Raw genomic sequence first — 129,818 nt, forward strand, 5'->3', positions numbered from 1 at the left:
TTCCCACTTCCAGTGTCCCTTTGCCCGGCACAGAGCACACTGATTCTTTCCCAGCTGCTCTTTGGCTTGGCTCTCCCCTGCTGAGGAGGGAATGCTTCTGCCACTTCCTAGTAGCCGCCCCTGTCCCTTCTATTATGGGGGACCACTTGGGTCCTGGGGCCCTCGGGGGCTGTAAAAATTCTGCCATCACCTTTGTCTTTGTTTTCTCCTTTTCAGCATCCCTTTTTACATACCCTTGTTGTATCTTTCTAAGCACTTCATCCAGGGACATATTCTGCCCTTCCTCTAGTCCTCCCTGATACTGCCAGTGGATACTCATTTTCTGCAGCTCAAAGCCATTCGTCTTTCCAGTGAACCAAACAAAATCCTTAAAAGAACATCCTAATCTTCCTCCAAGAATCTGCATTTCCTGGATCTTCTTTCCTCCTTGTTCTCAGTCTCTTTATTACACACCTTATACCAGAGCCAGTCCCTGTCCTGCCAAAGGGTCCAAACGTGGCCCCCAGGTGGTGATTCTCCTGCAGGGAACAAGAGGGCAGAGCTGTACTTTATTGGCCACTAAGTTATCTCTGCCAGGGGGAGGACTGACCTTTTTGGAATCTACTCATTTGTTCAGTTTCCTTTTGTAGCGCTGACTGCACCTTCATTCCATGAGGGCTTTTATTCCTTTAGAATTAGGGTGTTATCATCCATTCACAGAAAAACATTTGCAAACCAATGGATGGCCATTTTTTTGCTTCTGTGTTGCATTTTCTAAAGTGACTCTCAGTGGTTGACATTAAGGCCAATGAGTTACTGCTTTGAGTTGGAAGCAAACTTGAAAATCTTTCAGGTTGTTATAAATGAATAAGGGGATAGTTGGCTCTCACAATTAAGAGATGAATATTATGTGTATGTTAAGAGAATTTTTATAGCTGTATAGTTGTGTTATTTTTGCAAGTTCTCTCCATAGTACTCTTTCCCTTCGCCCCTTTTTGCTGTCACTAGTGGGGCATTTAGGGGAGGGAGAGCTTGATACCAGGAGGCAGAGCATGGCAACACCTGACCTCCAATCAACATGTAAGGAAGTGACTTCCACCATTGGATGGCAGAGATGGAGCTGACTGACAAAACTTTGGGAGGGGCTAAGGGTATAAAAGGCAGAGCATCCATTTTGTAGATGAGCACGTGGGCTTTTGGAGACTCCCAGTCCTGTAATTTTTCCTTATTCATTCTTGGTTGTATTTTTGTTAAGGTTTAATAAGCCTTTGAAATTTTAAAAGTGAGCCTCGTTTCTCACAATGTTCTTAAGGCATCTCAATTAATTAGGGAATTCTGCAGCTTTTTTGACCGACTCGAGATGAGCAATGAGAGGTAAAGGTTTCCTGAAGTGCAGATATTTTATTGCCTGATTCTTCTGTGTTTTCAAGGTAAAGATGTTTTTGAGGTGCAGGAAAATAGTTCAAAGAGAAAATAATTCCAGCATGGAGGAAGAGCTCCTGACAGAGACCAAGTGTTGCCAGCAGTTTCTCCAGGTGCTCCTGCCATCAGCCCCCAATGCTCGTGGGCTTTGGCTCCCTGTGGCACAGAAGCCCCCCGGGGCCACAGGTCTCTGGGGCAGGAGACGGTCACCAGCGCTGCCAGGGCTCGGGGGGTGGCAGCTCTGCTTGGGCAGGGACTCTGCCCCAGCTGCTGATGGCAGCGCTGCCCGGGCCCCAGGGCTCAGAGCAGCATTGGTGCCCGGGCCCACACGTTCCTTGTGCCAGTCACACCCGCGGGTTTAGGATGGCCACGGGCCGGGACGTGTCCCAAGGAGGCCGTGCCAGCGTCCCTGGAAGGGTCCGTGCCCTTCCCAGCGCGGCTGCGTCAGCAGCCCTGGGGGCTCCTTCTGCTGCCCTGAGCCCACAGAGCAGGGCAGTGTTTGCTGATGCTCTGAGCCCTTCCTAAAGATCCTGTGGGGCTGCCTTGGACACCTGGGGCCAGGCATTTCTTCCAGCCTGGGCCACTTTGGCTGGGCAGGGGGCGGCCCCAGGGCAGGCGGCAGTGTGTGCAAGGGCCCTTGGTGACACGCTGCAGCACGGTCACCGTGGCATGGAATGGGACAGGGTGTCCTTTGTGACACGTGGTGACATAGGAGCTAGCAGTGACAGGAGCAGGCCACAGTGCTCGGAGCACACGACAGGCAGAGCGGTGCCGTGAGGAGCCCCCGCACAGCGCGCTCGTTCATTGCTGACCTGGACTTTTTCCTTGACCTTACTGCTGCAGGTGACCTCGAGTCCAAACCACAGGACTCGGTGGCCCGTGGCCTTCTCGGGACTTTTCTTTTGCAGGACCCCTCAAGGGCCGACCGCGGGACTTGGTGACTCGGATCTTTTCCGAGGGAACTGCCTTACTTGTGGCCAGTGTCCTCAAGGCCAGACCATTGGACTTGTCTACTTGTCTGCTCTTCCAAGGCCTCTCTCTTGCAGGTGCCATCGACACCAGATTTTGGGAGAATGGCAGAGAAACGCCAAGGCCTGTTCAGTAAGAAGAAGAACAAAGATTCTTTAGCTGCCCCAGCAAAGCAGCGTAACGCGTCACCAAAGGTCCAGCCAGTGAAGGACAGTGAGTGACAGAGCTGGGTCGCAGGGCTGATGGCTGCAGCCAGCTTGGCCCCATCCCGTCCCATCCCATCCCATCCCATCCCGTCTCGTCCCATCCCATCCCATCCCATCCCATCCCCTGGGGACATGCCCATGGACAGGATGGGACAGGGGCAGGGCAGACACCCCGCATTGGCCGTCCTCCATCCCCTGGGCCATCCCGGGGCTCTCCCTGCCTGGGCAGCGCGGGGCTGGGCTGTGCTCTCCGTCCTCTCCCGCAGCCCCTCAGCTCTGGCTGCTCTTGCTCTTTGCCAAATGCAGAGAAGAAGAAGGACACTGCTGGTGGTGGCTTCAGCAACTCACTGAAGGTACCTGGAGCCATCCCCACCTGGGCTGGGCCTGCTGTCCCTGCTCAGCTGAGCACTGTGTTAGGAGCACTCCATGGAATGTCCCTCTCTACTCTGCTCTTCTGCAGAAGTGCTTTGCATGTGGGAAGACAGAAAAGGAGGATCCGAACAAATACAGGCCGCTTGATTGTACCACAGCATCAATTGAATGCGCGGAATGGACTAATTACATACTGAAGGCTGACCAGGTAACAAATGAGGCCAACTCAGATACCTGAGTGACTGAGGTCATAAAAATAATGGATACTATCCCCACGTTAACTACCATTTATGCTCCCAATTTATTATTCAATGGTATTCATGTTTTATTATCAGAAGCAATAAGCAGCCATTGCCCATGGCTGGAGGCCTTCCAGGGTCATGCGGCCACCAAGCCATGTCCACTTGCCTGCCTCAGGCTTTGAGGCCAGCACAGTGTGGGGGCAAGGGAAGCACTTCTCTGGGGAAACTGGGGAATCTCCTCCCTCAGGAAGCACTCCCAATTTTCCTCACATCTCTTCCAGGTGCCAGAAATGGTGAGGATTATGCACCAGAGACTTGCATCCCCTGAGACTGCTGATGTCAGGCTATTCATGAACATTCTGAGGATGGCTGAAGAACACCCTGCTGGTGTGGTGCTGACCCTCCTGCGCTGTGCCCCAACGTGTGACAGGTACGGGGCCCACGTGCCTGCACAGCTCAGGGCCCACCAGCCTTTAGGGCCCATGGCCCTGCACAGCCTGTGCTATGGGCTCTGCCAGACAGGCACAGAGGTCCAGGACCCTGGGGCCCCTCTGTTCCCCAAGCCTGCTGCCAATGCTCCCTCCCTGCCCCTCAGGGCACTGGGGCTCTGTCACCTGGGCCCCCACAGCTGCACAGGGCATGGTCCTGGGACTGAGATGCCCCTGACACAGAGCTCTCATCCCACAGAGCTGCTACAATGATATGGAGAACTATAGGCTCGTCGAGTCCCACAGTGGAGAAGGTGCTGCCAACACTGATCTGTGTGATGGAGGATTGGCCTGTGCACAGCATGTTCACCTCTGATGGAGATGACACAAATGTCTTTGCCCTGGCTGTGAGTTTCTGGATCTGGGCTCTGCTTGCCCCTCGGTCACCTCGCCAGCAGCTCTCCATCCTCTCCATGCCTCAGGCGCTGGGCTGAACCCTGGGCTAGGGGCAGGCTCAGGAGGCACCAGGCCCGCTGCTACTCCTGCATCTGCCCTTGGGCCCTGCCCCACGGACACCTCGGCACTGAGCGCTGTCTTGGGCTGCTTCTTTTGCAGGCAACTCTGGTGATCTGGGTGATTATCCAGGTGCCCAAGTGCCACGAGGCAATGCACAAGTATGCCCCCCACCTTCTCGTGACTCTGATAGTTCAAATTTGTGAGAGCACAGCACATGCTTCTGAGGAAGTTGACACCTTTTGGAAGAAATGCCGGGAAGAACACCACCTTAACATAAACCCCAGCAGGTTCTCCATCCTACTTCTCCCATCCCTCCCATGTCCCCAGGGCAGGAGCCAGGGATCACAGTATGACCTGGGCTTTGCTCTGCATACAGGTTTGCAGTGCAGACTATGAAGGCTCTGCTCTGCCGACTGCGCTGTGAAAATGTGGTCATGCAAATGGCACGCAAGCGTGGCTGGGACACGATGCTCTGTGCTCACACCCAGCACTATGCCATGGGTCTGCTGGCCAGGTGAGACCCCCTTCTCCCCACTGCCCCCGGCGTTTGTGCCCTGTGCCCCACTCTGTCCCTGTGGTCATGGGCCAGAGAGCCTCGTCACTGAGGGACAGCCAAGGAGACTGGAAAAGGCTGGGAGAGGAAGGTGCCCACAAGGAGCTACTTCTCAGAGGGCCCACATCTCCTCCAGGGTGGTGGGGAAAGATGGAATCCTTGTGAGCCAGTTCTGGGAGATGTTTGACACCCATGCCTCAGAGTCTTGGTGCCCTTTTCCTCCCGCCAGGGAGATGCGCCGTGACGTGAGGCCGCTGTGTTGTCGCACTGCCATCCACCTGCTTGGGCTGCTCAGCACGGAAGGGCATCGTTGGGATCTGCCCTTCCTGGCATTCCTTGTGGAGGTGAGCCTGGTTCCAGCGCTGCCTGGCTGAGCTGCCTCCCAGCTCTCTGCCCTCTCACAGCCACAGCTGCCTGGGACGGTGCCCACGCCCTGTGCTGCTGCCTGGGCCCAGCCCTGTGCGCTTCTGGGCTCCTGCTGGCCGGCTCCCCTGTCACTGCCCTGTGCCTTTCAGGTCCTCGAGTATCTGGACTTGAGGGAATGCAGTGAGAGTGTTCTGGAGATGATGGCAAGGTACCTGCACAGCGAGTGCAGGGAGCGGCGTCGCCTGGCGCTCAGAGGCCTCGTGGTTCTCATCAGGGATCGCCTGCTGGTGAGGAGGGGGCAGCAGCTGAATCTGCGCTGTGGAAAGCAGCCCCATGGGCGTGCAGGGCTTCAGGAGCTGAGGCAGCTGCTCCCAGCTCTCCTGCCTCACCTGCCCCAGTGCTTTGGGGCAGGCCTTTGGCCTGTGGGCCCTGCAGCAGCAGGGTGGCCTTGCAGTGCCAGGGCGGTGTTGGTGGTGCAGCCGTCCATGGCTTCCCAGCACAGCCTTGTGTTCCACACAGGCCAGGAGAATGTGCATCGTGTCTCAACGGCTTGTGGATGTTCTGGCTGATGAAGATGCAGAGGTGGTCAGGATGTCCCTCTGTGTCTTCATGACTGTTCTCCAGCACAAGGATATCTTGGTAGCCAGCACTACTGCCCCAAGGCTAGCTGAGGCACTTGTACAACTCTTTGACCATGTAAGGCTCTGTGGCCCCAGCCATGGGACTGGCTGCTGCCCAGAAACTTTGTGCCCTGGGCATTTTTAGTCTTTTACTCAGGGGGGCCTTGAGAAATGTTGGTGAGGTCTTTTCTGTGTCCTTTCCTCCAGGACAACAGCAATGTGCAGCTGCTCTCCATTCAGCTGTTTGAAAAGGTTCTAGACTTAGTAGTGGATGAGGGAAAAAAGCCTCTGAAGAGAATCGCCAACCACAGCCTGCTCCCACTCTTCATACACTGCCATGAGGAGAACCAGCGTGTGGCGAATGTGAGTTTTGTGTGATGCTGGTGGATCTCGGGGAGAGGGCTCGGCTGCCTCCTGCCCTGGCACCTCACAGGCTGCAGGCTCCTCCAGGCCTTGGCAAAGGGATGTGGCTCCGGTGCCCTGGGCTGTGGGGCCATCTCTGGGTCTGCTGCTCTCCAGGCCTCTCAGAAAACGCTGCATTGTGTGGCCGGGTTCCTGAAGAGGAGGAAGCTCAAGCAGCTGGTGAAGAAGGGGCAGCTGTCAAAGTTCGGCAAATGCCTGGTAAGGAGGGCCTGAAGCCCCAGGCTCAGGCCGGAGAAGGCCCCTGAGGGCGGTGCTCAGGGTGTTCGGGGCTGGCAGCCGTGCCCCTGCCCGCTGCTGCAGCCAGAGGCCGCGCGGGCTCTTCTCCAGGCTCCCGTGGGCCCGAGCCGGGTGCCCATGGAGCCCCGGCCCGGCGGGGCTGCGGGCCGGCACCGCGGCTCCCCGGGCAGCAGCCGGCCCTGTGCCCCCTGCCCTCGGGAGCCCTTGGCCAGCGGCTGCTGGCCGCGCCTCAGGGCTCTGCGCCCAGGGGAGGCCGGGGCTGGGCGCAGGCAGCGCCCGGCCCCGGGGCTGAGCCCGCGCCAACCCTTCCCTCCTGCCGCTCTCTGCAGCTGGCAGAGGACAGGAGCCAAGCGGCCGAACACCTGTGCCGGGCCCTGCCCTACCTGGAGAACCCGCAGGAGTCCGTACGTGAGGCGGCCATCAGGTTCATCGGTGAGTCCCGAGCCCGGGCTCCCACCCCGGCCCGCCGCAGCTCGGCCCCAGCCCCGCCTGCTGCCCCGGCAGCGCTGCTGGCACGGAGCTGTGCCGCTGGGGCCGTGACAGCCTCTGTGTTCACAGGCATGGCCGGGAGGTGCCTGAAGGGACAGCCAGCAGAGCTTCACGTTCTCACTCAGGGTGAGTGAGGGCAGCACGCTGACAGCGGGGACTGCCCGGGAGAGCTGCATTGCCCCGGCACGGAGCTGCAGTCCCTGTCCCGGCTGTGGCAGGCTTTGCTCCCTGTGTGGATGAAGGGTGGCATGGGCAGAGCACAGGCCCATTTCAGGGATACTGGTGGGGGCATTCGTGGCCAGCATCTTGCAAGGGTCAGCCTCTCTTGTGGCCGTTGTGAGAGCAGGGAGCAATGGGCTTAGCAGGACAGTCTCTGGGTGTCCGTCTGGGCTCTGACCCTGGTAGTTCATCTGTCTTCCAGCCCTTGAAGCCATGAGCAAAGATGACAGTCCATCCTCCAGTAACCTAGAAGTCCAGGCAATTTTTGGACAAAGATCTTCAGAATTAAGGTCATCTCCTGGACTCAGAGATCCGGGGTGCCAAGAACAGTACCAGGAGACTGTGAAGAGAGGACCACCATTCAGCGTCACTGGAGCTCCAGCCACAGCTGATGCTGGCTACAGCTGAGCCTGTGGGAGGCTTCCATCGCCACTGCCTTCTCCCTCCCTGTTGACAGTTCCCTCCCTTCAGCCCTCAGACTCTCCCCACCCCTTTTTTTTTGCCCCCATCTCATCCTTTCACGTTCCCTTCCATTAATAAACATTTTGGTTTTCCCCCGTCCCTGTTGACAGTTCCCTCCCTCCAGTCCTCAGACCCTCCCCTCCCCTTTTTGTTGCCCCCATCTCATCCCTTCACTTTCCCTTCCATTAATAAACAGTTTGGTTTTCCCCCCTTACCTGCATCTCTGTGCAGCTGAAGCAAATGCGGGGCCCTGGGACACACAGGCCCTGCTGCCGTTCTCTGCCACGCCGTCTTTGTGCACGGACACAGAGGAACGAGGGCAGGTCAGGCTGGAAAGGTCCCTGTGCTGAAGGTGCATTTTACAGCACTGTGCAGTTACACATCTTGCTGAGCACTCTGGAGCCCCTGGATTTTGGGAGAGCCAACCTGAGTATGCTCTGAGCCCAGCTGAGAGGGATTCCATGGCAAGCATCTGCAGAGGGCAAAGGAGCTTGGAATGCTGGAAGCTTTCAAGAATATCTTCCTGAAAGCACAGCAGTGCTCCGACCCTGCACAGGATGAGGAAGAGGGCAGAAGCAGAGCGCATCCTGGCTTAGCAGGGAGCTCTGGGTGTGCCTAAGGGCAAATGAAGCAGCAGCACGGTGCCCGAGACTCGGACACGCGGCCGTGCCGGTGCCCGGAGCGCTGTCAGGCAGTGCCGGGATCCCGGCTGTGCTTCTGCTCCCCACAAGTGAGGAATGGCAGCCCCAGGCTCAGAGCCAGTCAGAAAGCCAAGCAAGGGAGAGCAGAGGGAGGGCACCCTGCCAGTCTCTCTTGGGCATGGCCGCAAAACAGCCCCTGCTGCTTCTTCCTCCGCCTGCCTTTGGGCTGTGCTGGTGGCAGAGCCAGCCAGGTTGGGCTCTGTGTTCCAAAGCCTGTTGGGAGCGGGCATGAAAAGCTCTGTGTGCACAGCAGAGAGTCCTGGAAGGTGCTGGCAAGAGCATCCTGCAGGAACAGGGCTCTGGTCCCTGGCCAGGAACAGCCTGGTTTTGGTGCCGTGAATGCAGGCAGGAGCTGAGGCAGGTGAAGAGGCAGCGGGCAGCTTGTGTTTGTGGAGGGTCTGGGGCTGCACCTCTGAACCTGCACCTGGAAACTCACTTGGGGGAACAGGAGCTAGAGCTGGAGTGCCTGTCCTGAAAGGACCTGAAGTCATTCAGCCTTGCCAGCGTTTCTGAAGGGTGTGTTGGTGTTCCCCAGGAAAGCCACACATTTGGGGAAACACCTTTTGAGCAAAGGGGCTTGCTCCTCAAGGAAAGTGCTTGCCAGGGAGCTCCCAGTGAGGCCGGTGGGAGTGTCCCCCTTTGGCTCTCTGTGCTCCTTTCAGTGCTTGAGGCCCATTGCACGTGGCAGAGGGGCATGGAGAAGGCAGTGAGGAGCAGGTTTGGCATCTGCCTGGAGCTGTGGAGATTGAATCATCATGGAATCAAGGATTAGTTTGTGTTCCATGGGACCTTAATACCATCTTCTTCCGCTACCTACCCTGCTCTGGCTACGCCTTCCACTAGATAACATTGCGTCCATCGTGGTCTTGAGTACTTCTAGGCATGCGGCAGAGAGGTTTTCTGGTCAACATGTGTTAGAGCCCCATCATCCTTACCAGAAAGAATTTCTTCCTTATATCCTACCTAAGCCTCCTCTTCTAGTATAAAGCCATTCTCCCTTGTCCTGTCGATATATGCTCAATATATAAATTCAAACGTGAGTCTGAATTTGTGAATCTAAAAGATGGCGATCTTCAGAACTTTTTGCAAAAGGCTGAAGAAGCTGAACTTTTTCTTGCCTGACAGGGAAACTTGGTAGGTTTTCAATAAATGGTATATCCTTCAAATTGTCTTTTTGGGTGGGTGATGCTTGTGACTGCAAAATATGAGGAAAGGGAAAAATTTTTCTCCTGTGAAGTTTATTTATTACCACCTCTTTCCTTTTCAAAATGATAAGTGGTGAAGGTTGGGGGCAGGAGAAGTAGCGTAAGTTTAGTTTCTCTGGATCTGATGAACTGTAGATCCTCATGATCTAGAGGGGCAGAGATCTGAGCATTACAGAGATTGCTATTATGTTCTTCCTGGCAAGCAACAGAATAAAGGAAGGGAAGCTTGGGGAACAGCTCAATTTCTCTTGGAAGGCTTCTTGAAATAACCTGTGGGGAAGGGAATCTTGGAGAACTTCTCAATTTTTGTTGGAAGGCTTCTTGTAACCTGAAGATCTGTGGCCTTGCTAAGTTGGTTTTCAAAATAAAACCTCCAGACTATGGGGTTTGAGTATTTACCTGAAGAGGAGATCAGTGAATGCTTGTTTGGCTCTGCTGAGTAGCCAAGCGAACAAGCAGATCTCATGGGTGGAAGCAGGCTAGAGATTTAATGTAACTGAGTGTTGTGCCAGTAACAAGCAAAGAACTTTGGGTGGTAATGTGAACACACCCCTGTGTCTCTAAAATTACTGTTCATAAGATCCACTCCAACTTTGATTTCCTCAGGTACTCTCTTCTACAGGGTGCTTCCAAGTGTAGTTTCAGCAGATGTTTATCCATGTGATTATGGAAGTGAGAATGTACATTCCATACTCAATTTCCTCTTCCTGGTAACGATTAAAAGTTTTTTGATTGTTGTGGTCAGTAGATTTATAGTTAAGGCTCTGGTTTTGGTCTGTTTGATATACAAGCAGGAGATGGTTTTGTGGTGGCTCTTTGTCCCAAAAGCAGTGATTTTTGTGTGATCTAAGAGGCTTGTTAGCAGTCTCTCTTGCTAAATATCTCTGTAGACAATCTGTCAGGAAGTATTCCTCTTCTTTCTTGGACTCCTCCTTTCCTGTGAACATGCTGAGTGATCATGTAAAAGAGCCAAGGTAGCAAGATTAGAATCAGAAGACATCTAATGCTGATAGATAGTTAATAGTTCCCATCTGGATGTTGCTGAAGTAAAAAAGTCGTGATGCAGCTTGTGAACCTGAAAAGGGAAAACAGGAGAGTGTGTGTGCTTCTAGGGAAGGAGAGAATTTCAGCTGTCCTGTTCAAAATCCTGCCTGTTCCCTCAAGCAGCCTTTTTTTGGAGCACTTATGTTTATCTCAGTGGAGAACAGGTATTTGTCTGGAGATGAGTTTGCAACAAGGACCTGACTTCCTCTCTTTTTTCCTGTGAAAAATCTAAAGGGCAGGCAGATCTTTGGGTCCTCATCTGTCCTTCAGCTGGGCATTCCCACCACAGGAAGAGATGTTGATTTAAAGAAAACCATGCCCAACCTGGGGAAGCAGAGGGAGATCTGGGCTTGAATGAGAAATGAAAATATGCTGTGGAATAGAAAAAGACTGAACAGTTAATCAGGATATTATAGTGTGGCTCTGGCAATGCAGGTACTTTTTAGAAACAAGAAAAAGTCTTGGTTCCCTAGCGTAGGGAATGTCATTTGCTCACATTCTCCCTGTTCCTGTGTAGATAGGAAGGAAGGGCCTCTGAGAATTTTTTATTATGCTTTGTGAGATTCATGCTAGCAGAATGAATATTCACTATTTCCAGACTTCTTTGGAGAGCACCTTCACAGCTTGTCTCGTCCAGAGTTAGTGTGTTGAACACTTGTTTTTCTTGAAACATGTTGGGAAATATTTGTGCTGTCAAATCTGCTTGGCTTTCACATCTGTTTTCAGAGAACCTTTAATATTTACTTGGAGATTTTATTGTCTCTGTGTTGGTGGAAACCCTCCCTTTTTTTCTTGTCATGAAGAACTTAGAAGTCTTTCCTTTTTTCTGAAGATAATTCAATGCACTGCAAGAGCCAAGAGGATGTTTGAGAGGTCCGAACCTTTTTTTTCTTGTGAATAACTAATTCACATACAGCATCAGGGATTTGATTTCCAGACAAGCTGCAAAATGCAAGTTTTCATTTCTTCTGTGCTATTAGCTGAAGCTGGAAATACTCTGCAGTGATAGTAGGATATTGTGACTGTCTGGGGGAGGAATGGAAGTCTTTGCTGTTTTAGAATCATGTTTGTTTTAAATTATTTGGCCTTAGCAAAAAGCTGAACAAGAACAATGTGTTTCTGTATTTTCCTAGTGTTGTCTCTCCTTGGGGGCGAGAGGTCTCTCTTTAAAACCCATTTCCCATTCAGTTTATCTCTTCTAAGTTCCATCCAGTTCCCACTCTAGTGTGTCACAAGTCTTCTGACTTAACAGTAAGTTGATTTGGGTCAAGATCCATGATTTTAACAGTGTGGAAGTTAGGAGAACTGCCTAACACCTCCAAACAAGGCCCTGCTGCAAATGACATGGATTTTTTCCTCCATCTCCTCCAAAGATGAGCAGGAATATTGACTCTGAAATTATAAGTTTTGGTGTTGGCATTTTTTTATCATGAAAAGTGACAGATGAGGGTTTGGGTTTTTTTCCATAGAAAGGCACAATTTGTTGCATTGTTTGTTTTTTCTTTTATAAGCAATTTCACTGCTTAACTTTCATTTGTAAAAATAACATTCCAGTGTGAGTGGGATGTCCTCCCTGTGAGACACTGCTGGGAAGGATGTGGGGCTCTGGTCCAGTTGAGAGAAAAGTTCTTTCCCCTTTTAGAAAATTCTTACTGTAACTTGCACTTACCCAATTTTCGGGTCTTTCATGGTATGTGAAGAGCTTTTAATGAAGTATTCTTCACTAGAACATGACTCTTTCTGGCACTTGCAAAAAATGTTCCTGGGGTCTCAAGAAAAAGCCATTTAGAAAGAATTTCACAGGAATCCTGAAATGCTTTGGGTTGGAAGGGGCCTTAAAGCCCATCTTGTTCTATGCCGTGCCATGAGCAGGGACATATGCTCCAAGCCATGTCCAACCTGACCTTGGACACTTCCAGGGATCCAGGGGCAGCCACAGCTTCTCTGGGCCTCACCACCCTCTCAGGGAAGGATTTCTTCTCAATTTCTTATCTAACCCTGCCTTCTGTCAGTGGGAAACCATTCCCTGTGTCCTGTCACCCCAGGCTTCTGAAAACAGTCAGAGAGTGTCCCCAGTCCCTGCCGTGTGTCGGCAGGCAGAGCAATGCTTCTGTGTGTGCTGGGGCCTTGTGAGGGTGAGGCAGGGCAGATGGGAATCTACAAAAGAGTGGCAAGTACATTAATTAATCTTTGCTTCCCAGTTTCTTCCAACATCTTTGCAAAATAGCCACGATGAGTCATCCTGAAGCCTGGTCATTTTTCCTGTGGTTAAGAGTTCCCAGACTTTTGTAGGATGTGTCCTGTTGGAGGCATGGATTTACTCCAGGCTTTTTTACAAGGATCTAAGCTATCATAAATAAGAGTCAGGAATCCTTAGCTGAAAGCCTTTTAAATTAAAAAAAAAAAAAATTAAACGGTCTAGGTTAGTATAAGAGTCTATGTCCTGGTTTATGTATGGATATAAACCAAATCCTATTCCCTGTAGGCAGGATTTAAAGATTTAAGTCGTATTGTTGCAGTGCTGCTCCCACAGAAGCCCATGGAAAACCTTCCAGTGACTTCAGAGAGGACAAGGATCCCATCTCAGATCTAGCACAACCTCCACACAGAGAACACATCTGGCCAGTGGGAAGAGGACAACTGTGACAAGGAATTTTGCAGGCTCTGTTAGGAAGCCTCTGAGAACAAGACTGCCTAAAGCATAGGAAACAGCAGAGGGAGAAGGAAAAATAAACAAATACCCACCTGTTTAACCTTAAATTCAAATTTATTTATGCTTTTCAGTGTCTTTTACATGAGGGAGAAGGCAGTGCTGCTTTTGCCTCTACCTTCATGCTGTCTCTAGGCACATAGTACTTAGATTCTGGTAAAGGAGTAAATTTACCACTTATGGCACAAAAATTATTGAGTGGGAGAGGCTGAACTCCAGAAATACCAGCATATCTGCTCTCATCAACTTAGCAGCACACCACAGGAGCACTTTCTTCTGGTTGTGTTGTGTCCCACACAATGGCCAATTATGCTTTTCCCTGTAATAGTTGCCTTGGACAGAAGTCATGCAGTGGGAGGGTAGACTCAAAAACCAAAGTTTTGACTCCAAAAAAAAAATTCAGAATTACTGGAGGACTTTTCTTGTATACCACAGATGCAGCTGGAAAACTCAAAACAACTCTTAGCTTCTTATCCCTGTAAAATTTGTTACAGAATTTGACACCCTTCAACGTTCATGTTTGAAACCTATTGGGTTTTTAGCTGCTTGTGTTCTGTGTTTGTTGGTGGAGCTGGTGTCAGCCCTTGCCTCCACAGTGTGTGTGTTGTCACATGTGAGCGGTCAGCTCTACAGCAGCAAAACTGGTCAGCAGGAGGAATAATTTGGGGAAATTCAAGTTACTGCACTGAAAGCATGTTCATTTTAATGTTCTGGCCGGGCAAATTGCTTATTCAGACAGTCCAAATTAGCTAAAACTCATAAAACGTAATAATAGTTGCAAGCAGAGGGACTTTGAGGATGAACTAGGATATTTAGTAGTGTGTTCACAACATGAGTGTGACTGGGGGACAGAGTCAGAAAAGGAAATTATAAGAATTACCATAGTTTGGAGCACTTTCCCCACATGTGATATGTGATGTTTTTGTGTGCCTAAGCACTCTGTACTCTCTGAGATGACTAGGGAGGTGGATTTAGCCCCAAGATCCTGGGGGAAGTAGCTTAGAATCAGAAGGAAGATAAGACACTGTGGACTCAGAGATCTCTTGGCAAGTTCATCAACTCACCATAGGCTTGTCCTAGGTTTGAGGCTGGGTTAAGAGCTGTATCCTTTGATTCTTTGATTCTGTTTTTTTTATTTTTTAATTAGGTCTTGAGCACCTTGGCAGTTTTGCAGCTGTCCCAGACATACTCTGTGGCCAAAATACAAACCCTCCAGAGCCTGGCAGCTCAGGGATCTCTCAAACACTTTCAGGGGTTCTCTCAAACACTTTCAAGGGTTCTCTCAAACGTTTTGCAGTGTTTGTGACACCGAAGGATCATGGCAGGCCTGTTAAAACCCCTGTGTCCTCCATGACCACCTGGGCATCCTTGTGTCTGTTGGCCTAGCGGCATACTGAGGAGTGAATCAGTGGGGAGAAAAGCTGTCAGAGGTTCTGCTGGACAATTTGTCCCCATGGCAAGCCAGAACAGCTCCCTGAACTGTTTTGGAGCTTGACTCATGCCAGGAGGGGACCTTTTCTCTCAGCAATTTCCCGGCTGCTTTCTGGGCTCATTTGTTTTTCTTGCAGGGGTGGTTTGTGCTGTGGGGACTGCAAGGAGAGGGCATTCATCCTTCCTCTGACACATCCCTGCCTTGCCCCCCTCCTGCTCCTGGAGAGCACAGTTCTGGCACAAAGCCCTCCTTGGAGAGGTTAACCAGATGGATGGGCTCCACGGCGGGCTGGGGCTGGTAGGAAATGCAGCGGTGTGCAGTGCCAAAGCCATGATGCGTGTGCTCTTTCCAGTGGGAGCACTGACTCATAAAACAGAATAAAAAAGCTGTTACATTTCTGCATGATGAAAAAAAACGGACCTCAGTCTAGTCCCTCTTATGCATTCACACAGCCTCTGACCAGTGAACGCTTTCCCTGTTACAGCTTGTGAAACCTGGCTTCTCTTGGTAGGAATTAAATTTATTTCAGCTGAAAAGAATTGGGTGTCACCTTGGATGGGCCTTCTCCTCACCCCTAGCCAGGGCCAAGCACTGGTCTTGTGACTTTCTAAATACAATCCAGATTATTTATTTGCTGTTATTTTAATTGAGCTGAGAAGAGCTTGGCCGTGTCTCCCTTAGGTTGTGCTGTCAGCTGGTTGCTGATCAGTTATCCAAGGTATGCTTGGTAGAAAATAGAGAAAGAAGCCCTTCCCATGGCCATGGTTCCCACTTCTGGTTCCTATTCCAAGCACAGAGTGTGAGAGACCAGCAGGAGAAGTGGATGAGATGGTCAGAGACAAGGAAGCTTTGGAGAGGGTGGGAGTATTTTCACTGTATCCAGGATGAGGTGCAACAATTAAACACCACAATTAAACATGGATTTTATTGCATGATGTCTTACAAAATAATTGTGATGTGGTGTTAGACCATGCGCAGTCTTATAGACAAAGTTTAGGCAAAAAGCCCTTGAACCTCCAATTATTGCAACTATGAACTGAGATACACAGCTAAGTTGCAGTTTACATTGCTGTGACTATTGAGCCATGGCCTCAAACTACCTGAGATTTCTGCAAATGCCTCTTTATGTTGCCTAAAATAGGAACAAATGCAATATAATTCAAATATTGTGATGGATCTTGAACTGCCTTTGGTAGCAGCAGCATAATAAATATAGAAGTTAAGCAGACTCTGTCAAGTCTGGAGTTGGACCAACGATCCTTGTGGGTCCCTTCCAACTCAAAATATTCTATGATTAAGAAAGAAAAAAAGTATTTTTCTTTGCACTGAGGTTCAGACACAGCTCAAGGAATCACTGCTGCTTGCCCACACCCTCACAGTTGATAACTGTGTGAGTTGTGCCTTAGCCAAAAGCTGTTCATGATTTTTTGCGCAGCCCAGGCTTGGATGCTCAGCTCCTGTGGTTTTGCTAGGTGGGGAGGTCAGTTTTTGGGAGAGTGCAACCTGCCTTCTGACAGGTTGAATCCCCTTTTTTCTGTCACCTCAGACCCTTGGAAATAGCTTTTCTCCATCTTTCCTGCAGGTTCCTTCAGGAACTGTAATGCCACAGCTGCATGTCTGATCTAGGTGGTGTAAAGACATGGCACTGTTGTTGTGGCAAGGCTTGTCCTCTCAAGCAATACCTTCCATGATTTATTTTCTTAGGGGCAATCCAGAGGGATGTGAAAGCAAGATTACAGTTTCTTGGTGACTACTGCATCTCTCTCAGCGTCCTGCTTGGGCCACTAAATTCAATTTTCGTGATCTTAAGGCTCATCCTAGTGAAAAAAAATCTTGTTGCTTGGATTGGACTTGGATTTTTCTTGTATTTTCTTTGACCACTGGGTTTTTCATGTGCTCTGGGAATGCATCCTTGCCTTTCAGTTCAGTGTTCTGGCTTGATGAACTTATCAGTGCGTGTGAATTTCTGGAGGCAGGGTGGTTTCCTGCTCACAGTGGGAATAAAGATTAAAGGCCAGGAACTCTGCTTAAATCCTTTTGTTATTAGCAGAATGTACTGTGGCCTTTGGCATCCCTTAATTCTGCTTCTCTGCGAACTGATAGATGATTACAGTGATTGTGGTAATTATGGTAATTAGGGTACCTGCCATTTGTGGGAACGTGGAGGATCCTGGAGAAGAATGCAGCCTTTTTGGAATTGCAAACCAGTAAATCTGTTGAGTATTAATGGTTTGTTAAATTTATTGAGCCCTTCGGGACTGCTGAATGAAAGACCTTACATAAATGACACTTAATTATTGTTATTGCTAGAGAGGGGCTTGCACAAAAGCAGCAGTTATCTGGGAATCTCGGAAACAAAGGTCTGGAGCTCTCTGCCAACATCTGCTACCATTTAAAACTTACAGCATGAAGCACTAATTTGGAGAGAGAGATTCTGCAGCCCGTGAGTGTGGCAATCCTTTGGTGAGGCTCTTCATATCCTGGATGTGTTGTGCCCACCTTCACTCCTTGGGAAGGGACTCTGCCCAGGGTGGTCACAGGGGTTGTGGGACACCCTGGTTACAAATCTGGTCATAAATATGCTTTAAACACCGTTTCCTTCCTCACAGAATTGAACAGGAACAGGCAGTGATGTTTTTTACTCACAACCTCAGGTGTCCTCACAAACATGGGCAGGACTGTGCTGCGGAGTACCAAGCAAAGTTTTCCAAGGCAGGTAAGGAAGCTTTCTATTTCTAGGAGCTCCTTCAAGCTCTTGGGTCTCAGCGTGTGGAAAAAAATCCATTAATGTGTGGTGTTTGGCTTTGCTTCTGGAGCAGTGGGAAGCTCCACCCCTCCCTTTGAAAGGAACCTGGGAACCTTGCAACGCCAATCTGCTGAGAGTCATGTACTCAGTGGCTTCAGAGGGGAGAGGAATAAAACTTTCTACCCCTCCAAGCTGATTGCCAAGGAGTGCTGCCATGTCCTAGCAATTTCATGGGTACTATGATGAATTCACTGACAAGCTCCTTGGAGCCTTTCTGTGCTGCAACAACAGCACAGAAAGGCTCCAAGGAACAGGGCAGGGCAAACACATTTATTTAATGCTTCTATTTCTGTTCCTGTTCTGGACCAAGAAACTGTGAACTGGATTTTGACCAGCAGGTTTGCTCACAGTCATAAGGGGCAGGTAGTGGTGACTGGTGGAGTTTTGTGTGTTGACTGAACTGAACTAAATTCTTCCCATAACAGCTCAAATGGATCACTTAGCCATTTTGGGAGCATATTCAGCTAAAAACAAAGCCCACGATTCAGTAAAGCACTGCTTTCTTAATCCTATTTTTAAAATATAATCCAGGGAGCTTCCAAGTCTGCAGAAAGAGGCCAGAACAACATCTCAGATGTATGAACAGCCCTTCTGGGGCACACAAGATCCAACCTGAGGTTTAGTTTTATGTCAGGTTGAGGAGGAGTTTGTTTTTTGGAGATCTCCCATGGCACATAGGCTTCCTCATCACTAAGGGAAGAGAGGGCTCCACTTCAATCTCCTCTCTTGTCTCTCAACTAGCCTCAAGTTCCATCTGCTGCATTTGTGCCACTGATGATCATAATGGGCTTTTAACTCCATTTTATAAATAAATACTTCATTATTCAGCAAACCCTTTCATTAGAGGTTGGGAGGAAAGAAAAGGTTATTTTTCTGAGATCCTTTTTCTTTAGCAGCTCAACTACAAATGGAGGCAAAGAAGGAGAAACAGTAGTTTCCCTCCTGTACTTTTCCTCCTGTTTGATCTTCCCTGCTCTTAGGACACTTTTGTTGCTCTTTCCACGCCACAGAGATGAATGCTTCCTTCAACATCTGCCCTCCCTTGAACCCATCCCCACAAAGGCCTGTGGTTGCTCAGTGTATTTGCATTAATAATAATTTGGCTGAGAGCAGTGCCCTGTGCTCAGGACAGCTGGGATTGCTCTGGCACTTGCTTTCCCAGAGCACTAGAAAGGAAGATTTCCTCCACAGCAGCCCTGCATAGCTCAGGAGAGAGTGGAGAATGGAATGCCAAGGATCAGTTGGTTCCCAGATAATTTCATGGTGGCAGGAGCTGTAATTTCCACGCTGGTTGGTTCTGGTTTGGACCAAGAGTCCACGGCCTTCCCACTTATGTGCTGGACTGAGAAAGTGGAAATATTAATTTGAGCATGGAATGTTCATCCTTTTGCTCAGGAGAATGGAGAACTGTTTTTTTTGCATGGATGTGAACTCTGGTTTTGCAGGGATCTTGTTTCTTTATAAAGCAGCAGATACACATTTCCTTCTAAAGGCGTGCAAGGCCTTTTCACTCAGGATTTGCCTGTGTTTTCATAGACTTTGAAATCAGATCACGCTCAGTAGTTCATGTGCACAATCCAAACTGTTTGGTTTCTGCTCTGCAAAGTTATTGATGCTTAATGGGTTAACTCCCTTAATTAATAAGGAAACTGATTTTTTTCTTCCTCGTCTTGAAGTTTCCCCTCATGAACAATTCAAAGCTGACTCCCTCATACTTTTGACAGCCTTTGATACTTTCCTGACAAGGTCTTAAGTAAGTATTGCTGCTCCCTAGTGATTTAGAGACAGTAAGTAAGAACCTCAAAATAAAATCAAAATTACTTTTTTCCTCATCTTCTGTTTCTAAATCTTTTAAGGCTTGTTAGTTCCTGTTCCCCAGGCCTTGCTGAACTGTAGCTGCTGAAGTGCTTTTTCTCACAAAATTACTCCCAGAACAGCATTTTGAATAAAATATTGGATAATCTGAGAATTTACGGCATTGATTGTGCAGAGTGTTGTTGGCTTGTCCCCTGTGCTGACTTTAAACATTTCAGTGGTGTTGGATCTTGCTGAGAATCTTATTAAAATTTTGATGTGCTCATCCTCAGTTTGTCTGTGCAAGAGGGAAGCACCTGGGCTGGATTTGAGGCAGGTGGATTAAAATCTAGTTTCTATATGGAGCACATGGAACATCTTCTTTACTTATGCATTTCCTAACAGAGGAACTGAGGTCAGTGTGGTTGGAAAAGATCATTCTCAGTGCTGGACTGAGGGCATGTACAGGTACAAGATTCCCCGATGTCAGGGAGAGAGAAATCCTGTGCTGCTGCAGCTCAGTTTGCCCTCCAGTCTTTTTGGTTGAGATCTCTCCAGGCACAGCTACTGCTGAATTTGCTCCTTGGGACCATTCAACATATCCATATTGGGGATTTTATTTGGAACTGGAGAGAAAACACAATCCTAGTGCATTTTACACCCTCTTGGATCAAGGGCTGGATGCGCTTTCTATCTGCCCCCGCAGTAGTTTCAGGAAATGTTGTTTTGTTCCTGGTGATGCTCCATCAGAGCTGCTCTGAGGAGATACTCTGTCTGACACTCAGCTCCAGCCTCGGAGCCTGCTCCAGAGCCATTCCTGCCAAATGCCTGGCCACTGAGTCCCTGCTTCCCAGCACCAAGAGCTGGCTCCTTGCAAGGTGGGGAGCTGCTGGGGGAGGGAGGCATTTCATGAATCACAACTCCCACGCCTTTGCATACCCACAGCTTCCCAGCCAAAATACTTCCACCCTTATTCACACCACATCCCACCTTTACTCCAGAATCTTTCCCATCTGTCCTGCAGGCTGCCCTGCAAAAGGGACATGAGAGAATCCAGGGCTTCTCTGAAAGGACAGAGAGCTGACTTGGAGCAATAAATGTGTGTGCCTGCATCCAGTGGCCCCTGATCTCCCCTCTTCCTGCTGCCACTGCCACCACCAACACAGGTGACAGCAGGAAGAGGATGGATTTACCAGTCCAAGCTGTAGGAATATCTTGCAGCTGGACAAGAAGCAGTCTCAATTTTGAACTGGGTGCCTTGAGAAGCTTTCTCAGCTCTGAGAGCTTCCAGGGGGACTCTGCTCGTTTTTCATGGGATGTGTATTTGATGGTAGGCCAAGGAGGATATTTCTCCTGGTCTTTAGCTAGTGGCAGGGATTTCCTGCAGTGTGGACTGTTTGAAGCACCTAAAAGCATGTGCTGGCTGGTGTAGGGCACTCTAAAATGGCTTGGTTTGGAGGACCTGGGTGGGAGTATCAGGCAACACCCAAAGCTTTTGTGCTTTTGGGATATTAGCAGTGCCTGGAAAGGAAAATATAGAGATTTTCTTGGTGGTGGGGAGTGGTGAAAGCAATCCACCCTGTTGCTGGAATATTAATCATGAAATACAAGCATCTATTGCCCTTTCTACCATATGTTGGGGTGATAAGAGTGGTCTTCTCCTCCTCTTTCTTTTCCCATATCTATGAAATAAGGATGGTCTCTTGCCTGTTTATCTTCCTAGATGTAATGCAAGGATATTAATCCCATACTCTTTGAGTTGGTGTTTGGATACCTAGTGAAATGGGTAGGCATGAAGAGGCTAAATCCCACTAGGCTTATCTTGACCTCAAAGAGATTCCCAGAGCTGGATCTGCTCCGTAAAATAAGAATTTCAGTGTGAGCAGAGCCCCTTGAGCTGGTTGAGGATGCTGAAGGTTGGCAGGAGTGGCCGCAGCTGGCTCATGGTTTGAGGAGGAAATGCCAGGCAGGAGTTTGTCACTGTGTAACTGATATTCCCAGCTCCACCCTGCTCCCCGTCCTCCAGCTAAAGCTTTCCATGGAAAATTTAGCTACCACTGGCTCTGGTTGAGGCTCCAGGCATTGAGGCAGCTTCCATTTGTACTGTCCAGGTCTTAAAAAAAACACAGCAGGGACTAAACCCCCAGTGAGGTCACAGTCTGGGTAGTAGATGATGGATGAAAAGTTGGCCTTGTCCCCCAAAATGGTGATTATTACTGCCTTTATAGTCATGTCTGGGGTGTTCAGGCTACAGAGAGGGGGTGACTCAGCTCTATCAACATCTGAGCTGCCTCACAACGTTGTCTGTCTTCATGAACCACCTTGGGCAGACTGGCAGTGGAGCTCAGTGCCTCCCATCAGCTGGGCTGAGTCTTGGCTGTGGTGGGAAGCAGGTTCTCCCCAGCTCAGTGATGAACCACTCTCCTAAATCACTAAATCACTTAGGCCGGGAACATTTGCTTTGGAAAGAAATTTGGCATTACACAACAAAGAGTCAAGATGCTTATTCTGTTCACAACTGAGCTGCAGAGGATTTCAGGACGTGGTTCTGAATTTTTCTTAAGCATTTTGCCTTCCTCACAGCTTTGTCTAATGAGATAAGATTTCAGAGAGCTGGTTCAGCCAGAGGTGGGTCTTCAAGCACCGGCAGGTTCACACCAGGTATCTGTGTCAGAGCTAGAAATAAACCCGATGTCTCCAAAGACTTGATCTCATCACTGCCAGGGAGTTGGAGGTGCTTTTTCCTTGTGTTATATGAAAAGAAGGTTGGGCTGGAGTGTCTGCCTTGGCAGACACTGCTTTTCCTTTTCCAGGGAATGAGGGGAAGGGATTCCTTCCAGTGGCAGTGAGAATTGCCTTTGTGCTCAAGCCCATAAACTGCAAGAGATGAAGCTGAACATTATGTACAGATCAGAAATGTAGCTTTGCCCAGGAACTAAAGCTGCAGGAAAAAAGAGTCAGGGCCTTGGCAGCAGCCTGGAACGTACACCAAGTTCTTATGTTGGGTGTGGGATTAAAGCTTCTTCTTATGGCCATTGCAGGGAAGTCTTTGAGCCTGTCTTCCAGTGATTCTTGGAGTTTTCCTGTGAAATGGGAATGGATGCCGTGGGGGAATGCTGCAGCATTTCTGTAAACCAAACCAGCTGCTTATTAGCCTTAAAGCTCCACTCCCCAGGCTGAACGTGCTCCACTGCTCCAGGAAAAGTCATGCACTTGAATTAGAAAGCCTGAGGCACTCTGTTGTTCTTTGGGTTTTTTATATGTGGGAGAAGGAGCCACAAATTTTATTTTATTGTCTCTTCACTGTGTTAGGGTGGGGAAGAGTTTTTTTAACAAGAATAAAGAAAAGATGAGCTGTAACTTTTTCTGTTTGGAGTCTGAGGGGGTAAAAAAATCGCACCTCTAGAAAAAAAAGAGAAAGAATTTTATTGGACCTGTTGAGGACACAAAAAATGTCTTATATTTCAGTTCAGCTTCAACAGCTGAGCTTGGAAAAGAAAATTAGTAGAAGAAAGAAACATTGTTTTAAATAAAACCACTTCAAGTTCTAAACTTGGAACTTTTCCCTTGAAAAATGTTACAGCGAAACATCTTGTGAAATTTGAAACTTAAAATGCATATGGAGTCACTGTTTCCTAGAAATATTTTAATTTTCAACGAGGTCTCTATTTGTTCCAGTGCTCTAGTGAAATATTCCTAAGTAATGTATGCTTGTAAAAAAGTGTCTGTTCCCTGCATTCAAACCCACTGTTGTTCAAAGAACCTTTTCTATGAACGGAGAAGAGGTGTCAAGGTGTATTTGCAGCAGGGAGAGCCTGAATTTCAGATACCTTCAGTCATTCTGACCCGCTGGCTGGTGCTGGAAGATGGAGAGAGAATTTTTGAAAGGCATGGAGCGATAGAAAAAGAGGGAATGATTTAAAACTCAAAGAGAAAATGTTTAGAACGGGTATTGGAAAGAAATTCTTCCCTGTGAGGGTGGGGAGGCCCTGGCATTGGTTGCTGTGGCTGCCCCTGGATCCCTGGAAGTGTCCAAGGCCAGGTTGGATGGGGCTTGGCTGGGATAGTTAAAGATGTCCCTGCCATCACAGGGGTGAAATGAGATGGGCTTTGAGGCCACTTCCAACCCACACCACTCTGGGATTCTGTGACCTCCAGGGCTTCACCTGCAGTGGCTGCACATGACCTGTCGAGCCCATGACGTTGTCCTGGTGTCTCTGTCTGTCTGTCTGTCTGTCTGTTGGAAGCCCAGCCACGAGGAGCACGTTTGGCACCGTGCCTGCAGCCGTGGGCTGCAGTTCCTGGACAGCTGCTACGTGCACAGGGAGGAATCTGATCCTGTACAAACAGGACAGCCACGTGCACTCACAGGCAATTCCATGTTCCCTTTCCCAGGGAATATGTGCTGCTCAGCTGACATACATCCCTCTTGGGCTTGCTTGCCAGCACTTTCCAGCTGACATGTTTGCACGAAGGCTGCACCAACTATGAACTGTATTAACAGTTTAGTTTTTTACCACCCTCTGACACTCCTATTTTATCCTTTTCTATTCCTGTGTGTCCTATTTTATCTAAAACACTTGGAGTAGAAGTGGGGAGAGGGCTTGTTTTTACTTGCCATGGGTTGAGGATAGTGTAAAGCTATAAAAATGCAGGCAGAAAGGGGCTCTGAAAGGGAGTGATGGAAACAGTGGGATTGTGGTTCTTGAAGTTTTAGACCAACCAGGCTGTTTTCAGCTGTCTGACTTCTCCCAGCTCTTACACTGGTCACTGTGTCTATCACTGGAATTGGAAATTCTGCAGAGGCTGAATGAGCTCTTGAGTTAGGAAGCCCAGTTTGCTGCCACAAGCATCCATGTGTGTGCTGTCTCCTCATGGATTCACCTTGGATGCCCTGGCTTTCCGTGTCTGTGAGATGGAGCGTGACAAGGCTGTAGCAGCCACATCCCTGTCACTTTTACAGGCACTTTGCAGCTCAGACCAAGCCTAATTTGCATCAGGGCTGATGAGCTCAAACACATGCAGGGACAATGCCAAGCAGTAACTCTTGCCATATCCCTGGACTGCACTAGAAGTCACTCTTGTTCTGTGCTGAGGCTGTTCCAGTAACTAACTGGCAGCTCCTGAAGAAATATGTCACCATGGGAGATGCCATTAAACCTAGCCCATTTGTCTCCTGATGGAGACATTCCTTGTCTGACTTCCTCATGAATCATGGGGAGAGGGGAAACTTGCTTGCCAGGCCTCCTACTCATTTTTATCCTGAGAATATTCATCCAGGCTTCTTCTCCAGAAGCCTCCATATAACCAAGGCAGGACAGAGCAGGAAGGACAGCAGGAGATGGGCCAAAGTCCTACAGCTCCCATCCTTGTGTGTGCACCATGAAGAGGCTTTGGAGGACCAGAGAGGGTCACACCACCAAACTGAGCAGTGTGTAAGAGGAAGTTCATGAATTTCAGTGCATGAAACTGGAAAAAAGTGGGTTTAGATCTGATATTGGGGGGAAAAATCCTTCCTTGTGAGGGTGGTGAGGCCCTGGCACAGGTTGCTCAGAGAATCTGCGGCTGCCCCATCCCTGCAAGTGCTCCAGAGCAGGATGGATTGGGCCAGAGTTTGAATCCTGTTCTCAGGAGGGTGATGAAATTTTGCAGGATTTTTCTGTGTTTTAGGCTGACATGCTTATAGCAACGCTGTTACTTTAAAGGCTGATGCCTTCCTCTCCTTTTTGTGCTCCAGAGTCTCAACCACAAGCCTTGCTTTAATTTAAATTTTAAACAGCAGACAGACACACATGCAATGAAGAATTATGGGCTGTTGCTGCCAAGGATGCCATCAAATGGCTGAGTGAAAGGGAACATTTACAAACTAATAAAAGCTGTTATTAAGGGGATTATTAATGAAAGGCCTTCAAGCAAAATAACTCCCTCTCCCTCCAAATGCCTGAGGCTATTTTTTTGCAGCCTCCTCTTTATTTTTCTTTTTACTAAGCTTTTTGGGAAGCTAAATACCAAAAGAAATGATTGAAGAAGCTGTCACCATCATATGGGTCATTTTTTTGGGACCTGGTTTCGCAAGAGCTCATGTCATGTGTCTGTCCACCCCTGCTTTTTTTGCACAGATGTAATGAACTTCACAGCCTGTTCTAATTAACACCAGGCCTAATGAGGGGCTGTGAGTGGGAATTCAGGAGGGGGGAGAAGGAGGGAAGAGAAAAATAATTTGTACTGTTATTGCTTGGTTTTGGTAGTTATGGGGAAAATATGACTTGGCACTTCAGGTTTCCTGTGGCAAATGGGGTGAAGAGCTGGGATTCAGGGGAATGTGTTTTCCTGGGGTTTGGATCATGTAGGTAAGGGTTTGCCTGTCATGTCCTGGTAGGCATGAAGGTGTTGCTGTACTGGGCACTGACCCGACAAGGTGGTAGCAAAGGTTCCTTGCTTTGCTTTGATTCCTGGCATTGTGTCCCTCCCAGCAGCTCCAGCTCCTGCTCCAAAGCAAGCAGTGCTGTTTCCTGGTGGGTGGAACATCAGCAGGTTGGGAACACCTGGGCTGTGCCAGAGCAGGCTCTCCATGGGCTAGGCTGGATATATCAGTGCCTGAGGAGCAAATCTTCCCTCTCCTGTGCCATTTTTCCTTGGAAAGAGGTGGGAGGACAGCTCTCTCAAGTCATTGGATGCCTGAACGCCCAGCAGAGTGGGCAGCAGGCACAGGGGGGAGAATCTCCTGCTCTCCTGAGATCCCACCTGGAATTCAGTGACCGGTTCTGGTGTCTCCAATGCGGGAAGGACATGGAACTGTTGCAGCAAGTCCAGAGGAGGCCACAGAGTTGATAAGAGAACAGGAGCACCTTCCCTATGGAGACAGGCTGAGGAAGGTGGGGCTGTTTAGCCTGGAAAAAGTTGATATATGGAAGAAATTCTTCTCTGTGAGGCCCTGGCGCAGATTGCCCAGAGAAGCTGTGGCTGCCCCTGGATCCCTGGATGTGTCCAAAGCCAGGTTGAGTGGGGCTTGGAGCAACCAGGTCTGGTGGAAAGTGTCCCTGCTCATGGCAGGGAGTGAGATGATGCTTCTCATAATGTTGTGCAAGGGAAGTGCATTTCTGAGCTGGACACAGGCTTTTCAGGGAAGCCAGAGCATTTCTGGGAAGCTCAGAGCAGTTTGGCAGATGCTTGTGGATGGAAGTTTCTACAAGAGAAAGGCAGGGATTGATCAGTGTGGAGAAGAGGGAGGGCAAGGCCAGAGTGCCTGGGATGGAGGGGGCAGCCTGTGCTCCATCTGTAGAAGGGACCAGGCTCGCTCCTGCAGCTCTGGGCTGACTTGGGCTGCTAGTTCAGACAGCTGGTAGAAAATGGATGATGCAGAAGAAGCATCTTTGGAGCTGGAAGCAGTAAAAGGCTTGGCTTCTTCCACAGCAAATGTTTCCGTGAATCAGGATGGAAAAAAACTTCAGCTGGATGAGTTGTGTGCAGCTGGGAGAGGGGACTCTGCCAGTTCCTCCCTCCTTGCTGTCACTGTGAAGGAAAACTGGGAATGTCTTTAAAGAGATTTTACATGATGCAAGTGCATCTTTTCTGGGGTTTGGGAGGCAGAGGCCTTGCTGGTGTCTCTCTTGCTTGCATCTGATGTGGATTGTCCCCAAGGGCCACATGCCCCTTGCTCTGAGCCTCTGCAATCCAGCTGCAGTTAAAATCCTAAGGAAATCAAGGAGTGGAGCTGCTGCTCTGCTGAATGAAGCACCTACCTCATGTGTGGCACTGGACAGCTCAGTGGGAGCCTGGGAATGGGAATAAATGGGATTTAGTGCTCCCCACTCTCTTCCTGCCATTCTCTGTGACCTGTGACAATGCACAGTCCTCTCAGCACTTCTGAGTGTCCTGTGGCACCTGAGAGGCGCAGCTCCCACAAATCCCTGGAAAATTCACCTCCAGGTGTGGAGGAGTTGGCATTCACAGGAGCACAGTGTTCCCCAGAGAGCAGCCAGCAGGGGCCGAACACAAAACTGAGATCTCCATCAAGTCCTCCTGTGCAGGAGCTGCATCACCTCAGAAGTAGAACTTTCCATGCTGTTGTAACTCCTGCACCTGGAGAAGCTGGGAGGCAGAGAGACAAGGAAATTTAACTTAAAGTAGAAACCAATTTAACTAAAATCTACTATTTAAACTTATTTGATTTGTTAACTTGTGCTCGCAAAAAGGGCTGCAGAGACAACAGAGGAGATTCAAAGCTACTTAGAAAAGAATGCAGGCATCCAAGCTGAAGAGGGATAAAGAAGATCCAAATCATTCAACACTGGCCTCCTTGCTGAGAAGCAGCCATGAGGATTTGACATGACATGATTATCTTCTCCTCATGAAGCTTTTGAGTGGCACAGGTGTACCAGGGGTTTGACACAGAGCAAGATGTGGACAGAGAGATCTGTGAGCAGCTGACATAACCTGAGTAACATTTGGGAATGGTTTCCTGGTGGGGAAGGCTCTGTTGGCTGAACTGGAGGGATTGCTGCTTTGTGGGCTGAGCAGGAGGGGAGGATCATCCGTGCAGCCTGCATCCTCTGGGCAGTGGGAAGGAGCAGTATTCCCTACAAACATCTCTCCCTTCTCCCTTAACAGTGTAAGATGATCAGGGCAGCTGTGCTTTACAGTTTCTGGTCTAAGCCCACGCCACATTTCTTCCAAAAGCTTTCCTGTGTCGGGTGCTTGTGGTCCTGCCTGTAAAATGGGGCTTCCTGATACTCCTCTCTGGTTTCTTTCCTTGTGGGCTGCTTCTTTGCTGGTTTGATTCTAGATTTGTTCTCTCCCTGTTTTCTGAACACCCTCTGTGGCAGCCTGAGGTGTGCTCGAGCCTCTCCCAGCTCTTGGTGTGACTGATGTCCCTCAAACTCTTTGAAGGCAGTGCAGCACAGAAGGTCTCTGGGTTCTCCTTGCCTCTGATCCTGGTTCTCCCACCTCAGGTGACACCACAGTGGGTGCATGGCCAGGCAGTGTCCATGGATTTGCTCTGTGTAAGGATGGCAATATCACAGAATCCCACCCAGAACCATCTGGGTTGGAAAGGGCCTTAAAGCTCATCTCAATCCACCCCCTGCCATGGGTAGGGACACCTTCCACCAGACCAGGTTGCTCCAACCTGGCCTTGGACATTTTGGGGAAAAAATCAATCTTAATGTGAAAATCTCTGTTTTGTTCAGAATACACATTTTCCACTGGAGCCAGGACACTTTGAAACAGATGGAACACTGTGCCCATTCGTGCAGCACTGTCTCTCTCCTGGCTGCATGCAGTTTCTGTGGAAGAATGAGCTTATTTAGGGTTCAGGCTATTAAAAACATCTGCTTTCCCATGCATCCTGAAACACTGCAGGATTTGAAAATGGAGAACATGTATCATGCTTGTCCCAGCCACCATAAAACATCGGCTCCATGGTTTAAATTGTGGGATTCTAATGATGGTGTATCTGTATTATTCAGTCCTGTGTAATGCACTTTTGGTTGTGGTGCTGTGATCTCCCTTCCTGTGTTGGACCTGGGCCACCTAGCCATATTTGCAATGTGTGGTTAAACATCAAATGCATCAGAATAAGCAAAATAATCACTTCCAGACTAAACACATTTCAGATTTGTTTAGAATATTGAACAAGTTTCATCACTGGGAGATGTCTCTTCTGTGACATCCAGCTACATCGATGTGTCTCTGCTGATGCCAATTTCTTTTCCCCGTGTTTTTAGAGTAAAAGCTGAAAATCCTCTGAAAATCCTCCTTTGACTGTGGTAACTCTTGGATGAGGGTCAGTCTGAGCATCTCTGAGCATAATATCTATGTCTTCCACGGCCCCTGTGCAGCAAAAAAGTTATAGACAGTTATCCTCCTCTTTCATGTGGGAAAACTGGATCATGAACAGAAAATAATCCTCATCTGTTTAGCTTGGAATGAGCTGGGAGAAGCTGGTGACAGCACTGGAGGGAAGCAGAGTTTTGGCATTGGTTGAGTTTCCTACAAGACCCTTAACTATTTTTAGCAAAACTGCTTTCTGGAGATCAGGGCACTACAGCTCTCCTGCTTCCATCTGCCCTTCATTTTTTGGGGCTGATCTGTCCGTCTCCTTGCTGGCTACACTTGTGCAGCTGTGGAAAGAGTTTGTAATGCATCTTGTGCTCCTCAGGGATTCTCTGGCTGCCTGTTTCTCTGGAGGGAAGGGTGTAATTAAGTAAGATTCTCCCACCAAATTCCAGTGGGTAATCACACACGGACCGTTGTCCCAAACCAGCCCTGACTCAGGCACAAACCACCCTCTGGGTACCACTGCAGGAAGAGCCAACAGGCTCCTTCCTGGCCTTGAAAAACAGTGGGAATGCTGAGTAAGAGTGGGATAAATAACAAGGCTGGGTCCTGAGCCAAAAAAAAAAAAAAAAACACCCAACAAAAAAAGGTGCGTGTAGTCAGTAGGTGTTGTCCAAAGTGAATGTGGATGCTCTGGAATAGTCAGCTTCCCATTGGGAAGCTTTCCTTTGAGTTTAACAAGGCATTTAAGCACATGCCTCAGGGCAGAGAAGGGATTTTGGCAAGATCAGACATAAATCTGATCATCTGACTGGAGTCAGCCTGAGATAAGATTTAAAAAATGAGTTCCTAATTGAGCCCTTCCCCACCCAGAGATAGTTTTTATCTTGGACTTCTGAAGCTCTACACTAATGAACCCTGGCTTCCCCTTACAAAATATTTCATCTTGGATAGCAATGCAATCAGTCATTTCAACCTGCTCTTGGAATGTTTCTGCTTGCAGCAATTATTTTTGCAAACTCAAAGTTGTCATTTTTTTTTTCTCATACCTAAGTAGTAAAAGACATATTACCATGCATAGCACACAGTGGTTTTTCCCCAAATCATTGGAGTAGAGAAGTGAGGATGGAGAGTTTGTGACAAATTGTTGTGTTGATAAACAAATGGGCTCAAAGGAATTAGTTTCCCAAAGTAACTGCAGCCATTAAAAAGTCCTTCTGCATATGTTTGTCTTTTCTGAACACATTCTTATCAGTATGTTTAGTTAGAAAAAATACTTTTTTATCTACCAAGAAGTGTCTATTCTGGTTTTTGTTTTTTTCAGAATGTGAAGTTTGAAACTTAAAAAAAAATTCTGGAAAGCCTCCATTGATATTCCAAGAACAATCAAGATTTTAGTTCTGATGCTGCTTTCTTCATAGTTTTAATGTCATTAAGGGCATTCAGAGATGAGGCTGGAGGAGTTCTGTCATGTTTATGAAGTCATGGAAGCATCTGGATACTGTATGGAAATCCTCAACCAAAAACTTACTGAAGTCTCATTTTAATATAATCATCCAGGCTTACTCCACTAAACTGTGTGTTTATTGGATTTGGATGAAAGATGAGGCAAGAATCAAACTGATACTGTGGAATATCAGTTAAGATATAGCATAGCTTTAGGGAAATATCCCTAATTGCGAATGTTAATTGATTGCACTTTTCAATATGTAATTGATTCCCAACCATCACGAGCATCAAACAAATCAGCTACAGAGCAGCATCTGTTCAATGTGCAACTTTGAATCAACATTGTGTCATGACCTTTTGCTTTCTGAAATATCAGGGAGCAAAGATACAAAGTGAACTGTGTGCCTGACACTGCAGTGCATCACTGGGGCTTGGCTTATTTGGCATCAGTTCCTTAATTACCAAGTGGGAATGAATAATAAATCATAATAAAGGATAAAACCTGAGACACCACTTGGGATGTGTTGTCCCAGGATGAAAAGCTTCTCCCTGATTGTCTTTCTGTGTGTCCCTATTGCTGCTAAACCCCAGCAGACAGAATAATTCAGCTTGGGGTATCAATGACCCATCCTAATTATCATTTACCCACCCACACAGGTTAATTAAGCTGCTGATGATGTGGCTTTCACTTTTCCCACATAGCAGGGCCACAGGAGCTTTGTCTGTGATGGGATTTACCCCTCTGCAGCTGTTTCCAAAAGAAGTCCCTGCAGTGATTCAAGAGGTCACTTGAAATTATTCCATGAAGAGAGAATGGGATAGTTATAACATTTATTTCTTCCTGTTTGCCAGGCCAAAAGGAGCTGGAAAAGAAAGAAAAGGAGGAAAGGAAAGTAAGCAGGTATTCAGCAATGTTGCTCCTCATGTCAGGACATTTTTCTGCCACTAGCCCACCAGGATAGCTGGTGACACTTCACCGGGGATATTCCAGAGCCATCCGGACACAATCCTGTGCCCTGGCATGACCCTGCTGGAGCAGGGAAGTTGGACCATTGACCCACTGTGTTCCCTTCCAACCTGACCCATCCTGGCCTTCTGTGAAACCAAAGCCAGCCAAGAACTGGAGGAGAGCTCCCATTCCCTTGAAATTCCCTCACCCTAGCCCAGGCTTGGGGAATTGCTGGGCTGTAACAGGTAAGGGTGAGCAGAGCTACCTGCAAAGCTGCTGTGGGGTAATGGCTTTCATTTGAGCTGGAGAGTGTTGGATCAGTTCCCAGCAGCAGCCATGGGGATGGCCTGCAGGAAGCAGCTGAAAGCAAACAAACTTTGGGTTTTTACTGTTTCTGAGAACTGTCTGGGTTACCTCCTTATCTGTGATTTGTGTTTCTCAAGAATAGGCTGCTCAACTCTCAGGATGAGAGGACTCACCGCCTTGGAATTACAGCTGGGAAATGCTTCTGGAAAAACAGAAGATGTGCTGGAGGAAGATATTGTTGTCTCTCTGGCCTGGCAGGTTTGTATAGGTTTGGGGCTTTTTTTTTTTCCCATTAAGATGAGAAATTGATTCGATTATTTGGAGGGAGGTATTCCTTGGAAAACTCATGATTTCCTCACACGCCATGCCTGCAATATTCTGTTGCTATGACCTCAAAAGAAACAAACAGCTTCCTTGTCAAAAAGCCTCCAGCTCTCTTGAGCAGGCTGTGTCCCAGGAGGTCTGCCTGTCTCCCTCCTCCTGAGGGTGTCTCCTGCTCCTTCCTTCAGGGTTTCTCATTAGGTGTTTGTTTCCTTTCCTTTCTATATAGGTCTGGTAGATCTGAGTCAGTACACAGCTTCCAAAGTAATTGTGTGTTTATAATGTTCTGGGAGGAAAAAGATTTTAGCTTGGGAGTAAAGCAAGGTGGTATTTTTACTGACTTTTGTATTTTGTTTGACTTTGGACCGTGCACTGCATTTTACATTTCACCAGGTGTTATTCCTCACCCCTTGTGGACTATAGAATACGGGGGAAACAGAGACATAATGGGGGATAACTGGATTAAAACCAGCATTTGACTGTGGTCCTGTGATGCTTCTTTCTGGCCTTGGTCTCTGAATTTATAACTGAGGGCCCAGCAGAGCCCAGTGTCAGGGCTGAGTGTGGGGGACAGTGCTGAATCCCAGGAGAGACAATATCCTACAGCAGGGTGGGATAATCTGCTCCAGGTGGGAGCACAGTGTCTCAGAGCACTGTTATTCCATGCATGAAGCATTGCACGAGTGGATTCTGCTCATTCCCTTCAGCTCTAAGGGAATTCCTCACTCTGACAGTAGTGAGGAATTCCGTGCCAACCACACCTCCCTGAGGATTTCTTGGCTCTGCAATTCCTTATGTGCTGGAGCAGATGATCTCCAGCAACGTGGGGTTTCCCCTCCTTGGGGTGGCTACTGGGATTTCCCAGCACATTCAGGCAGAAATTCATCTGCTGCTTGTGTGGAAGGCCCATGTCTGCTCTGGATGCACAAACAATGTGTGCACAGCTCTCTGAGAGCTGGATTTCCCATCCCTCGTTGTGCAGGTCTCTCAGACACTCAATGAAATCTCTGACTAATGCAGAAAATCTTAATTTTTTTTCAAAGTCATCCTGTGGGCGGGAAAAAAAGCACAAATGGAGAGAAATATGACCTTATCTGACAGTCTCTAAGCTGTGACTGATTTATATTCTGTGCTGCAACATGACCCTGCCCAGAGCTGCAACAGAAGGAAACTTGCCTTGCAATCAGAGAGTTGTTAAAAATGTGTCTATTTCTGTCAAGCCAAGTGGGGAAACCTTTGGATCCCATTCAACAGGTTGGGATGACTCAACTCCCAGCTGGGTTGGTCACCCTGCCCCAGTACATACAGTATGTGACGCTGGAAGGATCGATTCTTCTTGGCTCGCTCACTGGGAATTTTTTTGTGTCATGTTGCAAAATCCTGTACTCTTAACCCCCCAGAAACCTCATGGTGCAAGCTGGACCCTCATTACCCTCAACATTTGATGAGGAATAGGAAGTTTCTGACTTAATTCCGTCATCTCAGCCTCCTCCTTATCACCATTCCCAGGTTCTGTGGGACATTTCTTCTGACATCTCTCATCTCTTATGAGCTCATCCCTCATGGCCTGCAAGGGATGGGAACAAGATTTTCCTAACCCTTTAGCAGCTGTGAGATGGAGGATGGGATTTTTACAAAGCACTCACCCTGTGAACTGCCCTTCTGTGGAAATAAGTGGTGAGCAGCCTCAATTTTTGTGGGAGCAGGGTCAGAGCAACAATAGGATTTTTTGTAGGATCCCACAGATCAAGCCAAGATTTGAGCAATCGCCATCCTGAATTCTCTTTAAGGACAAGAAGGGAAATCCCAACAGGAGACCCCAAAGGAACATGACATTTTCCCTGCTTGCTTCAGCACACAGTGTGGGAGCAGAGACCTCTTGTGAACTTGCCTGAATGCCTGAATGCTCCTACCTCCTTTTTTTTTGTTCAAAGATGGAATCTGAACAAAAGATGGGCTCTTTTCAGATATATCCCTGTGTGATATTGAGTTAAATGATCCTTGGTCTTGAAGTATCAGGACATTTTATGAATCACCTTGGCTAGAGTGCAGACAGTGATATTAGTCTTAGAGGGAACAGATTTCTCCCAAAATTATCACAATAACAATCATACTGAAAGGGGCCTTAAAGCCCATCTCATCCCACCCCCTGCCATGGCAGGGACACCTTCCACTATCCCAGGCTGCTCCAAGCCCTGTCCAACCTGGCCTTGGACACTTCCAGGGATGGAGCAGCCACAGCTTCTCTGGGCACCCTGTGTCTGGGCATTACCACCCTCACAGGGAAGGATTCCTTCTTTTCCTGGCCCTGAAATCCATGTCACTAGGCTGTAGAGTTAAAAGAATGGGAAGAAAAACTAAAACTAAACCAAAAAAAAAAAACCAACCAAACAAAAAACCCACAACCAAAAAACCAACCAACAAAACAAACACCAAAACAAAAACACAATCAAACAAAACCCCAAACAAACAAAACCAACAAAAAATAAAACAAAAACCCCCCAAAAGAACAAAAAAAAAAACCCAAACCAAAAAGAATCCCAAAAACAAAAACCCCAAACTTGGTAATTTATATTTTTCTTACTTATTTTAATCCAGAGGTTGGGAATTTCAGCCTCTGATCAGTGACTCGATGTGAGACTGAGATTTGCAGGTAAAGGAAGTGAGTGGATCCTATCTGAAATATTTGAAATGTAAGTAGATCAAGGTGGTGCTGTGGGAGAGGGGCATAAAATGATATAGTTGGTTGAACTATAAGTCTCCAAGTGGTCACTCCATTAGAATTTCCACCAGAATTCGGCCCAGGTTGATTCATCTGCCTAAGGCTGTGTTCTCCATTGGTTTGAGGAATGCTGTTTCACTTCCTTGCTTTGGCTGGCTTTGGTTTCACAGAATGCTGTGTGTCTGAGCTCTCCATTTCTTGGAGAAAGGCTGAACTTCAATTCCACTCCTCCAGGGGCCTCTTCTTGAGTCCCAGCTAGAAAATGTTGCATCCTCTCAAAAGGAGTTGGCACAGCTTTTTCCTGTAGTTTATTAAAATAAAGCAGTGTCCTCAATATCACCTGGTTTGGCAAAAACCCCACCGAAATCTGAGTGAAAAGCCAACTTTTGTTGAAGTTCTCCCTGTCCCAGATGTGAGGGCTCCAGCTGTGTCAGCAGCAGCAGCTCAGAGCTGCCTCTCCCAGTCTGTGCAGCTCCTGGCTCTGCATGTCAGCGTGGTAAAAATAACCCTCTGTGAAATCTAAGTGGAAATATTAAGGGCTTAATTATCATCTGCTTTGGAGCTGGTTTTTTTTTTTCAGCTGAGACTGAGGAGATAGGAACGATTTGGCTGCTGTTCCCTGCTCCTGCGCCACCCAGCCACACTGAGAGCTACAGCAGCTCCTGTATTTTCAGTGGCCCCTCTGGCAGGAAGGGATTAGAGGGAACTGCAGCTACTTCAATAGCCCCTTGTTCCAGGCAGGAGTGAGTGCCTGTCCCCAGCAGACCCCTTGGCTGTGTGTAGCTTCATGTGAGAGAGGGAAAGTAAAAATCTATTTTTAGGCAGTCTGAGTGGCCTGTTTTTGGAGGCAAGGTTGTTGACTCATGCCCATCTGATATCATTTAAAGGGTTAGATATTGCCAGCTGACAGAAATAAGTGCTGTTACTCCCTGCTAGTCAATAGAATTAACTGTTCTTAGCTGACATTTGCTTTTATGGCAGAGGCTGTGCATCCCCAGGGCCCTGTTAATAATGTATACATGGCTGAGAAGGTGCAAATCTGGATTTCCTTGGGCTGGTGGTGATGGAAACAGAAATATGAGGGCAGCAGAGTTGCCAGGGAGCCTTCAGCTCTCTGCATTCATCTCCATTCAAAGAACCTGCAGAAATTATAAGGGAAGGAGACAAAAGGCTGCTCTGTTAACACCAAGGGCTCTTGCCTTTCCATGGTAGAGTCTTGGAAAGGCCCTTCCCTCCTCCTCCTCCTCCTCCTCACCCCAGCCTGCCTCAGGAGCATTCTCTTTGTTAAACAGAAACTCTTCTGCTTCCTGTCTGTTGGTTTTTGGCGTCACTTTTGAAGGCCTGAATTGCTCCCTGGGGATGTGCACTGGAAAACTGATGGGAACTGCTTTCCTATCACAGCTGAGAGGCAATTCCTGGCTCCACTTTTCTAGGGAAAAGTGTACAGACCTGGAGAGACCAAGCAGCTCTCGTGGGCTGAAGTGTGTGAAATCCTGAGGGAAATGCTTCTTGCAAACTCAGGGCACGTGGGAGCTGGGAGGGGGAAAACATCAGCTCCCAAAGCTTTGCCTGCTGGCTCAGGAGCAGGGAAAGAAATGCATAAAAAGGGAATATAGTTCTGTTTGTTTTTTAGGTCACAGCTGGAATTAGCCATGAGGTATTTAACACTGAAGTGGGAGAGAAGGATGAAACACCAGGAAGAGGAACTGCTTGAAAACTGGTGAGCCCAATGTCACTTTTGAACATGGAAGATGAAGGATTTGCTTGGTGTAAGGTCACACCATCAACAAGATCCTTTGTCTTTGCTTCCCTCAGCTGGGATAAGGAAAGCCAGGGCTCCAGGTATCCCACCTGGAATGTGACATTAAGGGGAGATGCCACAGGCAGGTGGCTGTGAGCGAAACAGGCTCCCAAATACACCTTCCACTGCAGCTGCTGTGTCCAGGCTGACTCTGGGAAATCACAGCAGCAGCCAGAGAATCACAGAAAGAATCCCAGAATGGTTTGTGTTGGGAAGGACCTTAAAACCAATCTCACTGCACACCCTGCCATGGGCAGGGACACCTTCCACTGTCCCAGGTTGTTCCAAGCCCCATCCAACTTGGCCTTGGACACTGCCAGGGATCCAGGGGCAGCCAGGAAAGGATTCCTTCCTAATACAAAACCCTAACCTAGCCTCTTTCAGTTTAAAGAGTGATGGAATCACAGAATCATTTATGTTGGAAAAGATATCCAAGATCGTGGAGTCCAACCTGTGCCTGATCCCAACCTTGTCCCCAGCCCAGAGCACTGAGTGCCACATCCAGGCCTTCCTTGGACACCTCCAGGGATGGGCACTCCAACACCTCCCTGGGCAGCCCCTTCCAATGCCTGACCACCCTTTCCATGGAGAAATTCCTGCTGAACCTCCCCTGGCACAGCTTGAGGCTGATTCCTCCTGTCCTGTCCCTTGTTGCCTGGGCAAAGCCGCCAATCCCTACCTGACTCCTGTTTTAGGGTGGGGAGGTTTCCCCTGAGCCTCCTTTTCTCAGGAGACAGAGCTGAACTCCTCCCCAGAGCTGCCCTAATCCCTTCAGCTGCCCAGTTCCCACCGTGGTGGCCATTTCTCCCACTGAAGGAATGCTCAGAGCTGCTCTAGGGATGCACTCCTTGGCTCACCACAGTGCCTTGATCACTGTTAATAATCAGGATAATCAACACCAAATGGGGTCCTGCTTTCAGAACAGATATTTTCTGTACCATGATAATAGGAGTCATTGCAGAAATATTCCTGGAAAGGGCTTGTTTTTCTCCCAGATGGAAATGGGGGCAGAGAATGGCACTCCAGAGCCAATATCTGAGTCAACCCCAACCCTTTGTGGGGTCTGGAAAGGCTTCTTTAAAGTGCTGCTCAGTGTCACTGGATGTGTAAAACAAAATTTATGCTGATCCCCAGGTTAGCACTGCACGTGCTTTGTTCCCTTTCCCCTAACTGAAAATTTATTCCAGACCTGAAAAAAAAAACTCTTCCCCAATGTACATAAATTCCTTTCTAATATAAACACATTTTATTTTTCTGACAAAACAAGATTTTTCACGAGGGGAGTGGGAGAACACAGCATTCAAAAACACGCAGCAAGAAAGCACACCACAAGAATATAGGCCAAGTAGTCATCAACAATTAGAATAATTTCTTGGAGAGGGCCCTAAAGTAGCAAAAAAAGCTTCTTTATTTGTGATATGTTGATTAATGGTACACTAATAGTTGAAGCATGCCTTTAATAATGATTTGGTTTTTAAAAAACCTGAGCAGAGCCAGGATCCTCTTTGGGCTGAAGGGGCATTTGCAGTTTTCCAGTAAGGCAGACATTGGGATCATACCCACAGCCACGCTCCAACAACGCCCAGAAAGCACATGCCCAACTTCACCCTTCCTCCATAAAACTCGTGGCACAGCAAGGGAAATGCTGGATAAAGGCAGAAAAGATGGAGAGGGCCAAGTCAGGCAGGAGGCTGCTGCTGGAGCCAGGAGCTGAAATCACCTCTCCTGAGGATGCTCTTTACCATCGCTGCCAGAGGCAGAGCTGACCTTCCCGTGGCCCCCTGAGCAGGATCCCAGGCTCCACAGGGCCTGACACTTGGTTCCAGCTTCCCACTTTTATCTTTTTTGCTCCTTGGCCCTCAGGCTGCTTTTCTGAGTGGACCGTGAGCATCACGGTGAATTGGAATCGCTGTCAGAGGGCTTTTCCAAGTAGAAAGGAGCAAACAAAACCATCAAGCTATGACCAAAAACCTTCTCTGAGGGGATTTTTAAAAGAAATTTAGAAAAAAAAGGGGGTTTTCCAAAAAAAATTTAGTGCTCTGGTGGAGGACTGTGTTGTGCCTGAAAGGTGGGGAAAAGGGAGAGCAGGAATTAACCCTGTGGTGAGCAAGATGTTCACCTTGCAGACAGATCTTTTCAGCTGTTAGTGAGGATGGAGTCCCTGCCTAATTGCATTTAGCCAATCCCTGACCTTTTAGATCAGTGGGAAGAGTCCCAGGCAGTCAGCAGATTTGGGAAAAAAGCCCCAAATGACAGAGAAAATGAGACTTTGGGAGTTTAGAACTGTTATTGTTTGACTCATGGCTGCGGGTATTTTCTTCTCTGTGCAGCTGTTGGGAGAACTGGGGGTGGCTACTGGGAGATGATTGAATCCATGTGACATCCCTGAGGTAAAAGAGCTCTGTGGTGAGGCCTTAAAATGTTACAGCAATCCCAAGAACCAGCAATCCTGACCGGCAGGGCTGAGTCTGGGCGAGCTCTGCTGTGAAATTCCTGGAGATGTTTGGGCAGTGCTGGTGGGAGAGGCCAAAGGGATGGGTTCTTGCCCCCAGGAAACTGCTCACAAGAGAAACGAGAAACAGAAATTGCTGCTGCAAGTTTGAAACAAGAAACAGGAGGGTTGGTCAGATGTGGGGGCTGACAGCTCCCCTGGCTGCTCTTAGGTGCCTCCTTGGATGAGCTGGCTGTCTAAGAAGGGTTTTAATGAGGTGGAAAGGAGCTCAGCTGCTCCAGAAGTCAGGACCAAGGATGGCTGTATCCCTGTAAATCCTGTATCAATTGTGGAGAGGAAGAGAGGCTCAGGAAGCTGCAGGGCTGTGCTGCTCACAGCTGCTGATCCCTCCCTTCCCAACTCTGCTTCCAGGAGGGGTCAGAGCCAGGGCAGCAGTCAAAGTGCCAGGGAGAACTTTCAGTGCTGATAGCCATAGTTTCTCCTCCATCTGCAAGGCTGGGGATGGAGAGAGACCAAGAAAAAGTCTGAAGTACCACAATGATGATAATAATAATCCCCAATTCCCTCGTAGTCAGTCTCAGCTCACCCCACCCTGTAGTTCCTCTCCAGAAATCCTGTTTCCCCAGCATTGCTGGCACCCTGAGCAGGACAGGAGTCATGCTGGGGGTCACAGAGATAGCATGGGATAGGATGGGACGTGGGTTTCTTTCAGGACAGCAAGTTCACATCGTGGTCTGCCAGAGGTTTTTCCATGCAACCTTAAGCCTACCTTTTAAACTCCTCTCTGCCTCGATTTTCCATCAATTAAATGGGGTGCTACTTTTCTCTTTAGCTGTTTGCATTGTTAGCTGTCTAAAGCAGAGGCAGTTCCATCTCCCAGCATGCTGGCTCCTGGCTGCAGCTGCTCCATGAAATCCCTTTTAGTGAGGGAATGAGCCTCTTCCTCTCCCTGCTCAGAGCACCAGGGACAAGGAGCCAGGATTTGCCTCTGGATTGCCAGATCCCAGCATGATTAGCCAGGCACACTTATAGAAAGCCACAGGACAATCTCTGCTAGGAGATGCAGCTCCCTGAAGGCTTTGTCCCATCCCACACTGTCCCCAGAGCAGCTGGGTCCCTCTGGACTGCTGGGCTCTCACAAGCAGGGCTGGCCCCAGGGCTCTGAGCAGGTGTTGCAAATTTTCCTGCTTTTGTGGTTTGGGTTTTTTTTCCCTCAATCAGGGCAAGGCCATCTGTGGTGCTCTGAGGTCACTAATGGTTTCCAGGATGGCCAGGAAATAGAAAATACTTGTGCAGCCTGTGACCAAGCAGACACCATGCTCACATGTGCAGGAGCACAGAGCAGGGTGTAGGGGCCTGTGAAATATTCCAGTGGGGTGGCTTCCAGCAGTTTCTGCCTTTAGGAAGATGCACAGCTGTTCCCGGGGAGATGAGCTCTATTTGCATGACAAAGACAAAAACAATGTTGTTGTCTAAGTCACCTTTTCCTCCCTGTGCCAAGCAGGGCTCCCTTCCAGCCCCTTGCTGGGACTGCTTCCACCTGTAGTTACACCCAGAGGTGTTACCTCAGCCCTCAAACCCACCTGGAGACCTTGGGAGTTTTGGGCTGTGGCCCAAAAATCCAAATGAAAGCCTGCTGGAGCCAGTGGGAACCTTTCCATGAAATGCTCCAGGGTTTGCTGTGGATTTCATTTGCTCTCTGCAAAGCTGAGCCGTTGCCAGTGGAATGACTCTGCTTTGGGATCCTCACGCTATCCCTTGGAGGGCTGCTTAACGGTTAGGAAGAGTCTCCAAGCAGGAAGCAGATCCTAGCAGGAGCACCAGGGTCTCAATCCTGGATTTAATCACCCCCTGAAGCCTTGATGGAGCCCTTTCTTTAATGGGGCAAGGCCACTTGGTGCTGCTGTCACTTGTGCACAAATCCTTGGTGGTCCGGAGGGAGCTGTGGGTGCTTGGGGGAGAGCTGGGATGTGCTTGTGTAGTTTTGCAGCTGCTCACCAACATCTGTCTCAGGATCAGTATCCATGGATCAGCTATCAGGAATCTGGATCAAGTGGGAGGCATGGTGATAGAAATGTCTGGATGTTTCATTTGCAGCCAGGAAGGGGAGCTGAGTTTTTCTAGGCTGGCGTGGGTTTCTTAGCCTTTGACAGAACAGTTTTTGTTTTGACACTGTCAAAACATTTCTCTTTTTTTTTTTTCTTTTTTTTTTGCCTTTTTGATGGAGATGCTTTTACCAAAATCTAGCTTCAGTATGCTATAGACTGTGATTTTTATGGTATATTAATAGTTTGCTCTATTGTTAGTGCACCAAACTATTTCTACATCTTTGAGAAGAAGAGCTTTTTATGCTATCAGAAAAAAAAATCAGCTTTACTAAATCAAACTGTACTGATACTTCTGGGTGGTTTTTTAGCAATTCACTGAATAATTTCCACAGTTTTAATTTTATTTGCCTTTCTAGGAACTTATAGAAAAATACTGGGGCTTTCCAGAGACCAAAAATTATACCTCCCAGCCCACATGAGTGTGATTCTTTTTGCAGGATGCAATTTTTTGCATCCTTTTGTAAGGATGCATTTATTTCACTGGTGAGAGAGTCTCTTTATAAGCCTGTTTCATGGTCCAAATGGTCTGACAATAAGAACCTGCAGTAATTTAATGTTGCTGATTTTATATCTGTTATTACACGTAACTGATTTCCCCCAGGGGGGTTTCACTGACCCTGAGGCTGGATGCCATGCACAGCCAGAGGGATACTGTTAATCCTCCCATTATAACCTGGGGGATTTGGGAATTGGGACAGCAATTATTTTCCAGAGGTGGAGCAGGGAATCGAAGGGAGGTGAAACCATGAGCGCTGGTGCCAGAACTCCCACACAGCACCAGCACCCCCAGCAGGTCCAGCAGGTGCTACCTGTGTTTTCCATTTCGTCTTGCCAATGTTTTTCCCAGATCCCAGCCTTCTGCAGAGAGAGGCCTTGTAAATCTCTTTCAGGAGCATCCACTCTTTGCTGCTTAAAGCTTTGCTCTGTCCTTGAGGAAACAGAATTTTTGCTCCCTCTCTTGAAACTCATGCTCTCTTAAGCTGTAGCATCACAGGAAATTAATTGACATGATCCTGCATAAAACTGATTTTTTAACAGCTTCATCCCATCCAAAATCCTTGCTTTCTGAAGAGGAGAGAGATGGACAGCACATGCATATTTTTCGATTTGCTCACAGTTAGCAGCTCACCAAGATTGTTCCAAACCTTAAAGCCCAGTTTGGGTGTGGTACAGGGCTTAAAACAGTTTATTTTGGTCCTGCTCAGGTAAAGAAGTGCATCTTTGCAGCACATGCGTGGCCTCTATTCCAGTTTATCCAGAGGAGAGCCTGATGTCTCTGCCAGCAGAGTTCTGACCCCATCTGGGTGAAACTGGATGGAATGGCAAGGGCTGGGCAGCCAGATTGCAACAGGAGGGCAGGGGTTGGGATATCTGTGGAATGCCCAAGCAGGAATCTGGTGCACTGGAGTCTGGCTTGAGGTGGAGACTGCAAGCCCTGCCTGCCCTGGAGACATCCTGCTGTCCCCTGTGAGGAGTTAGAGGGAGGTACCCAGTGCTTTAGGACAGATTTACAGGGGGAGGTTGGAGACAGACAACCCTGCAGCAGCATGTTTGGGTTTGCAGCTTTTAAAATGCTGTAAAATAATAATAATAATAATAATAATAATAATAATAATAATAATAGTAGTAGTAGTAGTAGTAGTAGCTATTAAACAGCTATTCCTTTATCCAAGGAGACCCACCCCAAGGAAATTCCCCAGCCCCATGGAAATTCAGGAGTCTGGGGACGTTTCAGACTGGCCTTTGTGCTTTGTGATTGCCTTTTTCAGGACCATTAGATGCTACATGTAAAGCAGATCCTAAAGTGAAAGATCTTAGGAAAGGGCTTGCCCTTTCCATGAATTGAGAAATGCAGTCCATCCTCCAGCTTTTGCCCACATTGCAGCTCCCCAGGCTTAGAATAATCAGGTTTAAGATAACATGATAACATTCAGCTTGCCAGGGGCTGCTTCCTTCAAGTGTTACCCACCAAATGTTTGGGCCAAGCCAGTTCCATTCTTTCTGTTGTTAGGGGTTTGGTTTTGGGGTTTTTTTCACCATTCCTTGAGCTTTCTAGGAAAAACAGCTTCCTCTGCAACCAAATATGGCTCTAACTGCTCCACTAAGAGCACTTTTGATCTGCTGTTCAAAGCAAACCCATCGGAGCAGGGTTCTGTTAACAAAACTCTGGAGAAACAGGAGGTCAAGTGACGTGAGTAAAGAGACTTCTCTGTCTCCTTGGAGCCCCCATTCAAAGCCAAGAGGAAATTATCCTGACAAAAACACACCACTTTTAACTTCTGAGATTGCTCTTTGAGCCACAAAGAACTAATTCATGCTAGTGGATTGCACAAAGGCACTCATCCACATCTTTGCAGTGCTCCCAGATGTAACCGGGGACAACAATTTTATTTTATAAATATATTTTTCCATCAAAATGAAACCCCAAACCCTAAGCCCTAGAATTTTTTTGGCGTTTCTTAGGTTCGGACATCATTTCTGACTGGAGCCAGAGGTATTTAACCTGAGGGGGAGGTAAAGGTTTGCACAGGATATCAGCTGGCCAGGGCTGTCTTTTTCTGTTTCTGAGACCTGCTGGGTTTTGCTGGGGTTTTCTTTCTCCCCAGAGAGAAATCCATGCTCCTGCTTGCTTTTGCACATGGCCCAGTGCTTTTATCTGACTTTCCACCCTCCTCTTCACATCACTGAGGTGCCAAACACCACATCTTGCAGAAAATTTATGCCCCAGACGCTTTATATGGAGGTCCCTGGGTGTGGGAAGCCTTTCCCGGTGCTGCCACACCCTTGTTTTCCCCAGGATGAGGAACCAGAGGTAAGGATGGCTGAAAATCTCCTTTCAGATGGCCCTGCCCGCCCTGTGGTTTGTGTCTCCACCTCTTGTCATTCAATAGCCTCGAGCTGCTTGTTGGGGACCACCAGCAGTGATGGAGAGATGTGCTCATCTCTGGGAAAATATCATTTTCATGTAGCCACAAACCCAGGGCAGCCACTGCTCCCTGCCACTTCCTCTCCCAGTGTCCAGAAGTGACCTTGTAGAGGCCATCTGCAGGTTTTTCATGCCTCCAGAAATGCAAGAACTTAAGCCAAAAAAAATCTGGCTTTCTCTCCCAAATCTTGTGTGTAACTGAAATACCTTGGCACAGACACTGTGGGTCCCCAGCCTGGCAAAATCTGTATTTTGTGCAAGATTCTGGGTGCCCTGAAACCTCAGTCCCCATGTTCCCATGTAACCTGAGCTTGTGATTTCTGTCAGGAAAGCTTGAATTAAGGAAAGCCTGTGGTATTCTCCAGGAGATGAAAAGAGGTAGGTTGGAAAAGCCCCAACCTGTTAAATACCCACTTGGGAAGGATATTTAATATCCTGATGGGAAGGGAGTACATGGGGTAGACTCTGTGGGGACTTTCTCCCTTCTTCCCACTCCTTTTGGCTCTGTGCCTTTTGCCAGCAATTTCCATGGCTGTCATTCTGGTGACATTCCTGTCAAATTCCCCCCCCTTGGCTCCTCAGAGTCACTGGGCAAAAATCTCACCCTGGTTTGGCTCAGGATCACTGTTCCCAGTCCCTGCATGGATTTCCATGCCCACAGCTGCCCATCCATGGCTTCTCCAGATTTCCAAGCAGCCCTGTGAACCAGCCACATCCCCATGATGTCCAAGGGGCTTCCCTTTCCTCCAAATGACTCATGGATAAGAGGCCCTTTCTTCCAGAAGGCTCCCAAAGACATTGCAGATGTTGCAAAAAAAAAAAAAAAAAAAAAAAAGGGCAAAAGGTTCCTGGAAATTACTGTATTGTTGGGATAAAATGTAAAATATTGCAAAGTGGGGTTTGTCTTCCCAAGGGAATGGCAGGCTGGCTCAAGTGTGCATTCCTTCCACCTATCTTTGGAGACTCACCCTGCGTCTCTTTCCTTCAGTTGCAGAGTCCTGCACATGTAGCTTAGATGGGCATTTCACTTCCAGGATCTTTGAAGGGCTCTGTGCTATCTCAATTTCTCTTTTCAGGTTGATAATGGCCAGCCCAGCTCCTGGGCAGCTGACTTGTGCTTTAATCATATAATGAATCACAAAATTATAGATGGTTTGGGTTGGAAGGGACCCAAAGCTCATCCCATCCTCTGCCATGGGCAGGGACACCTTCCACTATCCCAGGTTGCTCCAAACCCCATCCAGCCTGGCCTTGGACCCTTCCAGGGATCCAGGGAGCAGCCACAGCTTCTCGGGACACCCTGTGCCAGGGCCTGCCCACCCTCACAGGGAAGGATTTCTCCAGAAATGCAGTAAATAGAGCAGAACATGCAGAACTTCTTGTTTTAAGCCAGGCACAATTATCTGGGTGCATACCAATGATGTTTGCAAATTTGGGGCTAATGTGTCTGAAGGCAGAGCTTGGATTTAAAGATCAGCTCTGTGTGCTGAGCTGAGAGGAGGCTGATTTTACTAAAGATACTTTTTGCAGGGTTTTTCATATTTCTCTGACTTAAAGAACAGCCCTCACCACAAAGCTATTACATCATGAACTTGATATCTCTCCCTGGGAAAAGAAGCACTTTTTAGGAAAAAAAGCAAATGGAGTATGGAGGAGGGGGGGAAGAAGGAAGTGTTCAGAGGAGTTCAGAAAGCCTGAGATTCCTCCAGGGTCCCCAGCTGTGCTGTGTGTTGTCCCAGCTGACCACCAGACATTTCCTCCCCGCACATTAATGCGCTCACAGAGAGATCAAAGCGGGCCAAGCGTGCATGTCCTACCTCCAAAGAGCCTGATCCCAGAGCTCCCAGCCCTTTGTCCCTCCCTCCTGGCATGCCTGGGGCTGAGCACAGGCCCTCTGGAGCTCATTATGGGCAGTTTAAGGGATGGACAATCCCTCCCAAGCTCCGAGGTGCCGGTGGCCTGGAAGCCACATCCGCTGCCGGAGAATTGCGGGTGATGGAAGCAGTTCTCCTTCCATGCTGGGGGCAAGGAGAACAGCACATCTCTGATGGTCCCACCACAGCACATGGCCTCTGCTGCCACTCCTCTGAGGTGCCCCTGTGCAGGCAAGTGCTGGGGGGTGGCCTTGGGACGCAGTGTTAGGAAGATGGAGGAATCCACTTGGGAAGGCTCCTCCAGCTCCGCTGCCCCTCAGGGTTGGTTTGTGATGCAGCCCACAACAAAGCCATGTCCTTTTCCAGTGAGGAAATGCTTCAAAGCAGTATTTTACATCCCCACGGAGGATGGTTTTGAACTTATTTTTTTTCAGAGGATGGTTCTGAAATTATAGAATCACAGTCATTTGGGTTGGAAGGTTCCTTCTTAAAAAGTTCCTTCTTAAAAACCCTCTTGTTCCAAGCATGATCAGGTACACTTCCCACCAAAACCAGTCCTGGCATCTTGCCTTGCTAAGTATTCTGACCATCATTGAGCACAAAGGGAGAGGAAGATCTGCTGAAAACTGAAAGTGCTGCAGACAGTGGAGTGTGTTGTGCAAGGGCTCTGTCCCTCATCAGTGTCAAATTGCACAAATCAGTGTTGGCCAGAAGGAGTAAAGTAACAGCTCACTTCCTAACATGGGAATATCCCTGTATCCTGTTCCTGGCCGAGGGCTGGGGGCAAGAGCAGCAAAGGGGGTGGCAGTGGCTGCAAAGCCCCCACAGTGCCCAAGGGAAGGGGAACAGCACTGTTTGACACGGATCTGACAATGCCAGGGCACTTTGCACCCTATAAAATCCCCCTGATGTCACTTTAAACCTAAATAATGCATCCTCCTTGAAAAGGAGCTGCTGTTCTCTGGGATCCAACCTCTTCTGGTTAGATTCCCTGGGGCTTGAATGTTTCAGGCATGTTGCTAGCACAGCAAGTTAAAATGGGAGCTTGTAAAATCCTATATTTGGGGTTTATTTGCAGAGTTAAGCAGCAAAAGGCTGTTCCTCGAAAGGGGAGAGAGCAGTCAAGGTCCATCCATGGAGAGTGGGGGAAACAACTGGTAGGTGCCAGTGGAGGAACCCCAAATATACCATGGGACTCTTCACCCTGGGAATGAGCCATTATTCCATCCAAAGGAGCTTGCAGCCTGGCATTCTAAGGTTGCAGGCTTATTTTGATTCTAGTTTTAGCTACACTCACCATTCAGCCCTGTCCCAAAGCTCTGTGACCTTCCTGAGGTGCTGCTCGTGTTCTGCTCCCACATTTTTTACCTCTTCTTTCTTTTTTTTAAATTTTTCCCCTTAAATGGCCACAGCTGGATTGTATCCTGAAGGTTTTTCCAGAGGAGTTATTTATCCAGATGGCATGTTTGTTTAGCAGTAGCTCTGGACACCAGTTCCTCCCAGATGTCCTTGGAGGAGCAGAGTGTCTTGCCCACAGCTCATCAATCCTGTGCTCTCTGCCTTGCCAGAGCTTGTGGACAGCATCTGTCCTGATGTTGCTTCCAATGCATCCCAGCATTTTTATCCATTTAAGGGCTAGGGATTTGGGTTGCTTCTCCTTCCATGTGAGTTTCCCCATCATTTTGACCAATGCAAGCTCTTGTTTTGCAGTGAACTTCTCCCGACATTCATCTCTTCTCTCCGACCATGACTTGCCCATTTAACACTCCAGAATTTTCTCTCTTGCTGATTTTCTTCCTTGATTAACCTCTGTGAACCTCTTGTTGGACCAAAACTCCTCTCTTTTGTGAGACATTCATGGCTTGCCCCTGCAGCCTAGCTCAGATTGGCATTTTGTCCATGTCAATCCCCCCAGCTCTTACATCTCCTGCACCCTCCATCTGGCTCATTGGAGCTCCTCAAGACATTCAAAAAGCAGGTTATTTTTTACACAGAATTGATGAAAATGACCTCCAGCCCACAGCTGCTCATACAGTGGACATTTGCAGTCTTGCCTTCCAGCACAATGAGCTGGCCATGGAGCTGGAGGGATTGGGAAACCTGAGTTTTGCCTGCCCCTTGCTCCATGGCAAGACTTCATTTCAGCCCTCCTTCAGCAGTGACTGGCTCAGGTGGTGTCACCAAAGTAGGAATTCCTGCTTGAAAACCAAGGGAAACATTTAACTGGTTTTTCTTTTGCTCTGTTTCTTCTTTCAGAAACAAGAAAAACGAGAGCGAAACCCGCAGCAGTCACAGGTTGTGGAGCTGCCTGCTTTTCACACAGAGCTCTGGGATCTGCCCTGAAATCCCAGCTTGTGGGGAATTTCCAGCCCTCCTGGGGAAGGATTCACAGGTGAGTTTGAGCATGAATCCCCCAACACCCACAGGAATAAGCAGAACGAAGATGACATCAATTTTTTTTCAAAGCTCCTATTTTTAAGGCAACGTCAGGATTTTCCTGAGGTTTGACTTATTTTATTTTGTAAGAGCTGTGGCAGAGGTGAAAGCACAGCTTCCTGAGGGGCAGGGGCAAGGCTGGAGCAGGAGACCAGAGGGAGGTGAGATCCCCAGCATCAGCTGCTGCAGGGAGGGAGGATCATTGCCATTTCCTTGAGGCAGAACTCACAGAAATTGGGAAAACTGGGAAATACTCAATAACACAAACTTCTTTTAAAAGTCCTCAACTTGTGGGATTTTTGCTTTGACCATTGCCCTAAAACTTCAGGTTTTTTGAATTGGAGGTTGCTTTTATTTAACTGAAAGTGTGGCTAATGGGATTCCTGGGCTAATTGTGCCCATAGCTCGTTAGCCCTGGGCTGGGATTCATTCCCTCAAGGGGCTCTGAATGGGGTTGTTTTCATTTCTGTCCTCCTTGGCACAGGATGGACAGAGGCCATGACTAAACATTTCTGGTTTCTGTGCCAGTGCAACCATGTGAGAGGTTCAGGGGCCGAAGGAAACGCTGAGGCCTCTCACATGAAAAAGGAGGGGATGAAAACGAACAACCTGAGGCAAAATTCAGGGGATGGACAAAAAGCATCCAGCCCTTCTCAGTACTGGTCAGAAGGAGCAGCAAGAGCAAAGGGTAAATGCAAAGGGAAAAAAAGCTGGATCCAGTGGAAACTGCTGGTCCAAGATCTGGGTATCTGGCACAGTGCAGGCTTCAGCAGCAACCTGAAAATGAAGAAAATTAAGAAAAAATTGAGAAAAGGCTGGCATTGATAGCAAAGTCACAGGCATTATAAAGTAGGTACCTCACTTCTGCACTGCTTAGTGACTCTAGAGAGCCCCTGCTCTAAAATCTTGCAGTCAGTGCTTATTACAAATATCCCTCTGTCCCTTCTCCCTGGTGACGCTGGGGAATGCCAAGGCTTTGAGACAAACCTGACCTTGCTTGTAAGTAACACATCCTGGCCTTCCTGGGGCTGAGTTCCTCTGAGCTCTTCCAGAGAGCTTTGGGAGTGGCTTGAGGAATGTGCCAGCATCCCTTGATGCCAGCCCAGGGCCTGCCTTTTGTCCATGTTTCCCTAGAAACCAATGGAAGGCTTCTAAAAACACCACCCTGGCACCTCCATGTTAAACCAAGTCCCACCTCTGCACCTCCCAGTGGCTTGGCTCCAGCTCAGGCCTCAGCAAACACTGCAGAAAGCTCTGGAATGTGCTGAGAAAAAAGGCAAAAGCCAGCCAGAGGAAGGCCAAGCATCACCTCCTCTTGGTTTAGTAATGTGGTCCCAAATAGGGACCCAGAAAATCCCCAAATGGGGACCCAAAAAATCCATGTCACCCCACTGCCTGGACAGCTCTCTGCCTGCTGCCAATCTCTCAGGTGGGGAGGCTGAGCTGGGGGAAGCTTTCTTGCCATGCTTAGATGGTCACTGCCCCATCAGCAGCACCATCTGTGCCTCTCAACATCCACCTCCCACCCTTTTGGAATCCCTTTTGGAACCCACCCAGCTGCCCCTCATCTGAGGGAGTTGTGCCCCTCACCCTGATCAAGCTGGGCCATCTTCTCCTCCTTGGTGGAAGGGATTTGTTGGTGCTGCCAGGCACGGGGCAGGATGTCCCTGTGTGCTCTCGGGGCTGCACAAACCTGTCACAGCAAACAGTCCCCACCTAAGGTGTCCAAAACTCTTATTTTGGAAGCACATGGCCAAAAAGCAAACACAGAAATAGAAAAATTAGTTTTGGCTTGTGTTGTTTGGGGTTTTTTTACTTTGTGTGAGCATTTTGTGCCAGGCAAATAAACCACTCAATAACATAATCCCAGCAGAAAAATAAGTGAGGAAAGCAGTTGAGTGCTATAAAAGCAGCTTTTACTGAAGGTGCTCTAAAGAAGGAGGTGGCATTGCTGCTCTGCACTGGATGGTGGAGCACCTTTAATCACTGAATACCATCACCCCTCCCTGGGGTCTTTCTTTTCTACCCAGTGATTGCCAGGATAGGATCAGGCTCCCATGGAAATAAATTCCTTCTGATCCCTGCTGCTGTTTGATGATAATGGAAGTGAGGGGGCAGCTGCTGCATTTATGGGACAGCAGGATGATAAGGAGCCAGGAGAGAGGCTTTGGCTTTCACACAGCATTTTGGGGCAAAGCTGGTGTGTTTCAGCAATGCTTGGCAGCCCTGCTTTAGTTGGTGCCCAGCGAACATGGAACTGAGCAGCACCCACGTGGCTCCGGGCAGGAGCAGGGTTTTAATGAATTTTAAATTAATGAATTTTAAATTAATGAAATTTAAATTAATGCATTTTAAAGACCTTTGCAGGACTGTTGTGCTGTCACACACCTGGCAACATTAAAGCTGAGCTGCATCAGCCTGTTCCAGCCACCAGAGAATGCAAGCTCACTTTTGCAGTGGTGTGAAACAGGATCTTTTGCATGGGTGGGAAGAGAGGTCTGGATCAGGGTGACAGCTTCCAAGCCATGCCATCCCCCTGTGCAGCATGTTTGGCTCCTTCACCCATCAGTCTGGACTTGATAACACATCCCTGGGGATTGCCTGACTCTTATCTTTGGCCATTATGGGATCGGCATCTCCCCTGCCTCCTCATGGTTTGGGAATCTTCCTGCCCCCCTGAGAAGCATGGCAGTCAGACTTCCACTGATTTGCTTGCTTTAAAGCTGTGTTCATGGCAAATCTTGTTTTTTCCTGTCTGCTAGGGGAGGGCTGATCCCGTTTTTCAGCGCTGGGTGGGATCAGAAGCGGGACAGGGGCGCTTTATCCAGCACAGCCCAGCAGAGTGTGCAGTTACCTGCCAGCTTCACGCCCCAGCTGGCTGCCAGGAAAGCCAGGCTCTCACGCCTGGCTTTGATTTGCTGCAAAATGTTGTTTCATCTGAAGAAATGACAGGGACAGCAGCCAAAGAGCAAAGCTTTTGAGGACACGCTTTGAGCCAGCCCTGTGCCGCCGGGAGATGGAGGAGGAATTCTGGACAGGCAGTTTTCTCCCTTTCTCCCAGGGAATCAGAGGGTGCAGGGTTAAATTAAAGCTTGAGGTTTTTCCCATATTAAGGTATTATTAGGTTTAAGTATTACTAGAAAGTGCTGAGTTTCTTTAAGCCCAGCTTGAGCTGTTTCAAGAAGGTGTTTCAAAAACACGAGACACCACATGCTGCAGAAAAGCTCTCTGCAGAAAATTGTGTCACTGAAGTAAAGGAAAAAGATACTAATTGGAGGAAATTACTCAAATTTCTGCCTTGGATGAGCTGATACCAACCCCTGCCCTTCTGGAAACGAGCAGAGCCAAGGGCTCGGAGTGCTGGAGGAATTCCTGGATTGTTTCCTGAGGATTGGCCACGTTGGTAGGGTTGCAAGGGAATCAAAGCTCATTTAGCAGCCTGGTTAAGGACTGGGAGAGTGTGGGAACACTGGGAGTTAAAAAGGCATGGGGAGAAAGCTGCAAAGTCAAGGAAAGAAGGATGGAAAAGCCCCATCCCAGTGCCAGTCTCACACTTCAGGATCAAAAAATGTGCAGGGGATGAAGGGGGAAACAGCCCCTACCCCACCCCAAGCTCCCCACAGCACATCCCTGACTCCCACCCTCATGGCAGATGGCTCCAAACATGCTTCAGCCTCACTCCTCACCCATTTTTCAAGATATTAGCAGGGCTGGGTTTGGGGAGAATGATCTCCTTTTCCACCTGCCTTGCTCATAAAATCATTCCAGAAAAATCACAGTGCAGCTGGGCTGTGGCTACACCAGGGTTGGGTTCTTCTCAGTCCCCCTGTGTTGGCATCACCAGCTTTGGGCGTCCAATCCCCCTCTATGGGTGTCCTCTGAGCTGGCACCCACAGGGGGAATACTGATAAAATCCTGTCTTGCAGTTGTTTTCCCAGTTCCCAGGGGATGTTTGATGTTCATCCTGAGGTGGGGTGAGGGCTGCTGGAGTACCAAGGTAAGATAGGTGGGGTTTTGGTGGTTGAGCTCACTAAAACCACATTTCTGCCAAATTTGGAGAAGTTTTATGGAAAATGTAATGGTGTTTTTCCCTGGATGGCCTGGCTGTGACGTGGAGAGGTAGAGGATGAGCTGCCCCATCAGCTTTCCCATGGGATCCTGCTCCATGATGCCATCCCAAGTGTGCAGGAACCAGAGCAGACGGCAGTGATCTCAGGAGGGCTAAACTTGTTGGGGCTGTTGACAAAAGTCTCTTTTTTCTCCACCAGAGCAGGGACAGCAGCCATAACGTCAGCGAGGGACCTCATCCAGCTCTCACACAGGGATTCACAGCCACAAATCATCCGCTTGTCCTAACCAGCCCAGAGGGCAGCCCAGCCATGCAGGGTCTCTAAAAACACTTGGCTCTCCACTGATGGGTTATTTCCTTGCATTCCTCACGATCTGAGCCAGTGCTGCTGTTGTTGCCCCCCACCAGTGAGCAGAGAGATCCCTGAAATCCCAAAAGTCCCTTTCCTGCCCCTTGCACAGGGATTTCCCTGCTCATCCTTGTGTTCAGTACACACAGGGCTCACAGCATTCATAGGGGCTCAAAAGGCATGGAGTTAAGATGATTTTCCCCCCAGTTTGTGGAGTTGGCAAGGGAACTGTTTTCAGCAGTGAACAGGCTCTTTTTACCCTGCCCTGTTCCCATCCCTCTTCTTGTCCCCTCTGGGAGCTGCTGTTGATCTGTGTGCACTTGGTCTCAAAGTATTTCTTTCTTTTTCTCTTTTTTATTCCCCTTTTGCATTTCTCTTTTTCCTTCTCCCTTCTACATTCTCCCTTTTCCCTCTGTCTTTCCTTCTCCCTTCTCCATTCTCCCTTTTCCCTTTCTCTTTTTCCTTCTCCCTTCTCCATTCTCCCTTTTCCCTTTCCCCTTTCTCTTTTTCCTTCTCCCTTCCCCATTCTCCCTTTCCCCTTTTTCCTTCTCCCTTCCCCATTCTCCCTTTCCCCTTTTTCTTTTTCCTTCTCCTTTGTCTATTCTCCCTTTTCCCCTTTCTCCTTCTTACTTTCTCTTTTCCCTTTTCCTTCCTTTTATACCCACATGCATTTCCCATTTCCCTTTTTTTGTTTTCTCTTTCCTTTTCCCCTTTCCCTTTCATACACCTTATTTAAATACACATACATTTCCCTTTTTCCTTTACTCTCTTTTCTTTTCCCCCTTCCTGTTTTCCTCTCCAACCCTCCTTTTTCTGGTTTTCCCTTCCCTTTTCCCTGTCTGTCCCTTCCCTGCAGCTGGCGCTGCCCCAGCCATGAGGTCACACAGCTCCCGGCTGGATCCTGGATCTGCGTGGGAGGCAGGGAGGCTGCTCGGCCCAGGGCTGGCCACGTTTGGGGTCTGTGGGGGCTGATCCCGACATCCAAGTGCTCCTTGTGCCTCTGGGAAGGGATGGCTGCACTCTGAGCTCGGGGTCTGACCCAGCTTCTCTGGATGGAGGAGCGCAGGGGAAAAGCAAAGGGGTTGTGCTGCCTCGTTTGGGATAACCATCTCAATCCATTTACAAGAGGCTTTCCAACATATCCAGCTTATCCAACATTATAAACTTCCAGCAATGCTCCTTGGAATGAGTGTGTGCCCAAATATTTATCTCCTCAAACATGAAACGCAGAGGTGCCGGTCGTGTCTTAGAGCAAAAGCTGCCCTGGAGCTCTCTGCTGAGGCCAGAGTGGGTGAAACTGCACTGAGGGGCCTGTTGGACCTTCAGGGCAAATCCAGGAGCTGTGGAGAATGTTTGTGGATTGTGCTTCCATTTCTGAGCTTGCCAATCCATGGGAAGCCCATTGCCAGCCTGCAAATCCTGGCAGCACAGAGGAGCCAGGGCAGGGTTGGCCTCTTCCCACAGGGAACAAGGGACAGGACAAGAGGAAAGGGCCTCAGGCTGTGCCAGGAGAGGTTCAGGTTGGACATCAGGAAGAATTTCTTCATGGAAAGAGTGGTCAGGCATTGGAAAAAGGGTCCCAGGGAGGTGGTGGATCCCACATCCCTGGAGGTGTCCTAGGAAGGCCTGGATGTGGCACTCGGTGCTCTGGGCTGGGGACAAGGTAGGCCTCAAGGTTGGACTCCGTGGTCTTGGAGTTCTTTTCCAACCTTCATGACTTTTTCCAACCTTAGTGATTCTATGATTTGCTGCTTGGCCACTGCAGGATTGTCCTTTCCAGCTCTTCCAGAGTCAAGCATGGACTGCTAGCAGCATTCCCAGGCCTTTACAGCTGGGAAATAACAGCGACCTCCTGAGAGAGCCTGATGTCACAAGACTGTTCAGCCTGATTTCCAGAGCAGTGGTCTGGATGTGCTTCAAACCTCTGACTGCTTTTTCCAAGCTGCTTTTTTGTTGTTCAGGATTTCTGTCTTTCCTTTTTTTTTTTTCTAGACTCAACCTTGCCCAGCTCTCAGAGCTTCTTGTGCAATCCGTGTCCCATCATAGACACGTCTGGGAGAAATGCGGAGATTTCCTGAGAGCGCTGCCATGGAAATTCTTGAGATTTCTGCTGTGGATGGACACGTAGGGAAGGAGGAGGCAGCCATTCAGGAGGTGCATTTTCCACAGAAATTAATCCTTTCTGCTCACCAAAGGGTTTTTCACCCTGTGGTACCCCAGACCCAAGGGAAGGCTCAAGCATTTGCTGCTGCACCAACTTTTTGTTGGCTGCTTTGTGCCTCTGGCAGGTTGGAAATGTGGCTTGGAGCTCTCCTTGCCTGCTGGAAATACCAAGGGAGCAAAGGCACGATGAAAACTCCTGGGGAGGCAGTGGATTTTGGCAGTGGGCTTCTCCCATGCTTCTGCTGAGGCTGGGAAAACTCATCACGTCCACCTCTGGCATGCCTAGAGGAGCCTGGTGGGATGCACAGTTCTGGGGTGTGTAGGAAGGGAAATTAGAATGGAATTAGAAGATCTCTAAGGTCCCTTCCAAGCCAAATCCTCCTGTGATCCTGTGAGTCAGAATGAGCTGCCCCTGCACAGGGAAACCCATCTGGGAAAAGATCTGAGCCCACACTGCCTCGTGGGCATCCAGAGATCAGCACAGCCCCCTTGGAAAAGCATTCCCTGCCAAAGGAAACGTGCAGGGAGGATGTTCTCCTCCCCATCCTTACGTGACCACCAGCATCAGATGTTCCCAGGATGGGACACAGCTGTGGGGACGACGCACGGGGCTGACCAGAGCACAGCCTGCTCTTTTGCAAGGAGCTTGGCTGCAGGCTGCAAGCAAAACTGCCTTTTTATTCCCAAAAATAAGATTATAAAAGGGAGGCAGCCTTCCAGCTGCTGCTTGCTGCAGTAGCAGGAGAGGAAGGGTGGAAAGGATGAGCAATTTTCAGTTTTCCCAACCCAGCAATGCCCAAACTCCTGGGGCAGGACTGGGGGCTCAAAGTGGGGGCTTTGAATGGAGAGGGGTCAAAGGGAGGGGTTAAAAAAAGCTGTGGTAAAGCAGAAAAAGACCTTCTAGAGTGTTAATGCAGGTGTGCAGGGGATGGTTGCTGGTTCCCAAAGAGATGGGGAGCTGCAAGCCCTGCTTAGGGAGAGTCACCATCCCTTTCCCTATGCCCACAGCCCTTCCCAAGGCAGCTGGGGCAGGAAAATGGGGCTGGAAAATGGGGCAGATGTGGCTGCTTAGGCCAGATTAGGGGAGAAAATGCTAAAATTGGGAGGTAACCCTCAAGCCAGAATCATCAAATCACAGAATATCCAGAGTGGAAAGGATCCACGAGGATCATGGAGTCCAACACCCCAAGAATCCCACTCTGTGCATCCCTGGGAGCATTGTCCAAATGTTCCTTGGGCTCTGGATGTGCTTGGGCTTGTGCCCTTTCCCTGGGGAGCCTGGGCAGTGCCCAGCACCCTCTGGGGGAAGAACCTTTCCCTAAAATCCAACCTAAACATCCCCTGAGACAGCTCCAGCCATTCCCTGTGCGCTGTCCCTGTCACAGGGAGCAGAGATTGGAGCTGTCCCCTGGGAGATCTGACCTCAATCTCCTCCCCAGGCTGTTGAATCTGAGATTGACCCCATCCCTGCAGGCCCCTGCCCTGCACAGCCAGCACCTGGCTCCCTTCCTTCCTCAGCTCCCACTTCCCCACTTCCAGGGTGGAGTTGGCTTTAATCCCAAACACTTCAGGTCTCCTTAAGCTCCTCCAAGCTGCCTGCATTTTTCTAGCACTTAACAAGGCCTTTGCACTTGGGTGTCAAACCTGGCTCACCTGCCCTGTACTGCTGGAAAGGGGCAAAAAGGGGCTCTGGGCTGCACTGGGAGGATGCTCTTGCTTGGCCAAATTCAAGAAATAATCCCACAAGTGGGGAGAGAATTCTAATTCTCCTTTCTTAGTCTGTGTCTTACCCCTGTGTGATGAGCTGTGCCTGTCCCCAGACACCCAGGGGCTTGTCCCCTGTGGTTTTTCAGGGCAACATTTTCATTTGTAGGTTTCCCATTGCCCAACTTGCTGCTTTTGATCCCAGATTGACACCTACAACCTGCAGGCTTTGAAGGTAGGAAAAGGGGGTGCAGCTTCCAGGCAGCTCTGGGGGTGCCCTTCTGCCTTCCTCCCATGGCTGTTTCCAAACTGGGGGAGAAATAGCATTCCATGGTCCATCCTGGGGGAGAAACAGCATTCCATGATCCATTCTGGGGGAGAAAAACATTCCATGGTCCATCCTGAGGGAGAAATAGCATTAAATGTAAAGCCCCTAACATTCTGGGGCCACCTGCATCCATTGCAGAGCTGAGCTGCTTTACAAGCCCAAGGAAAAAAGGGATGGGAGATGAGAAAGCACAGAGAAAAGAAGGAGAATTATGGTGCAAGTGGGGATTTTGAGTGATTGTTCTGGAAAAAGCTTCTGGATCTCTGACTTTTTGCTGGGTGTTCAGTCCAAAATCCACCCCTTCATCACTCCAAACATCCAGGGATCTGGATGTTTCACCCAGCAAGCCATGTAGGGACCCTAGCACCCAGGGCAGGATTTTGGCTTTTCCAAAGTAATTTCTCATTTTTAGCAGCTTAAAAAGAAAAAAAAAGAACTGGAGCATAATGCAATGCCATGAGAGCTGTGGGAAAGGTCAGGCTTACTGTATGTAACCCTCCTACTGCAAAACTCCTCTTTTAACACTTTTTATTTAGAAAACCATCCTTGCCCCTAAAATCAGGGATAAAGATGTGAGCAGTGAGTGAGAATATTGGCTTGCCTTCCCCAGTGGCACCAGCTGAAGCTGTCAGCTGCAGGACAGTGGGTGACAATGCTGCCACCCCAGATTCACCACCAGTAAAGGGAGGGGTATTCTGAGGGATGGAGCAGGGGAGCCTGGAATCCAAACCCTGCAGAGGAGCAGCCACAGTGCTGCACTGATTTCCAATATTGCAGTGTCATGGCCCCTGCAATATTCTAGTCAATCTAATGCAATGCTCATTTTGTTTCATTAACCTCCAATGCAACCTCCCCATCTGCTGAATTAATCACTGCTGGAAAGGCAGAGGAGTATTTTAAAAATAACAAACTACTAATTCTGTCCCTAACAACCCCCTTTTTTTTTCTTCAGGCCTTTCAGTTCCACTCCAGTTCATTGACCATGCTCTGGCAGAGCCCATTTGTAAGGCATAAATATAATAATATAATAATATAAAATATATTTTTATTGTATTTAATTATATGTAAACTATATTAATTATATTAAATATAATATTAGATATGTATAATATATAATATATAATATATAATATATAATATATAATATATAATATATAATATATAATATATATTTATATTAACTTTCACCCACTTAAATAATTTCTGCCTTTTTTTACAAGAGAAATGGGTTATTTGGCCTTTGCCCACTCCCATCTCAGAGGAGATCCCCAGCAGGACATTGGGGTGCTTTCATCCCAGGTTTGGAAGCTAATTTTTGGTGAGTGAGAGCTGGGTGCTATTCCTAGAGTGCTTCCCTGGCTGCAAGGCATGGGGCCGAATTTGGAAATCAGAAAATCATAGAATGATTTGGGTTGGAAGGGACTTTAAAGATGATCTTGGTTCCACCCTGTGCCATGGGCAGGGACACTTTCCACCAGCCCAGGCTGCTCCAAGCCCCATCCAGCCTGGCCTTGGACACTTCCAGGGATCCAGGGGCAGCCACAGCTTCCATGGGCACCCTGTGCCAGGGCCTACCCACCCTCACAGGGAGGAATTCCTTCCTAATATCCAATGTAAATCTAGTCTCTTTCAGTTTGAGCTCATTCATGTCAGTTTGAAGCCATTCCCCTTTGTACTGTCACGCCAGGCCCTCATAACAAATTTCTCTCTGTGTTTCCTGCAGGCTCCCTTCAGGTACTGCATGGCCACAATTTGGTTGCCTCAGAGCCTTCTCCAAGGCTGAAGAATCCCAATTCTGCCAGCCTTTCCTCACAGCAGAGCTGCTCCATCCCTCTGATCATCTCCATCCTTCTGATCTTCCTGTCCTGGGGACCCCAGAGCTGGACACAGAACTGGGGTACTCACATGCGAAAGGAAAAGGAAAAGGAAAAGGAAAAGGAAAAGGAAAAGGAAAAAGGAAAAGGAAAAGGAAAAGGAAAAGGAAAAGGAAAAGGAAAGGAAAGGAAAGGAAAGGAAAGGAAAGGAAAGGAAAGGAAAGGGGCAATCAAAACAATTCTTATCTGCTACTCCTGTGTTTTTAAAACGTGTGGACATGTGGAATGTGTTGGAAGGTTGTCCACCCAGGATGGTCACTTAATTAGATTCTGGTGAGAATGTTTTAATTCATTAACCAGTTGGATCCACATGTGGGTGTGGAGACTGTCAGCAGTCACAAATTTCTTCAGTTTGAGGTACTTCTTGTTAGTACAATACAGTGTAAAATGGAATGGAATGGAATGGAATGGAATGGAATGGAATGGAATAGAATAGAATAGAATAGAATAGAATAGAATAGAATAGAATAGAATAGAATAATTAACCTCCTAATATCATAAAGTCAAATGCACATCGTTCTTCCCTGCATCTGGGGTTATCATTAATCCAATACAGAATTCCCGATTTTGTGCTTTTCCCTCAGGGACCCTTCTCCCCTGGCATCCCCAGGCAGCCCCCACCACTCTCCCACATCCCTCCCCCTTGCACCTTACTGCCTGGGAGGGAAATCCCCCAAAATATGGATGTCTGAGCCTCCTGCCCTTCCCCGGAGCAGAGCCCTGGGCTCATCCCCAGCCCCTGCCGGGTCACATCTTTACAATATCGGGTTTTACGGTGAGCTCATCGCAGCCGGCAGCAGCGCTTTTATTTCTCCGCAGCAACGGAGGGAGGAAACAAAACACGGGGCTGGAGCAGCCGGCGAAGTTTCCTGGCTGCCGGCGCTCATTTTTCTTGGTGAGCTGGCTCTGGGAGCATGCGGGGCTCATGGAAACTCAAACGTCTTTCCCTCTCCCCTGTCTGCTCCCCCGTCTCTCTGCACAGCGATGGAGATAAAGGTTACACATCTGGTTCGGATCTGCTCTGTTTAACCAAAAAAAAAAAAAAAAAGAAAAAACCCCAAAAAAGCCGTGCTGCTGCTGTCCCATAAATCCTGCCGCAGCTGGAGCGCACTCCCGGCTCTCGCTGGGGCTGTTTGTCCCGCCACGTCCCGCTGAGCCCTGAGGGCGGCTTTGGGAAGGCTGCGCTTCCCCAGAGCTGCTGCTGCCGTTCTGAGTGATCCCCGGCCTCTGGGCAGGGTCTGGGAAGGTTAAAGTTACCGTGGATCAAAGTTTTTTGGGATTTAGAACCACCCGGGATGCTCAGCTTGGCTCAGGGGAATGGAGCTTGCCCTGCCAGGTGCTGCTGCCCAGGACATTCCAACTATTCTGCCCCAAAACACTTGTGGGGCTGCAAAACATCGTCAAAAACCAATGCAGCACCTAGAAAATCTAGGGTCTTCCAAATCCCCTTATTTCACCTGATCATCTCCACCTTACTGCAGTGATTTTGGGGTTGGGGGCTGCAGTATTTCGATCCCACAAGCTGCAGACCCCTGACCAAGGAAATGCCCACACTCCTGTCCCTGTTTCCCAAAGATCCTTTGCTGCAAGCTCAGCTGCTCCAGGTTTATCTGCATCTCTGCTGAAGCACTTGGATACATTCCTAATTTCCAGGAATGCCCAGCATGGCAGGATGTCGTTTTCCTTGAACTCCTGACCTTGGAATGTCAACACTGGCATTGCTGGGAAACCCAGGAAGGAGCTGGGCAGGTACATCTGAGCATCCATAGACTTCTAGACTGGCTTCTTTTAGCGATGCAATAAATTTAATAGTGGCTAATAAAATGTGTCAGAGCCACTTTGCCGCTCCTTGTAAAGGTCTCCCTGGAAGGCTGTGATTAAATGCAAAGCTGCAGCGTTGAGGGAACCCAACCAAGCATTAAATGCTGATGCTGTCCTAAATTTAAGGGTCTGGCTTCAGTGTTGAACTCTAGGACACGTCCTGCTCTTGGCTTTTATGACACCACTGGTACCATAAGTGGTTATGTCTGTGCTCTGGGGTTGAACCCTGGAGTTTTCACCAGCAGGCTCGTAGCCTTCTGGTCTCCAAGGGCAGCAGAGGCATCCAGAACCCTCTGGATTTCAACTGGGAAAAGTGAGATTTGACAGTGACTTTTTGGAGTGGTTTGTCCCAGGGGCTGTCCACCATCACTCTTTAAGGATGAAGTGTGGGTGAAGGAGCGAGTGTAGGATTTTGTGGCTTCTTCTGGGCAGCCTGACTGGGAAATGCTCCGTGAGGAAATTCCCTGGTAAAATAAGGGCTGGTGGCTCTGCTGATTGTGCCCCACCCCTCTCCCTGCAGGACCTGAAGGGACAGTACAAGAAAGATGTAGTGACAGGACGAGAGGGAATGAATCCAAACTGAGGGTTTAGATGGGATATTGGGAAGGATTGTTCCTTGTGAGGATGGTGATGCACTGGCACAGGGTGCCCAGAGAAGCTGTGGCTGCATCCCTGGAAGTGCCCAAGGCCAGGCTGGATGGGGCTTGGAGCACCCTGGGATAGTGGAAGGTGTCCCTGCCCATGGCAGGGGTGGCACAGGATGATCTTTAAGGTCCCTCCAACCCAAACCATTCTGTGGTTCTTTCCTTGGGACAGAACCAGCACTCAGATTTGAAGACACAGCATTGAGGCTCACCTGGACTTTAGGCATGGTCATCTCAACCCACACCAGCCCTGTGAAGGTTTCCCTGACCCTGTGCTGGAAACCTCCAGAGATTTAGAGCAATTCCAGGGACACACTTCCATCTCACAACGTGCCCTCAGCTTGAAGGGAAATTCTAGCCCTGGTCCGGGGCAGGGCTGTAAGACTGACCTTCTGAACCAACTCCAGGGGCTTTTCTGATGCAGGAGGCGATGTCTGCAGAAGAAACCCTGCTTAGGGGGGGTCTGGGCCCACCCCAAAAGCAGCGGGGCGCGGCTCTGGGGGCTCCCCAGCGGCAGCGGGAGCGGCACCCGTGGCTCGGGCTATTTTTACAGCCGCAGCCACGCTGGCAGATGCGCTCCCGGCTGCAGATGACTTCCATGTGCAGCCCCTCGTGGCCCTGGCCGGGGGCCCGGGGCGTAGCTCGCTTCCTTAAAAGGCTCGGGAGGCGCCTGCAACGCCCCCGGGATGGGAGGGGATGGGATGGGATGGAATGGGAGGGGATGAGGGGCCCCTGCCCGAGCTGCTGCTTCTCCCCCGGGCGCGCTGTGACATCCCGGGATGCGCCCCAGCATCCTGGAGCGCTGCATGGAAAGCAGCTGCCCCGGGAAACGCAGGCGGCGCAGGCATCGGGAAAAGCTCTCCCGTGCTGCAGAGGGCTGGGAGGACGGAGGGAGGGATCGCTTTAACCTCAGTGCAGCTTTTGAGAGCAGAAAGTTGTGAGGGGCTTGGCCATGCCCGGTTCGCAGTGAGATGCAGAGAGTCCCCCAGAGCCACTGCAAGAGCCAGTTACAATAATAAATAATAAATAAATGGAATTGACCCATTCCCCTCTTTTTCTAATGAAGCCCTCGTGGTGTGCTCTAACGGGAAGGTGCCAAATAAACAGCTCAGCTTCCCCAGCTCAGCTGCCATGACCTGGCCCGTCCCCAGCCGAGCTGTCCCCTGTCCCCACGCAAGCGGCTCGGTGCTGGCGGGAAAGTTTTGGGCTCTGGGCTGCTCCTCCTGCCAGGAATGGGATGCCTGAGCTGTGAATCCCCACTAGGACAAAGCCCAGAGCAGCCCTGTGAGCTCTTCTTGCTCCCTTGGAACCCCCTGGATCCAAGGGGTCCGATAATTCAGTCTCGGAAATGATGTGGTGAAGGGCAAATCCTCCTGGGAGACACCTCCAAAGGAATTGTTGTTGTGTGTGCCGCACACATGGAACATCTCCTGCCCATGGGGACCTGACTAAAGTGCAGCAGGACAGCACCAGGTGGTCTTGTCCTCTTGCCAGCCCCATCCTGACCCCTGGAAGAACACCTGGAGAAGCTCTGAATGGCAACGGTCTCCTTTCCAAGGTTTAACCAATCCTGCCCAATTCTCCAGGAGTCAATGCCCTCTCCCAGTTCTCCCTCAGCAATGCCCTGGGTTTGGTGTTCCAGCTGCCCTCTCCATGGCAAGGCTCCCTTTTTCCTTCCAGGCACCTCCAGCAGGCCACGGGAAGTGTGATCAATCCCTGCCTGGGGACAATAACGGAGCCCCCAAAACCCAGAGCTGCCCTGTGCCCTGGGGTGGCCACTTTAATCTGCTTTCTGCTTTCAGGGGGGATTTTTGGAGGGGCAGGGAAATGTGCATTGTTTCTGGAAATTTTATCTTCCTTGGGCGAGTTCAGAGAAGGAGAGGAAGGGTAAAAATCGTGGCTGTGGAAAGCGAAGGAGACAGATGAAAATACTTATGGGATCATTGAGTCACACAAGGGCACCCAGGACTGGCTGAGGCCAAATTGCTAAATGCCATGTCCAGCTCAGTTTAAATATCTTCAGGATGTAGGTTTCACAACCAAGACATCTCTGTTTCCACCTTTTTTCCAAGCTGGAAATCTCCAGGTTGCCAGCAGCCTCTCAGTGCTGTCCCCCTGAATACCCTTACTACATTTATCCTCCCTTTGAGGAACAGTGGGATTTCCCCCCCACCAAAAAATTGCTTTCCAGACCCTGGAAAATTATTCCATTGATGCCCACACTGGTTTTAACAAAGACAAACCCACAAGTTTCTCAAAACCTCCATTAGACTTTATTTAAAAGTTCTTTGTATAGACTTCCTGACACAGAATCCACAATAAAAATAAAACCCCCCCTCCCTCCCACTGCTCCCCCTCCCCAGACTGCTTTGCTTTGTATTTTATAAAACATACAACATCAGAAGAATGCCAGAGGCATCCTACACCACAATTTAAAGATTTGTTAACTGAGGCCTTGGTCCCAGCAGTGCATTTGCATTTGGAAACTTTGCTTCCTTTTCCTTGCTAGTTCAGTTGGCCACATGTGGTACAAATGCATACAAGAGATGTAGTCTGAGACTGAATCCAGCAAAAGGAGAAAAAAAAAAGAGGAAGAGTGGAAATGGAACCAATTTTTTATCAGAATCAGCCACTCTCTTACAAAAAGGCTTCCCCTGTAAAGTTACACTCAGTTATGAGAAGGATAAAAGCAAGCAGGTAACAAGTTGCAGTGAAATTATTATGATTTGATTTTTTTGACTCATTTTGGTGATGCCTTATATAGGCAGACAGCCAGAATTGGGGGGGAAAAAAGGCTAATTTAGAAGACATGTTGAGAGACAATAACAATCTGCACTTGGGTAAATATTTGGCAATGTTGAAGCTATACAATATAACCCGGGCACGTGTAGCACTCAGTCCACAAACAGTTTAGCACCATATTGATAGGTCATGCAGCAAAACCCTCTCCTCGGGGTTTGCCTGGGAGTTAAAAGCATGAAATATTACAGTGCAAGGTTGTCTATACCCTTAGCTTCTATAGGGGCAAGGTGGCAAAGGTGATGCTGTCTCAGAGGTAAGTGTTGGCCGGCCCCTGGCTCTATGTCCCCATCGCTGTCACCGCGCCGGGGTTGATGGCTCCTGGTGAGGAAAGAAGGAACAAATAAAGTTTTGATGCAGGATTTTAAAGGAAGACAAACAGCCAGGAGCAGCAGAGGGGGGATGCCAGGGATGTGGCTGGTCCCTCTTACCAGGGGTGCAGAGTTTTTCACATTCTTTCTGCGTGTTGAACCTGTTGTCGTTGCCGCCGCAGCCGCCGTACCAGAAGCGGGCGCAGCTCTTGGTCTCGGGGTCGTAGTACCACTTGAGCACAAAGTTCCTGCAGGTGCCCTCGTCCTTCTGCAGCCGGCAGACATCCATCACTGTGGGGAAAACCAGGAGCAACAGGGGTCAGTGGCACTCCTGGGTGGAGCACTGCCTTTTCTCAGTGTGTCTGCAGGCTGGGAAAGGGCATCCACAGCTCAGAGTGCGCAGTCTCCTGATTTAGATGACTAAATCCCATCTCCTGCTTTGCAAAGAGAACCTCTTTCCCTGGAGGCCGCCAGTTTGTTTGTCTCCTGTGCTGCTGCCATGCATCCAGGAGTGATGAAGGAGGAGTGATGCATGGCAGTGGTTGCCTGCAAATCCTTTGGATCTGTAGGAAATCAGCTGGCAGTCTCAGAACCGGGAGAGGACTGGCTGGGCTGCAAGGCAAGAAGTACTGGCACCACCAGAATGACTGACTTCACTTAAAAGAGAAATTTTCCGTGTGAAGATGCACCTGGGTGCACCACACTGCATCTTGCATCCCTGGCTGGGTGAGCAGGGGACAAAACAACAGAGCGCTTGGATTGTGGCAAAATGAAATTGCCAGATAATTTTTCAAAAAATTAAAATAAAAAAATATATCAGCCACTGATTTGCCATCAGATCACACACCTCCCTTCACACAGGAAAGGAGAAGGAGTTTATGCCACCTCTGCTCAGCACAGCCTAAACACCACAGATAAGGGGGAGTCAGAAATCAGTATTGACCTTCCAGTTCAGCTTTGCTTTTGGGTTCCTACAGCCTAAAGCTTCCCCACGCCTTGGGCAAGCTCTTTGCCTTTTTTATATTCAGATTTTCTTTTTCCAAAGACATCTCCTTTCTTCCCCACTTTCCAAAACACTGAAATCTAGCAGATGTGAACACAGGAATGACTCTTCCCCAAACGCTGCACAAGAATGAAATCCAAACACTAATCAAAACAGAAGGATTTCTTTTGTGTATATAACCTAATTTGCCCCTATTTCAGTCTGAAATGAAACAAATCTTCCCAAAAATTTTCCAAGAATTGATGGAGAGCAAGAACTGGGGAGTTAAAATGTGTTTTAAGCTGTAGGAGGTTGAAAAGATGGGGAGAGACAGGGTTTTAAGTCATCCCACAGAGAAAATATGTGCCTGGGCTCCTTAGTTACACTTAAGAGTTACTTTTGTCATGGTGAAAAGGTTATTAACAATTAAAAAATAAAACCATAGAACCATTAAGGTTGGAAAAGTCCTCTAAGACCCTTGAGCCCAGCACTGCCAAGCCCACCACTAAACTATGCCTCATGTTCCACATCTACACATGAAAAATTATCTATAAAAAGTCCTTAATTAAAGGGGATCACAGCATTTGAAAGGCTTCCAAAGGGAAATGGGTCTGGTGCACGTTTTTGCACCCAAAGTGCCTTAAAGTTTGGGAGCTCAACTCATTTCTCATTGTTACACCTGCTGAGGACTGAACCCAGAGCCTGAGCACCTCAAAAGCTGAGCTGCCCTGAACTCCTGTGTCCATTTTCCATGTGGATTCCAGCTCTGGCTTTGCAGAAAATGGAAAGGGAATAAAGCTGAACATCCCTCCAGGGCCCCCAGGCTGCTTTCCTTGACTCTGTGCCCAGGGCAGAGCGGTGCCAAAGTGATGAAATATCGCTTCAGCCTCAGAAACAGTTGCTGGAAACATCATCAAAGCATGTGACAGGGATCAGAAGGGGCTGGCCTGTGGGACAGGGCTAGGAGAAACTCCTGCCCTCCAGAGAAATCCTCATCAGGGAGGCTTCCCTGCTCTCCCAGAGTGGAATCCTGCTCTGGAGTGAAGCTGTGTGCTGCTTCCTCTGGCAGCAAAGTGCTCAGACTACAGCCAGAGGAGCCATGGTGCCCATCTGCATCCCCAAAGCACCTTGAAATCCCCTTTGGCCACCCCAGGCATCTCTGTGGCTGGTGGTGGCCGCCTCCTCCTTGCCTGCGCATCTTTGCCAGTGACAAAAATTCCCAAATACATTTAAGGATCCTAAAATGAACCTAAGAAAGGCAAATGAGGAGGAAGGGTCTGTAGTTTGCCTTTTCAAACCCTGCCATGCCACTGCAAGGACTTAAGCCCTGCCTTTAGGCACCAGAGCTGTCTTCACTCCTTGGTTTCCCTCCCAGCTCCACAAAGGGCCCTAAAGCACCTCTGGGAGGGGGAGGCTGCTCTGATAAGGATTTTCTGGGCTCTGTTCCCATCCCAACCCCTTGCTGAACCAACACAGGCGATTTCAAGCCTCTTCTCCCTTCCCAGGTCTTGAAGGGGTTTGCAAACATAATCCCTTAACCTCAGAAAATCCTTGAGGAGAGGAGGGCATCGCCATTTTCCTGCAGGCTCCTCCCTCAGGCTTGGCTTTTCTCTTTTGGAGATGAAGAAAAACGTCTCCATGCAATGCCCAAGCCCCATGGAGTCACTTTCCATCAGGTGTTTTGGTTACAGGCAGAGAAATGTTGGGAATTCTCTGCATTCCAGCAGAGGGGTGGCACTTCTTGGTCACACAGAGATAACACAAACCGGTTTGGGACCGTGCCACGCTCCAGTTCAGCAACCCCAGGTCCCTGGTGAAATCCAGGGAGCTTTGCCACCCAGGCTGTGCCAGCACAGCACATCCTGGTGGGACAACACATATGCAAAGTGACTGGATCATGCAAAGCAGATGGAAGGGCATGGTGGTGTGAAGGAGCAAGTGGAAACTAAATCTGTGCTACTTTTGATGTGGGGTTGGACAGGCTTGGATGCATGCTGTGAAATGGTCAGGGTGGAAGAATGGGTTTGCTTTGTTTGTGATGATTCATTTTTTTTGGGGGGGTGTGTTACCTGATGAGAATCTTTTCTCAAGGGGTGGCTGCTGCATGGCTTTCTCATCTGCTGCTGGAGGAGGAAAAAGCGCACGGGTTTGGATTTTAAATGGTGTTTTCTCTCTGATCCAAGCATCATTTGACAACAGGACAAGATGCAAAAGGGTGAATCCTCATGGGGTACTTACATGGCTTTAAGCATTTGTTATAGCACTCAGCTTCGGTCTCAAATCTATTGGCATTACCTCCACAGCCACCATACCAACCCTGGCTGCAGAACTTGTGTTTGGAGTCAAAGAACCACACAATCTGATAGTCCTTGCACTGCATGCCCATGTCAAAGTCCAGCAAGCAAGGGTCTGGCCAATCTGCATGGCAAAAGGTGCAAAGGTTAAGTGATCCTGAGGGGGTTAAAAGCTGAAAAAGCAAAGAGATTGAAAAGAGGGGGGAAAAAAGGAAAAATAAAGTCTGGTTCAGGACTGGTGGCATTTCCCTCTCATGTGTTTTGCTGGATGCAAACCTTCCTCAGCCTCCAGTTCACTTCTTGCTTTGGTTTTGTCACAGATCCAACCCCCAGATCCTGGGAGCAGCATAGTGGGAGCCTCTTACTCCCCACTGGTGCCCTCACACAAATCCCCCCACCCTCTTTTCAAAGCCCTTTGTCTTGGCGGTGACTTTGAGTCGTTAAGTGTGTTTATCTCTAAAAGCAAGTTGCGCCTGGCATATGTGAAGGCTCCATGAACACTTAAACATATGTTCCTTCCCTGCCCCAAAAATTATAATTTAGGTCCAAATCCCAGAGTTTTGATTAGCTGTGCTGGGCCATCCATGCTATTTTACCCATACAAGGAGGGCAGAGTGTAGGGTTTACTCCAAAATCTCTCTGAAGATTTACACATGGGCGTCTCCTGTGAACTAGAGGAGGCTCAGCTAAACCCATCCCCAATTCCCTGTCCTCTTTAGAGTCTTCATCCCATTAAAAACCTTTGGATGAGCATCCTTGGGGAATGCTCCCCCCAGATCGCTGGCTGCCATAAATCCTCAGGCAGAGGTGTTTGCTGCAAATGGAGCTGAGATGGAGAGGTCTGTGTGGAGGTGCAGAGCAAAGCACTCAGCACATCCCTTTTCCCTGGGGCAGGAGGAGCCCACACACCTGGTTTGCCAAGGGCTGGTGCCAGGGGGTTAAACAAGGGGTTAAACAAAGGCAGGGGGTGCTTGTCACCTGGTGGGGACAAGGGGGGATGAGGGGGATGGCAGTGCCAGGGAGAGGGGCCAAATGAGCAGGAAGGAGCACATGGGAAGGGAAGGATGATGGGTCATGCAGGAAGGAGAAATAAATTGGTCCAGCACAAGCCCTTGGCCCCTCTGCTGCACAAAGCTCCAGTGGTGCCACCAGCCAGGCATGACTGAGATCCATGCTCATCCCACTCAACACCAGCAGCAGCCAGAGCTCCACAGCAGCAGCTCCACAACTCCTGGCTGCATTTCCCTGTGCTCTCAGACCACTCTGTAAAGAAAACGAGCCCCAGCACAAGCAGAATGTCTGAAGGAAAACACGGGAGCGATGATTGCAGAGCCATTGTTGGTGTGGCTGCAGTGGCTGTGCTGCTGGGTGAAGGCTGAGAGCCCTTCCAGGCCCTTGGAGGAGGGGTTGTGGCACTGATGGTGTGTGACAGCACCAGTGTGATCACCTTGGTGTCACCCAAAGCCATGAAGAGAGGCAGAGACCCCACTGCAGGGCTCTGGCCCGTGCTGCCAAGGTGTCACCGGGGCCATGCTCAGATCCCTTGGTGTTAGTGGCACTGTGAGAACCCCAGCCCAGCAATCCCCCCCACTCACCACTCTCAGGCCCTTCCAGTGGCTCAGTGTTGAGCATCATGTTGGCCAGGGACACCTGGGCCTGTGCCTGGGTCTCTGTGGGGAGAGGCAGAGGGTCACTCAGGGGGAAGGAGCAGCAGCAGCACCCTCAGGGCAGTCACAGACAACCCCCAGCCCCAGCTCCAGCACAGGGGCCAGCTCTGGATCTGTTTAGCCCAGCACACACATAGGAGAAATGCTTATTGGAGGCAGCTGATGGGAGGAGCAATTCCCAAATGCCTGGCTGGGCCAGGATGGGATTGTCTTCCCTCCCCAGTGGCTCTGCTTGGGCTCATCCTCGGGGGTCACCACAGAGGAGCATCCTCAGGACCCTATGGGGCTGCTTTGGATGGCCCCACTCACCCCACAGCATTGACAGGAGCTGGATGTGGCCTCTCAGGAGCCACTTTAGCTTTGGTCTCCTGGTCTTGGAGATGGCAGAATAAAAATGGCAACCCCTCATGGAGCCAATCCATGATGGATCTGTAGTCTCTTGTTCCCTCAAGGGCTCTCTGGGAGCGCACCCCTCCCATCAGGTCTCACATCCCTCTATGGTGAGGATTGTCACAGGTGAAAAATATTCCATGGAGGGGTCTGCAGCTACAGGAAGGGCTGGATTTGCTTTTTTTTAGTGTATGATTTGGTTGTGGCTATGAGGGACTCAGTGTCCAGGTCACAGCTTTCCACCAGTGCCTACTCAGTTTATTCCCATTCGAGGTTTGTTCCATGGGAAAAGCAGCATTGGGAGCTCCAATTCAGCACATGCAAATGTTACTTCTACCCACTGATGTCTTTTCTCAACATTTTTGTGGGCATGTTAATTGCTTGTGAAGGTGAGGGACTGGTCCAAACCCACTGAAGCCAGAGGAAAGGCTCTCCATGGGCACTGAAATTGTCTTGGAAGTGCCAGAGGAAGCCAGACACGGCACTGGCAGGACCAGCACAAACTTCACACCACCAAGCCAAGTCACCTCTGTGCCAACTGTATTAAAAAAAACATTGACTGTGTCTTAGACAGCAACTTTTGGCCATGCCAGAGAGTTTGGTGATGGCTGTGCACACATGGAGCTTGGATCCCCAAGGGACCAAACCTTCCCTTTCATCTCCTCTTTGTGGGTTTTTCTGGGTAGTGTGGGAAGCAGATCAGTAGCCATGGAACTGGGTATTAGGAAAGCAGCTTTTCTTGCTTATTTTGAAATCAGGCTGGACTGAGTTTACCAATTTGACTCATTATTAATTGCAGTAGTGCAGGCTGGGCCCCCACCAAGACCTTTTGCACCGATGTACAAACCCTCCAGCACGTAACAAACCCGCTCTGGGACTGCCTTTAATTATCCCACATTCTGTGCTGATTTCACCCCACTGAAGTACAAACTCCCATTTTTCAAAGAAACACATTTGCCATGTTGGGATTGCTAGTACCAACTTATTCCCGATCCCTACATTTTTTTTTCCCCTCCACTTTTTGTGCCCACTTAATGAAACAAAATAAATGCCCACATGTTTCTGAGAGTCACTTACTCGTGCTGAATGACCCTGTGTAGGTTACTTTGTGCTGGGATTTTTGGGAGCCGGTGATGACAACAGCGTATTTCTGCCCGCTCCGGAGCCCCCGGATGACATGCTCAGTGCCGGTCAGGTTTTGCCTCTGCACTAGGGAATGGTCCTGTGCCAGGGTGACAGTGACATCAAAGGTGCTGTGGGGCTCAGGGCTGGCCCAGCGCAGCCTGGCACTGCTCTCAGTGACATCTGAGATCTGGATGTCGTGGGTCTTTGCTGCAGGGCAGAATCAGAATCAGAATCAGAATCAGAATCAGAATGAGAATCAGAATCAATCAGAATCAGATTCAGAAGGGACACCAAGCAGTGAGTGAAGAAGGAAAAGATCTCAAGGAAGAAATGCGTCAGTGCTGCAGAATCTTCTTTCCATGGCAAGTGCAAGCCAGGCTGGCACTTGGCTGTCTCAAATGCCCCTGCAGGGGAGGCTTTGTTTTCCATAGCTCAGATGATTCACCAAGTGGTTTGTTTATCTTTAATAATCTGTTGCAATCTAGCAAATCAAAGCCTTTTTCTTTTTTTTTTTTTTACAAGATTCTCACTGCTTGAAATTCCCAGCACTTTCCCAACTACTGTAAATGTGCCCAGTCAGATCCTTCCTTCTCTAGGGTGCAATGGATTCACTGAGCTGCTGAAGATTTTCAAGCCAAGTCTGCCTAAAGTGAACATAAAATCACAGACTGTTTTGGGTTAGAAAGGGCCTTCAAGACCATCTCCTTCCAACCTCCATGCCATGGGCAGGGACACCTTCCCCTACACCAGATTGCTCCAAGCCCTGGTCTTGAACATTTCCAGGGATGATAACCTTAACAGGTCAAAGAAGTTGTTATGGAAAGGTTTTCCTACTCTGGCAGATCACTGGATGAGACCTTTATAAACACTGTTTGAAGCACTGGTGGGGCAAGAAACACCCAGAAAAGTTTATTCCCCTCAAGCTGATAAAAGCATTAGCCTTGCAAAAGCTGATTGCTTTTATTTATTGCTTTTTGCTTATTATTTATGCAGGGACTTGCCATCAGTGACTGGATGAGCTTCCCTGTGCTTTTTTGATTTTTTGACACATTTTTGAACACAGTTTTTGATCCTCGTCCAGCTAGTACAGATCTGCCTGTACCCCCTTGCAAAAATATCCCTTTTTATGAACTGTGCCCACATGAAAGACTTGGTGTTCCCAAAAAGGTCTCTACACTCATCCCTTGAAATAACTATTCCTGTTAGCTGAGAGTTCAAACCATGCCATTATATGAACTGCCATTATATGGACCACCATTTATAGCAAAACTTGGCCAAGGGGCAATGCTCCAAGGAAATCTTGGAAACAAATGAGCCACACTACAAAGAGAAGCTCTCTGTAGAGGGATGGATTGATCCTGATTGTGTTTTGTCTAGGGACAGTCTGTCCCCCGCCCATTTTGCACAAAATTCCTAATGCAAGTTGGCAATGCCCCAGCACAGACTTCCCGATTTACACCTAAAACCGAAATTTGGCCTCTGGGTGACATTTCCCACAGGAATAATCCTCTCATGGGGAAGAAGAGCCACAGCCTGCTGTGTTTCAGCCTCAAGGGAGGCCCTGCCCACACGGGAAGAGCTGCTCACGTACCGCTGTGTCTCCTCCTGCTGCCGGCCGCGGTGCCTGTGGCGTTGGTGGTGGCAGCCCGGCTGCTGGCTTTGCTGTGGCTGGTGGTGGCACTGGCTGCTCCCTGGGCTGTGGCGTTCCCCTGGGCCACAGAGCTGGCTGGGGTGGTCTCGGGGGCTCTGGCCTGGGCCGTGGTGCTGGCAGGAGTGGTTCTGGTGTGGGCACTCATCTCTGGCTTGATGGTGGCGCTGACCGTGGTGCTGGCAGGGAAGGTGCGGCTGGCGGTCGCGTTGGGAGCCACGAACCTGGGCAGAATTTTGGAAATGGAGATGAGTTGGTGTAAAAACCACTGGCAGGAACCCACCTGAGGTCGAGAGTCTTTGTCAGCTTTATATTTGCCCACAGTGAGTGAAAAGTGCTTAGATCCAAGCAGTGAAATGTGCCCCTAGCAGAGGTGTCCCTGCCCATGGCGAGGGGTTGGAAGATGTTCTTAAAGGTTCCTTCCAACCCAAACTGTTCTGTGATTATTCTGAAAAAAGTGAACTCAGACAGATCTGCAGCATGCCTGATTTCAAGGGGCTTGGCCTTCTAAAGCCAGCACAGCTCTGTGCCACCAGTGAGTCCGGGTGACAACAAGCTTCCACTTCTCTTCAGAAAATATTAGCATGGGTGCTGTGCTGGGTTCTGTGTATGAGATAACCCAGGGCAGCCCAGCCTCTGAAAATAGTGTTTGGAGTAGAAAGCCCCAAATTCATAGTAATTTCTGGAATTTCTGACCTACATGATCAAAGTCAACATATATCTCCTTCATATTTTTAAGCATATATAAATACGGAATTTACCCCAAATTTAAACTTATACATCATCCCTTCTCTATAAGATATCTCTGTTGCTCTTTTGACACAGCACTGGGGGAACCAGTTATATTAATTGAAATACTATTAGAATTATATTAATTAAAAGACAATCCTGATTTTTGAAAGTGAAGTTGCTTTTTCTTTCCTTTTCCCCAAAGCATTACTCACGCTGCTTTCTGCCCAACGAGCACGGGGCCCTGGATTTGCTGACCATTCTGGAGCCACTCACACTGTTTCCTTATCTCTGGAGACAGGTAGAAAGCATATTCACCTGGAGATGGAGAGAGACATTAAATACTGGAGCTGAGGATGGTTCATACCCACCACCAACACATTACATTTATTTCTTCTTAATTAAAAAGAAACAAAAAAGCTAAAACCAAAAAAAAGGAAATTAATTTCCTTTTCTTGCTTGATGTTTGGTTACTGCAACATCCTGGGCTGGGAGATTTGTTATTGCAGTCTACAAACACAAGGGCCTTAACTACAAGAGGGCTGTTTGCCTGAGTCTGTCACTTATAAACACATTTCTTGTAACAGGGGACTTCCAACCACACAGGTAATCAAGAGTTAGAAATTTCCAGGACGGCTGTAAGCAGTAAATGGAAAAAGCAAACTGAGATAACCTAAACATTTATTTCCAGATATTTGCTTTCTATTTAGTGCAAGACATTCCTGAATCTGTGGTATATCAGCCCATTAATCTGGTTTTCAGGAATTTTTGCTAAAAACTAGATTTCCTAAAAAGTTCTACTTCTTATCCTTGCTGGATGGGTGTGTTTAGGATCTGGAGGTCCAGCCAGGGTTCTCTAGATAAGCTGAGATGTAGATTTTCGAGGCACAGTCAGCACATCCCAAATACAGCAGCTTTATTTATCCCTGAGCAAAGAATCCTGTACATCTGGTCCTTAAATCTGCATAGAGCAACTCCAGATCTCAGCCTGAGCCAGCCAAGGGCCTGCTGGACATGATGTTTATGGTAAAGTTGGGAAGAAAGATCTGCTGGGTTTTGAAGGAGCTCCAAGGAAGTGCTGCAGAGGGCCTCAGTGGGATCTGTGTGAGAGGCAAGCCAGGTGGGATGAGATCAGAATCCACAGGTGAGCCCATGGAGACCAGGGCAAAGCACATTGAAGTGCAAACTCTACTTAGTGGATCAACATGGAAGGGGATGGGGAGGCCAGAATGAGCAAAACCCAGACATATTCAAATTGGTAAAGTATGAGTAGCCCAAATTGCACCAAACAGTACAAACCATAAAAAAAAGAGACTAACTTCAGTGGCTCCTACTGCTAAAAACCTTTCAGAGGCCATGTGTTGCCCCTTCCATGACACTTGGGCTGCAAGGATGTTGCACTTACTTCTGATGAAGGATGGCAGCAGTGTCCCAAAACGCAGCAAGGGCTCTTCATGGAGCTCTCCTGGTTTATCAACCAGCTTGAAGAACACGTCGTTGGGCTCGCTGGCGAGGCTGTAGATGTTCTTGGCATTCACCTTCCTGCCAATGCCCAAGATAACAAAGAAGTACCCTTTGCATTTTGCACTGATGACAGCCCTCTGCAGGTGCTCGAGTTCTCTTTTGTTCACTTTTCCAGTCATCATCAGAACGATGACTTTTAGATCCCGAGGGCTTGGCACGCTTTCAAAGACATGAGCGATTGTGTGTTCGATTGCACTTCCCAGAGCCCTCGTGCCATGCAGCTGGGTCATTTGGTTGTGGAGGTAATTAATGATCTTCTCTTTGGATGCATAATCAGTTAGTGAGAACTCAGTTTTCACTGGTGGGAAGCTTGAGTTGATTTCGTGTTCGTAAGGAGCTTGCTGGAGAACGGCCACTCTGGCGTGGTGCTGGGATACTTTTGGCTCTGAGCTGATTTCCAGGTTGGTTACAATGTGGGAAATGTATTTTTTCATCTCGCTGAACTGCAGGGGGGTGGTGGACTCGGAGCTGTCCAGGATGAAGGCTATGTCTGTGTCCACGTCAGTGGGGGCTGCCCTTCTGTCTCGGAAGGAAGGTCTCTGGCCAGTTCCAGCACATCTGGGATCTGGGTCGCACACATCTGGGGAAGAAACACAGGGGGTTGGTTTCACCTGCAGGACCCAAACACAGCCCTCCCTCATCACTGTAAACATCTCCTGTGTCACATGAGATACCATCAAGCCCTGGAAATTCACTGGTCCCATTGCTTGATACCAAAGTAATTTCATGCCACAACACATTCAGTTATGTGTTCAGTATTTTTTTAATGTGCTGCTTTGTCCAAGGGGATCCCTGAAGCACGCTGTCATCTGTGGCATAAGGCCATTTTTAGAGCACTTAGCTATCAGTATTTGGGCTGTAAAAGTGGCAACCAGACAAAAAAGGAGCTTCTCTTTACAAAGTGGAGTACGCCCAGCAAACAGCATTCACAATGCCAATGTTTTCCGCTCAACCCAAGAATCCCTTGTATCCATCAACAGAAGGGCTGACTCCCAAGTTGGGCTTCCCTTCTTACAACCCACTGCTGCCTGGCCAGAAGGATTTGGAAGTGTTTAGAGGAGAAATTGGATGCTTACCCAAACAAATGTGACAAGTCAAAAGCCTCTGAATGGTTTGATTCAGCTGACCGCCGCTGGTTGGGAGAACAATGGCGTGACCGACCGCCGTGTTGTTGATCTGGTGAGATGGAAACAGAAACACACAGAGTCAGTAACACTGCCTTCTGCTGCTCTCAGCTCAGAGGAGGGCAGGGCAACCCACAGCTCTGAGGAATTCTCTGCTCAGCACAATGGTGATCCCTTTTGGAGGAGCTTCGTGTCCCCGGTGTCAGTTTAGAGCCATAAACTCCAAGAAAAGGGACCACTTGAACCAGTGCTCAGTGAGTTTATCTGGTTTTTTCCTGGTTTTCAATCTCTGTCTGTCCACTCTCCCTCTGCCAGCAAAGCTAATGTACTCCCACCTTCCCACCCTTTGCCTTTCTGTCAGACTTTTCCTTCTGTTTCATCCCACACTTGAGCCACGGCCTGGGAAAAGAGGGGTCTCACTAGCATTTCCCAGCATGTGCTGTGGGGATTACAAAATTAGTGTTTCTCTCCTAATAGATGGATGACTTTGGCCAGCCTTCCACAATGAGAGGCCTTTGAAAGCCAAGCTTCAAATGCTTGTGGCATCCAACACCATGAAACCAGATCGAGGGCACGAGCAGAAAATAAAGAAAGGGTGAAGGAGCCCAACCTCCAGAGCTCTGGTAAGCACTGCATCCTGCCTGCTGGTGAGGAACACCGGCACAACCCCGGCGTCGTAGAGCTTCAGCACGGCATCGTTGAGCTGTGGGGATGCCCTGGTGTCCCCGTTGCTGAAGAAGACAGCCACCTTCCTCATCAGGAAGCCACTGCGGGCACGCTTGAAGGTGTTCCTGGCCACGAAGGACATGGCGGTCTCCAGGCTGCGCGGCTTCGTGGTCAGTGTTGCCTGGAAGTTTTGGATCTGCTGCAGGAGGCTGGATTTCTTCCTGGCGTCAGCAAAGCGGATCTCGGTGGTGACCTCATTGTTGTAGGTGACCAGGGCCACCCGTGCTCCCCGGGGACAGTTGCTCTCAGCAATGGTCAAGTTGTTGACCACTCTGAGCACGGTTTGCTTCATCCTGTTGAAAACCTCCCTCACGACGCCCGAGGAGGTGTCAATAGCGAAGGCCAGCTCGGTTGGGAAGACAGGACACTCCTTGGGACCTGTTGGGAATGGGCATTGGGAACAAGTCATGCCTCAAGCAGCTGTCAGGATGCAGGGACAGTGTCCTCAGCAGGGGTAAATCATCCATACATGGGAAGACCAACATGCAGCCACCCTGGGGTTTAAAGGACTGAATGAGACTTACCATAGCAGCAAGCTGTGGAAAAGATGGAGAGAAAAGGACAGCTTGGTCAGTGCCATTCTTGTAACTGATGATGGGCAAATAAGGGTAGAGAGAGGGGCTTAGCAAGGCACTGAGGAGGTACTCACGGCATTTGTCTTTGATGTTCCGCACCAGCGCACATTGCTTAAGGAGATAAAGAAAGGGGGGGAGAGAAATATGTCACACAGCCAACTCAGGGGTGTTCCAAAACAAGAGAGAAATTGTGCGACACTTACATCTCTGGATTCTCCTTTCTCGCCTTTAAGGCCCTGTTTCAAAGAAGGAAGAGAAGTTGAGTGCAAAGTGTATCTCCAGGGTGCCTTATGAAACCTGCCAGAATAACTACTGAGCCATGGGAAAATCTGTCTGTTTTCAGATGTGTTTCCAGCAACAGAGTGCAGGGCTCTTCTGTGTGAGGAGCAAACCTAGCTGAGGCCAAACCCAAAAGGGAGGTTGGAACTGGGTGGTCTTTAGGGTCCCTCCCAACCCAAACCATTCTATGAGTTATGATGCTCCAGGTTCACATGCAAAGCAAGCCCAGCCACCTTGGCCTTTCTAGGGAGCCCTGTGCCAGCCAGATTTGGTCATGCCCCCTACAGGGGTGGTGAATGATAAACAGATGAGAATCTCCTAGAAGGAATTTTAAAGGGCATATTGCCATGGGGAATTCCTAATGCCTGGTAAGAGCATGTCCCTTGAGTTTTTCCTTTGGTTTGAGGAAGGGTAAATATTTGTCAGCGATAAACAGCTGCTTAAAAATTTATGGAGACACATCCAACACAAATAAGGAGGGATTTCCTCAACTTGAAATCAGCAGGAGACAGTGATGGACTTATTTTTCAACCCCTGGCACCCACAGGGACCATTACAGGAAGCCAATCAGCAATGCAATGAACACTTACAGATGGCCCAGGGTATCCAATCTCTCCTTTCTGACCGGGTATCCCAGGTACTCCTGCATCTCCCTGGAAAGAGAGAGCAGAGAAATCCCCTCTATGAACATCTGCAGGAGGACCCCCAGGAGCACCTGGAGGAAAAGATGTGTCCATCTTTCAGGGCATTCATGCAGAAGGGAAAATTTGTACCATGGTCCAACTTACTCTGCGGCCTCTGTTTCCTTTGGGGCCAGGGCCTCCAGCAACACCACGGTCACCAGGTCCACCCTAGGAGGGGAAAACCACAAACAGCAGCTCTAAACCTGCACAGGCCCATGGAAAATTGCTTGGAAAATAAATGCACAGCTCAGGGGCTGCACCTACCTTTGGCCCTGCGTAACCTACGAAACCACGTTCTCCCTGAAACAACAGAAAGGTTAATTTGGATATGTTCTAGCAAATTCCCTCATCCATCTGTGCTGGAGATATTGGGTTCTTCCTTGTCCTTGTTGAGGAGGTGGGAATGCTGAGCATACACCTACCTTCCTGCCTTTAGGACCTGGGCCACCAATTCCATCGCGTCCATCATCACCCTAAGATTGGAAAGCCAGAGTCATGAATATGAAAATGAATAACTTAAACCCCGCAGGTCCAGCAGCACCAATAGAAAGAACCCACTGAAGCCACAGGGCTTTGTGAGACTCTTAAATGTTCCTTGAAGTTCCTTAAGTGTCCTTAGAGGTGTGAAGGCATGGCCACACTCACCATCTCTCCTCGTGGGCCTGGCTGTCCGTTCGGCCCTCTGGGTCCAGGGTCTCCAGGCTCACCCTAAAAACAGGAGCATCTGTTAAAGGATGTGCTGAAATTCCAGGCTGCTCTGAGCCTTCCCCACCCCATCAACACTGGTTTCCTCTCACAGAGCAGTCTGCAGCCCTCCTTGTGGCAGAAAGGCATGACTGGACCTACACAGCCCGAAATGATGCCACGTGCATACTCTTTAGTGGGACCTTTGGTGATTTCAGGAGAGATAAAACCTTCCCACATGGGCATTTTCTGATAATCTGCCCAGGAAAGTTCATTGGGAATCTCAGTTGCTCAGTTACTTTTGCCTTTCTGCTCACTGAAATGGGAGCCTAATGAGACCATGAGCACACTGTGCAAGCCCAAGAGGTTCACCTCATGTGTTTCTTTAAGCCCATGCAAAGTCCAGCAGCTTTTCAATGCAGCTTTAGTTGCTGGTGCCCAGTGCTCCTGAAGACATACCTTCCTTCCCAGGGGACCAATCCTGCCACGGTCTCCTGGGGGTCCTGGAGGTCCACTCCCAGCCTGGAATGGAAATGGGGAGAGGCATGTTGGCAAAGTTCAGGGAAACTCGGGTGCCTGGAACTAGGGAAGTGGATGACCATAGAAATCATGTACTGACTACTAGGGCTGGTGTCTCTCAAAACACATCAGGAAATTCAGAAGTCTGCTTCATGTTTGGGAAGAGCTGGACGTCTGGCTCAGTTCAATGCAAATACCAGCAGCAATTTATATTGTCTCTAAGAGGACACCCACAGGAAAGCAGGAGGGGGAAAATCATGCTGGGGATGGGGAAACGCAATATGGCTTTATGTCAAGTGTGGCTGAGGAATGCAGCAGGAGGGAGAAATAAATACATGTGATGGCTCCTGCAGGCATGTGAGATGGCCATGCTCTGGTTTCAGAGGATGAAACATCACGGAGATGTCCCACCAGTCACTCAGTGATCCTCTTTAACTAAAATTGCAATAATGAGCCAAACACTGAAGTTCTGACCCCTCTGTGGTTGCTTTTATCTCTTTCTCTTCTGTAACTCTTGATCAAGAAGTCCTAAGCATAAGTTGAGAGAAGAATCATGCTGGAAGAGAGTGTGAAAAGAGATTGGAGCAGAGCTGGAGCCCTAGGAGAGGGGAATGTGAAAACACATTGGAATCTTATTAGTTCAACAACAGCATGTCTGGGAAGCAGCAGAAGGATTACCCTGGGTCCAGGGACACCCTGCTCTCCTCTGATGCCTGGTGTGCCAACCTGGCCAGGGGGACCCTGTGTGGGAAGAAAAGAGAGGCTGTCAGCACACATGGTCAGAAACACACCAAGATCCAAGGGGAAGCAAATTCTGCAGTGTCTGAGGGATGCTCTGCAAACACGTCACACCTTGGCTGGTGTGAACACAGTGGCAGGCAGGACAGCCAGGCCACAGCACACCCAAAAATACCCAAATCCCAACAGCCTTTGTGGGTGAGGGTCTCTGGGGAAGTGGCTATGATGAAGTAACAGCCAGCACCATGAGGCAAGGCCTTCCCTCTGCTGTGCCCTCACTGACCTGTGGCCCTCGCATGCCTTGTTCTCCAGCTGGCCCTGGCTGGCCAGGCGCGCCCTTGGTGCCCTGCAAGAATAAAACAGCACAGGGCAGGTTAGATGTGGTCAGCACCATGGGAAGGGAAAGGGGAGATCAGGGCATCCACAGCTGCACAAAGAGCAGGGAAGAATGGATTTTCAGTTGGGCTTTTTCCTTGTTTTGTTTTTTTTTTCTAAGATATATATAGCAGACAATAAGAAGAGTGATGAAGGGGGCAATTTGCCTCCTGCAATTGATGGCCATCAACCATTATGCCTTGGCCCTGTTACACTGCTCCAGCAGCACACAGGGACAAAACACTTGACCAGGGAATGCTGTGGGAGACAGGCAGGCATGTGGACAGCTGGTTCTGCACCAAGTCCAGCAAGGAGCATACAGGGAGATGAGCCTGAGGAGGAGTTGGGAAATTTGGAGGAGAGAGGAGGCAGAGAGGAACAAGCAGAGCCTGCATGTGCCTTCTCTTGGCACATCCCTCTGGGTGCTGAGGCTGCCTGGCCTGTGGTGTGGCAGGAGCCCCATGTGTTGTCCCATCACCACCTACCTTTACTCCTATGGGCCCCCTTCGTCCTGCCATGCCCTGCAAAGGAAGGAACAATGAGGCTTTTTGATCTAATATCTAAGTACACCTTTCCCTATTACTTTTAGATAAATACTTCTTATCAATGCTTCTTGTAGTCCAAAAATTACATTTGGCTGTTTTAAACTACTGGGGGAAAGAGAGAGGGAAATCCACGTGGTCAGATCTCTTAAATCAGACTTGGGCATGTTTTCTCTCTCCTCACATCTCCCACGTAGGTGAGCTGCTCCCTCAAGCATGTCAGAAGTGTGTCACCATCCCTGGGACAGGAGGGACACGCAGCAGGAAACACATCCCAGACATCCCTGCTCCAGATTGATTTTTGCCTTTCCAAAACCAGCAGCCAAATGCAGATGCATACAGGGAATCACAGGCTGGTTTGGAATGGAAGGGACCTTCAAGACCATCTAATTCCAACCTCTTGCCATGGGCAAGGACACCTTCCCCAAGCACTATCCAACCTGGCCTCATACATAAATCATATGTAACGCCACTGATCTGAGCACTGAGTTATGTGCATGGGAATAAATTCGACTTTCAAAGTCTCTACAACAAGCCAGGAAGCCAGGAGGAGGCTTTTTCCTTTTGAGATTTTTTTCTTTTTTTGGGGGGTGTGGCTTGTTGGGTTTTGATGTTGAATTCCTGTTGCTTGTTTGAATCAAAATACATGGAAAGGAAGGAGGGGAAAAGTTATGGTCAGTCTAAGCTTGGGCCTTGCTGACTGGAGGTCTGGCGACTCTACTCACATTCCTCCCTGCTTCACCGTTTTGGCCCTCCGACCCTGCCGGTCCAGGATCTCCCTAAGGGAAAAACAAAACTCAAGTGAGAGCCCTGAGATGAGCAGGCACTGGGAAAAGAGATTCAGTTCACAAAAAATGGCTCCTTTCATGCTTTCACACAAGTTAAAAGTCCTGCCTTTGGTGGGAACCCTTCTAACAACTCACAGAGACTTTCCATCAAGTTTCTGAGCCAGCAGAATTCAACATTCCTCTTCTTTGGGAAATGCCTTCTGACAAATTAAGTGCATGTTTTATTGTGAGCTGATGTGAAAATAGATGGGGTTTGACATTTTCCAAGGAGTGTGTGGGGTTTTTTTCCTTGAAAAGGTTTCAGGTGAATCAGGAGGTTTAGATTTGGTGTAATCTAATCAGTTCTCTGCTTTTGTATATGACCCATGAGAACATACAAAGGTAATTTCCAAGTTCTTTTCAGAGGCAACATCACAAAAAGGTATTGTAAAATATTAAAAAAAAAAATTTAAAGGTGCTTTTTACACAAAACATCTTCTAAACTGACATCTTCCCAGAGAAAGTTTTGGTGCCAAATCAACAATGTTTTCTAGTGGAAAAAAAATATTCCATCTGACAAGGCACAATGAGTTTAAGGAACTTGCATCTCTTTGGCAGCATCCCTTTTTCTCCCATTCTCTGGCCCATTCTGTTGTAAAAACCAAAAAACAACACAAAGACAACAAAGAAATTTTACCATTGGTCCAATTTCACCCTTTTGTCCTCTGGGGCCCCGTTGAGTATTATCAGCTCCTGAATCTCCCTGAAAGCAACAAAGCAATGAGAAACATCTGTGTAAGTGGGACATGAAAATCAAATCTCATAAACTGAGAGAGTTCTCAGCTAGAGCTGAGAACCAACATTTCTTTTATTTTTTTCCCTTTTTTGACTGAAATAGATGAAGTATTGCTGGTGTTTCCAGACAGACACAGCTTTTCAACTGAGAAGTAATACTAAAGAAGAAGAGGAAGGGGAATTTTAATATGGTGAAGCAGTGATTGATGCGTTGGTATAACGTGGTACTCATGTGTCAACTCTGAGTCCTTGCTCTGTCATGGGGCCTGCCACTGTCAAACAGCATTTAATAGGCCAGAGCCCCCCTCTCTGATGAGCCCAGGATCAGTGGGAAGTGGGTGGAAAAACAAGGAGATGCCTGAGCAGTATTTACCGGATCTCCACGGAGCCCGCGGTCGCCTCGTTCCCCTCGTTCTCCCTTGACTCCCTTATCTCCCTGTGGGAAGAGGTGGAGAGTTAGAAAGAGCAGCTCTTGCTTGTGGAAAGCATCTCTGCCCAGCCCTCAGCCCTGAGGGGAACACAATGGCTTTCCACCCTCCCCTGGCCCAAATCCACCTCTACACCATCATTTAGCTCCACTGTAAAAGAGAGTAAAGCTTACCCTCCTGCCAGAATATCCCTTCTCTCCAGAGGAGCCAGGCAAACCCTTGTCTCCCTAAACAAAAGAAAAATATTTTAGAATATTTGCCACTTCCAAGGTGCTTTTTAGACACTTCACTGAAGCATCAAGTCATTAAGAGAAAAACAATTAAAATTACTGACCTCTTCTCCATCAATGCCATCCAGACCCATTTCTCCCAGTTCACCCTGTGGAAGGGAGGCAAGGGGCAAATGCTTACTGAGAGGAAGGGGGAATGGGGAGGGGGATACTGATGTGCCATACACTCACGCTCACTGCTGTGGCATGAGGAAATGGCTCCCTACCTTCTCTCCTGGGAATCCCCGAGAACCCTGAGGAGATAAAAAAGAGAGTTACTCCACTTTTGTCCAGCTCACTGCCATAGAAAGCAGTGGAGAAGGAGGGCTGGGCTTGGTGGCAGACCCAGAGCCATGACCAGGACAAGACTTTCCCTAATTTCTCTTATGTCAATGTTTGTCTTCAGCTGCCTCCCCAACACTTGTGCCAAGATAAAATATGTGGGGCATGGGAGTTAATCCAGCTGATCCAATAAAATATCTCACTCCTCAGCCACAACTCTTCCTTCACTGACTTTCATTTCTCCCTGCACCCATTTTTATGTTAATCCAGAGCCAGACTTAGTGCCTTTGTCCAAGGCTGAACAGATTTTTAATGAAACTCAGTATCTCAGCTAATGGGCTTGGTTCATGCATTCCTTTTCTCCCTGCCAGAGGATCATGTGGTCAGAGCAAATGGTAGGAAACATCCCCTTAATTTCAATACTTCCCATTATATGTTTCACCACCTTTTCTGGCATGGGGTGCAGCTGCTGTCCTGGAGCATTAGCTCAAGGTTCCTTTTCAAAGCCCCAGCCATAGCTCACTTGTCTCCCTGTTCCCCAGCAGCAGAGTTCCACCCACTCACTGTCCCAGCCCTGTGCCAAGACATGCACATCCCATCCCTTCCCAAACCTTTCCCCCAGAGCCAGACTGCAGAGGATAGATCATCCTTGTCTGTGGATTGAGCCTGGCTCTCTGGGCTGCCTTTTTGCTCTTCACAGCAACACCAAAGCCACGGCAGCCTCTGAAAGCCCTGGTGCCTGGCCAGGTGGACACAACCACGCAAGTGTGATTCCCTGAAGCAGCAGGAGTTACCCCTGGGGGACTCCCAACCCTTGGACTCTGGGTCTGCTCTTTGCAGGCTTGTTCCACACGTACCTTTGTTCCTCTGTGCCCGGGGCATCCCTGGAAACCTTGTGTCCCATTCGCACCCGGAGGTCCACGCTCACCCTGGTGCATAGAGGGGAAAATAACAAGTCAGGAGTTGCCTGCTAAGCCTGTTTCTGTAGCTGCCTGCCACAGGAGGTGGCTTGGAGGCACAGGAGCAGCAGGTTTTGCCTGGCCACCCCACCATCACTACAACATTCCTCATGTAGAGACCAACTGCAAATCTTCATCATCATCGAGAGAGAAACATCCTTCCCAGTCCCTCAGCTGCGAAAGAGCTTTGTGAAACTTCTCTTCCAAAACCAAAATGACAAGATGAAGCCCTCAGAGCTCTGCACGGATGTCTAATCCCATCCTGACTTTCAAGCTCCAGGAAAGCATTGCCTGGCACGGGATGTCTCACAGCAGCCTTTGGCCCCTGCCTGTGCTGTTGGAAAAGCCGTGAGCTCTGTCAGCCCCTTGGCCTCAGCTTCAGCCCTTGGGAGGGATGCATGCAGCGATGTTTATTCCAGGGCTGACGTGGGATTCATGCAGAATTTGGATGAAGAGTGCTAGTAAGAATTCATGGGATTCATGTTGTCTGCCGTGTGAGGGGTAGGAACATCACTCTTGGTTCCACTTTTGGACTAACTCAAATCATTCAGCTGCAGGAGGTGTGGATAACTTTGGCATAGGCTGCAGATTTGATGAAGCTGAGGATTTTATTTGCCTTGGGAATAGCACAGAGATGGGTGACATCAAATAATGGGAGTTATTCCCCCATTATCCTTTTCCAGCTCTCGAGAAGCTCCCTACTGACTTTCTCTCAGGAGAAGCTGGGACCAGCAACTCAGCATGTCAGGTGTGGGAAACTCAGAGTTCTGCTGCCTCTTCTAACCCACATCCACATTCCCAGCAGGAAAAAACGTTTGGAGGCTTTTCATTTAGTGGAAACACCTCCAAACAATTGACCATGGTGAGGTTCCCATTGGAACAGGGGCAGTCACTCACCGGTCCTCCTTCATCACCAGGGTAGCCTCCGTAGCCAAGATCCCCTGTGACACCCTAGAAGACAACAAAGAAAATTATTAACTCCCTTCATAGTTCTGTGATTGATATCCAAGGTTTTCTTAGATAAGGACAAAGCAGCTGCTTGGCCATATGTGTTAATGAGAGATATAATCTTTTGATGTCCCTAAATTGTTTCACAGGATGTTTCACCCTGTCTTTCCAGACGTTTATCCCTGCCCTCTTGGATGTTTTGCAGCACTGAGGCTGTGGGGAAAGGGAAGAAGAGCAGCCCACAATTGCTCTGGATTTCCCAGGATCAGTTTTCAGAGGGAGGGAGAGTAAATGGAGCTGATCTCCCCATTAACATCACCCACTGCAACTACAGGACTTGCACGTCACCATCAGGTTCCTGCGCACAGGGAGCCCTCATCCCCAGATAGAGTGACCTACCTTTGGTCCTATAGGGCCTGGCACACCTCTGTCCCCTCTCTGTCCTGAGCACTTGCAGGGGACCTTGCAGCACGTCCTCTCTGCGATGTTGTCCTGCAGGAAAAATGGGAAGTGAAAGCGTTAGAAAGTGTCAGAGCCCCAACACCAGATTTGGACATCAGAGGGAAGGGTTTAAACAGAAAATGAGTGGGGCAGGAGTGCATGTAGTAGGACATCAGTCCCCAGAGCTGTGCCTGTCACTGAAGAGAGAAATCCCATCTCCAAAGGAAAAGATCCAGGCTGTGGAGCAGGCCATGAGAAAGTCGCTGCAGTGAGCAGCTCAGCAGCAACCCACAGGCTGAGAACAGTTTGCAAGCACACAGTAAAGGAGAAAAAAAAAGGTTAAAAAGAATGATATAGACTCAGAGAAACCACAGCTTGGTTTTACATCATCCAACAGAAAAAAGAGGGAAAAAAATCACTTTCATTGCCAAGTACATTGCTGGCTGCAAACGTTTCCTGCCAGCTTTGCACATTTACAGTTTGGAAGGATTTTTCTAGGCTGAATTACCTGGGGAGGGGCTGAGGACCAACTCTTATCCCAAAACCCAAGGCTCACTCACAAGGGGCTGCACTTTGATTTGTGGGGAAGGGCCCAGCAAGGCTACCACAGGGACCAGTGGTTAAACCCAATCTTATTAAATCTACTGGAAAAGGAGCTCAATCGTGCTGGTAGCAGATGAGGAGTTGGGAGAAACTGGACATACTGAGGCTGACAGCAAATTAACTCAACACTCGAGAGGGACTATGCATTGGGAAAGAAGTAAACCTATGAAGAGGAAAGAATCATGGAATGGATTAGGTTGGAAGGGACTTAAAAGGGTAACTCCTACATTTGTGAAAAGCATGTCTAAAATACAGGCAGCGCATGAGATCAGGGAAAGAAACCTCGAAAGCAAGGCTTCTACAAGAGGTTTAGCACTTGACCAGGCACGACAGGGCATTACAGTAAGGCTAAAAAAACCAACAGTGTAAACACAAGCAGAGGGCGGGTTTTTGGCACTGCAGCTTTTGATGGCATCTGATCCCATCCCATTTGACCTAAAGCCTTGGCTGGAGTAGGGTTTCTTCAGGAGTGGGAAGAGACTGTGATCTGCTCTGAACTTTGTTTGCTGTGGCATCTGTGAAAGGAGCTGACGTGAGGCAGGGAGGGGAGAGGAGCAGAGCCAAGAGGGTGTAATCCAGCCACGGCTCAGCCCCGCAGGACATCCAGCCGTGGGCTCCCCTCCAGCATTACAAGGCAGCACTGCCCGTGCCAAGTTACTTACAAGCTGCTCTGCCAGCTCAAAGTCCAGGTCCAGCAGGTTAACTCTGAGAGGCCTGTTGTAGGTGAAGCCACGGCCAAACTCCAGCTGCATCACTCTGTCAAAGTTGGCCACTCGGTCCAGCCCAACGAAGATGAGAGCGTTGACTCCTGGCAGGGAGAAGCAGAGGGGGCTTTGTGATGGGGAGAGGTGCTAACCATGTGTTATCACCCTCCGGCGTGATATCCACACCCACATCTTGATTTCTCCTTTTCAATAGAGAACAAGATTCTTCAGACACATCCAGTGTAAGTTGCCCACGTGCTTAGGTGGCAGCAGGCAGGTAAAACATCACAGGAAGGCAATGAAGAACAGCAAGTGCATGTAGAGCTCACAAAATCCTTAGCTCTTACTATCAAAAGCAGATGGATTTAGAAGTGGTGGTAAAATGGGCTACATTCAATGCCTGGAAGAGCAAAAAAAATTACCTTCTGAGTGTAAAGTAGACGAAGCAGCCTCCAGCTGACTTATTGGCTCATCTACACCATCAGTAAAATGGATTATGACCTGGGAGAGAAACAAATTTCTGTCAGGACCCAGAATACTTCAGGTGTGAAACACAATCAGCGTGCAACCTGAAGGGCCTTTTTCCAATGCTTCATCTGAGAGAAGGTGAGGGGACTTTTACACCTTTTCCAGGCCATGAAGCTCTGCATTCTTGTGCCAGATTCCTGTACCTTCCCGCTCCTGTACATCATGCAGGTGTTGCTAGAGAACAACACAGGAAATATGTGGAGAGCAATAATTTGCAGCTAAGCAGTGATTGTGGGAACTGGCTGCAGTGATGCTCATCAATTGTCAGGACCATGACAATGCAGGGAGAGTGCTGCAAGCAAGTAGGGTTAAGTGACTACATTTATGGTGAATAAATTCAATTTAATTTTTTTTAAATTATTATTAATTTAGAGTTTCTTTACCAACTAAAGGACACCAGAAGCCAGTTTTGCTGGCCAGTACCACCCCAGAGGCCTCAGCCCTGACTCACCTTTGTGCTGCCAGCGGGTGAGGAGCGGAATTTGCTCAGGTAGGACCTCAGTGTGTCTGCCCTGAGGTAGTAGGGCCCGCGGGTCCGCATGTCCAGGAACCTCTCCAAGAGCTCGGGCTGGTACTCGGAGAAATCCAGCCCCTCCACGGGTCCCCCCTGGGCCTGGGCCATGATGGCCACCCTGACATTGGGTGCCTGGTTGCCAGTGCAGCTGATCTTCTGCATCTGTGTTATCCTGTTCAGCACAGACTCCACTCTGGACTCCAAGACTCTCTGGGAAGTGAAGATGCTCTGGCCGGGCCCAACATCACTGACATCAAAGCCAATTATCACTTCTAGGTCACAGTCTGAAAGGGGAAGATAGAGAGAAGAGCATCATGGAGCAATGCAATGATTGGTTTTCAATTTCTAATTACTCTTTTAGCAGTTAATGAGGACACTGTAACAAGAACTGACACCACTTGCTGCACAAGTACCTTCTGTTTCCTTTCACCATAGCAGTGACAACCTGGGAAAACTTGCGTTTTAATAATTTTCTTTATTTAACTTTAACACTGGGACGAGCTGCCTAAACTAAGTCCAAGAGAAATTTGCATTTTCATCAGGCAGCTAAGACTGCTTTTCTCTCTCTCCAGCACATGGAAACCTGTCAGTAGTTGTACAGTGTGCACCTCCTGCCTGTGCTGGAAGTGACACTCAGAAAATCACAGGGAGTGGTTTGGATTCTCTTTGGCATTAGCCTGGTTAATATCTTAACCACATTTGGGATAAGTTAATACCACCAGCACTGGTTTGCTTTTCCCAGCACTCAGTTTTTCTTCCCAGCTGGAGCTGCTGCTCAGCTCAGGGCTGTTGTGCCTATCTTTCCATTTCTCCAGAGGTTTAGGAGACGCCTCTGCTTAAAGTCAGAGGGCTGAGGCATGATCAGCTGTGCTGGGAGTAGGACTGGCTGCAATGTAGTAAGTAAAACCAGCTGCTGGGAGCCTGATCCGACAGCAATACCAGCTCACTTACTCACCACAATTCCCCTGCTTGGCTTCTGAAGTAGCCAAATCATGGGATTCCTTCTTAAGGCAACTTTACCTTGAACTACAACCACTCGTGCCCTGGTTTTCCCTCATATACCTGTCATGAGATCAGGTGGGCATCCTGGATGATCTGGCAAGGGAAATTCCCTGGTTTTCCCCTCCACTGTCGAAAGGGGTTATAAGAGAGCTGGACATAGGATTTGGACAAGATCCTGGAGTGACAGCAGGAGAAATGGCTTCCCACTGCCAGAGGGCAGGGTTAGACGGGATATTGGGAAGAAATTCTTCCATGTCAGGGTGGGCAGGCGCTGGCAGTAGTTGCCCAGAGAAGCTGTGGCAGCCCCATCCCTGGAAGTGTTCAAGGCCAGGTTGGACAGGGCTTGGAATAATCTGGGATAGTGGAAGGTGTTTCATGGCAGAGAAGTTGGAACAAGATGGTATTTGGGGTGCCCTCCTACTCAAACTATACTACAATTCTATGATTCTGTGATTTCCAGCATACCATGCATGCCTGGATGGCCAAAATTTTCAATTATATTGTAATAGACACAGGGAGGGGAAAGAAGGGCCATCACTTTTCATTTTAGCAAAAAACAAGTTGGTCTGTCATGATGATACTTGTATCATGTCCCTGTGAGAAAGTCCAAAGTGGGATTTAGTCCAAAGGCTAAATGTGGTGGTAGGAGGCCAGTGATTTAATGTCTGGCTGTCACATCTGAAATGAGTTCCACCACGGCGGCACCTCTGTGGTGATGTTATTCTGGTCATTCACAGGCTGAAGCCATGGACAGGTAGCTCTTGTACCAAAAGTTTGCAGCCTCCATCAGATTCCTGGAGGAGAAATGAGCCCATCCTGCACCTCAGACCATAGGCAAAGTACAAGAGTAAGACAGACAAGTCCAACAAAACACACTAGACATTAAAAGCCCTGAGAACGTCATGAAGGGATTGTCCTTACCTCTTGTCACATCTGTTGTTCCTGGGCACAATCTCTCCTCCATGGCAGCTTCCAGCGTGACCAGGACCTGCTCATTCAGCTCTGACAGCTCCTGGGCTGTGGCTGCTCTGAAACTCATGGCGCTCTCACTGGCCAGCAGGCTGACTTCTTTCAGGTCGATGTTCCTCACTCCGACCGCGAACACCTTGACGCCTTTCTGTGTGATTTCCAAGGACGCCCTCGGCCCATCATCCGTAGACTTCCCACCCGTGACGATGAAGGCGATCTGGGGCACCCTCTGGTCAATCCTGCTACCGGCCTCCTTCACAAAGTGCCTCTCCTGGATGTGCTTGATGGCTGCGCCGGTGTTCGCCACCCGCCCGCCTTTGTAGATGACTTTGTTGATAGCGTCTAAAATCTGAGCTTTGGTGGAGTGGTCCTTGAGGAAAAACTCATCAGTGACATCCGAGTTGTACTGGGCCAGCCCTACCTGGATAGAGTCGCCATCCCTGTAAATGGCATCCACTACGGAGTAGACGAACTGAAGGACTTCTTGGAAGTTATCTCTCCCCAGATTGATGGAGCCATCCAGCAAAAACACAATGTCAGCCTGCTTCTTGCCTCCTGAAAAGATTACAACGAAAACACAGTTGTTAGTAATTGCAGGCAGCACCTATAGCTTTTAAGCTGCTCAGGGCTTCAGGAAGTAGCACTTCACAAATGAAATTTCTCTCCCCTTTCTACCATTTTAATTTCATTGACCCTTGGCAGGATTTTACCTCCATACAAGAAAATTTTTGTACAACATTTCATACAGCATTACTTCTGATAGTCACCCTCATCTCCTTTCAGATTTAATTATATTCTTTCCTAACTCAACAACTTCAAAGAGTTCTTTTAATCAATGCAACTAGAGGTTTGAGAATCGAAAGGTGTTATTACAGCATCATTTTCACTTTATACAAATACCATCTGTACTCTGTTCAGAAAAGTCTTCAGGATGAATAGCAGCCTTACCAACATGGTTTATTCCAGGCGAGTCCGTTGTAGGTATCGGGAGCTCATCTAGAATGTTCTGCACCCTTTTTTCTAAGGTTGAGAGCCCCGTGAAGTCCTGCACCACAAGCACGCGCCCAGGATCGTTGGTAATGACCTGCAGCTGGTCCCTGTCCACGTTCCTGGCTCCGACACCCAGAGGTTTGATGCTTGTGGAAGTGATCACTCTGGCGGGTCTGTCCACGTCATCCTGGGACCGGTCTCCAAGGATGACCACCAGGTGCTGGGGCACTCCATCTTCTATCCTGCTCCCCGCAGACTTGATGAAGTAGTTCTTCACCACGAAGTCCAGGGCTTTGCCAGCGTTCAGGGGGGACCCACCTCTAAGCCTCAGGCGGCGGATGGCTTCCAGGACGGCATTTTTGGACTTGTGGGTCTTCAAGTAGAACTCGGGGAAGACGCCATTGCTGAACTGCACCACCCCGATCCGTACTTTGTTCGGCCCCACTTCCAGCTGCTGGACAATTCTGCTGATGAAATCCCGAATGTGAGCGAGCCCATCCGGCCGGACGCTGTCAGAGCTGTCAATGAGGAAGACTATGTCCTTTTCATCTCCAGAAACATCTGTGGGGAAGCAAGAAGAGAGGAAATTATTGGGGTGCCATCTTTTGCTTAAGTTTTGCTGGAGGATTTCTGTGCGATCTGCTGTCATGTGAGGTAGAACCATGTGGCATATTTTGGCCAACTTTTAGGCACAGTGCTTCAGGGAGCCTCTCCAAAAGGGCCTGTGTACAAGTGGGAATGTGTGTCTGCCTAGAACTGGAAGCATGCATTACTCACAGCCTTATCTGTCTCATTCATTAATACTCTTCTCTGGATTTGTCAATGTTTCCAGCTTTCTTTTGCCCCGATTTATGCCTGTTTCCTAGAGAGCTGCTAAGCGAGAACAGGCAATAGTAAACATTGTGTATTTGAATTTAAATTGACCCAAACAGGTGTCATGTTTAAAGTACTTGACTTGAAAATCATAGGTTATAATATATTTAGGTACTTGGGTAGAACTGCCATCTGTCTAAAGCTTTCTTTCTAAAATTGCACATGTGCTATGACTTTGGTTTTAACTAAGGAAAATCTTGACTTAAAGAGAAGGTCTTTTGGGCAACATTTGTTTGAGTGGCAGCCCAGACAGAGCCAGTGTCTTACCTATGGGCGGCTGCACATCTCCCAGCAGCCGCCTGATTTGGTCCACAGTCAGGGTTTCAATCGGAGTCAGCAGCTTCTGCTCGAGGCTGGGCAGCTCCTGGAAGCTGGAGACTTGGAATACATATTCAGGGCTGAGGGAAATCTGTATCATCTCTTCAGTATCCACATTCTTGGCTATCATCATAGGTGCCACCCCCACTTGCTTGACTTGGAGGGACGGGTACTCAAAGTCGTCGTCGGACTTGCGGGAGGAGAGGATGACCAGGAACTGCGGGACGCCCTCCTCGATGCGGCTCCCGGAGGGCCGGGTGAAGATGGTCTTGGCCACAAACTCCAGGGCCTCCCCCACGTTCACCAGCTGGCCGCCTTTGGACCTCAGCTGCCTCACGGCGTTCTGCACCTCGTCCTTGGTGGAGTGGGTGTTGAGCAGGAACTCCACGTGGGGATGCTCGCTGAACTGCACCACCGAGATCCTGGTGGTGTCGATGCCCACGTCCAGGTTGTTGACAATCCTCCCGATGAGGTCGCGGACGAGGTAGAACTCCTGGGCGGCGTAGCGGGAGCCGTCAACCAGGAACACGATGTCCCTCTTCACGCCCGCTGCAGGAGAGAAGGCACTGGTCAGGAAGAAGCACCAGGAATTGCTCATGGAGAGCAGCTAAGCTCATCATCTACACCACTGACCCATGCCTGTGGCCATGGGGACGGTACTCCTTTTTTTCCTGGCTGGGATAACTCCTGGGAGCCCCAGTAGGAAACTCTGGGTTCAACCCAGAGACACAACCAGGCTGCTAGGCACATCCCAGGGGGTGTAAGAACAGTAGATTCCAGAGCAAAGGAAGTGAGAGGGAGCAATAGGACACCAGGAACAGTAATTCCTTGTGAGATCTCCACCTGAGAAAATGCAGCTTGGTGGCAGTGCCTACTCAGGGCAGATTGCTTTACATTCAGAACCACCCTCTTTCTTTGGCTTTGCTCTCTAGGAAAGATTCTATCCTATTATACTCTCAGCTTCTGCCTTTCCAGGATGATTTTTTGATTCCTAATAAAGTGTTTTCTGCAGTGGTAATTCAGGTAATTCAGAGCCTGAATTATCGCAGAACATCATACTGATAAATGGGGATGGAGGAAATCGGTCTGGTTTAGAAGGGAATGAACAGAGTAGGACAGCAAATTTCTAAGGGACTTCTCTGGGGTGGATATTCTTCATCCCAGGCATATACTGGCTGGATTTCACTCCAAGGGAGACCAGAAATGTAAGATCTGATCCTTCTCCTGATGCCTGCCTCCAATTTCCCTTTCCCCAGTGAATGAGGGAGGCAAAAGTAGGAAAAATCAGGATGTCTTACATTTAGCAGAAAGCTGACCTTGATTTTTATTGGTGTGAAGGTGCCCCTGTAGCATCTAAAGGACACAATTTCCATTCCAGAAGGAACAGCATGGACTTAAAATCCATCCACTTAAAATAAGATTAAGGTGATAACATTCACTTCGTGGGTCTTCCACATGAATGCAGCATGGACCACCTTGAGGGGCTGGGCTTAAAGGTGGCTCAGTTAATTTGCACAGCTCCTACCAACCTTGAGTGCACCAACAGGGAGACCATGACAGAATTCTATCTAATTCTGAATTCTAGAATTCAGAATTGGAGTCTTAGCCATGACCATCTTTGCTTTTCTCAGTTTGTGTTGCAGCCATGATGTTTCTAAACATCATATTTTGCCACTGGCTCTCGGTGCAGACACAAACATCTTCTCACCTGGGCTGGGTGATGTGAAAACCAGGTCAGGGGCCAAAGATTGTATCTCTTGCTTGGTCAGCCGGATGACTCTGTTGGAGACGACCTGCTGCACTGAGTCCAGCTGGCTGAAGTCGGGAACAGAGATAGCAAAATCTGGGAGGAAGGAAATGGTCTGCAGCTCTGTGAGGTCGGCATTTCCAATCCCAATGCCAAAGGGCACCGTGCCGCTTGTCTTCAGGACCACTGAGGGCCTCCTGACATCGTCCTGGGACCGGTCAGCAGTCAGCAGGATCAGGAACTGCGGGACGCCCTCCGCTATCCTGCTGCCGCTTGACACCGTGAACACGTTCTTGATGAGATAGTCAAGGGCTGCCCCCGTGTTCAGAGGAGACCCTCCCATGAGCTTCAGCTGCTGGATGGCACTGATGAGATCTGCTTTGTCCTCGTGGGTGTCCAGCAGGAACTCGGGCTGGATGGTGTTGCTGTACTGCGCCACGGCCACGCGCACCTTGTCGCGGCCGATGTCCAGGCTCTCCACGACTCTTTGGACAAACGTCTTCAGGAGAGGGAAACCTCTTCTGACACCGTCCGAGCCATCGATCAGAAACACCACATCCTTCTTCTCACCTCTCTCAACTACAGTTTGAGACAAGTAAGGGAATGGGGGGAGAAGTGAGATTCTCTTTTGCAGTGGTTAATGTTCTCCTTGTACATTGAACCGAAGGAGAACAAAGCTCGGGGAGGGGAGGGGAGGGCGAGGTGTCAGGAAAGGTTCCTTTGCCACTGGATGCAATCCCTGCTGAGAGGGCAGATGGGTGGAAGCTGGTGGAAACTGGAGTGCAGTGCACTCCGTGCCTTACCCACCGAGTCATAGAATCATAGACCCATGGGAAATGGGGTGCCAAGGGACTTCTGGGTGCCATCTCCTACCTGAGCTCCCAAGGGGCGTGGGGAGCTGGCATTTGACTTTGCAGCATGCAACAGGAGCCTGGAGTAGTTTGTTCCCAAGAATCAATGAGTTTCTGGATGAAATGGCATATAGGGAGTGCTCACAGGGAGATGGTGAAGAGAGGGAGAGAAAAGCTTTTCTGAACTTAGAAATAAATAGTTCTGAAAAGAAATTAAGAAATTGCTGGAGTGGACATCCAGCTGAAAATGCTGAAATGCTCTTCTAAAATGCTAGATACTGATCTCTGGGTGTTTGGTTTTTTTTCTTTACTATCTTCAGACAGGAAAAAACATGCTAATTGTGGCCAAACTCTTCTTCTCAAAAAAAAAAAAACCAAACAAACAAAAACCACAAAGAAACAAACAAAAAAATCTCAAAATCAAGACCATGAAGTGTCAAAGATAGAGAACTTTGACCGGTTATGCTGTTGACCAACAGAATTGCAAAGTTTTGGCTAGGCCAAGCAGAAAACATCACTGCCTCTCAAACATAGCAACTGCTGGATGACATCCCAAAAAGTACTCTTGGCTTGCTTAGAGCAAGGTCGAGTGGGACAAGCAGGAGCATGATCTGCCCCTCTGAAGAAAATATTAATTATCTACTTACGAATGCTTAGCCATGTAAAGAGTTAACAAGGGCAGTTGAACTCTTAATGCAGACTTCAGATCAAATATATTTCTTAAGAGGATTGTTGGAAACCTGCATAGGAGAGGAATATTAATATAGGTGGGAAGAGGGAGCAGACATTGCCTGGTGTTTCCCTGTTGCATATACTTTCTCTAAATTTCAGGAACAAGGGGAAAGTCCTATTAAAAATCCCTGTGTAGCAGATAAAGAAGAATAAAAAATAAAGAAGAAAAAGAAGATAAAGATAAGATAAGATAAAAGAAGAAGATAAAAATTATAAAGAAGAAAAAAAATATGGTTGCTCTTATGGAATGGATGTCTTTTAGCCAAGAATACTAGGAAAACTGGGTGGATGCTGCTGTCCCTGAGCAAATGGCACATTTATTAATAGTCCTTGGTGGCCAAAGGAATTCCAAACGGTCTGGACAAGACAGAAATGGTTTTAAAAGGGAGGATGGAATTCAAGAGCACTGATTGCACAAGTCTTGTTTGAGACAGAAGCTGCACAAATATGGGAAGGGTCATGAATCCTCATGGAAAGGATGGGGTAAGAGATGAGCAGGGGATGCCGTTGTCACGCTCTGGACATTTGGAGCAGGCTGATGATGGGGAGGCAAGAGTGAAAATGTAGAAGAAAACCTACAAGACCTACAAGGAACGATTGAATGAGCTGGGTACACAGCTGGTGACACAAGGACTAAGACCAACATGTTAAGCCTAAATTAGATTAAAAGACTGCAGAAAAATCTAAGACCTTTTCATCTATCTAACGTAGATGAAAATATGAACATTTGGGAGCAAGCTGACATCTATGTCCTCCTCAGGTTGAAGGAGATGTAGAAGACTTGAACTGTGACTAGGGAGGCAAAAGTGTGACATGAAGGGAAAGTGCTGTCTGATAAAAGCAACTGAGCAGATTGGCTATGGAATCTGGGAAGTGTCCCCCAAAGGGTTTCCAGAACAGATTAGATCAACGTAATCCAGTTCTGGGCAAAAAGATCCTGCTGGGGACAAGGGCGTGTAGCAGATGGCACCCTGAGATTCCTTCCAGCCCTATTTCTTTTTCATGTTTCTATGATTCTAAGTCCATCTGCCCCTTTAGGGAGAGATGAGATGGATGTCGTTACACTTTTCCTTGTTTCCACCTCCTGTTGGGAGACAAGCTAATGATCCAATTAGGGTTGCCTCAGGAAATCACACAGCTGAACACACATGATTTCCAGTACTGCGGTGTGAATTTGTTGTTGTGGCCATGTAATTCTTTTGAAGACCTTTTAAAAATTATTCTTCAATGAATCCATCTCATCTACTGAGTTTGAATGGTAACTGAGTCAAGAGCATCTGATTTATTGATGTGTTTGTAGAAAATGTAGAAACTGCCATCATATCCTGGAAGAGACAGCAGAGCAAGAGTGAATCCAGTGTGCCGGAATCCACTCCTCCAGAAGAGGGAAGATGGAAAGAGAAATTGAGACGAGCCAGTATTTGCTTCTTTTATCTCTTGCCCAGCATTGCACATCAATTAATGCAACATCTCTGGGGCAACAATGTCCTGTTATTTCAGGTTTGTCCCGTGTTCTACACACTGGAAACAGCATCAGCTGCAGCTCTTGCAGCTGAGCAAAAGCATTTCCCCCACTTATCATCAAAATTTCGTTTGGCACTTAATGCTTCGCCAGATCAGAGTGTGAGCAGAGGAAACTCCAAGTACAACAGCAGTTTCTACACAATCATTTTAAACACCACCAGACCCAGATGCTCCAGTTACCAACTGAGCAGGGCATGTAAGTCATGTCTTTCAGCCTCTTGGAAACCCTGAGGTTTCCTGTACCTGCTGGCTGAAGCTGGACTGTTCTCAGCAGGTTGACTATGCTTGGCTGAAGCTCTGAAATCCGCTGGAGGGATTCGACGTTCAGAAGGAATTGTGGGGCGTAAACAATCCTTTCCAGCTCTACAGGGTCAGCATTTTTGGCTCTGATACCAAAGGTTACCACTCCAGCATGCTTCAGAACATCTGATGGCTCCTCCACATTGTCGGTCGATCTCCCAGCAACGAGGAGGACCAAAAACTGAGGAACCCCTTCTTCGATCCTGCTTCCAGCTTCCCTCACAAACAGCCTCCTTACAGCCTCATCGAGTGCAGCTCCGATGTTCAGCTGCTTCCCAGTTTTAATCTTCATCCTTTTCACTTTGGTAAGCATATCTTGTTTGGATGAGTACTCGTCAAAGTCAAATTCAATTTGGATGGTGTCGCTGAACTGCGCGACGGCGACTCGCGTGGCGTCGGGACCCACGTTCAGGTCAGAAATGACTTTGTGTACAAAATCCCGGACGGCAGGGAAGATGCCCAAGAGGTTGGCTGAGCCATCAATCAGGAATAAAACATCCTTCTTGCTTTCTAGAATAAATTCACAAATGAAAAGGGGAGGGGAGGGAAAAAAAAGAAATGAAAGGGTTTTTCTTCTCGTATGCCATCCTAGAAAATTGTCTGCAAGTTAGCTGGGTTTCATTCTTTCAGTATTCTTATTTACCAAAGTATTCAAAGTCTGCAGAACTATACAGCATCTGAGGAAGAAGGGAAAGCAAGGACATGTCTATCCTAAGACTCAATAAATTCAGGCACCAGAAGGAAATATCATATATTGTATCACATCATGAATTGGCTGGTTCAGTGATGTTTAAGCTCTAGCAATATGTTGACAATACAGACATGAAGTAAAGCAGCAGTGGATGGTTGGCTGGGGCTTTTTTCCTATTTAAAAGCTCAGTAGACAACAAATAGACAGTTCATGCACATAGACACGAAGCATTTTCTGGATCTTCTCCCATTTGCATCACAAGGAGCATCTAAATCCATAAAAGACTTTCACCTGTTTCAATTTGATGCCCTTTTGATCTCATTGAATACCCAAGGCAAACCCAAGCCTCTTGTACCTTCATATTTATCTTAATGGTCTCCTTTCCATACTAACCCATCCCAGTTGTTCCTATGTCTTCCTGGGCACATAGCCATAATAATGGAATTTGTGAGAAAAGACCTGTTTAAAAAGGGTTAAACTTGCCAAAAGCCTTTGGGTTTAATATTGGAGGATAGCTTTGAATTTCTGGAGTCAAATCCAGCCTCTCTGACAGCCTGATAACATCACTTTGACCAAGTGGTTCTGGGGATGGATTTGTCCACCTGTTCCTGGCTAGACCTCTGCTCCTGTTTGCTCTTTGGCATGATTTTTACCTTTCCACACCACTTCTTGTGGTCAAAATCTCACATTCCCATTGCCTGATTTAGTGCACATGATGTATTTACAGGTTGTGACCCTCTTATGGGAACAGCAGGGGAACAGCAGAGCCAGTGACTGGTGGGCAGAGACTCACTCAGGTCCTCCTTTGTTCCTGACACACCAAAAGACTTAAAACTGTGCTTTTAAGGTGTGGTAGCAATGACTTGAATAAAATTAAGTGCTGCCAGTGTCAAGCCATGTATTCATAGAATCATAGCATGGTTTGGTTTGGAAGGGACCTTAAAGATCATCAAGTTAAGCACAGCCACAACCACTTTGATGACTCAGGGCTTGGACACATGTACTGTGGAAACAAGAAATTCACTTAAACAAGATCAACTTCATGCAGTCAGCATGCAGGAAGGTAGGCATTACCTGTTGGGGCGAGTGGAACCTCTTCCACACCTCCACTAACATATGTTGTTATGGGCTTATTTAACTCCTGGGGTAAAGCTGCCAGGGCACTGAAATCATCCACAAAATACACCATTCTTGGATTAAAGGCAATCTGCTCAAGTTCTGCCTTATCCGCATTCCTAACGCCCACAGCAAAGGTCAGCACTCCGGCCCGAGCTAATTCATTGGAAACTTGGAGGAAGGGATCGGCAGAGCTCCCTGCCGCCACCAGGACCAGCACCTGGGGCACTTGTTCATTTATCCTGCTCCCACCGGCCTCCGTGAAGTGACTCGAGAGCACAAAGTTCAGCGCGGAGCCGGTGTTGAGCACCGAGCCCCCCCTGGGCCTCAGCTGCCCCAGGCGCTGGATTATGTCAGCTTTGGTCTGGTAGGAGTACAGGGAGAACTCGGTTTGGGGGGTGTCGCTAAATTGCACTAAGCCCACTCGCATTTTGTCGCTGCCGACATCAAGGTAGTTAACTAGGCCGGCCACAAAGTCCCGCACAAAGGGGAAGTTGGCATTTCCGACGTTGAGTGATCCGTCCAAAAGAAAGATGATATCCCTTTTGGTTACTTGAACTGCGGTAGAGCACAGAAAACAACGTGAGACATGGCACAAAACGAAAAATGGAAAACTGTATTTTTATCATGTGTGCATGCAGCGTACGCCGTACACGCATGTGGACCGTGTTAGGGTGGAGAGAGAGAGAGGAGCAAAGGTGTGATGAGCGCAGAAGTAACAAGGAGTTTGCTGGAAATGACTGAATTGGGCAGGGAAGGATCAGCAACCCTTTTAAATGTCAGGCTCAACAGCTACCTGAGGATACCTGCCTTCTTGAGCTCTGCACTTTACTATCTGTTGTTACAGACATGTGTTTTGTGGGATGTTGAAGGGGGAGAAATTTCCCACTTTTGGCAGCTCTTAGTTCCATTTTTAAGGTTAAATCCTTCCTGGGCTATCTCCAGGCATCTGAGCTCCAGGATGTAGGTCTACACCCCAAAGACATCACAGGGTCATGACCCTGTGCTCTTTTTCTGCTCTAAACATGTCCAGATCACAGACCAAAATGCCAAGTTTTTAAATAAAATCTTGGAGAACTGATGTCATCCAAGACATCCCCCCAGATGCCTTCCTCCAAATGAATTATTCAAGAATTTATTTATGCCCATTGCTAATTCTGCCCATTATATTTATGTTTAAAGCATTTCTGGCTAGATTCATCCACCCTCTAGCTTGCCTTGTCCTATAAACTTGCTGTTCTGTATATAAAATACATAAATACTGAGCTATTCAGAACAAAAAGGAAATAAAGGGCTCTTTGGAATACAGGGATTGCTCTCAGATTTTACAGATTGTCTTGGTTTTCTGTATTTTAAATTTTTCCCAGAAAAGTGCCATTCAAGGCCCAGGGTGAGACAATAGCCAGTTAAAATGCAACTGCCCAGTGTCAAAATCAGTTTTGTTGCTATACATAATAATTTGTAGGGGTAGGATACAATCCTTTGCTTATTGTGTGTGTGAATAGCTGTAAGCACAAAAAAAGGACTGGAAAATAGAGAAGCTGCATGAATGACCTTTGAAGAATGAGAAAACACAGGAACATTTTTAATTTACATTGAAAAATAAGCACATCAGCTTTGGTGTATAGCCATGCAAAACTGTATTAGCTGCAGACACACTCTGAAACAAAGCTAATTAAATTATAGGTCCTGTGATATTCATCTTCATTAAGGACAAGTATTGGCAAACTGATTTCAAAATGTCTTCTTTTCATGTAAATCAGACACATGCTTTAATTCTTTCAGGATTCTTTCCAAACATTCTGTTTATTTTCCACTGCAGTTTATAATTTTAAATTACGTGAGAAACTAGAAAAAAGATGGACACAATTCAACAGCTACTTAAGCCAGTGGGAACCTCACTATTGATCTTACTGGGGGCTGGAAGAAATCCTGGTTTTCTAATGCTCGTATGCCATGAGACAAAAATACAAGGCTCAAATATGGTCTAGTGCAGCATGGATTTCACCTCAAGCATCTCTTTTGTGAAGAAATCCTGATTAATTTGATATAAAATCTCTGTGCACCTGGAACAACTCTTGAAATGCAGGGGGAACTTCCTCAAAAGCCATGACCCTATCAGTTGGCTTCTTCCAAAGTCTACTGATGTCAGTGGCAAGGGCAACTAAAAAGAGTCCACTGGCTTTGTGGAGCTTTGGATCATCTTCCAAACAGATTAAATTAAAATCAATACTGAAATATTCTTGCATTCCTCTTAGGCCTTGAGCTGAGTAAATCATAAGAAAACTAAATATGTTCCTGAAGAGTGAGTTTCGGTCCAACAATGTTAGCTCTGAACATCTCCACAAAACAAACTGGCTTCTGCTCTTTACACTCCAAAGAAACCTCTACTTTCCTGAGCAAACACCCACTATGGATAATTCCCAAACTGAGGAAGAGACTTTAACACTCACAGGTGTCCCATTCATAGGCTACATAAACCCTAAGAAGAGCAAAACCCTCCGCTGAACAATTTGGGTACGTAACTACTAAAGCACATCTTCCACATCATCCAGGCCTTTAAATGTTGGTGACAAAATGAGAACAGGACAAAAATCTCCAGGAAGGAACCATAAATCTGTAACAACAACCACGCTACCAAGTTCACTGACCTGTTCATGCACTCACATTTAACCATGCTGGAACATGCATTTGGTATGGTTTTCCCCATTATCTGTACATGTCACAGAATAAGAATAGGCAAACTTATAAACCACACCTCCTTAATTAGAAAAAGACCTTTAATTACCTGAGGGTGGCTCTGGGACGAGCAGTCCTCCAGAGAGTGTCCGGATAGGTGACAGCACTTCAGGAAGAATGGCTTGCATGAACTGGAGGCGGAAGTCGTTCGGGTTGAACACAAAATCTTGTTCATGAGCAATTTCTTGAAGCTCTGCCAGGTCAGCGTTTCTCGACCCAACGGCAAGGGTCACTATTCTGTTCCTCTTCAGCTCTGCTGCAGCTTGGTCAACAGCATCCCTGGACTTACCCCCAGTGATGAGCACCAGCATGGGGAGCACCCCTTCCTCCACCCGGCACCCGGCAGCACTGGTGAAGAAGTTGGTCCTCACAAAGTCCAGTGCCGAGCCAGTGTTGAGTGTCGTGCCACCCATGAGCTTCATCTTCCTCACATTGGCCATCACATCCTTCCTGGTCTGGTAGGTGTTAAAATAAAACTCTGGCTTCACAGTGTCTGCGTACTGTGCCACGGCCACTTGGATCAGCTCGGGTCCAACCTCCAGCCTTTGGACAATTTTGGCAACGAAATCACGGATTGCGTTAAAGGGGGCAGCCCCCAAGGCAGTTGAGCCATCTATCAGGAAGACTATATCCTTCTTGTTCACTTCAATAACTGCAAGTAACACATGAACATCATGTTAGCCTTCAAAACACTCTGCATCGGTTCTGTGCCAACAGCTCAGCAATGTTCAGGACCTCTCGTTTACGTGGAGTACTGTTACTCTCAACACCTTTAAAAAGGTCTAGATTACTTTTTTAGACTCCAGCAAAGGACTAATAGAAAATCTGACTCTTTCCCCTTTCTAAAACACCAAAGATTTGGAGAGTTGCAACAACTGTGATTTTTTTACACACTTGAATATTAAAATATATGTACACGTCAAAGCATAAATGGAAAGCAGGAAGGAGAAATCTTGGCACTCAGAGGGCACATGAGATAAAATAAGAAGGTGATGCTCCTTCCATCTGCAGAGGAACCCCCTGAATGGTGGTGGTTTGGTGTGAGAAGGATTAGGTTCCTGAGAACAATGACACAAGTAGTCTCCACCTACTCAACATATCTGGATTTTGGGTCTTTGCATTCTAAATCTTATTCCTTTTCTAACAAAAACAAGTTACGGTTTCTCTTGGCACGGCTGGCCCAGTCATGGATGAGCTGGATTATGTTCTGGTGGCCATGTCTTTAACAAACAGGTTTCTTGGCTTGTAACTTCCAAAACTTTATTATTGATGATGGCACAGGACACAGAAAAGGTAAAACTAGCTTTCCAGTGCCCTTGCTAAGTTTGAAGAAAGATATAGTCAGGGAGGAAAAAAACCCTGTTTTGTGGCATTGGAACCAAAGCATCATGATATTTAATACAGCAAATATATTTTCTTAAAAGGTAGATATTAACAAGACCAAAATGATTGTGATAACAGCATTATACATGATTATCATGATGCCTAACCTTGATACCATCTTTTAGACAAATCCTCTCACATCATCACCTCCCTGATTTCATGCCATTGACGTGAGAAAGGAAACTTTGTGCTGCTTCCAAGTCATGCTGGAGCACCATGAATCATGGTGTTATGTTGGATTTGGGGTATCCTTAGATCACCCACCCATCTAAGGCCTCCTGATATGGGTTCAGGATTCAAGGAGGCAGGTCCATCACGTCCCAGGCTTACTGCCTGCTCCCACGGGGATCTCACACCCCCAGGGCAAGCGGTAGCAAACACTGCCTTGCCCTGCCTGGATGGAGCAAAGCAGCCCCCAGCCCATCAGGGCTCCTCTGCATGGAGTCTGTTTACTTTGGACTTCAACAAAGAACAAAACTTTGGCTGCAGTCCTCCTTGGCCAGCCACCAGCTGGCCATGGATAGCCGTGCTCCCAAAGGCTGGGTGCTGTCAGGTTTCTCACTAGGGGTGAGTGCCATGAGACTGGGCTGCCCCGAGGGGTGACTTGGAGCTGGGGGTGACATTTGAGACTCAGCTGCCCCTCTGCCCCCAGATCCTGAAAGATCTGCCAGCCTTGCAGCACCTTTGCAAACACCCCTCTCACGGAGTCATGCTAGAAATAGTATAATTAAGGACCAATCGTAAAAAATGGAAGTTTAAAATTGCCTGCCATGGTGCTGTCAGGCATAAAATGGTGAGGACATGCACAAAGCAAACGTGGTGGTGCCCTCCTCAAGCCACAGCCTCAAGTGAGCTGACAGTGGTCTGCAATTGGCTGCCCAGGCTGTCAGAACAGAGCTACACACAAAGCAATAAGGGTTTGTGTAAATGATCCCTTTCCCAGAGCCATGATTTCCAGCACTCATCCCTCCAGCCAGGTTTTTTTCCTCCTCAGTTACTCCAAGGAGGAGAGGGCTGAAAACAGGAAACTTTCCAAATGGATAGCAAGGGCTGAAATCTCTGCTTTGTGTGACCCAGGAGAAATGTCCAAAGCACATCCCAGCAGCTAGAAACTCAAAAGTGGAGAGCCTGGAAACTTTTGACTTTTGGGGGAAACATCAAAGGGGCTTTGGAAAGATGAGGGAGGCTGGGAAGTAAGAGTTCCCCAGCTTCTCATTCCTGTTGCAGCTCTCAAATCCTGCAGTACTTTTCCCTCAGAGGAATACAAGAATCAAACCCAAAACACACAGGAAGAAACAACCCATGGTTGTGCTTTGCATGGACACAATTAATGCAAAAGCCTTTGAGCAGGGCTGTGCACATCTCATAGGGCTTAATCCAAAGCCCTGTAAAGCTGATGGCAAGCCTCCCAAGAATTTCAAAGGATTTGGGATCAAAGCATTGTATCTTTGACTCTCAAAGCTGGGAATGTTGGAGGGTGTCAGCGCTGAACCCAGCCCTGCATAGCTCCATCCTCATTGCCATGTCAGCTGTCTGGTGAAGCTCCTCATCTAACTCCATCCTCATCTAACTCCTTCATCCAGTGGGTAAAGGAGCAGAAAGCCACTTTGGAACACCCCTTCAGCCCAGGATGAACAGCTGGCAAGCTAAAGTGAAGCGAGATGACTTCAGCATTTCATAGGAGCACTTGGCACCTCAGAGGGTTTGGCATCCCTTTTGGGCTGCAGTGTCTCCCAAACTGCTTTGCACTGCAGCCTTCCAAGTTGTCGATGTCAATCAAGCAAACCAGTCAAAATTTATTTCCATGGGTGTCAGGGGAAGGAAATTCCCTAAAGATCCTTTGGAAATAATCTACTTCCCCATTTAACATCCATCTGTATGTAACTGTACAGGCTGACGTAGCACCTTCCACAAATGAGCTGGAACTTTAAGTGAGAAATATACAAGTGGAGATGAAAAAAAAAAGGTACCAAAATTTTTTAATCTTGCCATTCAAACTGTTAAAAATCAGACAAGAGGAAAGAGAGATTTTCCACTGAGTTGCATGGATCCCAGCATTCACATTTTAGCTACACATGCTGACTTCGTATTAGTTGGCTAAATATGGCTCTTGTAGGGTGCTACAAGAAGAAGTTCTTCATGTTCTTTCCTGGAATAATCAAGGCAAGGTCATAAAATGATCTTTAAGGCAAATTCCTCCCTTTGATTTGAGCCACAGGATAGCAACCATGCTTAGGCATGGATCAGCAAAGACATCTGGAATGCAGTTTTATATGTCAACATACACCATGAGGAACAGTGTGTACAGAACTCCAGACTGACAAGGGGATCCCACAAGTGCTGTTTGCATTAAGCATCCTGTTAATTAAGTGCAGCAGCTCCAGGCTGGCCCCTTCTAGAGGCCTCTGCAATATGTCATATTGTGTCTTTCATAAATCACCTATTAGCCCCATAAATCCAGATATTCATTATTCTACCACACCTGAGTTGATGCTAGTCCAGAAGTAATGCCAATGGGACTTATGGGTGACAAAGTAACCTAAGTGGAATATTAACACCTGCATTTTTAATTCCCATAGCCTCATGGAAACAGTAAACTTAGATGATGAATCAAAAGTAAGGATTTCACTCAGAAGAACAAAGGGCTGTTCAGTTTTTAAGTTCAACAACACAGGAATGTCACCCTTTTACCAAGGGCAGCGCAGAGCTTCAGTGAGTTGTAGAATTTTACTCTTTTAGCAAGGAGATAATTTCAAGTCTGGTACACAGGGATCCATTTAGCATTCCTGATGCCTTCCTCAGCCACATTTTATGGTCATGACACTTCAACTGACATATAATGTAAGCTTACTTGGCATAAATATTTTTACAACTGGCAGTGCTGCAGTGTTTACTCCCAGGGTGCTTAGATACCTCAATAAGGATTATGTGAGTTTTTTTATTATACCCCTTTTTTTTATACTCTGCTCCTGTCTTTTAAAACACCCCATATGTCATGCCAGTTATTGTAACAAGATCTCATGGTTTTTGAGAGATAACTCAGTGGGTTAGTGAGTTTCTGCACAGAAACACTGCTTCTCCATAACCAGACCAGAGAAATTAACTGGGAAAAAAAGTTAAGAATATTTAAAGCTTTAAATATGCTTGTAAAGTGTGCAAAAGCTTAATCATTCATGGATTCACTGAAATGCAAGGGTCTAGAAAGGCATACATACCTTCAGTCACAATGGTTGGGGCCGCTAACAAAATGAGTCTTTGGGCCACTCCAACAATGTTGGGCAGTAATAATTCTTGAAGAGCATCAAGGTTACGGATATCCAGGGCAGTATAGGCGAAGCTTCCATCAGTAGCAATCTGCTGCAGCTCTGCACTGTCAGCATTCAGGACCCCAATGCTAAACGAAAATATACCAGCTTGCTTCACCGCTAACAAGCCCTCTCGGATATCATCACTAGACTCTCCACCACTTATCAGCACTAAAATCTGAGGCACCGCTTCCTCTATCCTGCTGCCTCCCGCCTGGGTGAAGAGGTTCTCCACCACGAACTCCAGTGCCGCACCGGTGTTCGCCTCCTCGCCCCCGCGGAATCCGAGTGCCTTCACGGCATCCAGGACATCCGCCTTTGTGGAGTAGCTGCTCAAAGAGAACTCGGTTCTGGGTTGATCACTATACTGCACCACCCCAATGTGTATCTGCTGAGCTCCAACTCTGAGGCTCTCAATCAAATTTACAAGGAAATCGCGTATGGCTGGAAAATTGACACCTCCGATGTTGTTTGATCCGTCAATAAGGAAAATTAGGTCAGCGGACTCTTGAGCTTTAAAAAAAAGAAATGCAAAAGGTGAAAGCATTAAAATGGGTGATTACATGCAGTTGTAACAGTGTTCTGACATGTTTCTTGGAAAACCAGTGAGAAACACGAAAATGAGAAAACAAAACAACATGATCACTGAGGAGATGACTTTTGCCTCTTAGTTCTGCATTCTGATTGAATATGAGCTCTCAAGCCCTTCCCAGCAGCATCCACAGCCCATCAAGGGAGGGCTTGAGTGGACACAACATGAGCCAGTGGCTGTAGTAACATGTGGTCAGCATTACTGGCATGCAAGGAGAAAACTCCTCAGCAAAATACAGTTTTTGGAAATCTAGGTACATTCCATCAGTGGCCTGTACTGTCCAAATATTTAGACAGAGCCAAAAGAAAAAAAGTGGAATTTGGTGGCAATTCACAGTGAAGGTAGAAGGTGAGGAGGTTTTCATCATTGCTGCCTTCTATTTTTTGGGAGGAAAAAAGCCAGCATTTACTGGATGAAGGGAAAATTTCAGCTTCTCTGTCACAATTCTGCTCTTTTGCTGGTTAAACACAGAAGCTGAATCTATGGGCTTCTCCACCATGAATAAATATTACTTAAAACACATTTGTTAGAAACAATTGAAAAGGTTTTAGTTATTTTTCCTTGACTGTAACTCTTTGACCAGTTGCCAGCATCCACCTGAAGTTATGTCTCTAGCAGGCTGACCCACACGGTTCTCAACCCAGGCCACGCAAAAATTGTGCCACTTTAAACATTTTGCACAAAGATGGGTTGATCGTTGCCAGAGGGGTCTGGTTTGTACTTTTCATATGGATTCTGGGTATTCAATCAAGGAATGCAGAATCAGGTTAAAATAGGGTGATGAAATCAGTCATGACAAAATTATCCAACTCTAGTTGTTGTGACCCTACCCAGATGATCACAACATTTGCTGAGATATGCACACATCAAACAAAGCTTGCACATGGCATGAACCTGGTTTTGAGGGGCAGTATTTTTGAGACTTATCAAAGCAGACCCAAAATGCCCTGGTGTCTGCTCTTACTCCTTTTGCTCAACTAATGTTACCATCAACATCGTCAAGAGCTGTATGCATGCAAAAAAGAGGAGTGGGGGGAAAAACCCCAAAGCATGCTCAGATTTTTCCATGCTGGTACTCTCCACTCACATTAAGAACTCAAATTTCAGACTATTTTCAAATGACTGACAAGGAAAATTTGGAAATCTCTCTGTCAGCTCTCAACTTTGGAAAGCCAAAGGTGAAACCAACAGCAAAGCTGGTGTGCGGTTTAGCAAGGCTAGGAATAAACTTGAGATCTTTGCTGTTAACCAGCACTGCCAGTAAAATATTTATTTATTGCCTATTTAGTTGTTTTTCTAGTACATGTTTTCATAAACCGGGAGATTAAGGTAATGCTGCAATTCCAGTGACAATGGAGAAGGTCTCCAAGTCACCATCACTGCCCTGGACCAACTCAATGGCCAGTGTTGGCTCAGAGGAAATCACCAGGGTACAGAATTTCAAGGAGCTCCAGGATTTATTTTTCCATGGAGGCAAAATTCAGGGCTGCTTAGGCTTGATTTTACTGAGTAATTTTCAGTTGGGATGTACACATTCCACTTCATCGTAAAAATGAAAGAGAAACCTCACGGTGGTTTTACCCAGGGATACTTTAGATAATCCTGGATATCTTTTTTGGAGGAACAAGATTCCAGGCACTAATGGGTTGCTCCCACGGAAGAGAAAATAGATATGAAACAGATGCGTTGGATAATTTGTCATCACTGTAAAAAAAACCTTGTACTTCAGTGCACATTTATGGAACAAGCTGGTGTGGAGAACAAATAAAAAGCATGCTGGTTATACAACTAAGCGAGGAGGGTCAGATGAGACAGACAGGTCAGATTTAACAAATACTTCAGGGCAAACTCGGGGCTGACTGTTGTACTTACGTGAGTCAGCTCCAGTGACTGCCACAGACCAGCAGTTCTGGTTCTCTTTACTAGAACCACTACAGGACTGGGGCTTTTTTACACTTCCATTTCATATTAGGGCTCATTTCTAACATAGCATCAATGGCATTTTTAGATATTTTAATGCCACATCTAGTAATCAGATGAATAAATTACTTTTTAAACTCTTATGCAGATATTTGTACCATGTTTTGCACACTGTTGTTGTCCAAGGTTTAGGACCTGTAACATCTTTTCCCATGTTTAACAATACTCTGTATATCACCCATGCAAGTCACACAGGGACAACATTACAACAGTAGGATTAACTTAAATTTGTGTAATATGGGAAGGAAATGCTTGCAAAAAATACCTTTAAGCAGAAACAAACTTGTAAATGCACAAAATACACAAAGTAGGAATTTGGCTTTAAAGCTTTTAAGGGAATGTCTGTGGTTCCAGATGTTTCCATTCAATGGGGTTACCTGCTGGCATGGCCCAGAGGAGGACAACCAGCTTCCAGAGACCAATTTCCCAATTGATTTCAACAGGGAATTTCACTGGAGTCCTTCATGGCTAAGATGCCCAACAGCCACCAGAGTGCTGCCAGCAGGTTGGGTGTAACATTGATTTTCCACCAATATTGGTGTCATCTCCTTAGCATTGGAGAGCCTTTTGCTGCATTTGTGGGGCAGCTACCCCCCTGTGGCTTTCCTGTGACCTGGATATTTGCCCTGTCAAGCGCTTTGCACGACAAAAAACACACATGAGCACGGCCTCTTGGTGTTGCTCGGTGCCATGCAGTGATGGAGAGCACCCAGTGGCACTGGCGTGAGGGTTAATCAGGCAAGACAACACAGGGGGATTAATGTCACACTGCCTCATCACACTGCTGTGGCCTTACGTCGCCCCACAAGCTCTCGACCTTCAGATGGAGCCTCAGGAATAAAAAGAAAGGTTTGATCCCCAGGACTTCTGTTTTGAAAAACAACAAAGCTGCTCAGAAGGCTCTTGCCATGCTGGAATTTCATAAACAGAGAAGGGGTGGAGGAAGATTGGTTTGGGTTTGTTTTTTTTCAGGGAAATTGGGCCCTGTGTTGCAGTCAGTGCAGATCCATTGAAGCCAACGTGGTTTGCAGGGAGGTTTCAGTTATGGGTAGGGTCCAGTGCTCCAGCAGGCGGAAGCCATGGGCTTGTAGAGAAGACTTTTCAACAACACACCTTCTCCAGGTGCATGAGGAGAGAGGTTAAGGGACAGCTCAGAGGTGGGCTTTCAGCAGAGAAATTCCCCACCCAGCTTCTTTTGCTGTCTTCACCAAGAATGTGACTTCCTAGAATGGCACACTGCCCAAGAGTGTGACTTTCTGGAATGGCACACTGCCCAAGAGTGTGGCTTTCTGGAATGGCACACTGCACATCTCCCTGTCCCCCTACCTGGTTCTAAGGGGACATCCATCATGCTGTCCCCACAACCAGCAGCAACCTTCTCAGTCTCCAGAGGATTTTCAGTCAGGGTCACCACCAGGTCTGGTGTGTTCACCCTCTGTTTCCCCACCTTGGGAGTAAACAGGACACGGCAATTTGCTAACTCTGCAGAGCTCCCTACGCTTGAATTTCCGTGCCATTTGTGCCAGAGGATGGCCACAAGGTGCCACTGCCCACTCAAGGATTCCTGCCCTGACTCCTGGCAGCCCTGGCTCAGTCTGCAAACAGCACCTCAGCAGCTGCAAACACGGGGCCACACGCTTCAAACCTTTATTTTTACACCTCTGAACGTCCATCTCAGTCTTGCCCCTCCAGAGTGGCAATGCCAAACAGCGCAGCGTCAGCAGATACCACCAGCCAGGCATTACCTGTGATGTCTTTAACCAGTCCTTTGGCCCCAGCCTTTTCTGGAGTCATGGAGGAGCGGACACTCGCCACTAAGTCCCCAACTATGCCGTGGAGAGCGGTAAAATTCTCCAGGTTGAAGCGGTGCGCATCGAGGGGTCCGCTCGCTACTTCCCGCAACTGCCCTTCCACCGGCTCCTCAACGCCGACCGCAAACAGGTTTACACGGGCCGAGTTAAGGAGAGATGAGGGCAGAGCCACATCATCCCGGGGCTGTCCATCTGTCAGCACTACAATAACCTGGGGCACGCCTTCACTGGCTCTGCTTCCCGCAGCTTTAGTGAGGTGCTTCTCGATTAGGTACTCTAATCCTTTTCCGGGCTCGGCGCCTCCCCCCACGTAAGTCATGTTGGCAATGTGGGACAGGACGTCCTGGGTGGAGGGGAAGGTATTTAACTGGAACTCTGTGCGGGGGTTTCCGCTGAACTGGACCAGGGCAAAGCGAAAATCATTTCCTCCCACATCTAAAGCCTTTACAACATCATACAGAAACTCTCGAACGAGTTGGAAGTGTTCCTTCCCAACGCTCCAGGAGGAATCCACTAGAAATATTATATCAGCCGCGGCAATGGTTTTGACAGCTTTAAAAAAACAGATGGGGGTTTAGGATTTTCTATCGGTCAGCACAAGCATGCCTCCTCCTCCTCCTCACCCAAACAACCAACAGCCTCCTTGGCACGGTGAAAGTGAAGCTCAGCTTCCCCTTATCGCCCGCAGCAAAATGAGAAGCACTGGAGAACAACCACGCAGCCGCCAGAGCCCTGCAGGTGCTGGGGGACAGCATGCCACCTGCCCTGCCCAGAGAGAGGGAGCCGAGGTGCTCCTGCCCTCCTACACCCTTGCCCATGGGTTTGGACACAGCCCTGAGCCAGACAGAGACCCTGGCAGCTTCACCTGTTAGTTCAGGCTCATTCAGCCTCCAGCTGCCCGTGTCTCTTGCATGGTCTTTGCTAGCTCCATGGTAATGCTCAAGGAAGGAAGGACAGCTGGGTTTAAGCAGCCTGGGTGCTGGCATGAGTTTTCTGCATTTTTCCTGCTGTCACACTTGGTGACAGCAGATCTGGTCCCAAAGGCACCAGCACCACCAAACAGCCTTTCTGCAGGTCAGTGGCAGTGCTCTTCTCACTGCTAAAAGCTCTCCTGCACATGCAGGGAGGGCAGAACAGCTCTTCCCAGGAGAAGACCCTCTCAGGACCACCCTGAGTGCAGGTCCCACACCCTGGTGCCCTGCAGAGCATCCTCCATGGCACAGCACCAGCCAGTGTCATGCTTGGGGAGGCACCGTGAGTGTTGGCCAAGGCCCGTGTCCCAGGGAGCCTCAGCAAGGTGGGAGCTGAGGAGCAGAACACATCCATCCACAACATCCCACGGACATGCATGTCAAACACCAAACAGTGCCAGGGAGTGCTTGTACAGGGCCAAAGTCAGGTGAAGCAGCCCGGGCTCTTACCTGCTTGCTGCTGAGCACCAACCAAGCCAAAGCCCGAGAGCAGGAGGCAGAACATTGCCACCAGGGGCAAATGCCGATGTTTCCTCATTTTGCTCTTTTAGGAGTTTTCCTTTTATTCTCTTTTGTTTCAGCACCTGACGTGAGACCTAAGGGGAGGAAAACAGGAAGAGTGAGAAATAGCAGCAGTGCTAGCCAGGCACAGATGAGGCACAACATAGAAAAGCCACACCATGTGGTTTTACAAGGCTTTTGTGGCACTTTGGCAGGAAAAAAAATTTTTTTGCTGCTAGACAGAGTGACAATTCACATAACTGACCTTCAATCACCTCTGTGGAATGAGATGACTTTTTTTTTACCTGTGCTGTCCCAGGCAATATGTAATACATAGGAAAAAGCTTAGGTTTCTCTACCAAAATAGACAGTGGCCTCCCACCTGCCCTCCCTATTCATGGATGACCAGTTGATACATCTCTGCCAACACACTTCCTCTTGCTGTTGCCTTTTCTCACTTTATTTCTTCCAAGCACCACAATAACTGCCCTGAACATTCCCCCTTGCCTCAGCTCACCTTTTCAGCTGTCCCAAATATACAAATGGAAATTTAGGCACTCTAGGCCCAAGTGAGCCACATGATCTGGCTGCACAGCAAAAAGCCCTTGGACTCCCCCAGGCTCAGAGCCCCGGTTGTGGAATAGCCTGCACTGGGCTGATCATATTTTGGAAAGGCACCAAGAATAATATTTTATCTGCTGGAGCCAAAAATATAATTTAAGCAAGTTTCTTACCTGTGATCCACCTGGCAAGCCTTCTGAAACAACGTCTCTGCCATGAAGGCTGTGTTTCTGTTGTCATAGAGATGACCAATTTATTACTTAATCCTCATTTCCAAGCCCACAGAGCAGAAAGCAGCAAGGCTTGCTTAACTGGGAAAATATCCTCCCAGAAGGGAACACAGTGATTTAATACCTTTCGTTCCCCAGAGGGGATCAATTACTCAAATCAGCCGAAAGTGACTCCAATACATCAAACTGTTAACCAGGTCATCATAAAAGGGGAAAAAAAAAAAAAGTGATTCCATTTTCTTGTTAGCATCCTTGCCAATTCCATCAGTCCAGACAGTTACAACCAAAACAAGAGCCTAAAAGGGCTAAAGGGAAGAGTAACTATTATTCTTGAGGAAAACTGTGGTAATTACACTGATGGTTATTGCTGGTATGGCAGGAAACAGAACCAAGAGTTGGGAATATGGGAACATCTGGACATAAGGAGCTAATCCCACTTCTGCTGTAGAGACACTCCTCAGGGATATCAGAGGGCAGTTCTGTGGAAAGGAAGGAACAACTTCCACCTGGTTTCCTGAAATCCAGTGTGAGCCTGACACTTCCTCTGCCTCCCTTTGTGTCAAAGCTGGGCTGGGGTTTGGTCTCTTTTGGGAGAAGAGATTTGCAGCATTTGGTCTTTCCTGTGCTCCAGGTGGGATTTATTACTGTCTTATAGCATGAGTGTGGGAAAAGCTCTCCTCTGCCTTTTCCCCAAAATAATAGTAATAGTAATAGTAATAGTAATAGTAATAGTAATGATGATGATGATGATGATAATGATAATGATAATAATAATAATAATAATAATAATAATAATAATAATAAATTGAGAGACATTGAACAGGGCCCCAGAGCCAGCGCACAATGTTAATCAAGACATGGCAAAGTCTTCCCTATTATTGGCAACCCCTCAATTTATAGAGGCAGCTGCAGCAGCCCAGAGGTATCATTGTCACTCCTGAAGAGATTAAACCATCACCTTTGTGAGTTGGCAGCCATCCATCCCCCTGGATATCCCAGTGCAAGCCAAACCTCCCAGTGCCTCCAGCAGGAGCAAACCTGCTCGGATGGATTGTGTCCCTGGTGGGCATCTTGCTCCCAGAAAAAATGGTTTCACCCAAAAAATAGTTTCAAATACAGAAGGGTCTGTAGGTCCTAGACCTTTTTTTCTGCAAAAAGCACCAAGCTCATGACAACCACCCACCCAACCCCATGGGAGAGTCTTCCCTCAGGGAAGAAATTTATGGAAGAGCTGCAAGTTTTTGAGTGGGATTCACTTTGCAGCATCCTTTGGGATTGTATAGAAGCCTAGAAGAGCCTAAAGTGCTGGACAATCCTCTCAGGCATAGGGTGGGGTTGTTGGGGTGCCCTGTGCAGGGCCAGGAGTTGGATTTTGACGATCCTTGTGGCTTCCTTCCAGCTCAGGATATCCCATGGTTCTCTGATTCGAGATGTGCACGTCTCAAATCCTCACAGCTGTGGAACCAATCAAGGATTGCTGGTGATAACAACCAAGGATCATTGGCAGTAACCCACCCTGGGAAAGGGCAGAATGTGGCTGGAGAAGAGGCCACATGGAGGCAGGGAAGCATTTTATGGGATAAACTTCCTTATTCTGGCTAGGGGGATAAGCACAGCACAGGGATGGTGTTGAGAAGCAGGAAGGCGTCCAGAGCCCCTTGACCCATTTCAAGAAATGGGAAAACTAGGAAAAATTTGTTGGCTAATTTACATTAAAAGTGACAATTTTTTCTCCAGGGAGGGGAAAATGTAGCTATAAAAGGTACAGCCATGTAGCCCAGGTGCATCTGTGCCCCTGGATATCCCGTCAGCTGGATCAATGCTGGAGTCAGGAATGGTGATCTCTCTTTCTTCCCTCCTTTCTGTCTCTCCCACTTTAATCCATCACCCTCCCTCTCTTCCCTTTCACTCTGTCCTGTATCCAAAAGCCATTGCCACGTGCTTATGCTGAGATCAGGGAGATCAGTGATTAACACACCCAATTCCATGCCAAGTGTGTAATTTGTTAATGAAACTTTCTAAGCTTTTGCAGGCCCTCTCACTTCTGTCTTTTCTTTCAATCATGAGCCTCCACAAACCTTGGGAGCCCACTTCCCCTTAAGGTTGGGATGTCACAGAGTGAAAAGTCTGCTAGAACTGAATGGAGAACATGAAATAAAATGCATGCTAAGGAAAACAGCCCACTAAAGTAATGTGTGCTGTAAAGCTGCTCATATTTCTTTCCCAAAATGCAGGAAGTTATGTTATCATCCTGTTTATTAGCTGCTGGCAGCCAATCCCTCCTCAGACACAACAGCTGGGGATGAGCAGAGCACCAAGATAAACCAGTGAAAATTGATGTCTTGCTGGCTAAAAAGTGACAGGACTGAAGCAAACATTTGGGGGCTTTTTTGGTTTTAATGTCAAGCAGCTGCTCAGAGCCTGTTTACAGCCACAAGATGCAGCCAGAGGGAAAAGTGAAACTCCCTGAGGCTGTGGAATCCCCCCTGCCCACAGGATCACCCATGAACTCCCACAGCAGTGGGAAGCTGAGATTTTTCCACAGAATTTCTTAGGTTGGAAAAGACCTCCAAGTCCGAGTCCAACCTGGGGACTGATTCCCACCTTGTCACTCAGCCCAGAGTACCGAGTGCCACATCCAGGTGTTCCTGGGACACCTCCAGGGATTTCACCTCATTCCCCATTTTATCTTTTAGGAGGCCTCCAGATCTATCTCCAGCTTTCTCTGTGACCTCCATCACGGTATTTATAGTTCTGTGCAAGCAGGGGGACTTGTCCATCAACAAGAGATGAGTGTCAGCATCACACAAAACCATCCTAAAGTCATAGGAGCCAGGATCAGCCATCAGAAGGAAAAAGGCAGCAAAGTCTTTAGGAAGAGGTGATGGATGTCTCTTAGAGATTGACAACTTAAGGAAAAGAGGAGATTTTAAGAAGAGCTGCTCCTGAGCAGCATTTTCTCTTATAGCCCCCTCTCCATGACACTCATTAGCTAATGAGGAATACTTCAGTGCTTGCAGAAAGGGGTGGGCAAGGAGATGATTTTCCTGTAGAAGAAGATGCAGCAAGGACAGCAACTTTTTTTGTAAAGGTAATATAGTGAGGGTTGGATAGGTGGGGGTAACTTTATTTTTCTTTCCTTGGTTGGGGGAGTTCACCCAAAACTCCACTCAGCTCTGTTTTGACGGAGCAAAGTCTCTGGTTCAGCGAGAAAAGTGGGTTTAAGACAATGAATAATGTGATTTTTATTGCTTGGCTTGCCTCAGCGAGGCACAAGAAGTAATTTCCGTTGCTCAATGTGTTCTTGCTTTGAGTCCCAAATTACCACCAGCCACAGGGGCTGGAGGTGGCACCCGCTTGCAGGGGATGGATGATAAAACCAGAGATGTGAAATCATTTTAATACTTGGTTAAGGTAAGCATTTGGGTTGCAACTTTATTCTCTGGCATTGTTGTGTTTTCAATAATGTATTTTCAACAAGGCAATTTAATTGTGGATTTATTTCATTTTTTAAATGAAAAGTTCCTTGCAGGCCTGTGGGGTGAAAGCTCTGGTGAAGCTTTTGCTATATCCATTTCAAGCTGGAAAAATATGCTGAAAAACCTGACACCTTTCCTTTAGGAAAGGAAAGAGTTTTCCTGAATTAAGTTAGCACCAAAGCCTGGGGAGCCAATTTCTTCATGATTCATGTGCTAAGAGATTAACTCCTGTAGCCTTCAATAATCTGAAAGTTTTATGTCTGTCTAGAGTTTATATAGTCTGTGCTGACCTCTTAATATTACAGTATTTCATCAGAAGCAATACATCTGTTCCTAATACTGCTCTCAAAAAGCAATCATTTCTACCTCCGACACAATGAAGTGATTTCCTTAAATATTTTCCCCAGCAGCTATTTTTTGCATATATTGCATACTTCTCTGCGCATAAAACTTGACTTTTTACATATTTTTTTTTCCTTCGAGTGGATGTTTTAAATTCACTTTCTAAGCTCTTGTTTGCTTGTGTTGGGGTGGGTTTTTTTCACTAGAGTGTAGTTAAAATAGAATAGATGGGATAACGGGAAGAAATTTCTTCCCTGTGAGAGTGGTGAGGCCCTGGCACAGAGTGCCCAGAGAAGCTGTGGCTTCCCCATCCCTGCAAGTGTTGAAAGGGACTGGAACAAAATGCTTTTTAATGTCCCTTCCAACCCAAACCATTTTGTGATTGCATTTATGACATTTGTTCCCATAATCTCCCTGTTCCTGTGACACATTCCTGCTGGGAAGCTGAGCAGCCTCTGGGAAGGAGCAGAGCATGGCAAGCATGGTAGGCAGAGCCACGACTGGCACATTTTCTGGGGACAAATGGCCTGGATTTGGGCTTGGCCTTGTGCAGCTTTCCCAGCTGGCACTCCCAGGGACATTTGGGATGCCCCACTACCCCAAATCACAGGATATGTGCTCCAGTTTTCCTGCCCAGCCATGCAGCATCCACAAAAAATATATTGACTAAAAACCTGAGGAGCAATTGCAGCTCTTAAATTCCCTTGTGCATGAGGGGTGGATCATGCTTTTCTCATGGAAAAAGAAGTGCATTTGCAGCTGGGTCTCAACAGCTTTTCTGAAAGGGGGACAGGGAGAGCAAAGCATCATCACACAGCTGGTGCAGGATGCTGTGAGAATACTCTAGACTTCTCCAGAAGTCTCTCATGGGGATGTCAGAGCCAAAAAAAAAGAAGTTTCTGCCTTCACCTGCATTTGCTTTGTGGGGATTTTCCCAACAAAACTGCTCAGCCTCAAATTCCCTTAGCTTGGCTGTTCTCTGCATCCACAGCAGCTGTAAGCCCTGCCAGTGGCTTGGGAGTGGACACCAGGCACCCAGAAAAACTAAATTTATTTTGCATCCCCAGCAGTGGGATGTGATTGCAGTCATGGCTGTGGAGTGAGCAGCTGGGAGAAGCAGCTCCCAAAATCCTGATGTGGATGGAGCCAGGGAGCTACAGAATGCCCTCTGGAGGCGAGGCATGCTCCTCTCCCGCCTGGACGAATTCCCCCTCATATTTCCCTGAGCTGGGGAAAACGTTAGCCAAAAGCCACTCCCGGATTCTGAGGCTGAATGCCATGGTTTTTTCCGTGAAAAAAAAAAAAAAAAGAAGCTTGGTCACCTTTTCAAGGGACAGAAGTGTCCCATGCCTGGCCACCCCTTCATCACAGAAGAATAGAACACTTCTCTGCCTGGTTCCACAGCCCTTGGGAGAAGCCAAGCTGGTTCCAGAGACTCAGGATGGGCTGAACAGGACAGATCCTGGGTTTATTCATGGCTCCAGGTGGAGACATTAAGATTTGTCTCAGCTCTTTTGAAGTGTAAACGTTGCTGCCAAGTGCTACTGGGAAGGTGAGGCTTGTGGGGTTGAGGGCTGCCCCTGAAAAAATTTATTCCTACCAAGGCAGACCTGGACATTAAAGAAAAAAAAAAAAGAAGACAGAAAGGATGGAAAAAAAATCTCCCTGCTTTTGCAAGCCACTGGAGCTCTGATTTTTTAAAACCAGTGTTCAGCAAAGCAATAGAGTTATGGTGCTTCCATGTCCTACCCAGGCAAGTTCCCTGGGTGCTAGAATTTAATATGAATCACATATTCATTGCTGTCCTTCTAAGCATGCTGTTGGCTTAAAATACAGTTGTTTTCTCCATCCAAAGACTGAGACCAAAATAGAGTCGTTAATAAGAGGAAAGGGAGTATTTGCTAAAATAAAAAAAAAAGAGGAAACTCCCTCGAAGATCAATGACTCTTTATGTATAGTAACCAGAGCCTCCCGGAGCCTCCCCACCCAAACAAATCAGCTCCTTAATGTGGAACACAGATCACTTAAAAAGGTGGAAAAAGTGATGGGCATGTGGAGGGGTAAGTAAGGCTGGCTGTGATTCAGGGCAAGGAGCAGGCACACAGTGCCACCCGGCGCTGTGCACGCCCAGCACAGGGCAGGCTCACCCCTCTGCTGCAAATCCTGTGGGGAACACAATCCAAGGCTGGCAAGGCTGTGCACTTACCATAGCTTGTGCTGGTGGAAGGAATAGGATGTTCCCTCCTGTTCCTGGACAGGCACGTAGCAAAAGTAGAGGAGGAACGTGATTTTTTTAAAAAAATTCTTCCCCCCTCCTTGACATGTGGGAATAAAGCAGGGGCTGGTTTAGCTCACCCCGGAATCAGGGAAAGTTACTGAGTTTGAATGGAAAGTCGTAGAGATGTTTGAAAAACCAGAAAGGGGACTGGGGAGGGTGCTGGAAACTGGAAAGGGAATGAATGAACCGTGGTGTGGTGGCAGCAAGCACACAGCCCTGCACTCCTGTCTTAAACACTGGCACAGCCCTGCTCATGGTCAGCCCCTCTGCAAAGACCAGGAAAGTTTGGGGATGAAAAGCCTGTTTGCCTGAGCTCTGACTGAAGGGATGGTGCCAGGGAGAAGTGGAGTTGAGTCTCTCCTCTGCCACCACTGCATTCTTGCATGACCTTGGAGGAATTCTCCAGCTCCCTGCAACAGCCTTAGTCTGGAGGCATCTCTCTACAAACCTCCTAAACTGGGCATTTGTGCCCCAGAACAAATATAATACATATCACTATATAAGCACCATAATTACCCAACCACAAATAATGATTTTTTTTTTTCCCCAAACCAGCAAGGAATGGGGCAAAGCCAAAATTTTGAAAAACACAGGAAAGATTCCTCTCCCCCAAGAGCGTGCACATGAATCATCGCAGCAACCAGAAATGAGCAGAGAGTTTCCCATTGCACTCACTGGAACCAGAGGGGCTTTGGCTACCCCCATTCCAGCCACTTTTGGCCCTTCTGCTTGGTCAGGAAACCAGTTTGGCCACAAGCATCTCTCGCCCCAGCTCTGCTTGGGAAGGGAGGGCTCAGCTGAGCCCAGCGGGATGGTGGCAGGGTGTCTCCAGACTAGTCATAGCCGCCCCCTCAGCACGTCTCAGGAGGCTCAGGGCAACTGGGGCTGCAGGGGGAAAGGGCTGGGGAAGGCAGGAGGGAGAGCAGACAGGAGCTGTGGAGGGGGACAGTGACTCCATGCATGGCTGGAGAGCCCTTTCCCTTAGGGGAAAAGCTGCTGTTTGGCTAATTTCCCTCTCTGTGGATGACCACAAGAGGATGAGGATTATCCTTAGAGCCACATGCCGGCCCACCCCGGAGGAGTGGGACATGCCTGGCAGCAGGACCTGAGATGGCATAGCTGAACACCTCTGCTGGGTTCATCCTACCTCACCTTGGGGCAGGAGGGGTGAGGGCAGCTATCCAACATCCCCTAGCCCTACCAGCAGGAAAGGGGCACTGAGATGCCCCCTCAGCACGTTCCTTGCAAGGTCCCATTGATGCCCCCACCTCCTTGTGCTGATACATCTTCCGAAAAACCACCACATGCCCTCCTTGGGGCACTGCTTCTCGTGCCATCCTGCTCCCATCCCATCACTCTGCTGCTGCAGCAATTCCGAGGCACCAAATCCAAAACCCACGCTGAGGCAACAGGGGAAATAAATACACTGAATGGGTTTAGTTCCTCTGTAGTGATGGGGACAGGAGTGCTCCTGTGACAGCTGCGGTGCATCAGCTCCAGGAGGAGCCCACGGGCTGAGCAAGCCGGCAGCTTTCCTAAGAGTGATGCAAACCTGGGGATGGCTGAAAAACCGCCAAATATACCACCCCACCAAGGAGAAGAACCATGCCTTAGCAGCTGCCGAGGGGTAAGCAGCACTTACCCCTGAGTGAACCTCCAGAAGAGCTCCTTACTCCAGGATTTTCCTCTCCAGAGCGCCTCTCACCGCTGCTTCATGGCGTGCGGCGCTGCTCAGCCTCCCCGGTCCCCTCTGGCGGGGTGCAGGCAGCGCTGGGATGAGGGAGCAGCGGCGGGACAGGGCTCTGGAGGGGCGCTGGTCCCTGCGCGGCGGCTGCCGTGGGTCTGAGCGCGGCCGGAGGAGGCGGCTGGCTCGGCACTGCCGGGGGGCCGGGCGTCGCAAATGGGATCCAGATGGTTGGTGCTGGCGTTCCCGGGGCTGAGGTCAGAGCTGCTCATCACACACACAAAGTCATCCCCCCCCCCCCCCCCCCCTTCTCTCTTCGGGGGACGCCTCCGCAATCTGCGGCTTCCCCCTCGCCGCGCTGGCCCTGCCGCGTCCGAAGCGCTGCTCCCTTGTTGGTGGGAAATAGATATTAAAATTTAAAAAACAAGCAGAAAAAAAAAAGGGGGGGGGGGGGGGAAAGATTTAAAAACAGCCCTGTGGGATTGGAGGAAGCTGATGGAACCATGTCTTTTGGTGCTGGATTTTTGCAGGAGCGGGGATGTGCCAAGGACCATCCCAAAGGAGCAGCGCCGCTCGGAGATGCTGAGGCTGGGTAAAGCAGAGCCTCTCTCCCTGAGTGCTTACAACACCAGCACAAGGGGAGAGAGGCTGGGTAAAGCATTTATACATCCCCAGATGGGCAGGCAGAAGTGGGGGATTTGTCTTATACATAACTTATAACACCTTAGCATAAGGATATGTATTTTAAAAGATATATAGGTTTAAAAGGCAGCAAATCCAGTCTGCAAGTTCCTGACTGGCTGGTTTTTTAAAATTTTTTTAAACATATGTGAAGTGAAAGAATACTTTAACCTTTCATTAAGCAGAGCCTAATAAATTTGGGGCTAATTTAATCCTGTTTTCTGTTCCTGTATTCTAGCAGGACCACTGGCCAAACTCAAAGATTTCAGGCTGGGCTTTGCTGTGTTTTGCAATAAGCACTGGTATGGAAACTTTAACTCTTATCTCTTGCTCTTGCTCGGTTCCATATAAGGCTGGAGTGGAGATGGAGTCCCTGGAACCAAATAGTCAAGTTCTTTTCTTTTCAAATGGGGGATTTATGTTGTTTGCTCTTGGGTTGGTGCTGTTTGAAAGAGCAGCCACATAAAGAAATAGCTGGAATGCTTCAGGGAAGTGCTGAGCCCTTGGACTGAGGCAATAACTCCTTTTAGAAATTGTGCTTGGCTTGGTGCTGGCAGGGACTGAAGACAGAGTGGAGAAACTCCCCAGGCTCCTGCCCAAAGGCAAGCAGAGCATTATGCCACCCCTCCAAAATCTGTCAGGCTGCAGCTTACAGGCAGGGAGTTCCCAAATAACAAATGAGCCGGGCCAAAGGGAGCTGCAGCTCCTCACTGGGTGTCAGTGGGCACTGAACTGGGGGTGGTGGAAACAGGAACTGCTGGAAATTACAATGAGCTTATTTTATTTTAATTTTTTAAAATTTTTATTTTCACCCAGGGTGAGGGACAGCGGCTAAAAAATAAAACACATATGATGGAGGAGCATTATGTGGGCAGAAGGAACCAAACCAAAGGCCTTTCCAGGTGATTTCAGCTGTCAGGCAGAGCTCAGCTGGGATGCCCCATCCCTAGAAGTGTTCCTGGCCAGCTTGGACAGGGCTTGGAGCAACCAGGTCTAGTGGAAGATGTGCCTGCCCATGGCAGGGGGATAGAACCAGGTGTCTTCAAGGTCCCTTCCAACTCAGGCTATTCTGAGATTCAGCAAAGCAAGAAGATGAGGCTACAGTTGCTATTATAATAAAGAATTACATCCACCAGTGCTTCCAGTTTGCCACCACCAGTGGTATCCAGCATGCAGCTGGGATCTGTGTGGCCTTTTCTTCAGATCTGCCTGGAAAACCAGAGTTTTCTGTGTGGCAGTGAGGGAGTGCAGGGGAACACTTTAATTGGCTGAAAAAAAAAAAAACCCCAAAAGAACAAACCACAGGAAAGCTCCACGCACCCCCAGAACAGTGGTGAAAAACAGCCAAGTCAGAGAATTCCAGATAAATAATGTAACAACACTGGTGAAAATGTGTGAGCAGTGTAATGTGCCTATCACAGCTCAATTGAGAACACAATTAACTGGGGAGTAAGACTGATTTCTTTTCGTGCTGTTAGCATTTCTTTTTTCTTTTCCTTTGACTTAACATGGTTTTAATGTTGAAGTGACTTTTACCAAGTGCTCCAGTAATTAAATGAGGCTGCAAGAGCTCTTCAATTCCCATCTGACTGCCTCATGGCTGTAATAACCAAGCTGGAAGATCTTCCTTTCCAAAAAGGGGCTTTATCACTGACACATAGCAGGGGAGCAGCCAGATAGGATGCTCAGGGCATTTTGGGGTGGGGTTATTTTTCCCCCTTTCACTCACAACCCTTTACAACCTTCCTTTAGCAGTTCCCTTACAATTTGTGTTGGTGACTCCTAGAGAAATGATTCCCATCCATCATGGGAACCTGGGCTGTGGCTGCTGTGGCATTTTGGGGGTGGGTGACACCCCTGGGAAGAGGGTGACATCTGCAGGGACAGTCTACTTTCCACCCCCAGACACCAAACAAACCCTCTGATAATTAGTTAAAGACTGGATCACATCCCACTGGTAATTTCTAGAGGCATCTGGGACTAAGTTCAGTAATATTTCCTCCCTGGTGTATTAATAACTAGATGTGATTAATGCTATGAGTCAGGAAGAGGGTTTTGAGGAATTCTCTCTCTACCCATGAAAAAAATTAAAAGCCCCGTGTGCTACATCATCCCCAGGATGCAAAGGTGGCTTTGATGTCCTCCCACCGCCAGAATGAGGGTCCCAGCTTAAAAAAACATCCAGTGAAACTGGCAGAGAGTGGTTAAATTTCGCAGGTCTTTTCTGATGTGCCTCAGCTGGGCAATTTCCACCCTGACTTAGGAAACCTCTGAGGATTTTGCTCGGCTGGCTGCAGGTCCCTGGGGACACATGGTGACACCCAGGAACATCCTGGGTCCATCCTTGAGCACCATCTGCTGGCTTTTCCTCCAGGGACTCCTCAGGCATCTGCAAACCCAAAGTCACCTTTCCCCCTCAAATAAAAGCTGCTCCTGCAGAGAGAGAAGCTTCTTGCTCTGAAATCAGGGAGTACCACCAAACCCCAGGGTTGCTCCACTACTTTCCCATCTGCACAGCAGATCAGGGGTGCAAGATCCCACCTCTCACAGCCCTGTTTTAAAGAACAAACTCTTTGTGCTGCTTGGAAATGAAGGCAAAGAGCAGCTCTGCTGGGACAGAGGGCAGGGCTGCAGATTGCATTTTAATTTTGCTTGCAATAGATGGTTTTCATTAGCTCCAAAGGATTTGCTATTGCTTTTATCCAAATGCCTCCCCGGCACCCTGGTTAGGAAGTGGTCCAGGAAATATTTTCCTGAATTTCTCTTGGTTCTGCTTTTCTCCTGTGCTTTCTGTTGGTCTGTTTGCCTTCATGCAAATATTTCTTGATGTATTTTTGTCTCATCAAATGGCTTTGGAACAGTCAGGGAAAGGGGCAAGAGCATGTCAAGATGGGCAGGTCAGAGTGGGAATTAAGAAAAGATAAGAGACACTTGGATCTGCCCTTCCCATCCTGCAGCACTGGCCAAGAATTTAAAACATCTCTGCAAAATCTCCCATCTTCCATCCCTGGGAGTGTTCAAGGCTGGGTTAGATGGGCCTTGGAGCAACCTGGTCTAGTGGAAAGTGTCCCTGTCCATGGCAGGTAGTTGGAACAAGATGAACTTCCAAGTCCTTCCCAACCCAAACCATTCTGTGATTTTATGATTCTGTGGGGGTTTTTTTCTCCCTCTCATAAAAAAAATCTCAGCAACAAAAACAAGCCCACACCAGGCTGTGTGCATTGTCTGAGTGTATATACACACACTTAATCCACGGCCTGCAAAAGAGATCATAATTCAGAAGGTGAAGCCTGGAGCTCAAACCAACCACATCCTGCAAAAAGCCCTCCTGCTAGAAGGGATTTTCAGTGATTACAGGGAACAAACTATGCTCAAGTATGTAAATAATGTGGATATTTTCCCCTCTAACACAATGCACAGCCTGTAGGTCAGTAAACTCTAATGTGAACTGCGTTGCTTGGCTTCTAGGAAAGATAGCTCAGCTCTTTTTCAGAATAAAAGACAACTCAGGGAGCACGAAATGCATTTTGGTCAACACAGACCTTGCCAGCCTTTGCTTCGGGTTACTCCTGTTTTCTTGTTTTAGAGCCTTCCAGGTGATGCCTTGCACAAGGGAATGAAAAAACCTTTCCAAGTCTTGGCCTCAGTGTCCTGTGGCAACTTGTGCTGCACAAAAAAACTGTTAGGAATGGGCTGGATTTCAACAGTTCAACGAAAATTCCAACTTTTGTGATGGAAAAGGCTGTTACTAATTACAGGGAGAGAGGTGAGGTGGCTTGAAAAGAGCTGGAGTCAGAAAAACGGAGAGGCCAGAAATACTCACTGCCCACACGGACAGGGTGATGTAACGGCAGACGAGCCGAAGAGGAGTTACAGGGAATTATTTGTACTCCAAGAGGAATTGTAAGGAATTATTCATGCCCATGAATGAGTGTTGTGTTATTTGGGAAGGTGCAGAGGGGAAAAATAGACCTGGGGGGTTTGCTGTAGGCAGTTCCTTGGAAACCTGTGGTCATTGTGTCCCAGTGCTGAAGAGAAAAAATCATGTGTACTGGCAAAAGGGAGAGAAGAGCCCAGGAAATGCAGAGCCCAGGGAGATGTTCCCCAATAAAGAAATAAGAAAATACATTTTTTATCTTTTATCTTATTTTTTTACATGATAGAATATTCCATGGCTTTTCTTGCCCATGAGTAGGGTGAGATGGAAGTTGGGGATCAGCAATGCTGGAGTCTTGAAATTACCTGTGGGGATGGTGGCCCACACCTCAACCTTGCCAGGGCTTCTGCTTCTCCCCTGGGGCACCAGGTCAGCCCTGGCTGTGATTTCCTGACAGGGTGCCTGTCCAAAATGTTGCTGCTTTTTAATTTTGGGGCTAAGTTGAACAGGTTTAATTCAGCTGTGAAAATTGGGCCACTCTCCTGACTTGAATTAAGGGGTAGGAAAACCCCTACATTCTGCTCACAGGGATTTGAGGGTTGAATCCACTCTGCATCTCTTTCCATAGAATCACAGAGGGAAGGGACCCTAAAGCTCATCCAATCCCACCCCCTGCCATGGGCAGGGACACCTTCTACTATCCCAGGGTGCTCCAAGCCCCATCCAACCTGGCCTGGAACTCTTCCAAGCACCAGGTCAGCCCTGGCTGTGATTTCCTGACAGGGTGCCTGTCCAAAATGCTGCTGCTTTTTAATCTTTGGAGCTAAGTTGAAGAGGTTTAATTAAGCTGTGAAAATTGGGCCACTCTCCTGACTTTTAATTAAGATGTGGGACAATCCCTACATTCTGCTCACAGGGATTTGAGGAGGGTTGAATCCACTCTGCATCTCTTTCCATAGAATTACTGAAGGGTTTGGGTTGGAAGGGACCCTAAAGCTCCTCGAATTCCAACCCTGCCATGGGCAGGGACACCTTCCACTATCCCAGGGTGCTCCAAGCCCTGTTCAACCTGGCCTGGAAGACCTCCAGGGATGGGGGAGCCACTCTGGGCAACCTGTGCAAGGGCCTCACCACCCTCACAGGGAAGAATTTCTTCCCAATATCCCACCTAACCCTGCCCTCTGGCAATGGGAAACCATTTCCCCCCACCCTATGATTCCATGCCTCTCCTAAAAACCCTTCTCCAGCTCTTTTGGAGCCCCTGAAGACACTGGAAGGTTCTCTGAGGTCTCCCTGAAGCCATGGGAGTTCCCCTGTGTGGGCAAAGGGATCCAGGCTGCATAATTTTCCTCTCTTCCCTGTAAACTTCCCGCCGGTTGATGGGGGAGCTTACATAAACATCATCTTCACGTCGTGGCTGTTTTGTTTGGAGCTCATGTCCAAAAAATCCCAGGAAACAGCACGTATGTGGTCGGTATGTATTTATTCCTGAGGGGCTTGTCCACAATTTATATGGAGCATATGGAACAACTTGTGCTTGAGATGTTTGCCTCGAGATGTTTGATACATCTGGAGATGCCGAGTTTCTAACAAGGAGGGAAATCTCTGGAAGCTAAAAAGCCAAAGGTTTTGCCTTTAGAAGCTCACTTGAAGCTGGTCTAGGCAATTTCCAGAGAGATGGGTTTTGCTGCATGACAGCTCCGTTGGAGAATTTTTCTTAAAGCAAACATCAGCACTGCCAGGTTATTCCCATGCAGTCAAATACAAACTAGTAAGAAAGTGGGAGACCTTAACTGGGTACTGAAGTCATTTTCAAATTGTGAAAAACAAACCAAATTAATCTGGTGCAGCGGCACAAGTGAACAGGTGTAAGCTCCTGCTTAAAATTGGGATAAAAAGGGTAAAAAAAAAGTATTAGGAAATTACTTTCCTGAGGAAAATACTGTAGTTTTGCTAATTTGCTTGTCAAGAGGATTCGTTGTTTGTTTGGGGTTTTTTTTTGCTAAGGAAGCCAGCCTGGTTTTAGACAGCCAGAGGAGAATTTGAGTATTTTTGTCCTGTAGTTCAGTTTTGAGAGACTCAGGAGGTTGTTATTGGGAAGCATCTCCAAATTAATGGGAAACCTCTGATGAACTTTTCCCCATATTTGGGTGTCTCTTTGGGTAACCAGCACCTGCAGCTCTCACAGTGCCAGGATCCTGCTGCAGCCCCTGGGCTGGGGATGTCCCTGGATGTGAAAGATCAACCTGTGCTGGGACAGGAAGAGGTGGAGATGGCTTTTCATGGTTACAGTTGCTGTTTATCACCCTTTCCAACCGCTCGTGGCAGGAGGAGTGGAAAAATAGCCTTCAGCTCTCCATATAAAACCTGGAGCCAGAGGCCTTGCCAGCCTTACAAAGTATCCCCTGTCAAATGGCTCATTCATTCATCCTGCAGTGGGGACACGTGAAAATCACATCATTTCCCCAAGGTGGAACAGCAGCGTGCTTGTCCCTAAAAACTCCCAGTGTGGCAGCAGGTCACCTGTCACCTACAAGCAAGCTGGAACAGGGATGATCTTTATGGGACTGAGCATCTGTGGGAGCAAAGCTCAGGCAGAATGAGCCTGATGGAGATTTCTGGCTGCCTGAGGAACAAAAACAACATGGCCAGGAGTGCTGTCCCCTTCCCTCTGGGCTGGCACATCCCCATGCCGAGGGAGGAGGTGCCTGGAGAGGATGAGCTCACAGTGGGTGATGGCCTGTCCCAAACTGTGACCAGGCACTCTGCACTGTCACCCCCCAAGGGTGTCCCTTTCATCTGAACCTGCTCTGCAAAGCTCAGGCACTGGATTTTTGGAGTATGGAGCCTGCTCCATTTCCACAGGGAATGTTTTATTCTCTTGATAAAACTGCAGCCTGCCTAGTCCAAGCCCTTCCAAACACATGGAACCTGCACCATCCTGTCCCTTTGGCAAACTGCTGCTGCCCAGCCATGTGCCAGGACAAGGCTCTGCATCCAAAATAATTAATGCTCCAGCTCAAAGCCCAGCTTTACCTCCATGGTACATGAGGTGAAAACTGATCAGCTCCTCCTCCTCTGTAGGGATGGCTCCCAAAGCTTGGCTTGTCTTGCTTTAATCTGTGTGGGGCTTTTTATCTAACACTCAGGGGTCTCTGGTCCCCCAAGCAGCAAGGAGAGGGACGGCAAGTTGCCAACAAGCAGCATCCACAAACACCAGCACTTCTTTCACAGTTAATCTGCATCAGGCTCCCTCGCTGCCTTCAGAGCAACCTAATTCTTTGGAAATTTGGGGTTTTGCCATCTGACATGGCAGCTCTGATTCATCAACCCATCAGGCTTGTTGTCCTTTAATTAGCAGGACCTGCATCCAGCCTGGCCAGTGGTGAGATTATCACTAACCAGAAAATACCTGTGCAATTTATTGGGTGAACGTGATCCTTTTTTAATTCTAAGATAAACTTTATCCATCTTAATGTATCCTGCAAAGGCCCAGCCCAGGCTGCAGCACTCCAGGCAATCCCTCAGCTTTTCCATATTGCCATTCCCTCCCCAGTTTGGGTGCACACACCAGAAGGTGAGCTCTGGCAGGGCACTTAAATTACCTGAATAGGAACAGGATACTGGGCTATAATGGGAGTGGCTTTCCCTCTGGCATCATCCTGGCAGCTGCATAAATCCCTCATGGAAGGCAACAAGCTCAGGGACCATCACTGTGTCCAGCATCTCCCAAGGCCTGCTGACTTCTAGTGAGATGGTTTGCGGAGGTTGGGGTGCATTTGTGGCTTAAACTGATTTGTGTGGCTATAGAGATATGAGGTTCTGCATGAAGGAATGCCTTGAAGGCAGTGGTTTCCCCCAGCTGTGCTTTGGTGGAGCCCAGGAGCAGTACATGGCAAAAGGGGATCAATATCGTCTTTGGGATTTAACAACGGGAGCTGTGTTTTTACCCAAACGACCTGAAACTCCTCATAGAAAAGCCAGTTTGGTATTCAGCTAGATGAGAAATACCAGAGAGAGAAAGAGAGGAGGAGATTTGGGATTTTTCCCCTGTTAGAGGCCAGCCCTGGC

The 129,818-nt window shown here is 48.1% G+C and overlaps 1 protein-coding gene across 1 annotated transcript; it reads right to left on the minus strand.

Moving 5' to 3' along the window:
- Positions 1-63,631: 63,631 nt before the first annotated feature.
- Positions 63,632-121,230, minus strand: COL6A3 (collagen type VI alpha 3 chain). The gene is made up of 43 exons (XM_054278220.1): positions 121,148-121,230; positions 112,565-112,710; positions 102,122-102,724; positions 97,470-98,036; positions 94,081-94,698; positions 92,322-92,921; positions 91,140-91,742; positions 90,144-90,746; positions 88,158-88,504; positions 87,601-87,679; positions 87,137-87,282; positions 85,830-85,922; positions 85,380-85,433; positions 84,381-84,452; positions 83,469-83,495; positions 83,307-83,351; positions 83,146-83,199; positions 82,918-82,980; positions 82,447-82,512; positions 81,708-81,761; positions 80,926-80,961; positions 80,349-80,411; positions 80,006-80,068; positions 79,268-79,330; positions 78,770-78,832; positions 78,547-78,597; positions 78,389-78,424; positions 78,230-78,292; positions 78,032-78,094; positions 77,366-77,398; positions 77,237-77,273; positions 77,112-77,123; positions 76,472-76,965; positions 75,814-75,913; positions 74,619-75,317; positions 73,429-73,531; positions 72,428-72,708; positions 70,789-71,043; positions 69,250-69,324; positions 67,599-67,778; positions 67,430-67,483; positions 64,499-64,669; positions 63,632-64,388 (listed from the first exon to the last, which is right to left on the minus strand). Exons 2-43 carry the CDS (start codon positions 112,650-112,652, stop codon positions 64,348-64,350), a joined length of 7,818 nt encoding a protein of 2,605 aa, XP_054134195.1. The 5' UTR covers positions 112,653-112,710; positions 121,148-121,230; the 3' UTR covers positions 63,632-64,347.
- Positions 121,231-129,818: the final 8,588 nt, after the last annotated feature.

The sequence above is a fragment of the Melozone crissalis genome, unplaced genomic scaffold (assembly GCF_028551555.1).
Source record: "Melozone crissalis strain CALT ecotype California unplaced genomic scaffold, PUWL_Pcris_2 ptg000023l_1, whole genome shotgun sequence".
Lineage (NCBI taxonomy): Eukaryota > Metazoa > Chordata > Aves > Passeriformes > Passerellidae > Melozone > Melozone crissalis.

Excerpts from the sequence above, each read along its gene's own strand:
- COL6A3 (XM_054278220.1), bottom strand. The coding sequence starts at position 112,652 with ATGAGGAAACATCGGCATTTGCCCCTGGTGGCAATGTTCTGCCTCCTG. Across the intron at positions 88,505-90,143 it reads AACAACAGATGTGACAAGAG|ACTGTGACCTAGAAGTGATA; the intron begins GTAAGGACAATC and ends TTCCCCTTTCAG. Across the intron at positions 64,670-67,429 it reads TGAGAAAAGATTCTCATCAG|TGATGGATGTCTGCCGGCTG; the intron begins GTAACACACCCC and ends TTTTCCCCACAG.